The sequence below is a fragment of the Prosopis cineraria genome, unplaced genomic scaffold, assembly GCF_029017545.1.
Source record: "Prosopis cineraria cultivar Desert tree isolate PC_DT_omini unplaced genomic scaffold, ASM2901754v1 PC9, whole genome shotgun sequence".
Classification (NCBI taxonomy): Eukaryota; Viridiplantae; Streptophyta; class Magnoliopsida; order Fabales; family Fabaceae; genus Prosopis; species Prosopis cineraria.
Genome location: NW_026555340.1, coordinates 30454533 through 30568556, shown reverse-complemented (window position 1 = coordinate 30568556; position 114024 = coordinate 30454533). Strand labels below are relative to the sequence as shown.

Sequence of the window (114024 nt, the reverse complement as noted above, 5' to 3'; positions counted from 1 at the left end):
TGATAATAAAATGTTTATTATAATAGAAAGAAGACAAATTATTATTTTAAACCCCATCATGATAGAAAATAGTTTATCGTAGTAATTAAGAATTAAAAAAACTTCATAAGGATTTACCATAGTAGAAAATAATTTTTCATACATAAAAAATAATTTAAAAGTTAACAACTATGATAAAAAAGGAAATACTATAGCATAAAAAAGTCAACATGTTGAAATAGAATTACCATGATAATTAGAAATTTGCTATATGAAGAAAGATGCACCCAGTGAAATCCTATTTAAAATAAGAATTTTAAATCTAAAAAATTAAAAAAACTAAAATGATGTTGAAATATTGTTTGGGGTTATTCTATCCACACACACAGTCTATTAAAGATAAAAGGGTTAATTTCAAAGGCTAAGAATTTAATGAGGATAATTTTAAAAATTTGTGTCATGTGCCTCACTACACACACGTTGTGTGGCACGACACATGACCCAAAGAGAAAGTCCATTTTTTAAGGTTTAGAATAAATAAATTTTTATTTGAAGTTATTAGAAGTTAATCACATATTTAAGCATTTAAATGTAAATTAAATTTAGGCTCAAATTCATATAAAAATTTTTATTAACTTAAATTATAATATAATTAAAATATAAATACACGCGCATATATATTAAAAAGAGAAAAAAGTTAAAACCACCAAGAAGTGGTTAGGATTTTTACTCCCCTAACTTAAAAAAATATATATTAATAATAAATAATAAATAGTTGCAGACTCATATCCTATTATAAATGCCTTTATCTTTTTCTCATTTTTGCATCCTCGACCTTCTTTTTCTTCCTTCTCCTCTTTTTCTTTGTTTTCCATTTGTGTGGCTGATTTTCAGGAAAGGTTTTAGTTTTTCATATAATTTACGTATTTGTAATAACTCCTCTTCTTCAAAATTTCTTCATGAATTTTTCTACTCATTTAGAAATATCTAATAGTAGTATTGTTTTGATGTATAGAGAAAATTTTTTTATTAAAATTTTTTTATAAGATAGTTTCTATGAGGTTTAATGATTTAAAAATAAACGTTGGTGTTACTAGAAGTATAATAAATACTATATAATATTTTTTTGAGGTTGAAACTTAGATTTGAGAACTTTTGAGTTAAAATTCAAACCCATAAAGCTGAGTTGATATTAGTTATGAGATGTTATGATAGATTTCTAATCATTAGATATTCATTTAAGTATGAATAAAGGTCTTTTAAGGCTATGATGTAACACTTGCCTTGAGTGTTATCCAAAAATCACATAATTCAAACAAACTAAGTGTGGTTAAGGAGTTGATCCTCTAACCAACTTAAGAAATAAATCATTTAAAACCTTAAAAATAATTATAGGTTCTACCTATAGCGCACGGAAGCAAGTTAGACGAAAATGGAATAAAAGATGCTGTCATGACAGTAATTTATTGCTGTCATGACAGCCCTCCTGGGCCAACTTCCAGGAGGCGGTGTTCCGTCATTCGACCTCCGATTGAAGTGATTTTAAAGCTCACACGTCACATTCAAAGGATACTATAAGTGTACCAAATTTCAAAAAGATCCAACGGTCGGATTAAAAATTAGACATGTTAAAAGATTGACTATTTTTGCTGTCATGACAGCTAAAAGCTGTCATGACAGCACTTTCGGACCAACTTTCGGAGTGCACCATTTCATCATCTGACCTCCGATCGGAGTGATTCCAAAGCCCACATGTCACTTTTACAGAATACTATTAGCATACTAAATTTTGAAAAGATCCAACGGACGGATTGAATTTTGTGCAGGTTACAAAATCAACACTGTAGCTGTCATGACAGCAATTTAATGCTGTCATGACAGCACCTCCAGACCAAATTCCGGAGTGCGTCGTTTCTCTGTCCGATATCCGATCGACGTGATTCCAAAGCCCACACGAAGCTTATAAAAGGTTTTACTTGTGACCCAAATTTTAGAGAAATCCAACGGTCGGATTAAGATTTGGACACCCGGATGCAAAAGTGCAGCTTTTTGGTAAAAACCATTTTCAAAATTGTCCAAATCCCATCCTAATGGTCACAAACCTGTGAAAACACTTTGGACACGTCAAATAAGATTAAAAACACTTGATAGAACATTCAAATGATGGAAAACCCCCATACATCAAAATTTGACCACCCGGGTGCCATTTCCTAAAATGGACCCTAAACCCCCAAAATGCACAAATCATACAAGAGTGGTCACAAATCAATCCAAATACCATGTATTTATATAAATACATATGCTAAACATTTTCACTTGGCTCAGAGCTCCTTGTGGGGCCCACGCACCCACTCTCTCTATCCAAGCTGTATGTTTTCCCATAGCACACCATTTGCAATGCAACCACTTTGCATTTGCTTATAAAATCACATATATATCAAAATAAAGATCTGCTTGTAATAGAAACTTGGTCTACTAAGTAAATCCATCAAAACCACACACCATAACCAAGTTTCCTAGCCACAAGTCTGCAAACAGACAAAAATTCATACACAAGCACACAATCCACACATATTCACACACACACACATAATCATATCCTACTGGCACCCTAATCTTAAATACATTACAATATATTTGCTCAAAAGAAAGGGGTTGCAGTTCTTTACAAATCACAAGCAAACCCCTAGCTTTGCTCTTTTCCCCGTCCACCACTAGATCCTTCGCCTGGACCTAGAATATTGAAAAGAAAAGGGTGAGACAACCACAGTCTCAGTAACAGTGAAATCTATATTGATTATTACAAAGTAAGCCATAATCAAATAAATGAATAATAAATTCAACATAGTATATAATTTAGCCATTTAAAATGCATGAATGCATGACCTAGGCCGGTATGGCCTTTCATGACCAACAGAATGCCCCCTGGCACTCTTTAACTCGCAGGTAAACCTTATACCTACTTGTACCTCCACAGGCACAAAACATAATCTAAGGCATGATCTAATCCACCGAACCTCCTATGCCCCTTCGACGTGAATCCTAAGCAGTTGAAGCTAACTCCCTCCCAGAGCCAGCCCAACTTACTTTCCATGTGAGGGCTACCTTGGCCTAGGCACTCAACCTCACACTTCATATGTTGGATTCCCTCCCCCACTGAGAGGTGTCGAACACTCAATACACTAACCACTTTAGTGCACTGAGCCCACAATACGTAAGACAACACTGAGTACTGACAGTGTGCCATAGAATATCAAAAATCCACACTTCTCATTGGTGAACTCCCACCGAGATCATGCCTTTTGTAACATCCCAATTTAAATTTTAATAGTTAATTTGGGTTAATAAAAATTTTGAAAAGTATTATTAAATATTATTATAAAAAAAAAAGGTATAAAAAAAAATAAAAATAATAATAATAATAAAATAAAAAAAAAATAATAATAATAAATAAAAAATAAAATATTATTAAATTATTATATTATAATAATAAAAAGAAAGAAAGGAAAAGAAAGGAAGAAGAAGAAGAAAGCAAATTCGTTTCGTCCGCCGCCTCAACAGTAACAATAATAAAATAATAATAAAAAAAAAGAAGAAGAAGAGAGAGAAAAATAATTTTAAAAAAAAATGTGGGACCCACTGAATTTTTATAAAAACTCACCTTCCTTCATTTCCTCATTCATTCCTGCGCGCGAGCTGAGGCGGAGAGAAGCGAGTTGCCGGTGCGAAATATCTAAATTTTTAAGGTAAGAGTTTTTAATAGGATATTTAGGGTGTGATTTTAAGCTTTTCAAGACTAAGTAAGTGTTCTAAAAATTTTTCTTAGTCATCCTTCTTCTTTAGTTTCTGAGTTTGTAGTGGTAGAAAATTTAAGATCTGGAAGAGGGATGAATTTATGTTGAATAAATATGATTTTTGAGGTTGTCAGTAGTATAATAAATGTTTTAGAGTATAAATTTATTGATGATCTTTGAATCTGTGGCTTATGGATCAAATTCTAAACTAGATCTGAAAATATATGTTGATTTATTGAGGTTTAGATGATTATTTGGGATGAGAAATGAATTATTATGGTTATAGGATTATGATTCTAAGCTAGAGACTTAATTTTTAATTTTTGAGTATTTTAGGTACGAATTTATGAAATAAAAAGAAAATTTTGATAATAGAAATTAGTTTAGAAGTTGATTTTTAGATTATTAATGTTTATTGATAATTAAAAGAGGAGTTAAAAATTATACTTAATAGTATTAACTATAGATTTGTATTAAGATTGAGATTAGGAATTATGTTATATTTTTAATTCTATTATTAGAATTATTTTATTAGTTTCAAAAATTGAAACTAATATTTATAAATAATATGTTATTTGTAGATTGTATTACTGGTGAAGATTGTGGTGAGAGAGAAATTTTAAGGAATAATTTATTGAAAAAGCCACAAGGTAACCATGCTTTTAATTTATGATTAGTGTTACTTCATGTTAATTGGGTGATTATTGAGAAAATTATGAATTTTGTAATATTGTATAATTGTGCAATATTATTATGAATTTGTTTATTATTGTGGGAGGTGTTGGGAGACTTGCTATTATTGTTGTATTTATGTGCCACGTGGTACGCCCCTATTGGAGCTCAATAGGTGGTTTGTAAGGGCTCGGGCTAATCTACCTTTGGCCGGGTAATTTAGCACCGAGTGAGGGCTACGGCTCGAGGTTAATGGAGGGATATAAGGATGGTTGTTTGTGTTTATTATAATATTTCTTATATTTGTTGGAATTATATTATTTTTAATTCTCACTTAGTAAGCACACACTTAACTGTTTGTATACACTATCATAAATTGGCTTTGGTTACTGGGACTTTTGAGTCTCATTATGTGGTTAACAATTTTCAGGAGAAGAGCCACGAGTGACACGTGGAGGAGTCCCAGAGGCTTAGTGGTATAGATCCACTGTCTCTTTTGGGTATTTAATTTATGATTTATAATGTGTTATATTGCCAATATTAGGACTTTTTTGTTTATTGTCAATTATATGAATATATAAATGTAATCATGCCTTTCAAACTATTTCTATTTTTGGTACAATTTGGATGACTGTAATTTTAATATTTGGTTTACTTTGGATTGGTTAAAATGGCATGATTATAAGGCCAAATAACTGGCTTGTGTTGAAAATTGATTAAATTGCTTATTTTACTTGTTGGGAGTATAAGGATGGACAAATGTGATTTAGTTTACTTGTTGGGAGTATAAGGATGGACAAATGTGATTTAGCCTAATGGCATGTGGGAGGTAAAAATTTATCTGAAATGTTATAGTGTGTGAGTTGAAGCCAATTATAAAATATTTTATATCAAAATTATTGATATAAAAATGTGTTGGGTGGCTGTAACCCAACTATGGTTGAGTTAAATTATTTAAAAAAAAAAAAATTTGGTGTGTTACAAATTTTGGTATCAGAGCTACATGTTCCAATTCTTATAAATTATGAAATTGTTATACATTAACCTAGTTTATTGGCAATATACATTATTAAATCATAATGCTTCTCCATTATTTTTCTTGTCTTGAGATTAGTGTTAACTTAATTATGTGACTTCCATCCTTTAGGAGGGGAGAGATGGTGTCTAAAACTAGGAGAGGTGGCGAAATTGTCGGTGATTCTATAGAGCCAATAGGAAATGACATACCTTCACTGCCACAACCGGAGCCCACACAGCAACAAATTGGGCAGGGCGAGCCCATACAGTCACAACTAAGGCAGGATGAGCCAACCATGAGGCAAATGATGGATCTACTATATAATCTTAGTGACCGCATGAAGAGACAAGAAGAAGAGTTGGCCGCTTTAAGACAATATAAGGAGAATGACAACCGAGAGGGAAATGGCCAACAAGAAGGAAGCCATACCAAGGTATTCAATGCGAGCCAATCTGCTGATGAAGGCTTACCTCCCTATTCTCACCATGAGACTAGTCCGAAGAATGTGAGTCTCCACTCTGAGCAACAGACATCCACGATCACAAAGATCTGGAGTACTTTTCGTAAGTTTAATCCTCCTACTTTCGATGGAAATCTTAAGCCGGCGGTGGTTGAAGAATGGATAGATCAATTGGAGAGTATTTTTCGTATGGTTGTGTGCACTTCTAATCAAAAGGTGCAGCTGGCAATATTCCTACTACAGAAGAGTGCTAAGAAATGGTGGGAAACATCAGGACCGAAGGATGATTCCTCTCTTACTTGGGAAGATTTTAAAGCCATATTGTTCGAGAATTATTTTCCTACTGCACTGAGAGCAGAAAAGGAGGCTGAGTTTCATGCATTCCGCAGGGTGATTTAGATGAGGATGAATTTATTGAACAATTCTCAGAATTATCTAAATACTCTACTTACCTCCAGAAACATGAAGACACGGAGTGGATGGCTGAACGATTACTAGAGAAGGCGAGGCCTGATCTAAGGGAACAGTTAGCCCCTTTTGAGATCAAGACATTCAGTGAGATGTGCAATAAGCTTCGAATAGTTTCTCGGAGGAAGAGAGAGGCTAGATTAGAAGCTGATAGAGAGAGGAGGAAAGAACCTCATGGGAAGCCCCCTATCCACACCAGACCCATTGGTGGAGTAGAGAAGAGGAGCAGTCAAATCTTTGGAGGCTTTAGAAATCAGAAGAAGAAGGGCTACTATCATAAGGGCCAGAGCTACAGAGGGAATCAGAGTGGAAGTCAAGGGTCCTATAGGAGCCCAGCTACCTTTAATCCTACTCCTAGTGCTGCTAGTAATCAAGCATGCAGTAAGTGTGGGAAGTTTCATTCTGGTGATTGTTGGGTTTGTTACATCTGTCAGAAGCCTGGTCATATTGCTCGATTCTGCTATCAAAACCAAAATAGGGGTAATGATCAGAGACCTACAGTACCAGCACGAGTGTATGCCCTCTCTGGGCCAGAGGCTGCTAACAACCCTAATGCTATCCGAGGTATAATCCGAATCCTTGATAATGATGTTTGTGCTTTGTTTGATTCGGGTGCTACACACTCTTTTGTGTCTGATGAATGTATGAAAAGATGTAAATTGCCTGTGTGTACCTTACCTTTTGATGTGAAGATTTCTACTCCTGCTGGTTTGACTGTAAGGACTGCTAAGGCATGTCTAAATGTAGAGGTTGAGTATGAGGGTCGAAAGACCACCATAGACCTCATTTGTTTGTCTTTGTCTGGGATTGATGTTATTGTGGGGATGGATTGGTTGTCTGCAAATGGAGCTGTACTTAATTGTCAGAAAAAGAGTGTGTCACTCTCAGCTCTTACTGTAACCCCTGTAGAGTCCCAAAGTCCTATGTTGTTGTCTGCAGCTCAAGTAGAACAGTGTATAAGAAAGGGCTGTCAAGCTTTTATGATTTTCTTCTCAATCAAGGCAGAGATTGAAGAAGGTGTAGATCAGATTCCAGTAGTGAGAGAATTCCCTGACGTCTTTCCTACTGAAGTGATCGGTTTGCCTCCAGAACGAGAGGTTGAGTTCTCGATTGAACTCGTACCTGGTACGGGGCCTATTTCTAAGGCACCCTATAGGATGTCTCCATCGGAGTTAGCTGAGTTGAAGAGACAAATTGAAGAGTTGTTAGAGAAGGGGTTTATCAGACCGAGTGTATCACCATGGGGGTCACCGGTACTGTTTGTGAAAAAGAAAGATGGAAGCCTTAGATTGTGTATTGATTATAGACAATTGAATAAGGTAACCATCAAGAACAAGTACCCCTTACCTCGAATTGATGATTTGTTAGACCAATTAGTCAATTCAGCGGTGTTTTCTAAGATTGATCTAAGATCAGGGTATCATCAATTGAGGGTTAGAGCAGAGGATATCCCTAAAACTGCTTTTAGACTAGATATGGGCACTATGAGTTCCTAGTGATGCCGTTTGGGTTAACAAATGCCCCAGCTGTCTTCATGGATTATATGAATCGAATCTTCAGGCCTTATCTCGATGAATTTGTTGTAGTCTTTATTGATGACATACTTATTTATTCTCGAGATGAGGTGGACCATGCTAGACATCTTAAAATTGTTTTGGAGATATTAAGAGAGCACAAGCTCTATGCCAAGTTGAGCAAATGTGATTTTTGGCTTAAAGAAGTTAAATTCTTAGGCCATGTTGTTTCAGAAGAAGGGGTAGCAGTGGACCCTAGTAAGATAGATGCAGTGATGAAATGGGAGCAACCTCGAAGTGTGACAGAGATTAGGAGTTTCTTGGGTCTTGCAGGCTACTATCGTCGTTTCATTAAGGGTTTTTCACAAATTGCAATGCCCTTGACTAAGTTGACCAGGAAAGATGCTCCATTTATTTGGACGAACGAGTGTGAAATTGCATTCCAGGAGCTGAAAAAGAGGTTGACCACCACACCGGTGCTCACCTTACCTGTTCCAACTGCTCCTTATACCTTGTATACTGATGCTTCTAAGAAAGGTTTAGGTTGTGTATTGATGCAGGAGGATCGAGTAGTGGCTTATGCCTCTCGACAGTTGAGACCTCATGAGGAAAATTACCCTACTCATGACTTGGAGCTTGCTGCTGTGGTATTTGCCTTGAAGATTTGGAGGCACTATCTTTATGGTTCTTCTTTTGAAGTCTTCAGTGATCATAAAAGTTTAAAATATTTGTTTGATCAAAAGGAGCTCAACATGAGACAGCGCAGATGGATTGAGTTTTTGAAGGATTATGACTTTGAGTTGAAGTATCATCCAGGAAAGCTAACGTAGTCGCCGACGCTCTGAGCAGGAAGCTTGTACATACTGCTCACATGATGGTCAGAGAACATGAATTATGGAGTAGTTTTCATGCAGTAAATGTAGAAGTAGTCGAAAATCGTTTGGCTGCTCTACATATTACTGAATTTGAGAATAATTTTTGGAAGAAATCAGAATTTCGCAGCAGAAGGACGATTATTTGAATAAGATTAGGGTAGAGATTGGGGCTGGAAAGGCTGAACATTTTGATGTGACCGATGATGATGTCGTAAGATATAAAGGTAGAGTGTGTGTGCCTAATGATACTCGATTGAAAAATATCTTACTTGAGGAGGCTCATCAGAGTAAATATACCATTCACCCAGGAGCAACTAAGATGTATCATGACTTAAGACGTGGTTGGTGGTGGCCAAGGATGAAGAGAGATGTAACTGAACATGTAACTCGTTGTTTGACTTGTCAGAAAGTCAAAATTGAGCATCAGAAACCAGCCGGGATGCTACAGTCTCTTGATATTCCAGAGTGGAAATGGGACAGCATTTCTATGGACTTCATTACAGGATTGCCTAGAACATCTTCTGGTCATGACACTATATGGGTAATCGTAGATCGACTCACCAAATCAGCTCATTTTCTTGCTACTAATATCAAGTATTCTCTCGAAAAATTAACTGAAATCTACATAAGAGAAGTGGTGAGATTGCATGGAGTGCCGACAAATATTGTATCTGATCGTGATCCGAGATTCACATCAAACTTTTGGAAGTCATTACAGGAAGCCATGGGTACTCGTCTGAGTTTTAGCACCGCTTACCACCCCCAGACCGATGGGCAAACGGAACGAACCATACAAACTCTTGAAGACATGTTAAGAGCGTGTGCCATTGAGCTTAGAGGTAATTGGGATAGTCACTTACCATTAGCTGAATTTGCCTACAATAATAGTTTTCATTCTAGCATTCAGATGGCACCTTATGAGGCATTGTATGGAAGAAAATGTAGATCGCCACTGTGTTGGACAGAATTAAGTGAGAGAACTGTTTTGGGGCCAGACATTGTTGATGAGACTACCCAAAAGATTGCTTTAATCAAGCAAAAATTACTCACAGCTCAAAGTAGACAAAAGAGTTATGCGGATAAGAGGAGAAGACCGCTTGAGTTTGAAGTAGGTGACCATGTATTTTTGAAAATCTCTCCAGTAACTGGTGTTGGAAGAGCTATTAAGGCTAAGAAGTTGACACCAAGGTTTATGGGGCCTTTTGAGATCTTAAAACGAGTTGGACCAGTAGCGTACCAAGTAGCATTACCACCCCAAATTGCTGGAATACACAACGTATTCCATGTGTCACAACTGAAAAAGTATCAACCAGATCCTTCCCATATAATTGAACCCGAGGAAATTGAACTCAGGGAGAATTTACATTCAAAGCTGAACCAGAAAGGATTGTGGATTATAAGGACAAGCAATTAAGAAACAAGACCATTAGATTGGTTAAAGTAATCTGGAAGAGCACAACTCCAGGTGATGCTACGTGGGAGACCGAGGACAGTATGCGACGTGATTATCCTCGTCTTTTTGATTAAGTGAGTAGTTAATAGTTATTAATTTTAAATTTTGAGGACAAAATTTCTAAAAGGAGGGGAGAATTGTAACATCCCAATTTAAATTTTAATAGTTAATTTGGGTTAATAAAAATTTTGAAAAGTATTATTAAATTATTATTATAAAAAAAAAAGGTATAAAAAAAAAATAAAAATAAAATAAAATAATAAAAATAAAAAAAATAATAATAAATAAAAAATAAATATTATTAAATTATTATTATTATAATAATAAAAGAAAGAAAGGAAAAGAAAGGAAGAAGAAGAAGAAAGCAAATTGTTTCGTCCGCCGCCTCAACAGTAACAATAATAAAATAATAATAAAAAGAAAAGAAGAAGAAGAGAGAGAAAATAATTAAAAAAAAATGTGGGACCCACTGAATTTTTATAAAAACTCACCTTCCTTCATTTCCTCATTCATTCCTGCGCGCGAGCTGAGGCGGAGAGAAGCGAGTTGCCGGTGCGAAATATCTAAATTTTTAAGGTAAGAGTTTTTAATAGGATATTTAGGGTGTGATTTTAAGCTTTTCAAGACTAAGTAAGTGTTCTAAAAATTTTTCTTAGTCATCCTTCTTCTTTAGTTTCTGAGTTTGTAGTGGTAGAAAATTTAAGATCTGGAAGAGGGATGAATTTATGTTGAATAAATATGATTTTTGAGGTTGTCAGTAGTATAATAAATGTTTAGAGTATAAATTTATTGATGATCTTTGAATCTGTGGCTTATGGATCAAATTCTAAACTAGATCTGAAAATATATGTTGATTTATTGAGGTTTAGATGATTATTTGGGATGAGAAATGAATTATTATGGTTATAGGATTATGATTCTAAGCTAGAGACTTAATTTTTAATTTTTGAGTATTTTAGGTACGAATTTATGAAATAAAAAGAAAATTTTGATAATAGAAATTAGTTTAGAAGTTGATTTTTAGATTATTAATGTTTATTGATAATTAAAAGAGGAGTTAAAAATTATACTTAATAGTATTAACTATAGATTTGTATTAAGATTGAGATTAGGAATTATGTTATATTTTTAATTCTATTATTAGAATTATTTTATTAGTTTCAAAAATTGAAACTAATATTTATAAATAATATGTTATTTGTAGATTGTATTACTGGTGAAGATTGTGGTGAGAGAGAAATTTTAAGGAATAATTTATTGAAAAAGCCACAAGGTAACCATGCTTTTAATTTGTGATTAGTGTTACTTCATGTTAATTGGGTGATTATTGAGAAAATTATGAATTTTGTAATATTGTATAATTGTGCAATATTATTATGAATTTGTTTATTATTGTGGGAGGTGTTGGGAGACTTGCTATTATTGTTGTATTTATGTGCCACGTGGTACGCCCCTATTGGAGCTCAATAGGTGGTTTGTAAGGGCTCGGGCTAATCTACCTTTGGCCGGGTAATTTAGTACCGAGTGAGGGCTACGGCTCGAGGTTAATGGAGGGATATAAGGATGGTTGTTTGTGTTTATTATAATATTTCTTATATTTGTTGGAATTATATTATTTTTAATTCTCACTTAGTAAGCACACACTTAACTGTTTGTATACACTATCATAAATTGGCTTTGGTTACTGGGACTTTTGAGTCTCATTATGTGGTTAACAATTTTCAGGAGAAGAGCCACGAGTGACACGTGGAGGAGTCCCAGAGGCTTAGTGGTATAGATCCACTGTCTCTTTTGGGTATTTAATTTATGATTTATAATGTGTTATATTGCCAATATTAGGACTTTTTTGTTTATTGTCAATTATATGAATATATAAATGTAATCATGCCTTTCAAACTATTTCTATTTTTGGTACAATTTGGATGACTGTAATTTTAATATTTGGTTTACTTTGGATTGGTTAAAATGGCATGATTATAAGGTCAAATAACTGGCTTGTGTTGAAAATTGATTAAATTGCTTATTTTACTTGTTGGGAGTATAAGGATGGACAAATGTGATTTAGTTTACTTGTTGGGAGTATAAGGATGGACAAATGTGATTTAGCCTAATGGCATGTGGGAGGTAAAAATTTATCTGAAATGTTATAGTGTGTGAGTTGAAGCCAATTATAAAATATTTTATATCAAATTATTGATATAAAAATGTGTTGGGTGGCTGTAACCCAACTATGGTTGAGTTAAATTATTTAAAAAAAAAAAATTTGGTGTGTTACACCTTTTACTCTTGTCTACCTTTCGTGAGTATTGACCATTCAACACTCTAAAGTAGTATAATATTTATAAATCTCATTTCCATAAAAACATTGTTATTAAACAATTAGAAAACATATTTGCACTATAATCAAAGTAGTACCCCATAACCCCTTATAAAGCACATTTAATCTTTTAAAACATGTAATGCATGATAACTAGTAATATTTATTCAAAAATAGCTAAAACAAAGTAATAAGAAATATAAATTCCCCTGTTACCTCAACCCTTTGGTACTAAAAGAGTTCCCCTTGTACAAAAGGGCTCGGCTTGTTCCTTACTTCTCAATAAGTTCCACCAACAATTTTCTACAACATATAAGTGATCCACATCACTTATCATGACAAATAGTATTAATGAAGACTATAACTTATACCACACAACTTAGGTCAATGAGTCATAATCCACCCTAATGGTCCATATATTAAACCAACCATTCACATAGTATCACTTAACCACCAAAACCATTTATTAGCCATCACTAGGCTAATTTTCAATTTATATAATTTTTTTTAATCAATTAAAAACCTTTACTTAGTGCCACCAACTTTCACCATTAGCCCTTATAATGAAAACCAAATCTTAATTTAAATCTTATTGGGCTCAAATAGCAAAATTATAACTAAATCAATAGGCTTAAACCATTGAGGAGCAAAAACCCAATTTCTCAAGGTTTATTTTGTGCCCAAAACACCTCTTTTCATCCAATTATTCACTCAAAACATTAGATCACTATATAGAAACTCAAAACATGCTCCCTAGAATCTAAAGAAACAAAAGCTTACAAGAATAAAGCCTTTGGGATCAAAATCTAAAAATTTTCTCTTCCAAAAATTGAAGAAAATCAAGAGAAAGAGAAGAGGATTGAAGTAGGGAGTTTACCTATCGTGTAGCCGAGCTCGCAACGGTCGCAAAGACTCCTAGATCCAAGCCTAACTCCCTCCCTTTCTCTTCTCTTCTTCCTCTCTCTCTCTCTCCCGTTTGTGCGTTTGCTTCCTTTCTCATTTTCTTTGCGTTTCTGCATCAGTTTGCTCCTTAAAATGCTGGTCAAAAACTTTGGGAAAAATTACAAGAAAGGGCCCAATATTTTTTATTATTGCACAAAAGCCCGGGTCAACTTTGGTAATTTTTCCCATAGTTAAAAATCAAATAAAACCAAACTTTTGCTTAGTAAAATTCGAACTCTGGGCCTCTATTAAATTATTCTAAATTTTAATTTAATTATAGATATTTTATTTTATTTTTGTTTATTTTTTTTAAATAAATTTGAGTCTTAAAATTTTTAGGATGTTACATATGAAATGGTGATTTTAGCCTTGATAATAATTTTTAAATTTTTAAATTATTTTTGGATGAATTCTTAGAAAATAAATTGATGAAATTTTTGATATTATGATTGATTTAAAACTTAGGTATAGTTTATTGATGTATGAGAATTTTAAAAAAAATTAAAAAATTAAATGAGGAACTAACTTGGAATTAGTGTTAATATAAAAATTAAGCCTAAACTTTCTAATTCTTTAAATTAAAATTATTTATTAATTTAATATAAAATTAATGTTTAGTATTATGTAATTATTATCATACATATATTATTAAATGACTATGTAAATTGTGTTGTCTAAGAAAGTGGTGAAAGAGGTGTTGTATAAGAGAACATGTTATTCAAGGTACGAAGTAACCATGATTAATGTATAGTAATATGTGTGTGTGTGTGATTATTGTGTGTGTGTTTTGTTATTTGAAATAATATATGTGTATATTTTTGTTCGAAATAATTGTCAAGGGGGTTAAATTTATATTTATGAATATTTTGTGAATATTGACACTACTAAAAATGTGAGATAAATTATCTAGTTGATTGTTATAAATGCGTGACTGGTTGAAATATATTAAAAATTGTTCAATAGGGATTTTTGTTTGATCGAGTTACCACGCGATAAACCTTTATTGAAACTATCGCTTGTAGCTTAGTCCAACTCACCTTTAATCAAGTGACTTGGTGTTTGAGTATGGAATATAGAGGGATATAAAGTATAGTCACGCTAATTGAATAATTGTTCATATTGTTGATTAATTGTTTTATTTGTCTACTTAACAATCGCACAGTCAACTACCTTATGTGCATTATTGCGTATTAATATTTGGTTATTAAGACTGTTAAGTCTCATTCTCTATGGTTATTAATTTTTTTAGAAGTGAGTTTGGCCAAATAAGTACCTGAGGCATAATTTGATACATGAGACACCATTTTCTAATTCAACCTCTTTATTTTTATTAGATGTATATTATGCCAATTTAGGGCGTATATGTATATATTGAACATGTAAACTTTATTTATGAATTATTGTATTTTATATGCTGAGAAAATTTTGTCTATCCCTCATAGTCCTGGATATCTGTGAAGTAGAATTTCAACCAGGTATGCCCATATGTGGTAGTTTGGTTTGGTCGTAGTCAATAGGAAAATGTATAATTGGGCTCAAGTTGTGTATTTATAGCAAAGACATGGTTTGTGAAGTGTTGCTTATGTGACCATGATTTTGAATTTGTAACAGGGGTATACATTTAAAATATTTAACGACTGTTTTCTTAATTATCATGGTAAAGTAAATTCATTATATTTAAATATTTATGTTATAATAAACCCTTTTTTTTATCATGGTATGCCATTTGTGAAAGGTTTTTATAGCTCTTTTTTCTATAATGGTAAGAGTTCAAAATTATTAAAATAGTTTATCAAACTATTAATTTACAAAAAAAAATGTAAAAATTGAAAGCATTACACAAAATGTGTGGTGTCGTATAAACAAATAACAACATAAATAGTAAATGCAAACTTTAAAATGTCATAATTTTATGTACACATATTTAAATTGAGTCATTCAAATGTCTATATAGAGCTTATAATATAATCTAGCAATTAGTTATAAGAATGCACTTCCCAAACAATTTACTTCGCCAAACCAAAACCAAAGCCAACATTAACGCTCAAACCACTTGACCAAATCATAAATGCATAAAATGACCTAAGTAGGTTATTGTAACGATCATATGCACTTAATTTTATCAATTGAGTTATAGCCACCCAATACAATTAAAATTAAAACTCAATATAAATTTTCATAATATAATGCAATGCTCCAAGCATAATATTCATATCAAAATAAGACCACAAATATCAAAAATATGTCTCGTGACTACTGCATACAAGTTTAATCTAAAAATACTGAGTCACATGTTCAATCCATAAAAGTATACTTTGAGGTTGACAAAATATACATAGCTAAACAAAAATGAGGCCTAACACTACTAGTTGGTGTCCACACACCAACACTATGCCTTTAGTACTTCTTTCACTAAAGTTTTCCCTAAAAAATGTTAACAGCAAGGAATGAGATGTAAAAATCTCAATAATAAAAAATGCCATAATACATGTAATACAGCTAATTATACAATTGCTAATTGGGCAAATAAAGCATGTTTTCAAATAAATTATAGACAAGCAAATCAAACAGTGAAATGCATATCTACACCTTATCTCCGCCTTACTTTGTACTTGGAATCTAACTAATTTTGCTAAAGGTATGCTAGTCCAAGCTGCGAGCCATTTATTGGGTCTAATAAGAACATATCATGTAATATAATTACCATTCATGCAAGAAATTTCTATCACCGTTTCAAACCCAATAAGTCATATCGATAATATATCCAAGCAAGAAAGACACACCAAACAAATTTACACATATCCAAACATAATATCGAAATCATGTACAATTTCATCTCACTTGCCAATAAAATTTCCAAACAAATAATATAGACTTCCAAATATAATATTTTCCAAATGATACTTATTTTTAATTTTTAACTAAACACTAACGCAAATAATTACAAAGCAAACACCATAATAAATTAATAAAGGTTACTTTTACCCTTAGCAAGCAAATTTCCTTGGATAAGCCACTAATCACCACCAACAGTATTAAAACTACAATCTACATAATATACAAGGCTGATTATTGTTAATACATGTATTCAAACACTAATCACGTGCTAATTATAGGATTAGATTAATTGATCTCATAACCCTAATGCACTCCCATATACTTTAATAACCAAATTTAATCATTCTCATCCTTATTTCATCTCTTAAGCATAAATTTAATGTTTAATCACTCATTATCATCCTATAAATTTAGGGTTTCAAATTTAATCACCCTATACGGTAATTTCCACCATCAAAACGATTTGAACAATATCCATCTAACCTCAAACATGCCTCATGGCCTAGATCCACAACTAAGGCAACCTTTAGATGAAAGGCCTAACATAAATGCCAACAAATTTTGCTTGGAAAATGGAGACAAGAGGATAGGAGAATGATAGATGAGCTTACCTTAAATGGTTGAAGCCTCAAAATCAAGCTTGTATGGTGGAAGATGTGAAACCTTGGCAAAGTTACTTAATTTCACCTCCCATTATTTTGTTTATCTCCCTCTCTTTTTGATTTTGCAAATTAAATATCAATGTTTAAAATGTATTGTATGCCGCGGCACATAATATAGTGCTAAAAAATCACACCTAAACCCGATAATGTAGGCCTAGTATTTTTTTTTGGATTCCAAATAACTCTTATACATAATTCTATTTCCAATTTCAACTAATAATTAATCGCTTAAATAATGAATCAATCTCAATAAACCTCAATCAAACATAATTTTACAATTACCCCACAATACTCATAATTCCTCAAATGCACAAGTTTTTCTCAATTAATTTACAGCTTAAAATCAGAATATTATGATTGGAGTTATTAGGCTTAATATTTGTCAACATGAAAGATGAATATTTGTGTTTTTTTGTTAAAATTTAAAAAATAATTTACAAAATGTATCACAACAAATTTGCAAAATTAAAAATTAAATTTGTAAATATCTAAAATTGTTAAACTTATTATCATCAAGGATCAATAAACTTTGTTAACGCTTTGAAATTAATTAAAACTTGATTTGAATTAATTGATTTTCTTATGACTTAACTGTAATTTTTCCTTAAATATTCAGATAAAATTATAAAACGCATACGAAGACGAAGACCGAAGGGAAGTGAGATGGTCAGCGAAGAAATTTGAATGCGACCAATTCCGTGTCGCCGGTCAAAGGCGGTAGTCTTGTCTGTCTGTGATATCTCGCGAGGGAAGAGCCATGGGCGGCTTCTTCAGCTACCCTTAACTGCTTAACCTACCCCCCCCCCCCCCTCCCATTACTCTGATGCTCTTTCCTTCTCTTCTTTTTTTGGGCCTGAACTTCCCTTCTCTTCAAACCATATGATTTTCCTCTATCCTCATTATTAATCATAGGAAAGTTTTTCACTTTACGCATATCTATCATTCAATTAACTCACAGTCACACCCAAACAATACTAGTTTGACAAGTTCAAATTTAACTTTTTACCAAGTAGATGTTTGTAGGACTCTAGCGAAAGGGAATTGCGATTCTCATTGTTATTATATTATTATTGTAACTGTAATGTTATAATTACCTTCTTGGCGCTCAAAGAGAGGTTGAGTGTGGACTTCAACTTCCTCAATATTCAAGCTTTTGCCCCATCCCAATCCCATAAGCCTCCCCAAAACTAAAACCCTTCTCTTTTGGAATCTGGAATTTTTCCTTTCCCTAGTGTCTTTCACTTCAGAGTTCCGATATTCGTTTCTCCGTGTTTGTTTCCAATTGTTCTACACATGCCTCCATAACATTGACTGCAAACTGGAGAGAAAAATAACGGGTCTTCTCTGTTAATTCGAGACATGGAGGTGTTACCGGAGCTGAGCCTTTGAGTACATGTCAGGGGGTACAGCGGTTGAGTTTTTGTTTGGTTATCTGAAACTATGGGGGGAATTTGTTCGAGGTCCGCCAACGAGGACAAGGTGTTTGCCAAGACCGATGAAAATTTTGTGAATCATAAATCTGGTAAGAATGGCCAGTCTAGCGTGCCGAGTGATTTCACTACTGCACCTCAGATACGTGAGAAAATGGAGAAGGATTTGCAAGAACCTAGTGAAATTCGAGGCTTAGATGCAGGGACTAGTCCAAATGATTTCTATGATGGAATCCCACGCTTTTCTGATTCTTTTCCACACAAATCTAGATCAGTTAAATCAAGGCAGGCTGCTGTGGCAAAGGTTGGTTCATTATGGTTCGCTTCAAATGCTCAACCCTTTGACTAATTCTTTACTATTATTTATGCGCCCGAGCTGGGCTACTCAGTGATGGATCTATTTATAGATCGCAGGGGTTTATGTTGAGAGTCCGGATTAATTTGTCCTAACTATGCGCATTTTTAGAATTTTTTTTTTTTTTTACCCTCGCCTGTCAATGGCATGGCAATGAAAATCTGGTTAGTTTCCGAGAATTAAATCAGAAAGCAGGATCATTATTTTAAAATAGGAAAGTCCTAAGCAATTGTTTTTAATGAGCAGGATCGCTAGTTTATTCTGGCAAGGGAAGCTCGTTAATGGTAACACCTCCTAACTAGCCATAAGTTGACTGGTAAAAAAGGCCTTTTGTTGGTGGGAACTCAAAACAAGGCCAGCAGCGCATGTACATTTACCCCGATTTTTAGAGGGAATGCTTATTGAATAGTTGCAGATATTTTAGAAAAAGCTAGCAACAATATAGAAAAGGAGAACACAACGAAAGCCCTAATGATATGAATCTTGAACTGAGAATGAGTCCATTGGATTGGTTGAAGAATCTGTTGACCACTTAATAGCAGAGTAGGTTATAAAAATTTCAACCGTGTCTTTCCTGTGAACTTCTTGTTGTCTAGAAAATTTTGGCATGCTTCCAAGCCTAATGATCTGTACTAACCAACACCCATCCACATTCATGAGAATCAGTGCATAGGATTTTATTATACTGGCTGAACTTCACGGTCTTCATCCTCTTCATTGCAATGGTTACAATTTGAATTAGCTATTTTATTTGTTGTTTTACCCCACATATATACTTACTACTTTCAAATTTAGTTTACTGTTTTGTTATGTCTTTAAGTTAAGTAAGCAGGTTTGTTGAAACGAAAGGAGAATAAAACGACCAAGGTTGGAAAATTTTGATGGTACCTACAAAGATATTTTCTGTTTCAGGTTTCAGAGGTGAGTTCACGTCTAGGAAGAGCTGGTACCATTGGAATTGGGAAGGCAGTGGATGTCTTGGACACTCTTGGGAGCAGCATGACAAATTTAAATGCTGGAAGTGGGTTTATTTCTGGAACTGCAACAAAAGGAAATGAAATTGCTATCTTAGCATTTGAGGTTGCAAACACTATCGTCAAGGGCTCTAGTCTCATTCAATCTCTGTCGAACCGAAGTATTTGGCATTTAAAAGAAGAGGTGCTTCCTTCAAAGGGTGTGCAAGATTTAGTATCTAAGGATACGGATGAACTTCTAAGGATTGTTGCTGCAGATAAGAGGTAAGTATAGGGTTAAGTTAGATGAGTTAAGTGAATTCAGTTCCTAAATAAGCTAAATTATTCATTTGATTTTATTATGATTATGAAATGGCAACTGCAAGTAATCATTTGGTTTTGCCTTCAGGGAGGAGTTGAAAGTTTTTGCTGATGAGGTAATCCGTTTCGGAAATCGCTCCAAGGATCCTCAATGGCACAACTTGGACCGTTACTTTGAGAAGTAATATAAATTGTACTCTCTTAATTCATGAGAATTTTAGCTTTTCATATGTTCCCCTCTCTTGTACTGACTCTTTTACAAGACATCTATTTATTCTATATTACAGAATCAACAGAGAACAGAATGCCCAGAGACTGTCAACAGATGAGGTTGAATCAATGATGCAGCAATTGATGACTTGGGTCCAGCTCACAGCTGTGAGTATTATCCTCATCTAATTTGAGATCAAATATTAAGTCCAGAACTGATATCTACTTTGTTGAATTGATTGAAAGCTTTTTAACTGCTTTTCTTGTACACATATAACATATCAGTTGCAAAGAGTGTTTGCCCTCTTCTCTCTTCCACTTCCACTATAGTCTACATGATGTCTTCAAATGCATCATGATCTATGTGCAAAGGTGAAGGGGGATTGATGTATACAACTACTTTTATTTTTTATTTTTGTGTGATAGTATACAACTATTTTTACCTATGTATAATCTGTCAACGCAAATAACTTGATATTGAGTTGTGTTCCACATTGATGTGACATCTTGTACTGAAGTAAAACTGACATGGAATATGTCCTAGACGATTACCTTAATTTCATTATGATACAAATGTTTCTGAAATGAGGTGAATTTTATGATGGTTGGATCTTGTATGTACTCTTTTCTTAATTGGTTTAATCATTTATGTACAGCTTGCTTCCTATTATGGGGATGAACTGACTGATATTTCTTGAGTTATTTTAAATGTAGTACACACTCAGTCATTATAATTTCCATTTGGTAGTCTGATTAAATAAGATGAGGAAGTACATACTATATTTTTTGTGCCTTGCGTGGCATTTCCTAGTCTGTTCATGCTCATATATGCATAATCTAGAATCACTCAACATTATACAATTTTATAAAATTTATATTCAAGGTTTTCGATTATCTTCCCCTGGTAGAAACAAGGGGATTTATCTATCCCCTGACAAAGATTTTATTGTCCCATGCATTTGCTTTTTATTCTAGTTAGCCTTTTATTTATGTTTTTCTTAGGCCTTACTAATGCATGGCATAATTCTGAATAAGATTTTTATATAATTTTTTATTGCTTCAGGAGTTATACCATGAATTACATGCTCTGGATAGATTTCAGCAAGACTATCTCAGTAAGCGCCAAGAGGATGATAGTTCTGGTGCAGCTCATAAAGGTGATCGTATATCCTACTTGTGACACGATTTGCAACTCTTGTTTGTGATAAGCAATCTTTTATTGAAAATACAAAGCTTTCTAAAGAACATAAAGTCAAAAGAGAAGATTAATTGGGGCTTTTTGATAGAATGAACATTTGGAAGGTGGAGAATATGTCTTAAACTTGGACAAGACTGCCATAGTGTAATTGGTTAGACAGATATTTGCTTTCGTTGTTTACTGTTTCACTGTCTATACATCAGTAGTATCTGACCAATGTAGAATAACTGGTTATGCTATATCATGTCTCGTTTGTTTAATTATTTAGACTGCTAGTGAAAATGGTCTGCCATTTTAGTTTTGAACATCTACTAGAATGTTCCTTCTAATGGTATGCCACGCTGATTTATGGATTCCTTTGCACTCCTTTTGGAAATTATGACTGCTATGAAAAGTAAAGATGACATTTAAGTTAAAGAATTGATTCACCGAGGCTGTGAAATAAATGTAAACTTGCTGTTGTCTACTTGAGCCCTATTCTCATTATGCCAAGTCTTATAGCTTGTCATCCCTATGCGAGAATAATTGACAGTCAAAGAGATCACTGCTGCTACTTGCTAATGCATCTACTTTTGGTTCTGTACTAGAGTAGTAGAGTCATAGATTGTAATGTCTAGAATAGTATCGCATGCAATGGCCAGTATGCTGAGGAATTTGTTTGAATTTTTGAAATCAGAATTGCATAGGAGTATGATAAAGATATTCACTCTGATTGACATGTTTGACTTTACCATATATGAGCAATATTTTAGGAAAATCTTTTATATGTAACTTTTGACCTGAATGTCTCTCTACATATAGATGATAGCCTCCCAATCTTGAGGGCGGAACTTAAAACTCAAAAGAAGCAAGTTAAACAGTTGAAGAAAAAGTCACTCTGGTCCAGAAGTTTGGAGGAGGTAGCTTAGAGTTTAGATTGTTACTTTAGATGGATTTGTTTCTCTTGTCTCTTGATCAGTGTGATTCATATTCTTATGGATTACAGATTATGGAGATGCTTGTAGACGTTGTCCAATTTTTGCATTTGGAGATGGACAATATCTTTGGCAGTGAAGGTATAATATCCGTTACTTTCAGCATCTTGTTCTCGTTTCATATGATTCAGTTAATGTTACTTATTTATAACTATTGTGCATGTCTCAATCATATTGAGCTAAACGTATTGTTCTCGGAACATTTATAAGTTGAAATGGGAGAAAATGAATGGGAGAAGGGGCGGAGATGTAAAGATACTGGAAGGGTAGCGGGGAGAGTTATCTGGTTTTAATTTTTTCTCTCATCACTCACTCTCGAAAACAGCATGTATTGAAATCTGTATTTTGCTTCTTACTTGTAATGATTTTTATCCATGAACTACTGCAGATCGTCAGAAGCCTGTAATTGGATGCAGCAGCAGTCGTCAAAGATTGGGTCCTGCAGGCCTTGCTTTGCACTATGCAAATATAGTACTCCAAATCGATACTCTTGTAAGTTTATCTTCTATGATGCCTTTTTTCATTAAAAGTCTCTAATCTAAAATGTGCCTTTTCCAGGTGATAGTTTTATTTTATTAATCAAGTATCAAGAGAGTCTTATCTTATTATTGCCTTTAAATATTGGATTTCTTCATCAGTTTCTCGTAATAAACACTTCCCCAGCATAACATGATAGCACAATTATCTTGATCCAAAATTATATGAACCTAAATTTCTATTTGCTACTTTTGTTGACGCAAAAATATGTGCATGTGAACAATTAACAACCTGATGCATTGATGCTTAAACTTGTTTCATTCACCTAGGAAGATGGTCCTATATTAAAAAAAATATTGAGTATTTGATAATGCTCAATTTGTATGCATTGCCCATATCGTCAAAGGATTGGACTGCACTTGGCAGCCCAAAATTCCTTTTTAATGTCTTTTAACTAACAGTACAACTAAAACATTAGGGGGAAAGGCCACTATTTGCGTTAATTGTTAAGAGTCCTGACATTTGATAGTCGGGCTATGATTTGATCACAAGATAAATCCCAGGGAAGCTTTCTGATTTTAGTGTAGTGAGCCATGCTGCTTTAGTTTCTAAGAAAAATTTGTTTAGCTGCAATGAATAGACCTGTGCTGAGTTGGGTTGATGTTGGCAGGTTGCACGATCCAGTTCTATGCCTGCAAATACAAGGGATTCATTATATCAGAGCTTGCCTCCTAATGTAAAATTGGCTTTGCGTTCCAAATTACCGTCTGTTCACGTTGCAAACCAGGTTTGTTTATATGTTGCAACTTTCTTATGCCACCACAGCTTACATCCTTGTATTGTTAAAAACCAACGGGAAATACTCAACCCATTCTGAAATCAATTTCTTATGTTCTTTGTTGTTCACTTCTTCTTAAGTAAAGGCATCTCCTCAAACCTCAAGTCCTCAACTAATTATTTGTCCTTTGTTCTCTAAAGATGACCGTAACAGAGATCAAAGATGAGATGGAGAAGACATTGCACTGGCTGGTTCCAGTTGCCACCAACACAGCCAAGTATGGTGTTTTGTTTTTCTTCAAATAAATCATTTTATTTAATACATGTATAATCTGTTGTAACTTTTTGGCATTTCATTGCTGTAAAATTGACTCAGGGCACATCATGGTTTTGGTTGGGTTGGGGAGTGGGCGAACACTGGGTGAGTAACTAGTCAGTTCTTTTACAACATCTAAACTTGTTTGTTTGTTTTCCCATTTTTAAAGTGATCGTTTGGTTCTTGCAGCTCTGAGGTAAATAGGAAGAACACGCAGACTGACGTGATGCGAATTGAGACATTTCACCATGCAGACAAGGACAAAGTTGAAAGTTACATTCTTGAACTTCTTTTATGGCTTCATCGCCTGGCCATCAAAAGTAAGGCTAACAGTGATTTTGGTGAAGCAAAGTCTACGCTCAAGCCAGCTGCCGGCACTGCTTTGCAAAAGACAGATGAGCAACCTAAGAATGCTGAGCATCCGTTACTAACAATTGATGAACAAAACCTGCTGCAAGATGTAATTAAGAAAACACGGATCCGAGGAATCAGCAAGAGCTTGGACTTCGACAGCATGAATACTACAAGGGAGAAGAGCAGCAGGCTGACAAGGAGTTGCAGCCATTCATCAACAACTAGAAGCAAGGAATCAACATTTAATAGGATTTCGTCTAAGCTTCCTCTGATTGATTTTGGCATTGACAAAGAGAGAGCATTGGATGTGATTGACAGAGTGGACATGGTCAGATAGTTTGTACATACAACGTATTCATGCTGCACTGCTGCAACCGTTGATTGCCAATTCATGGCTGCACTTGTGGTATCTTTGGCTTCATTAAATTGTTTTGGTGAAGTGCTATTGTACAAAACACTCATGGCACAAAGGTAGAATGAAGGGAAAACAGGCTTTTCTAGTCTCCAAAAAGATGATTGCATTGCCCGCTTGGGGCTGAGGCAGAGTGGATTGCGTTTTCATCGTGCATAGACAATAGGAGGACGGGTGCCTGCCTAGTTTTGGATTGCTGCACTGGTTACTTTTGGCTTTGGTGTATCCTTGAACGCTGCCAAAAGTGGAACCTATTTTTTATTTTTTAATAGAAATGTAGATCCAGCTTTTATAGATTGTACATCATCTGAATAAAAGTAGAATCATTGAATATGTATGTACAAGAGCTTGATGTTTTGAGAGTTTGTCTTTATTGTTTGGTACATGAGCGGAGCAGATTTAGAGTAGTTGATTCACCTTGAATTAGCGTATCTCACAGTTTCAATTAACATGTTATTTCACTCTAATATTGCTAGTTTCTTTCCTCGACCTGCCTAGCTCTTGGAGAGTTTGCTGTAACACTACTGTGAATGTAGCTTGTGGATTCTTCCAAGTCTGGGCAAAACGTGTAGCAAGATATTCTATTTGCTTTTGAGCAAGGGAAGGGGTTAAAAAGAGAGTTTTTTTTTTTTTTTGGGGGGGGGGGTGGGCGGGGATGGGGCATGATTCATGTTTGTGTTTTATTCTCAGTTTGGGTTTTTTTTTTAATCTTCTTTATCTTGACCCAGAAAAAAGGGTAGAATCCTCCCCAAAAGCCCGAATTATATGACTTGGCATGTGAATAATTAAGTAATTTGAATTAATTGAAATTATATATAAATTGGATAGGAAAATTGTCAATTGATTCCGTAACTGCTTTATTGTATTGTAGTTTTTTTATATAGTAGTGTATCATGAATTATACGAATTCACATTTCTTGTCACAGTTATATTTTGTTTCCTTCTTAGTTATTACAATACATAAAGTATAATAAAGCTGGGGGGGGGGGGGAAGCCGGTCTTGGATTTTCAGCTTTCTACATGGATCTTTTCCCAAACTCATTTAGAAATTAGAAATATTTTCTAGACTTTCATTTGGTTTTAAAACACTTCTGATATAAATTGTATTTAAACATTGTTTTTTTTGGGGGGGGGATTTTATCCCTATTGTAACTATTTTAACAGGATTTTTCTTTATTATTGTTCTTAAAAAATATTACTTCCTGAAATCAACTATTTTAACAGGATTTTTCTTTATTATTGTTCTTAAAAAAAAATTACTTCCTGAAATTCTCAAAATTGAACTGGCAACGTTCAACTCAGAAGTGATCCACATTCTAATCACCCAGCTTGAGCTTTTCAGCCGGGTAAACCCCTTCTGTTCTACTCCTCCTCTTTGCCTTCTGTGATGGATATTTCGTAGCTTTGTCTTTCACAGAATCACCAGATGATGTCTTAATTGATGCTGGATCTTTTTCTCTGCCGCTCCTCCTGCAATACAACATGTTCCGAAAGTATAGCTCAAATCAAAGGCGTTCAAGAATCAGAACATCCTTAAAACCACAATAAGCATTCGATACAAACCTGAAGTGCAAGAACATGACCAACATGCCAACCGCAGCAGTGCCACCCAGGACTGATTTTAACATTAGCATATTTTGAGGTTTCCCTCTTGGTCTTTCTACACTTGCCTCTTCTTTTTCAACCAATTTATCAGCTGATGGAAAAATCTTCTCATCTTCCGGTGTTATTTCTTCCTACGTCACAACAAAATCGACAGAAAGTTTCAATTTTGATATAACCTACTGGTTAACAGAAACATGCTTGAGATGGGATCAATTCTTACTGGAAGATGCGTCTCGCTAGTACATTCTGAATGGCTTGCAGGATCAATGTCGTATGTATGTGCTTGATCACCATCTTTGCATTCAAGATTTGTTAAGCAGGATCGTGTCTGAGATACAGCCTCATCGGTTACCACATGCAGTACTCTTTCACCTTCGTAACCTTTGTCATGATCATTAGCATCTTCCTCGCTAGAGGGACAATTTTCATGGTAATCCATGCCTACAACATTGGATAAAACAGCCTGAGAATCCTTGTTTGGCTGTTTGCCATCAATGTTAAATTTCATCGTTGCCTCCTCTTCATTTGATTCAGAGGATATGACTTCAAAAGCTTCATGTTTTATACAAGGAGTATTTTCCTCATAGGATCCCACCTTTAAAAACGATGGGGGAAAACTTCTACGATCGTTAGGTGATATCAAAGCACATTTTCCTTTCTGATCCCATTTACAAAAATCAGACGATAAGTAGGACTGAAATGACAGCAAATCCTCAGACTCGTGAAAACTAGCATTAGAAGATAAAGAATTCTTATTGTCCTCAAATTTCTCAACAGAGTGGCTAGAAGGGACCTCATATGCCCTTTTCCTATATTCCATACCGTCCTGAGATTTATACCCTTCGATTATTTGGTTCCACCAATCCATCTTTTCATTGTGAATTTCAAAAGACTCGAGGGTCTCAACATTGTCCTGCGCATCATATCTATTACTCAAGTTGACTGGTTTCATTGGCCAATTTCTCAGAACTTCCATATTGTCACAGATCTCAAAATATCCCGTGTCATATTCAATACTCCCGGGAGTTGAGTTTGAACCATGAGAACTGGCACTGTGATGTAAATTTGATGTGCTATTTCTTCAAGAGTTGGGGTTGCCACTTGCTCCAAAGCATCTCTTCTTATAAACAAGTTTTGCTCAGAATAATCAAAGCCCAAAATGCCATTTTCTTGAGTATGTTTGACTCTAGTATCTAAATGTGAACTGTCGCAGGAAGGAGATGATGACCAAGCGAAGGTACAATCATGTTCTATGTTCCCTGAGCAAGGATGCAACGATTTCTCTGAACTTAAAAATTCAAACTCAGCCTCAGAATTTTCAATTCTCTGTTGACTTTGAATATCCAGTTGATCTACATCTTTAGACATAAAAGGACTCTGGATCGATGGAGGAACTCGTGTATCTTCCACACTGGAGCTTATCTCCGATGTGCTATCATACAAGAAATCGGTATACAGTCCATCAGATTGAAGTTCAGCATGATTTATTTCGGTGGCGTCAGACTCTTCCAAATATGTCTCATGGAAATTGGAGGAGGCTGTAACAGAGTAACCCTACAAAAGTACCATGCTAAAGAATTAATAGTAGCTAAGCATGATAAATGCAGACGTCTATTCATTGGAAATTAAATACTTGTCTTTTTTAAGGTTCCTAGCTAACAAGTAAAAGCAAGGACACACCTGCCTGTGTTTTGCTTCTACATGCCTCCGCAAGTAATAAGTAGGAGAATCTGCGAAGCTACTTTGAGACAGCTCTAAGTTTCTACGAATGCATCCAACCATATCCTTGGGCATAGTTATTGTGCAAGAAACAACATCAAAATCTGGAACCTGTCACCACTCGTTTTTGAGTTTAGCAGGAACGGAACTATTGAAATAGTAAGATATAAGAGCAAATGGTTTTATGGACAGGCGTGGACATTGTCTTACATTTATATGCTTGGACCTTGCCTTTTTGGAGAATGAGCGTATACACATACTAACTTTTCGAGTATTTCTTTTCTCCACAACATCCGATGGAGAGAAGAGGTCTATGCCAGTCAATCCCAAGATTTTGCAGATCTACGTATCAAAAAATGTCACAACTCAGAATCTATTTGCACCAACAATAAAGAGATTAAAAAACAAATAAGCAGAATACTTTGGACCTTGTCTACCCATATGATCACGTCAAAAGATGCTTAAAAATGCAGATGAGCCCCCCAGGCCACAGGATTCAAATCAGAAGTGCCAGCAGCCCAGCACCACTCTCCATACAATTACGCTTCACTAGACTCAAGAAATAACAAGAAAAATTGCCAATTTGGGAATCATAATAATGCGCTGTTCTTTACATTTATGTTGACTTCCTTTATTATCAACTACATAAATGTTGTTTTGATCATTACTATTGGCAGTCTAGCAGGTTTTTTGGTGTAAGGTGTTGCTGAATTCTAGGTAATTCTCTGTACTCCAACACTATATTCTGTTACAAGTAAGAAAAATATATCGCAAAAGGGAACTCACTTTCAGAAAAGAATCAACGTTAGAATATGGCCTATATCTGCCACTGTTCTCCTTGGAAGCAAGAGGCTGACGATGGTACGCTATTACGCGCCTTAACTCCAAATGCTTAGCCAACATCAATCTCCACACCACTTTTGAAACTTGAAACCTACAAACCAGTGAAGCTAGTTAAATTCAGAAAGAACATCAAATGCCAAACTGACAGTTTGCTGCTCAAACTCCTCTGGGTTTTAATTCCCACAATCACAAGACAATAGTTATCAGTTCCATCCCTTGATTATGATAAGACTAGTATTAGTCGGTACGTACAGCAATTCTCCGTCAGCAAGCACCTCAGATATAACGAGATTCTCATCTAAACTTATTTGCAGGACTTCTCCGAGCCAAATTCTCGTTTGAGTCTGCAAAAGAATTGGAAAGTGAGACAGTAGTGATCAGATATCGGTCTTAGCTGAGGAAAAATAAATGGAAGCTCAGAGGAGACATTGATAAACCTGGAGGAAGGCATCCTCAAGTTCCCGGAAGCTGGATTCCGATGATGGTGAGGAAGGTTGGAGGAGGTGGGGGGATTGAGATCTGTGACGGGAATCATCATCGCAACCCATTACGGCGGAGCTTCTCAGAAGAAGAGATAGCGCCGATGCGAATGGATTGGATGAAGAGAATGGAGAGAGTAAATAAGACAAACTGAAAAGGAATGTAGAGAGAGAAGAGGGACAGGCTAGTGTGAGATATAGTATATTTGTTGTTATTCTCCGGTTTGGATGCTCAGAGTGATTGAGAAGTTAAAAGGTGAAGCTTACAAAAGACATTGCCATGATTCTGAGCCTTTTTTTGTTGCCTGTTTTTCTTTATCGTTCAAAGGCACTACCACCCCATTTCCCTGTTCCATTCCGCGGATGGGTCAACTGTACACTAAATCTTAAATAATTCTCACAGCCAGTCTCATAAGAGGAGAAGCGCCTCATGTTTCCTCTTGGAACCAATAAAAAAAAGTCACGTTCCTTCTCCTTCCTTTTGTGTAATTACACGTGTCTAGTCTTTTATCAACATTCATTATTAACGTTGCTCATTCTTAAATTTTCCAATATTGAATCAAAAGATCGACGACTTTGTTTAATCAAATACTGCCGCTTTCTTTGACTTTTTTATTACAATGTAGCCCCAGCTCAATAGCCCATCGTTAATTTTAAAGTTCATTACTTAAGTAAAAAATGCAAGATGACCCCGCACCTGAATATATTGAAAATGAGCTCTAAGAAATTCGAACAAAATGAATTTTGTTAATAGAAGACCCACCCCGATGAGTAGCCTAAAGAGGGGCCAAGCCAATCAAAGTCATATCTGTTCCGTCATTCCGTGGCTGTTTGTTTTCTATTATTGTGTGTCTTTTTCCTCTGAGAGCGGGGTAAAAAAGCAGTCGTTGTCGTTATAAACAAGTGTCTTTGATTTCACTTCAAAATTGATTAGGTCTCGTGAAGTGTACCATGATGTTAGGTTTATAAAACAACGGCCACGCCAGGACTTTGAGTGCCACTTACTAATAGCTGACTGGCGGTTGTGAAATTTGAAGATGTTTACGTCTGAGAAGTTTGAGGAAGAGTGGGATAGAAAAGCGAGGAGGAAAAAAAAAAAAACAAAGAGGGATCAGAGGGACAATATGATTCACCAAAATGGGACCCTTGTTAATGGTAACCATACTAACAACGTGGAAACCAGGCATGTTCACATACCTCAGCTTCCCAACACCGCACAACCTTCACCAATAGGATTCCGTGATGTGTCCTTCTCAGATTACTCCTCCTATAAACAAAAGCTTCTTTTTGTTTCTATGACAAGGCATCGCTGATCATCTAATCGAAATAAAAAAAAAAACTATGTGATTAAATTATTAACTTTATTTAAAAATAAATAAATTTTTTATTTTACTTGTATTTAAATAAAAAATTTTAAATTTTCATTACAATATCTCTCATGGTTAATAACTTTAATTATAGATAATATTAAAAAACTTTATTAATAGTCATCAAGTAACTTATAATAAGGATCATCCATCTTCTCTAATTGTAAGTTCAAAAACTTAAATTTATTGAATTTCGTTTATACATTTTAATATTAATATAAAATCCTTGCTCCTTAAAAAAAAAAATTAAAAGTCTTGTTTGGTACATTGAAAATAAGAGTATGAAAATAAATTGAAGATGGAAATTAAATTTTAGGTTGTTGATACGCCATATCTTATTTCCATGTTGAATTCAATTCAATTAAAAATGACAGAAATAAATTCCATCTGCTAACCCATGGAATTGTGTAAAATTCTATGGAAGCCAAATTTTTATCATTTTTGCCCTTCTTATTTTTGGACTCCTTGTCTCCCTTGGTCATCGAACTGACAAAACAGCACTTCCTCCTCGTCTCTCATCATCATTGGACACTGAATCAAAGAATAGGGAAGATGGCAGCAATGATTATCTGTTGTACGTCTACTATGCGTGGCAAAGATGGTGGTAGCAGACTCTTTGTCATCATCACCGGACTCTTCCTCTTCGCTTCATTTTTCTTCGTCTTTGACTTCAACTCCGTCTAGATCTCTATTAACAATGGCGACCAAATCTCATCTCTTCAATTCATTCTTCATCATCTTCAACTTCTCCCTCTCTTGTTTGCTTCATCCTCACACTTCTTCGTCTTTGACTTTGTCTAGATTTATAGTCTCGACTCTCATCCAAATCTTCAACAGCAACAGCAACCAAATCTCCAACTACATTTTTGATTCATCATCTATGTTGTTGATGGATGGTGGTGCTGCTGGGATTGAGTGTCTCTGATGGTAGACTATTGGTTTTGTTAATCTAGGGTTTTTTTTTTTTACTTGAGCAAGGATATTTTGTCTTCAAATATTATGCAAATATATTTTTAATTAAAAATATATCAGGAGATCAACATACCAAGCATATTTTTAAACCTCAAATCTATTTTCACTTTCATATTCATATTTTTTAATCAAAATCATTTTCATCATTACTAAATAAGACGTAAGGTGAATTCTGCTGTGTTTTATTTTGGTAAAAGGAGAGGATTGTCTTAATAATAAGTGCGCGAGGACCGCCATTTTTAAGCCTGACATCGCTCAACTGGACTTGAGCTTCGACCCAGCGACTTTCAACTGATATCCGAGAGCTTTTCCTCACATATTGAAATTAAATAAATAAAATTAAAAAATTAAGTGGAAATAAATCAAGATCAAGAATCAGTCAATATTTTGGGTGGAGCCCCTTCAAATTTAAATTCAGCATGGAATGTGAAAATGCGGACAGCTAAATAGTCCAGTAATAAATTTACAGTGCTACAGTAATGACGTTCTAGAAGTTTAAAAAAAAAAAAAGTATTGAAAAATTATAGTATTTATTTCTTGCTGGAGGGAGTGACCAAATACACGACCAGACCAACGAGACCGACCCAATGGGGCTAGAAGCTGACAAATCGCAAAATGTCGATGGCATGAAAGGATGACACTGAAATCAAGTTGCTACTTCACGAGACGTTCAGAATGGATATGAACATTCTTAACAGAATACAAATATTAAATGAATCTTTAGAAATATAACAATGAAACAAGGAGGGGAAAAAGAAACAAAACAAAACAAAACTAGCCTGTGCAATATCATCTGAACTGTCCAACTGTAGACGGAGCTATGAACTGCCAGAAAATTTGGGACTTGTGAGAAGATGCTTTATCCAAAATTGTTCTCTGTAACATACAGAGGAAAGAGCTGAGGAATTAGGAAGGTGAGGTTGGATCAGGATCAGTTTCATTTGGGATTTGGCAAAATATGTCAGGGCATGAGTCCCAGATCCCCTTCTCCCTGGCCTCCCAGTACCCGCCAGCGTAACGGTAACCGTTTCCCTCTTTGTCCTTCACAAACCACCTTGGCTTCCAACCCTTCTCTTGCATCCTCCTTGCCTGTTAATTATACTCACTCTTTTATTACCACTACATAAAAGCACCGCATTAGAAGTTAAAGTTCATGTGCACGCGTTATACCTGTCGCTGTCTCTGTTCCAGCCGCAACTTCTCAGTATTGGCCATTTCGTACTCTCCATTCTCCAAAAATCTCTGATCAGGTCTCAACCTCGAATCTGTGGGTGGCAACTTCTCCTGTTTGGAAACTTTAATGTCACAAACTCAGACATAGCCTCAGAGGATTTTGTGAAGCAGAAAGCATTCGAGAAAAAGCACTTGCCCTCAATCCAGGTGTGATTTCGTTCAGAGCAACAGCGAATTCGGTAAAATTATATCTTGTCAAGTGGACGGGTGGCTCGTTCCGCTTCCACAGCAGACACGGTTTTGACGACCCGCTGGATTTTTTCCTTTTAGAATTGTCATTAATTATACAGTGCAAACTCTCGTCCCATTTCCCACAGATCGTTGCTACTGTTTTCGCATTCTTATCTTCCACCACGCCTTGCACCTGCGCCACGACTTATATTACCCAGCATGATCGAAGTGCTCAGCAGATCAGTTATTTTTTGCCAAGGAACGTCCAAAGGCAACAATCTCTTCCATCAAACTTATAGGATTTATTCGAGTCAATAACCAGAAGAAAAGAAAGAGCAGTCAAAGCTACTACAAAGTACAAAGCGGTTGAGGAAGTGTGAAATAGAACTAGCATATGAAGCTTTTGCAACTTAAATGCAATTAAAGTGCAAGAGGCCCCAATTAACACACCTCTAAGACAATCTAACGATTTAAATTTTCTTGATTCCCCGCATCCAAAAGCAAGAAATGATAAATAATAGGATTTATCTAGAAAGGGCACCTGGTGAGGGTTTCGATCCATTATTGACTGCTCCTTAAATTTAAGCTTACATGAATACTCGCAGTTCCCTTCTATGCGCATTGTCCCATAATGGTCGCAGTACAGTTTTCCTAAAATTAGATTGTAAATGGATGTCGTTACCTGATGATAGAATATTAGACAATCAGTAGCCAGGCATCTTAAAAGATATAGACAATTTACACAACTACTGTTAGGCAATTCTTTAAATTGTACCAAAGATAGGTTAAAGCAGTCAGTAGGTGTAAATTTGCTTTTTCCCAAAGGGAAAAAAAAAAAAAAGTGTCAGTAGGTGCAAAAAAAGACGTATAAGTAAATCCTATAATGACAATACCTTACTCCACCGAACGACCTCCCCGTCATCAAACTCGACGGTCAGTAAACCAACAGGATCAAGCTGAATGGAACGACCCCGGAATTTACTTTTTAAATTGCCGTCGCCCCAAAATTTCCAGCCACCGCCCTCACAATGGCATGCAACAACCATGGGATGATGACTGACCTATCTCAATGGAATGATATTCAAACAAAAAAAATTGTTCAATCTTTTTCATTTTCGTTTATATATGTTTTTCTTTTTGAGGAGTAAATGCTAACTTTCTGCAGTACACAAAATACCTTCTCAGAGATAAAGCGAAAGCCTTTATCTGGGAAATCTGCCTCGTATGTCTCACCCAATAGTGGATTAAATGGTTTGCAACTCCTCCCAAGAGTGCTAGAATACCCTGAAACTGCAAATGCAGCCACCTCTAGCACCCTCATAAGACTGTTACCCTGTGTACAAACCTTGGGTTGTAGCAATTGCCTTGGTGAATAACCAGCTCTTGTTCGAGAAAGCAAACTAACCTTTTGACCCCATTCAAATGCTCGGTCTAGAAGGTAAGAATACTCGAGGTCTTCACAACATTTCTGCAATGAGGAAAGAGGCTCATTGAAGTAAACTGGGAGGCAAACGCTTGTGAGATCCTTCCCAATATTATCTTTAATTATTGACCATAGACTGGCGGCCTTCTCTTTCTCAACAGGATCGGGCAATTTCTTTCGTCTCGTCACTAGAGGATAATTGGATCTCGCAGTAAGCGAATTTACGTCATGTGTTTCGGTAGAGGTCTCCTCACAATCAGAATCAGATTCATTTTCTCTACAAGAACTTAACGAAAGAATATCACTTGTATCAAAGAATGCATCATTGTCATCGTCAGACTGATCATGCCTGTATTGATCGTCAGAAGAATCACTTGGACTTCCATCTGCGTATAATATCACAATAGTGAAATGACTAGAGGGATGGGTAAAAATGAATTTATCAATCATATAATATTCTCCTTCTCCTACTTTTCCTCTCCTCAGTCTGTTTATTCTGGCGCAAGGGTGGTCTATTTGCGAAAATAATTCTGAAAATAATGTGGTTATAGCTGAAATCTGCTACAAGTCACCTTTAATAATGTCACAATTAATTTCATAATAGTAGGCAACAAAGCATATAATTAATATCTCCTTTTTTTAATTAAGATAAAGGTGAAATTGTCTAATTATACTTAAAAATGTTACATTCTTTATATTTAGATACAAATAAACTTTAAAAAAAATACCCAATATATGCAATATTTGTCTGCTTACAAAGGGATCTAGGTGAAATTATTTTTAAGCTTATCCACAGGATCATAAAATGGCATTGGGCCACTTATTTCTTGAAAGCCTTTCGGGATCAGCCCAGCCAAAGGACTTGTAAACTAAATCCAAACTAGGAGTAACCCAATCTTCGCAAATGGGAGGCAGGGGTAGTACTAATTAATTCAAGCAGGTGGTGACGGTGCCACCCGAGAGAAACACGTGTAGAGTGAGTCTGCCGCAATACAATACCATAAGTGAAGTAATATTATTAGTTAGTTAGGAAGAGCAAAACGTACCGCTAAACTTTCCATGCTTTGATGTAAGGGAACCTCCAACACCGACCTTTGACTGCCTTTGGGTTTCATTGACAAGTGTGTTTTCCAAGTCAACTTTTTCTGTCTAAAAAATGCAGTCCGCTCACCAGTCATAATAAGAATTATCAAGCTATTAAATTACCTCGAAAGCGTTTTGTTATGGAGTATCACAAATTCCATTTTTGTCAAGGGTTCAGTTTTGTTTGTGAGCGATTTGGATTAGTGAATCTAAATTAGAAGACTTGCCTCTAAATGGCGCAATGAGTCCAACAGGAGCTTCTGCTTCTGCTTGAGGGCCATGATATGTTTATGCATCTGCACGAGCTCGCTTCTCATAATATTTTCACTCTCCTGTATGGCAATCTCACTGACACCCTCCTCCAAGAGGCGTTGCCTTAACTTCTGGGTGGACATTAGCATCGTCTCGTGCGGAGCCATTATCTCTGCATTCTTCGGCGAGCGTGGATACAAACCCTTCACGGCCTTCAATGCCTCCACCCACGCGTCCCTGTCCTCCCTGCTCTCCGCCCTCAAATGTAGCCTCTTCTTCGTCCCCGTTTTCATAGAAAACCTCCTCTCATCGGACTTGCTCTCTCGTATTGAACACACCTACATCAATTTATATATGCTTAACTTTCAGAATATTACACGTTCCAGATCGGGTCCAACTGTTGGAAAAGAACAATCGTATGAATAATTGGGCAAAATTGAATCGAGAAAGACCATGAGATGGATTTCGCAGACGGGTTTGCGTTGGCGAGAGGGGTTATTGCGGTGACTGGCAATTCGACGGAGGGACTCTTCCCCGATGACCATAGACCCCCTTTCGACTTCTCTATTGAGCACGAGCTTATTGGGGCCGTGGATTTTGAAATAAGAAAGAACGCCGTCCTGGAGAACGAACCACCGCGCGCGCCACCCGCGACCGTAATTGACCCACTTGTACAAGATGCCAGAGATTCCATTTCCGACAATGCCATTGATCATGACCCCTCGATGGTTGTGTTGGCGAGAGGTTATCGCAGACACGGACCGTTGGACCACAGAGGCGGGGTTGCGTTGAGTGGAGCCGTGAGAATGACCAATGGTCGAGTGTGATCGGAAGGACGACATTGCCGGGGCCGAACCGCTTTGGTATGCCTCCGGTAAGAGTGAAGCGGAGCAAGCGCCAGTTGGACCGGTTTCGTTACGGTCCTCAGAGACATGGCGAAACGGACTCATGAGTAACACCAATTGCAAAAGTGGAAGACGATCATTGAATCGTCATATAGTCGAGCAGAAGAAGAAAGCCTCGGGGTAGCGTCGTCAACGCGAAACCCAACAGTGTTGGCTCGCCGCGAAAATCGCCCTCCGTTTCTAAGTTTTTGTTTTATTCCAGAAATGGAAAGAGAAGTAAAAGTACAAAAATTATACTCGCTTAGTTTCGTTGATGTTGGTCAAGAAATAATTTTTCGTTGACAAAATGCGATCAACGGGCACGGATGTGCATCAGAAGTCTAGAAGCCATGCCCAGCAGAGGATTCTCTGGTCCTTTCCAATTTCTCGATTTCCATTTTTCTCCTCTCTTCTTTTATCATTATTCTTTTTTGGTTTTGAACAGATTCTGTTATCAAAAGTCATTTGAACATGGATCAAATTTAATACTGTATAAATCTTTTGTTAAAATATTAGGTGTCAAAAATTAATAAACGAAGATAATTTATAAAATTTAATTAGTAATCCGAGGTAACGGGGAGCTATTATTAAAATATTTAATAAATGATTTTTTTTTTTCCTTTTCCCACTGCGGTCATGAATTATCCGAAATAAACTTTAATAGATTAAATTATATTTCTGTATTTTAATTGATAATTTATAGTATATGTTAATCCATAATCCACAACAATAGCATATTGAAAATTGTTGGGCAGTTGGCAGGTGCGGATGGGCAATTAAGAGCCGAGGGCTAGCATAATGTATTTTTTATTGCAATTAAAATGACGAGGAGGAAGTTAGACACTAAGAAGTAATCATGCGTGAAACAGTCAGTGCCGGAAAATCAGGATCGGTGTCAACATGGAAAGCCGAAGTTTAGATTTGTTTGTTTATTGTAGCTTGGATTTCATACATGGTTGACAGTGGACAAACAGAGAGAAGTGGATAAAACAAGAGAGGAATCACAGTTGAGATTCAAAAAAGGAAAGAAGCGGGAAAGGGGAATGGGCAAAGGAATGAAGAGGAAACAAAGAAGAAAAGAAGGTCTAATCGTGGAGGGGAAGCTTGTTGAGTTTAGAGAAGCGATAGTCACTGAAGGAGCGAGGCTCGTAGTTGGGAGGGTTATCCTGAGACAGGAGCTGAGGAAGAGGTCCTACCAGGAAGTCGCCAGGAGGCTCCAAGAACACCGGCCACGACATCCTGCTTCTGTCCCTGTCCACCTTGGTTCTGTGCAGCACGCTCTTGTACTTGCCGTTGCTCGCTATCTGTTCCTCCATCACATCATTCCACTTTTATTATCATTGTATATTTATATTTATAACTTTATTTTCACATATAAATAAAATTATAAATTTTAAGAAATATTTATCATTCACTTTTTTAAACTATCTCTCATAAAATTAATGTTTCTTTTATTTTAGTTAAACAAATTTATTTTATTAATTACAGAATAATTTAACTTAATTTTTTAAATTTTAAATATAATTATTATTTTTAGTTAATGTTTTTGTATGCATTGATTATTTTTAATATTTAGAAGGGAGGAGCTTACATTTACAACCTCAACCTATATATCAACGTCCAATGGCCTCCTGTCTATCATTTAATGTTTCACTTTCAAATTTCACGCGTCCTTTTCATGAGGTCATACGTTCATGCTCATGTCTCCGCCGATTAGCTTCGGTATGAGACAAAAGGGCGTGAAATCATGGGGAGATGATCGGGAGATAAGTCTCTCCATTTCTTTCATCTCTTTTTTTTTTTCACTTTCCAGTCGTGATTATTAATATCATTATATTAAATAAATTTATTTCATTATAAATTTGATGAATGATTATGATTGATAAATAAAGAATAGAAATTTTATCAAAAAAAAAAACAGAGAATAAAAAAAATGGATAGAGCCCTCTTTCATATTAATGTGCTATAAATTACCTTTTCGGTTTTCCTGTCTGTATCAAGTCAACAAAGTAGAGTGTTATCTCCACCTCATTTGATATGTACTCATTTTTTTTTATTTTCTTGATCGTTATAATTAGGATTTGGATTATTTATGTGTAAAACTTTTCAAACCAAAATAGCGAGAGTAAAATCAAGATTTTATTCATGTCTAATTAAATTATTCACGTTTCACTCCGTCCAGCCGAAAGAATGAAAAAAACTTTCTTGTGTATATAACACATGTTTACTTATACTCTCCATTCAACGCTTACATGCACAGTTTGTTATTGTTCGTTTATACTTAAATTAAAAGGTAGGGTCTCCACCTTTTGAAAATTATCAAGTCAATATTTTGAAATCAATGTGTCCTGACAAATTAGAATCTATAATTACTAAAATCTTGCTCTACAGGCGGCTACATGTCCATTTTTTAAAATTATAGCTTTCGTGCAAATTTTAAAAAATTAATTTATCACAAAACTACCTGCATTTATTCTCCTTGCCATATCTTTTTTGATTCATTTAAAAATTATCAAAATCATTTCAAAATTTAAAAGGTTATAAAAAAAATAAAGCAATGTTTATACCATTATATTATTCCACATCTAATTTACTGATTGTTAAAAAAACAATTTCATGAATTCATAATATCTCACCATCTGGAAGGTTGCAGATCTTCTAGATTCTCATCAAAATTAAATCATCAAATGTAAAACAAGATGTTAACTCCATAACGTTATAGTTAGATTAGATTCTCTTCGTCCAAAAAAAAAAAAACATCAGATTTTCGGGTGCGTGTCTTCAAGTGAACAGCGACAAATACATAAAGTTTATGGATCCCGCTACATTAGTAAATGCGGGACTCGCAAGCTTGTGTGCATCTATCGTTTTCTGCGCGCCTGTGTGTGTAGAGAGAGAGTAACACGTACGTCTCTCTGTTTGGGTGACACATGGCGACATTAAATGAGTGTTCATATAATTTTAGTTATTCGATTGACACTATGTTGGCTGTCAGCATTTAATAAAATAGTCATTGGATTTAACTATATATACTGCTATAATTAATCATGGTGCAAGGGTTAATAAAAGTACAACATGTTAACCAGAAAAGATAAGCAAAAATATATGTATATATATATTTTTCTTTAATTGTTCTATTTATAAGTCTCCCTTATTATGTTTTATCATAATTTAAAAAATTAAATTATATTAACAATATTTTAAAATTTAATAAGTTTTCATTGATAAAAAATCAAAAAAATATTTTTTAACATTTTCTCCCACCATTTAAAGATGACAAAAATATAAAAAATAATGAAATGGTCAATAAATAGGATAAGGATTAATCACCTCTCTCAGTCATAAAAATAAGATCACAGGAGTATATGGTTAAGATCTCATATAAGTTATATAAACACACACAACTCCATTTCAAATTATAGCACATTTTTAATTTTATTTTGCATGTCAATAAAAAGAGTTTATTTTCATACTTTAATGAAAAATGACGCCCATTTACTATGAAAAATTAAAATGATTGTTTCGTCGAATTATATTTATCATATATACTCACATATTACTCAATAGAATGATAATTTTTTAAAAAAAAAAATATTTTTAAAAGTACACAGTGTCCAGCATTCTAGACCAAGTTTAGTCCGAAAAAAATGTTTTATCATTTGAAGCGGAGGGAGTATTTTGTTTGCCGTGGCACGCATATGCTGGAAAAAATGAGGTGGTCAAGGAAAGGGAGGAAAACTAAACCTGAATCTGATCGCCGATGTGAACGATCAAAGCATTGGGGATATACTTGGCGTCGATCCAACGTTCATCGTGGAGAACTTGAAGGCCCGGAACTTCGTTCGGGACGAGAATGGTGAGAGTGGAACAGTCGGTGTGAGGAGAGACTCCCAGGGCCAGATCAGGGCGAGGACACGGTGGATAATAGTTTATCTTCAACATGTACTGTAGCTCCTCTCCTCCCACCGCCTCTTTCATCGCATTCTCCTCCAGCCCTAACCCTAATGACAGGCACCTGAACACCTTATCTCCCACCTCCCTCACATACTTTGCATACTCTTCGTTCACATCCCTGCAGGTACATACAATATTGTCATATCACTCAGAAATCAAAATACATAACATACAAGAACATGTCTATGTATATATGTACCTGTAAGACGGAGGATTCTCTGGCCAAAACTGGTAGTTGATTTTGGAGGGAGGCCATATGAGGTGAAAAAGATGGTCGTTCCAGCATTTCTTGCCGTAGAGATCCTTCTGAAGCATGGTTCCGTAGCCTTCGAAGCCTTGAGGTGGCTTGGCGTACTTCTCCTTCTCCTCCTGGGGGAGTTCAAAGAAGTGTTTCCCAACACTGCGCAGCTTTTGTAGCAGGTCACAGGGTATTCCATGGTTCACGAGCTGGAACAAACCCCACTCCTGGCTGGCCTTAGAGATCATCTCCACCAGACGGTCCTGGTCGGGATGGCTGAGATCAATGGTGGGTATGTCAGGCACGGGACCGCGAAATGTGGTCATGGCCGGCTGCTCTTTCTCCGGCCGTATGAACTCTGCCGGAATGGAGCCGGCGTTCAAGGACAAGGTAGCGATAGCTTGCACCCTCTCTACCTCCATGAAGTTTCCTGCGTGACTGTGTAGGGATATACGTGCAACTTCTTGCTTATCAAGGAGCGATGACGATATAGGTACATTTATAGAAGATGCATGTGAGTGTATCGGTAGACGGGTGGGATTTGTGAGAAGGACATCAATGAGGATTCAGAGGACTGGTAATGGGTGCTGGAGATGAGTCAATGAGGATGACTCTGAGGGTACAAAACCATTAATGAAGCCAGCCCCACTACCTCTGCAATCGAGGAATTGTCGTGGAGGTATTGTGTTCACCCTTTAGACTCAACTACCATTCCCCATACGTTGCCCTTTCTCAGCCGCTAAGTAGCTACTTTTTCATGCGATTATTCAAATGCGCGTGCTTTCCTTTCATTTCTCCTCCTCCCTCCGTCACCGACTCATTGTGGCAATTAAAAAAAAAATTATTTTGATCTTATTTATACAGATCTCACGTTATGCCCTTTAATAAAATTTTTTTTACAAATTTTAATAAAATATTTATGACCGTTTTCCTTATTTTACTCTGAGCTCAGATAATGATTCTTTTTTAAATTTGATTTAGGGTTTTAATTATAAGATCATGATTTTTTTATATTTAATTCATTTTAACTAATTTTTAAAATTTATGTAAAGTGGTTAACGTGAGAGGGGCTGAGGGAGCACGAAAAGCGAGGAGTTCAGCATTCGCTTGTGTGGCTGACATGCATACATATTTATTTTTCTCAAATGACAATGGTATAAAATAATGATTGAGTGTTGTAAATTACAATGATCTATGTATATATACAAACTAGTATAATAAAAGTTATAGCAAATGCCCTCGTCACTTAATATTTTCAGTATTTCGTGTAATACAGAAATCGTGTCTAATTTACAGAATACAATTCTTGAGAGATTTAAAGACAAAATGACATTACTGCATAAAAAATTACACACCATACTCTAATTCAATATATATAATGAGCAGCGCGAGGTGCGATGGGGAATATTATTAGGCACTGCCTGATATTTTTGGGCCAGAGTGGGGGCCCTTGACCAATACGGCAGAGTTACCTAGGCAATATCAATTTCAATTAGCACATATATCAAAATAAACTACTCAACGGAGTTGGGTCTATAAAAAAAAATTATTCCTGAATTAACATTTAAATTTTTATTAAAAAATATGCATATATTTAGTATTCAATTTTATCTCTAACAAAATTATTTTAGTAAGAAAAAAAAAACATGCCTGAACTAGGAACAAATAATTAACGCAGTGCACATATATAATTATATCTCTCTACCCCTTCTCACTCTCTTTCATCTCCCCCACAAATAACCTGAGAAATAAATAAATACTTGATTTTTATGCATGAAACTTTATGTGAAGTGAATTATAGGACTTATCAAGAGTCTAGCATGCCTCTTAACTCAAAGACTGCCCATAAAAGTATTTATAAATCATCTATCAACAAGATTTTTATATTAACAATAAAATTTGATCCTATTATTATTTTGTGAGTTATGAATTAAATTCTTACTAATTGAATCAACATTTTATGAATAAATAAATACTTTAATCAAGACATGAAATATCCTTTTCTTTTGAAGATGATTTTTTTCATTGGCCTTAAATTAAAATCGATCTCGTGCGTGTATGAGGGGTTTAACAAAGAACACGTGTAACTTATTTCACGGAACGAAGAAAAGGGATCGGAGAAAGGTACATTCAAGAAGGCAATAATTGTGATTCTTATGGGTGAAAAATTTATTCATGGATCATAATTGATGGCTCCCGGTGCCTCCCGCTTACTCACCTCTGAAATCAACTCACTTAAGCGCCCCAAAAACATCCTCATCCAACGAGTTAGTTAGCAGAGAATTGAGAACACGTCACTTGTTAGTTTTTTTTATTTCTTCTTTGTTTTGCCCAATTTATCACAAACTCCTTTTATTGGGAAAACAAAAATTAAGGGCTGGAAAAAAAGTTGTTGTGTTCGTGTTGATATTATTGAGATATTAAGTGTGAGTTGACTTATTTCAAAAAAAAGTCTACATAGAGTTGGGTGTCACCGTGATATAAACTTTCTTTAAAAAAGTGTGTTTATTTTTAACACATGTGAAAATTATTTTTGACCCCCCAACTTTGTAATATTTCAGTTTTTGCCTCCATGTATCAAGATTTAGATCCGTTACTAGAAGAGGTATTTAAATGAAAAAGATTCACAAACTCAATGTCTCAATATTTTGTATTAAGAAATGGCGGGCAACCTAGTCATGTTCTCCTCTTCCGAAATGTTCCCCAACACATTTCTTTTCCAGCCTCGGGTTTTATTAATTATTGTTATCTTATTATTTGGATGATCCATTATAAAGCAAATTAAATTAGTAAATGATGTTTTACTGCATTATATGATTCGATGTAAGTCTTAATGACGTGACCCACGGGCATTACGGTGTTTGATTCCTTCATGTATTAAAAAAGTAACCGGTCAGAAGGAGAAATTAATTTGCTCACCAGTGTTGTTGTAATTACATTGATTATTGCAAGATAACAATTCTGGTGGTATCAAAGTTTGTGTGAGACGTTAATTGAATATGAAATGCCGCGGACACTTCTCATCACGAAAATTATTAAACTTAAATTAAAACATAAAAATGATGAAAATGTTGTTAGATCTGTTTATCTCAATTCATATGTATAATAAAATATGATAGAATAAAGTAATTCATGCGTACCTGAAGAATCCATGAGTGCTAGAGAAATCTCGATTACCTCGAGTGTAGGTAGGTACACAACCCTCTAGTCCCCAGAGCCTTCAGAGAGTTCAGTGATAATGGAAGTAGAAGAAATGAGTCGTGTGTTTTCGGTTACCGACTAATCGTCTTATATAGATCAGATCGGTAAGTGCCTTATTAAATAATTAAATAATTATATTATCTATTATCTTGACTCAGTCAGTTAAGAGATAAGAAATAACTGACGGCTACTGGTTTGTGGGTTGGGCCTCTATCCATTGGGCTCACTTGTGTGGTCCACCTATCACGGTTCACACAAGATCACAAGGACCAATTTATTAAGCTTATCAATTAATGTTAATTCATAAATAATATTTCAACAAATGGTTGATGAAGCAATGAACACGTGTGGGGGTTGATCTTACATGGAGTAGGGGGCGTGTCATTTGCCGCCGCCGTCCAACTTGCGGCCTTTTAAAAAAAAAAATGAAAAGCATAAATACTCTCTCATCGTGTTTTTGAAAAGGGAAAAAAAAATCATAATGAAAGAAAGAAGGAAATAGGACCCTCGAGGGAGAGAAACAGCCCTTGTGCGTGCGTAACTAACTACGTACACATTCACGCCAGTAGCGGCAGTAGCATTAAATATTTGCCTTTTAAAATTAAAAAAAAAGGGAAAAACAAGTAATGAATTTAGAGATGGACCACAATTACAGATAGTGACCCGAAAAAATTTATTAGAGGAGGAAAATTTTAAATTAAATATAAATATTAATATTTTTGAAGAAAATACAATTTTAAATATTAATAAAAATAGTATATAAATAAAATATTTGATAATTTAAAAATATATATTAATTTTATTTGAATCATAAATTTTTTTATAAAAAATATAAGAGTAATTAAACAATGTTTTTAAATATTTATGCTTGATAATTTTAAAGAGAGAGTGGGGCAATTAATTTTTTATGGGGACAATTATAATTTTAAAAGCGGGCAAATGTAGTTTTAATTAAAGCTTGGGTAGAATTTTTATTTTTTTAGTGGTAGCAATTGCGCCCTCCATGCTTAATGTTGATATGTCCCTGCTCTCATTATTTCTTGTCAAGTTGTAATTATTGCGGGCGCGAGCGAAGGTACATTCACGTCAGTTGGCATAGCATGAACTCGTGCATTCTTGAAAAAGCATTTTAAATAAGGGTGTTCAGTCTGAACTCGTTCGATTGATTTAATATTATTTTAATCATATCAGGACGAGTCTTGTCCCGATCCGAAAATAATCGGGACGAGACTTTACGGGACAGGACAGGAAAAGAGTTCGAGATGAGACACGGGATTACCATCGGGACGTCCCGTCCCGTCCCGAATATTATATATATTATTTTTTATTTTAAATATATGAATTATATTAATATAATTTATACTTATATTAATTATATCAATTATAATTTTAATACTTGCAATTCTTATTTAAAACTAAAGTTTTTTTATATTGATAATTTTAATGGCATGGAGTAAACATGACGATATCTTTCTTTATAATATATTAATTATATTAATATAATTTATTCTTATATCCATCTATTTAATAACTTTTATTTATAACATATTTCTTGCTTATTTTTAGAAGAGTAATTAGCTTATTATATCTTCATTAAAGTAGAAGAACAATGATTTGATATTGTGTTTGACTTGCCTGTTGTTACTAATCTTATAACATAAAGATCACTTATATTTGTTATTATAATATGTAGTTGTGATTAATATAATTCAATAACTAATTTTAAATTATTGTTATTTATGTGCTTGTGTTGTTTTAATTTTAAACTTAACAAATTATATGATTTAAAATTTTAATGAATGTTATTGCCCAAATCTTTTTTTGATATTATTCCATTTATCGGGACGTCCCGATCTTGTCCCGGTCCCGTCCCGACTCTTAACGAGACGGGACGACTTTCGGGACGGGACGGGACACAGGATCAAAATTCAGTCCATTTTTTTTTCGGAACGAGACACGGGATGGGGGTGTCCCAGTCTCATCTCATCCCGTCCCGTAAACACCCCTAATTTTAAAGATAACGCCACAGTGTCATGAAAGTGGAGAGTTGACTCGGCTTCACTAGATGGGCACATCCTCTTATTCCCATTAGGTAGGTTTCCAGGGGGAAGAAGAATAGTCTTGCAAAGAAGTATGGCCATTCAAGTAACTCGGAGCTATTATTATGCACATATCTACAGTATACTAGCTAATTTCTCTCTCTCTCTATATTTATGATCACTACCTCTATTATATTCTACATTATCATATTGTTGTTTAAAATTATATCTATGTACATTAATCAAGAAATATAAAATAAAATTCACAGAAATTGAATATGCTTAGCGAGTATCCTCCTTGTTTGGAATCTCTGTCCGATGCAACATTGAAAAATAAATAAACAAAAACCACGTCGCATGTTGGGTCATCAGAGTTCGCAGAAGGCTGCTCAATGCATGACCACTCACGTGACGTGATGTTGGATTGTTGGTGTGGTACATGCCCTTTCTCTTTCACATTCCCCACTTTCAGCCTATGTTTGCTTATACTTTCACTTTTCTTTTTATTTATTGCTGCACTAACACTTTTAATATCTAATCCTAGTTTATTACAGACATTAAGTGTTTCTATCATGTGGATCGTCGGAAAAATATCAACAGTTTAAATAAATTCATTCACTTATTAGTTTTAAATGAAATATTAATTTAAAATTATTAAATTAAATTTTAACGGTTTAAATAATATGAACATTCAATATCTATACTAAGTACGATTATCAAATCCAACTCCTCGTCTTGCATATAAAATCATGATTGATGATTGCTATACTCTCTGAACAATGAGGTCGACAGATCAGAAGAGAGGAACCCGTCAATAGTTTTTTGGTTTTCATAATTCAATTGTTTTGTAAAACATTTTTTTCAATGTCTATCTCTTGTTCCCCATTCTGTTTAAAAAATTACACCATTGTTGACTGTGACTCTGAGACACCTAAAAATATATATTATATTTTTATAATATCATATTAACATTTTTTATTTCTATAGTTTACAAATTAACTTTAGTTTTTGATGGACAATAAGTTCAAAAATAAAATAATAAGGTATTTATATTTTTAATAAGCACCTAAGTGACGAATGGTCAAGAATAACACTTTGCTATTACTTACTAGAAAAACTAATAGGCCCTGCATTTTTATTGCAAATCGATCCACATTAAGCCATGATCTTTCCTTTTTATTTTCAATTTTTCGCTAACGAACCCCATATTTTTTCCTTGAACACTTTTTTTTCTTCTTCTCTCACCTTTTTGTCAACGGGCCTCTCACCAAAGTACTTTTTGTTAATGGGCCACATGATTAGGTGTCAAGAAAGGCCCATGCTCTACACTCTTATTCCAATTCTAGAAGGACCCTGCGTGTTAATGAGCCAATTAATTAACTCAAACCCTTAAAATTTAAGTTTGCGATTTCTTTCACTTTATTCAATATAAAATTTTCTACATCAATTCAATTGTCTTAACAATATATATATATATATATATAACTAAAGAAATTTACTAAAGAAAAAACTGAACAATTGTAACGCGTTACCAACTCTGCTTGCACTTACGATCTATTTTAATGTATACATATTGAATGCAATGTGAGAACCATATTGAATTAGGCGAGAAGTTTTCATAAAGTTACACATCCACATAACGTCTAATAAGAGATCTGAAAACAATTTTCTAGTTATTAATATTTACGGTAAGAGAAAAAGCTAATATTTCTCCACTCGTGATTTATAAAGCAAAAGTAATCTCTTGGAATTATAAGGACGTAGAAGAGGAGAGGAATACTGAGGTGACTATCATCGTCCCTGTCGGTAACTTTTTTTTTTGGGTGAGATTTCCAGCACACTCCTGCTTCTTCTGAGTTCATAACCGTGGTCACCCCTATTTTCTGAGCTGTCTGTGACGAAGATAGAATTTTCATGAGGTTAAGATATTCTAGAAGTTTCTGAAACGATCCAGGACAATCAAGAACACCCCGGAGTCTTCTGGAATACGCCGGTATGTCCTCGAAAGACCTAGATATCTCTAGAGTAGTGTAGAAAACACTTGAAGCATCCAGACCATTCTAGAGATATCTTGCTCTTGTACATTCTAGTAGTCTCCTTGTAATTATCAAGATATTTCTTGTAGATATTTCTATAGAATTATCTGGAGATAGAATGTACACCGTTAGATCGAATCAATCCCAACCGTCCATTAAGGAGGTGGGAATTTTCTAGAGAAAGGGGGAGGCCTATAAATACCCCCTCATCCCTCATTTGTAACTCACTCAAGCTTAGTGTAAAAGCTCTTAAAGTTCATTCACTTAAGCTCTCTACTCTCTACTTGTGCATCTAGCTCTCTTAGCCTCTTTGCCTACTTGTGGAATTCGGCTGACTTAGCAAGGATCAAGAGAGGGATCAAGCTAAGGCCGGCACGGTTTAAGGGAAGGGAGTTCCAAGGCCGTGACAACGTGGTATCAGAGCCAGGTTCGAGGGAGCCATGGTTTCGATAGTGCTACTGGTAGGCAAGAATGTCTGGTGTGACTGAGGAGACTCTTGCTCACGACGAGGAGAGGGGAAGGGAATCCCAACCTCCACACCAAGGTGGCAAAAGGACACGAGGCTCTAGTAAGGTACGTTCAGAAGACCTTACTATACTCTCTATAAAAATTGATGCTCTAGATAAAGCAATGGAGGAAATGGTGGGTAGAGTAGCGAAAGTTGAGGATGATATACGTACGTTGGAAAACCACACTCTCAAAGAACTTGATGAGGTAAAGAGTAGTGTGGATACCTTGCAAAACTCTGATGATCAACGGGAGGATACAGTGAAGACCTTAGAAACAAAGGTGATGGATGCCATCACCATGATGCAACAACAGCTCGACACTCTCAAGACTTCCTTAGAAGAAAGAGGAAGAAGCCCACTATTGGATGGAAATAGTAGAGTAAGGGAAGTCAAGTTGGATCTTCCCAAACCCAAGGAATTCAAGGGGGTACGAGATGCCAAGGAAGTTGAGAACTTCTTATGGTAAATGGAACGTTATGCTGACACCTTAGGGATGATTGATGATCAAACCAAGGTACGTACCGCAGCCTATTTCCTTACAGACAATGCCATGCTATGGTGGCGAAGGAAACATGCAGACATGGACAAAGGGCTTTGCACAATCAATACTTGGGAGGACTTTAAGAAAGAGCTGAAGAGGCAATTCTATCCAGAGAATGTGGTCTACGAGGCACGGAAGAAATTGAGGGATCTCAAACATAAGACCACTATCTCTGACTACGTACGAGACTTCACTTCTTTAACACTTCAGATTCCTAATTTGAGTAGTGAAGAAGCTCTCTTCTATTTCATCGATGGTCTCCAGAACTGGGCCAAGCACGAGCTACAGAGGCGTGACGTGAAGACCGTTGATGAGGCAATTACAGTAGCCGAAAGTCTCACAGAGTACCATAAGGAAAAAGGTGAACCCTCTAAACCCAAGTCTTCCAAACCTAATTTTGGAAAAGGTGGGGGAGACAAGGGTAGGGGGATATCCAAAGGGGGTGATAGCAGGTTCCTACAGAAGAAACAACCTGAAGGACAGAAGAAGACCTTCAAGGAACAGACGGGATGCTTTGTGTGCAAAGGCCCTCATCGAATGAGAGAATGTCCGAAGCTAGGTACGTTGGCAGCCATAATGGAGAAGGCTGAAGAAGAAGAGCCTGAAGCGGAGATGGGATCTCTACGACTCCTCAATGCTTTAAAGGTCAAACCCTTGCCAAAGAATCCTAAAGGTGAGGGCTTGATGTACATAGACGAGAAGTTGAATGGATCACCTGTCACCATAATGTGTGACACTGGAGCTACCCATAATTTTATCACTCCAGAAGAGGCCAAGAGAATAGGCCTCAAGGTAGTGCAGGAGGGAGGAAGTTTGAAGGCAGTTAACTCACCTCCTAAGCAACTATGTGGCATAGCACAAGGAGTTGAACTATGTTTGGGGAGCTGGAGTGGTAAGATAGACTTCTCCGTAGCTCCTATGGATGACTTCAAGGTCGTGCTGGGACTTAAGTTCTTCAGACAGGTAAATGCTTACCCCATGCCCTATTATAATTTACTTTGTATACTCGAGAAGGAAAACCCTTGCTTTGTGACTGCAAGAAGGGTGAGCGGCGGACACCAACTCTCAGCCTTGCAAGTCAAAAAGGGAATAAAGAAGGGAGAGGCTACGTACTTGGCAACACTGAAGGAGATTGACCCTGGGGACAAGGTCAAGGAAGAAGTCCCTCCCATAATTGCCCGTGTTCTGGTAGAGAACCAAGACATTATGCCTGTTGAGTTGCCCAAGAAGCTTCCACCACGTAGAGAAGTGGATCATGAGATCGAGTTGGAACCAGGAACTCGACCACCAGCCATGGCGCCATATCGTATGGCACCACCTGAGTTGGAGGAATTGAGGAAGCAACTAAAGGAGTTGATCAACGCAGGTTTCATCCGACCATCAAAAGCACCTTTTGGGGCACCAGTCTTATTCCAAAAGAAGCAGGATGGGTCCTTGCGCCTATGCATCGACTACCGGGCTCTCAATAAGGTAACTATCAAAAACAAATATCCTATTCCTTTGATAGCTGACTTGTTTGATCGCCTGGGAAAGGCAAAGTACTTCTCCAAATTGGATCTAAGGTCTGGGTATCATCAAGTTCGAATTGCCGAAGGAGATGAACCCAAGACTACCTGTGTGACACGATATGGGTCCTTCGAGTGGTTAGTTATGCCTTTTGGACTAACCAATGTACCGGCCACATTTTGCACTTTGATGAATAAGATCTTTCATCCTTATCTCGATCGGTTCGTGGTGGTGTACTTAGATGACATTGTTGTCTATAGCAACACACTGGAGGAACATGCCGAACACCTCCAGATTGTGTTCAAGACCCTTCGTGAAAATGAGCTTTATGTGAAGAAGGAAAAATGCTCTTTTGCTATGGAGGAAGTCTCTTTCTTGGGACATGTCATCTCACATGGCTGCCTTAAGATGGATGAGAAAAAGGTACAAGCTATAAAGGAATGGGAGCCTCCAACATGTGTGGCTGAGCTACGGTCCTTCCTGGGATTAGTAAACTATTATCGACGATTCATCAAAGGCTACTCGGCAAGAGCCGCCCCTCTCACAGAGTTGTTGAAGAAGAACAAATGTTGGACTTGGACGGAGGAGTGCCAACGAGCCTTTGAGGACTTGAAGGCGGCAGTCATGGAAGAACGGTGTTGACACTTCCTGACTTCTCCAAAACCTTTGAGGTACATACTGATGCCTCTAACTTTGCTATAGGAGGTGTCCTAATGCAAGAGAGGCATCCTATTGCCTTTGAAAGTCGCAAGCTAAATGATACCGAGAAGCGATACACGGTCCAAGAAAAGGAGATGACGGCCATAATTCATTGCTTGCGTACTTAGAGGCATTATTTGCTAGGGGCAAAGTTTATCATCAAGACGGACAATGTGGCTAATAGTTACTTCCAGACTCAGAAGAAGTTGACGCCAAAGCAAGCAAGATGACAAGACTTCTTGGCTGAGTTTGACTATGTGTTAGAGTATAAGCCAGGAGCAGCTAATGTTGTTGCTGATGCTCTAAGTAGAAAAGCAGAACTGGCAACCTTAACCCAAGTCAGTGGGGACTTGGTCGAAAAGGTTAAGGAAGGAATGGCCCAGGATCCTATAGCCCACAGCTAATGGAACTAGCAAAAGAGGGAAAGACTAAGAGATTCTGGGTGGACGATGACATCCTTTACACTCTGGGAAGGCGCATGTATGTCCCTAAATGGGCAAACCTAAGGAAGGAGCTATCAAAGAGTGTCACGACTCTAAATGGGCAGGTCACCCCGGTCAGAGGCGAACTTTAGCTTTGTTAGAAGCAGCCTATTATTGGCCTCACATGAGGGAGGATGTGGAACATTATATGAAGACTTGTCTTGTATGCCAACAAGACAAGTTAGACAACCAATTGCCTGGAGGACTACTCGAACCCTTACCTACACCGAGCCAACCATAGGAAAGTGTTTCCTTAGACTTCATCTCAGCATTACCTAAGTCAGAAGGATTTGGATCCATCATGGTGGTAGTAGATCGATTCTCCAAATATGCAACTTTCATAGCTACCCCGACAGACTGCACGGCTGAGGAAGCGGCTCGGATGTTTTTCAAAAATGTGGTAAAGTATTGGGGCCTTCCTAGAACTATTGTTAGTGACAGAGATCCAAGGTTCACAGGAAAGCTGTGGACAGAACTATTCAAATTATTGGGGACAGAGCTACACTTCTCAACTAGCTTTCATCCTCAAACAGATGGGCAAACTGAGAGGGTGAATGCTTTGCTTGAGTGCTATTTGCGGCACTTTGTTAGCGCCAATCAAAAGGACTGGGCTAAGTTGCTTGATGTGGCTCAGTTCTCTTACAACTTACAAAGAAGCGAGGCGACAGGGAAGAGTCCATTTGAGATTGTGATGGGACAACAACCGATCACCCCACATGCCCTAGCAATCTCCTATAAAGGTAAGAGCCCTGGAGCTTTTAACATGGCTAAGTCTTGGCAGGAACGGGCAGATGAAACAAGATCATTCCTCGAGAAGGCTGCCAAGAAGATGAAGAAATTTGCAGACAAACGGAGGCGTGCAATAGAATTCCAAGTGGGAGACATGGTAATGGTGAAACTTCTCCCACAACAATTCAAAGCCTTCAGATCAGTACACAAGGGCCTCATTCGCAAATATGAAGGTCCTTATAAGGTAATCAAGAAGGTAGGGAAAGTCTCATATAAATTGGATCTCCCTACTAATTTAAAGATTCATCCTGTCTTTCATGTTAGCATGTTGAAACCCTATCATGAAGATCAGGACGACCCGACGCGAGGAACATCATCACGTGCCCCACCGACCATCACTGAAGCATATGATCGAGGACTTGAAGAAATACTTAACCACCGAGTTGTGCGGAAAAGAGGTGTGCCACCAGACACACAATACTTGATCAAGTGGAAGGGATTGCCAGAGAGTGAAGCAACATGGGAATCTCAAAGAGATCTTTTGCAATTTGAAGAACTACTTCGATCTTATAGAGATGATGCCGTGACGAGGACGTCACTCGAATAGGTGGGGGAGAATGTGACGAAGATAGAATTTTCATGAGGTTAAGATATTCTAGAAGTTTTCGAAACGATCCAGGACAATCAAGAACACCCCGGAGTCTTCTGGAATACGCCGGTATGTCCTCGAAAGACCTAGATATCTCTAGAGTAGTGTAGAAAACACTTGAAGCATCCAGACCATTCTAGAGATATCTTGCTCTTGTACATTCTAGTAGTCTCCTTGTAATTATCAAGATATTTCTTGTAGATATTTCTATAGAATTATCTGGAGATAGAATGTACACCGTTAGATCGAATCAATCCCAACCGTCCATTAAGGAGGTGGGAATTTTCTAGAGAAAGGGGGAGGCCTATAAATACCCCCTCATCCCTCATTTGTAACTCACTCAAGCTTAGTGTAAAAGCTCTTAAAGTTCATTCACTTAAGCTCTTACTCTCTACTTGTGCATCTAGCTCTTAGCCTCTTTGCCTACTTGTGGAATTCGGCTGACTTAGCAAGGATCAAGAGAGGGATCAAGCTAAGGCCGGCACGGTTTAAGGGAAGGGAGTTCCAAGGCCGTGACATGTCGCCCTCAAAGATTCAAAGCGCTTTCTTTTATTTATTTTACGGTGGTTTCATTTAAGCCCAATCCAAGTTCGGCCTAGAACTCCACGCTGACCCAACCCTTCAGTGCTCTCCCACATTGGATGCTAAGGCAATCAATGTGTGTGTGTGTGTGTTTTTTTTTTTCCCTTTTTTTTTTTCCTTCGTGGGTAAGTTTTCGGTTTGCCCTTTTTAAGAGTATGGGAGTCATGGCTTCAAATCTTTAAAGTTGGGATTGATGAATTTTTGTGCAGCTTTTCTTTTTGAAAAAGAGAGATAAAATTTTATATTTTATAAAAAAAATAATAAAATGAAGAAAAATACTTTAAAAATAAAACTTCACTTAAATTCACCAATCCCAATTGCAGGAGATTTAAATCCGGGAATCATGTGTTTTCAATCAAAATTTATATGAATCTTAACTTTGTCTCTGAATTTTATTATTTGCATACTATTAATTATTAATATTAATGGCGCTGCCCTTTTTTGCCCTCTAGATTTTGCATACTAAACTAACAAACGTACTTTTTCATTTTTGAATATAAGATAAACTATCATGCATTTCTTTTTTTATACAATTACTCATTAATTATGGACGAAGTTAGGTAAGGTTACATTAGCAATAAAAGCTCTTTCAATAAGTACTTAATATAGCTGCATTTCTCTGTTTATAAGAAAAATTACAATTTTAAAAAATATTCATCATGTTTTTTAAATTATTCCTTCTAAAGTCAATGCTTATTTTTACTAAACAAGTTTTGTTCTATTAATTACAGGAGTAATTTTATTTAATTTCGGACACAATCATTATACTTAATCAATTTTTTAAAATGTATTAATTAATTATTTTTCTATGTTTAAAAATAGATGGAATATCTGCTTTATGATAGATTGAGTGAGTGGAAATGACTGGGCATCACGGCTTGCTTGGCCACGATTTCATCAGCCTCGATCCTAAATTCCTAATTGATCTGACACGAGTTTGAGGTACCAAATTATATCTTTAAAGAAATTCTTCATTTAGATTCGATTGCTATTGTGATTCTGGCAAGTCAATTAATTTTCCCGTATGATTGTTATTTTTCTTCATAATATGCTTAAGCAGTTTTACTGCACCGAGCGGAGCATAACATGAAGAGAATTTTTTTTTTAAAAAAAAAACTCAGCCTCACAAGAATAGTGAAACGGTAAAGAATATGATTTAAGTTATATTGGTTCATTGATCAATCTGCTTTCTCAAATCCAGAGAAAATAAAAAAAAAAACTGAATTCCCAGACAAATACATCGAAACTGAGGACATTTTTATGTTGTAAGAAGAAAAGGCATGACCAAATAAATGAAAAATAGTGCTAAGTTTATAACATATGTTGCGGGGGCATAGCATAGCTCTTCTTGTCTCTCTGTAAGCCATGACACGTGTTTACAATAATTTAATAAAAGAATTAATTATTTAATATTTATAATTTTAATTTAATTATAACTTATTCTCTAAATTTTAACTCGTTATAATTTAATCTCTAAAATTTAACTTAATTATAAATTAATTTTTAAATTTTTTCTTGTTATTTAATCTCTGAAATTTTAATCAACCTCTTAAATATTAGTTTTTATATTTTAAAAAATAAAATTATAAAAAATTAAAAATAGTTTAAAATTTTAAATATTTATAAAGATTAAAAAAGTTTAATAGTTTAAAATATTAGTAATAAATTTAAAAAATTAATCCTTTTAATTTTATTTTTTAAAAATATAAGAATAAATATTTAAGAGTTTAAAACTTCAGGAATTAAATTACAAGAAACAAAGTTCAGGAATTAATTTATAATCAAGTTAAAAATTTAAAGACTAAATTATAATGAGTTAAAGTTTAGAAACTGAATTACAACTAAATTAAAACTACAAGAGTTAAATGATTAATATTTTTTTAATAAAAATGCAATAGAAATATACTGCTAAATATTACTCCTCATACAACAATATATTATATCTCTTAAAATTTTTATTTAATTCAAAGTATAGAATATTAAATAATTTTTATAATTATTTTTTAATTATATTCCTATTTCATTTATTATTTCTTTTAAAAAAAATAATATAGTAAAATTTTAATTATTATTACTAAAATACTTATATAAAGTATTTAATGAGAGTATAAAGATATAAATTTTTTAAAAAAATTAAATTTTTAATTAAATATTTTTTAAAAATTATGAATTAATTTCTAATATCCTATATTTTAGTAGGAGGGTGTAATTGTTAACGGTATCCTCAGTTTATTAATGATTCTTTATTCCCGGACACCCAACAAAATACATTTTCACGGCAACGGGTTTCTCATTTCCAAACGCATAAAAAAAAAAAAAAATGCATGGCGAATTTTCTGGCCAGCTTGCACCTATATTCTCTGTTGGTCGTCATCACCGGCAGCTTGATTTCGATGTTCTTCTTCAGACAATATTAATAAAAATTCTTAATCAGTTTTATCCAACACCTTATACGCGAATTTCTAGCAGTAGTATACACTATACAGATTGTATTATCCTCTCCCTCCTGTATAATCATATAGTTATCTGCCTAAAATTTTGTTCCTACCTAGGATATAGTTTATTTTCTTGTCAGTTAAAAAAAGCACAGTTTTTTCTGCCTGAATATTCATCAAGAGAGAAGCATGGCTTTTCACTGTAATCTGTCTTCACCGGTTCACCTATTGTAATCCTCACAGCTAGTTGGCTTGAAAAGGAAAGCAATGAACAGTGGTGTGTGTGATGAGAACGAGGATGGCTCTACAATAAATATCAGATTTAGCTTAGAAAAGAAGCTTTAGTGAGTAGGACAGCACATCAACACCTCATCTTGAGTCACTCATGGCGGTGCCCCTTCTTCTGTTTGCTTGACAAGTAAACTGCAACACCCAACCTTAGTTAGATTCCTCTCCAACCAAGTTTTCAATTATATATTTCTGTATTATGTTTAATCAAAACTGTACAATCTCTCTGCAATCTGTATTCTTCTTTGTCTGGTGGAGTTCTCCAAGCTCACAATTTGTTTCTGACATCTAAAATACTTGGTTCCCCGATTAAGAAATCCATATTCGAAAAAGGTTAAAGTTCAGAAAAAGAAAAAGCACCCTGAAAGCAAGCCCCAAAAAGAGAAAAGAAAAGCAAGATATAGCAAGAGAATTCATTGCGGTTGGGCAGCATTTGATCATTTACTTGTCATTTCTCCGTTGATATGCTGAAGCTCTTTAGGGTTTATCAGTGCATCTCCGGCTTCTTTCTCGTGGTCTCTGTCGTTTTATCCGTCTTTGCAGGTACATCATCGTTTTCGCTTGTCTTCCGTTTTCTGTTTTTACAGTAAATTTCTCTCTATCAAATCTTCTGATACTTATTTGGCCATAAATCAAATCTCCCTGTAATGAACGGAACTTCTGGTTTCTGAGGAATTAAGCCTCCTGAACTCGTATATCTAATTGGAATCATGTCTCTTGTAGGATTGTTGATATGTCTTAATTTAGATCTGAGATCAATGTCTTTCTTCCCTCCCAGTTTAAAAGCTTTGTTTACATTACATTTTTTATTGGCTTGATAAGGATACCTAATTGTTTATCCTTGCTTACCAGGGAAGAAAGTACGAACACTGCAAAATAATCTTCATCTCAGAACATAGTGGACTATCTTTTGTCATATAAATTGAATTTGACTGACTTCTTCATCCCTGATTCTTATTTTTGTTTAATCTTCTTTTATGCCACATCCCTACGTTGACGTTTGAAATTTGGTGAAGTGCTTAATATCTAGCCTTGGAATTTTGGTAGTTGCAGGGTAGTTCGTGACTCAACCATATTTCATTCTTTGGTAGCTAATATTGCATGCTGGCATTCAATTTAGGACTGCCTGTGTGCCAAGAACTGTATGTCTCTTTTCTACCACAGTCAATTTACTTGTTGTATGATGCAGCGTGATTTTAGATATGACGAAGGATTTTGTGACAGCAACTTGGTGTATATGCAATGTACGGGAACGACTATCTTCAACTTAACGAGAGCAAAAAATATAATCGCTTATAGTCTAACGTGATATGACACCCCAATTTCACTGCTCACTTCACAATTAGATGAAATTTGAACTCAGATTATGTGGTATTGGTTCTCAACTGAACTGATAAGTAGTCTACAATGGTGTATTCTTAAGTAAAGGGGGGAAATATTTGTTCTGGGCGTGATCTTTGTTATGTATTGTTTGTTAATGAAGTAATAACTCTTTTTCAAAAACTCCTGCAAGTTGTGTTCACTTCCCTTTGACAGAAGCTCATAAACCACCCAAGTTTGCTTCTCGATGTGCAATACCCATCATCCATTTTGTTTCTTGCTGGTTTCCTCGTCTAAAATATTTCGTGACTTCTAACTTTTTTTATTAATCTTCAGATTATCTGGAGACAGATGGCTGCAGAGCTCGTCAATGTTGCAACAAGTGAGAAACTGGCTGAAATTGATTGGATAAAAAATATTGAAATCTGTGAATTAGTTGCCCAAGATCAAAGGTACATGCAATGTTTTCATCACTTTGCATCGTGTTGCTTCTTTCTGATTGATGAGTGTCTTAAAAATTACTAAGAGAAATGGATAGCTGGCATGTGTTTACGAAGCCATTGCCAATTGTATTACATCAAACTAAATGATACACGTTGTTCGTATTTTTATGATTGGTTTTGAGATTGTTCATTTTATCATTGAAAGATAATCCTTGCCATTGCAAATGATCATTATAGCATGTTATGCCAAAATGGTTGCTGAGTTCTTGGGCCCAAATATGTATTCCTCAAATTTGTTTGTTTCTCAGAACACATTCTTAAATTAGAAGCCTTTGGTTAAGATGGTAAACAACTGATATCTGGTGCCTAACTTAGTTTGTAATACTAACTATGATGAGCAACACTTTTGTTTACTACCTCAACTTGCCTGGTGCCTGGTCCTGGCTGGTGTTTAACTAGATTTTGAACATAGATAAGCTCTTTAATGTGTCAGAATAATCAAAGCAATACCACTTTATTAACTGCATAGTTGGTGAACATGAAGGCAAGCCAGAGATGTTGTTAAGGCTGTCAAAAAAAGACTGAGTAGCAAAAGCCCCAATGCTCAACTTTATGCAGTCATGGTAAGTATAATAACTTCCATATATTTGGTGCCTGTTTGAATTTCAGTTTACATTTGAAAAAAGTACATTTGGAAGGTTCAACTATTTATTAGATTTGGCAAAAGCACATCTCAGATGTGGTTTGGATGTACTTTTAAGGGTTACCAAAACAGGCCCTTGGTTGTCATATTTCTTGTGGATTTTCTAAGCAGTTTGCCTATACACTAACATTATGAAAAATCAGAGTTTACTGCTACATAGTTTGAGCCACAACTGAACCTGAGAAGCTTGGTTACATGACGATTCTCCAACTGAACGTTTATGCTTCATGCTTCCGTGCTCTATGATTTCTTACTAAGCCATTTCTTTGTTAATTTTCTAGCTGTTGGAAATGTTGATGAACAATATTGGAGATCATATTCATAAGCAAGTGATTGATATGGGAATTATTCCCATTCTCGTGAAAATTGTGAAGAAAAAGGTCAGAATTAATCAGTAACAGGCTATTTCCTTCAGTGATTTTAATATTTTTTAGAACCTTGCAATGATTTTGTCCTTTTTCTTTAATTGCAGTCAGATTTTCCAGTACGAGAGCGGATATTTCTCCTGCTAGATGCCACACAAACATCCCTTGGTGGTGCTTCTGGAAAGTTTCCCCAGTATTATCATGCATATTATGATTTGGTGGTAGGTGCAGATATGCAAAACAAATTTCTAGCATTCTTATCGGTTGATGTAGATTCTGGAATTTGACTATCAGATGGTAGCTAGGCTGCTGGTGGCATGGGAAGACATAAGTGAGGTTCTTCACAAATATGATACTGAGAATTAAAAAAAAAAAAAGTTGTATATAAACTTTTGCTTTCCTAGATGAAATCATAGGTAGATGTGTTTTTGGCCTCGAAATCATAGGTAGATGAAACTGATATAGTACACATTAATCAGTCCGAGTCAAAAATTGCATCTACTACATGATCTGCATTATGGTAATGGTGAGTCAAATGATATCAAAATGGTTACAGTTTTATTTATGATGTTTTATTGTTAGGATCTTGCTAGTTTTTGAAAATGAGGCAATACTGATGGCAACTGATAGTGGCTTATTTGTCCCATATCCGGCAGATGGTCTGCTAATATGCTAAACATGAGACTTTCAGGACCCTTTAGTCCACCAGCTCTCTCTCTCTCCTGCTAATAAAACTGTTCCAACAGATATCTTGTTACCCTTTAATGATCCAACTTTAGGGTGCAGGAATGTTTTATTTACTGACTTAAAAATAGTCTTCTTTTTCTTTGCACAGTTCTGGCCGTGGCCATGCAATTTTTTTTTTTTAAAATATCTTGTTACCCAGATTAAAGACAACCTTCACCTTCGGCAAAGTATTTAAATGGGAGCACTTTTTTTTTCCATTGTTGATATTATTTTCTTCTACATCCTTTAAATGCTAATGCTGAAGCTAAACACAATTACTACATTTGTCTATGTTTTACAGAGTGCTGGTGTGCAGTTCCCTCAAAGTGCTCATCTGGTCCAATCAAATCATGCCAGTTCTCAACCGAGCGTACTGAATGGGGAGCAGGACTCACCTAGAGTTGAAGGGATTGCTCAGCAGGCAGAGTCTCAGGATGTCCCTGAATCTAGGTGACTTTGCTTTTATTTATTTATTTATTATTATGTACTTTATGGTTTATGCTTATGTTGCCCTGGATCTTTAGGAGCCATATTGGATGTTGTTCTCATTATTTTTCCGCTATACACTCAAGACACATCTGGTTAAGAAACCGCTGAAATATCTAAACGAATATGTTATGATGTGAAGGTTTTTCTTTTTCAGGGGCAGTGTGGATAAATAATACGATATAGCCAAACGTACTGTTTTAGGTTAAGTAAAATGACTCAAAAAGAGATAAAGGTCAAATCCAATTATGATCCTTTTTCTGCTAATTGATAAATTGAAAACGGACATTGATTGATGTGGGTCTAGTGAACTGCCTAGAAAATGTATTCTTATCGTCTTATCTTTTTCTGGTAGAGGAAATATCTTAATTCTGCAGGTATTTTTTGCAGCATTATTCAAAAGGCTAGCAATGCATTTGAAGTTCTAAAAGAAGTCCTTGATGCTGTTGATACTCAGCATCCTGAGGTACGTTAAGAATCTACTTAGCTGGAACCAGAATTTGGCATTCCAACTTCCAAGAACATGATTCACATTTTTTTTTCTCGATTTAAAATAAATATAAGATTGCACTGACATGCGTCTATATACTTTTTTTGTGAAAAGGCTAAACTTCTTTTATCTGTTTTTTGGGTCCTTGGTATGGACAGTTTAGTTGTTTGGTAGCAATAATCTTATAATGAGCGATATTTTTGTCTCAAGTTATCAGCTTGTCTATAGGAATAAAGATAAAAGTGAAAAACTCACGAGTGTTTTCGGATAAGAAATTTCTGATGTGGAGCTTGACCTTCTGGTATCACTCATTGGTGAACATTCAAGATTTCAGCATAGTAAATCCTGGGCCAGATTGCCAGACCAAGAAAGAGAGTATTCTACACAAACACCTACATGCGTGATGTTCGTTAAAGTTGTAGTGAAAATATCCAGACACGTTTTCCTTAACGGCACCATTTTTGTAAAAATTCACGATAACGTCACGAAAGGTTTAGCAGTAGGCTTTTACATTTTAAAAAACAACACAAGGAGATATCTTCAAGATTGTAGACCATCTAAAAGTATTGAGACGTTGAGCTGCTGTAGGAAGGAATTTGTCAGCGGTGTATGATAATCTTTAAATGTTGCTTATGTAGTAGTATTTTCTTAAAATGTATTTTTCGATCCAGTGAATAAAGACACATCACCATGTGCTGATAATCTGAAAGTATGTTGTGTCGTTTTAGGGAGCAAGGGATGAGTTCACCCTTGACCTTGTGGAACAATGTTCATTTCAGAAGCAAAGGGTAATGCATCTTGTGATGAGTTCTCGGTGAGGCTGTCTTAAATTTCTCTTTTGTGCTTTAGGCCTTTATATTTCTTCTGTCCTCTCCTTTCTGGATTCAAAACGGTTCCAGGGATGGATTGTAATGCCCGTTTGCTTTAAATTTCTTTTGTAGTGATGAAAGAATAATTTCTCAAGCAATTGAATTAAACGAGCAGCTTCAGAAAGTTCTTTCTAGGCATGACGAACTTCTGTCAGGCAGAGCTATTACAACAACTGCTAATCGCCTTGAACATGAAGCAGTCGAAGAGGAAGAGGAGGCTGAACAGTTATTCCGAAGGTACATTACCTGCTCTTTTAAACCCGCTGTTATTATTGACTTTTAAACACTTGCTTTTGAAAATTTCATCTCTCTGATAATTCCTTGAAGATTACGCAAAGGAAAGGCTTGTGCAAGGCCTGAAAATGAACAGACTGCATCCGAGTTACCTCCTTTGAGCGTGCTTGAGGAAAGATTGAATCGTCCACTTATAAGACCACTCTCTTTGGAGCCATCTCGAGAGGCTGATATTCGTTCTTCACCTGCTGTAAATTCAGTTCCAAACGCAAATCATGCTCGTGTCGCAATTCCTCCCCCACCTGCAAAGCACATTGAGAGGGAGAGATTTTTCCAGAAGAACAAGATGGATGGTTCTGCTTTGGCTGCCCACATGGAGGGCCTCTCCCTGCACAGTCGTAATGGCAGCCACTCCCACAGCGGAAGCTTTGATTCCAGTGACTGATATGCGAACGAGAGGCCCTGCTCTGCTTCCGTTGACCTTTTTTATCTTTCGAAGTGGGTTTTGGAGTTTTAGTTACGAGGATTTTAAGATTTCTGTTTTAGGCTGCTTCTCCATGGTGGGTTCACAATGTGAAGTGGGAAAGGAAAAAACGAACAACAAAACTTCTTGAGCTCGTAAGCATTCCAGTCTGTGTGTCTTTCCTACGGTTTGTACTTCTCAGTTCTCGAGTGCAGGTTTGGTAATTTTGGTTGGATAAACTATTCCTTTTGATTGTTTTCTTCGTATTTTGTTATAAGTTCTTGCACTTTTTTCAATATTTTTATTCTTAAATAAACAAAATATAGAAATTTTAAATAAACGTAAAGTACTGAAAAATAAAAGTGTAAGAATTTAAAATATAAAAAAAAAGTGTAGGAGTTTATAATAAAATACAAACAAGGTGTAGGAATCAAAAATTTTTTTTTTTCTTTTACACTTTATAGGGTGCTAGTGCTGCATATTATCTCTTTACGTCCTTGACTGTATCTTCGTTTGTAATTATTTTTGTTTGTTACGTCTTTCGGCTCTGAAGTCACGTGCTTGTATCCTTTGTTTTGCGGGAACCAATTATATTATAAATAAAAAGTTCAAGAGTAAAATAATTTTTTTATAGACAGAATAATTATTTACAAAAAATAATTTGACTTAAATCCAAATATTGAATTTATGATACAAAAGAAGATGATCGTTAGTTTCTCTAAATAAAAAAAAGAAAGAAAAGAAAAAAGTTATATGTGCATTCATTTAGTCCTGTGCATTAATCACCTTTTAAAAACATAATTTGGTTTACTTTATAAGTTATTAGTTGATAGGATTATTTTATTTTAAATTAAAATTCTCAACCTATCTTAAAAAGTAAGAAAGAGAAAAATAAAAAATAATATTATATTATTTGTTTATTTTTTACTTTTTATTTGAGGTTATATTTAAAATTTCACTTACTTTTATTTATTGTATTTTTGTTATATTGACATTAATGAAATTAATAAAAATGATTTATAAATAGAATGGGAGAAAGTATTATTTAAATTATTCATTCTCATGAATGCTCCGGATAAAGAGGTCATTGTTGCCCAGGAGCACAGCAAGTTGAACATTAAAAAACAAGGCAGGTCAAAGCATGATCTCTTAAAGTTTTTTGCAACTATTTGCTGGACCCTATAAGAAGTCAGATGCAAGCGCTTATTTGAGGGAGTACAAGTTTCAGCAAACCATATTGTTCATACCAGTACTTTTCTTCTGACGGAGAATGCCAATATGGATGTATACAAACATGCAATCTTTCAGGGCACCACTACCAGGAACACAGGATGGATTAGACCACCCCCACGATGTGTTCGGATGGACGTTGATGCGTCAGTCACTTCCTCCAAAAATGCGGCTTGTGGTGGTGTAGCCAGAGGCCACAATGGGGATTGGATGCTGGGATTTCGGCGTAGGTTACACACTACCAGTTCATGCTGCTGAACTTCAAGCGATTAAAACTGTTCTGGAGATTTGTAAGAATCGAGGCTTTAACACAATTCAGTTATGTTCTGATTCATTAGAAGCTCTTAATTTAGTGTTCAGATATAGTGGCCAAGATCATCGGTTTAGAGAGATCATCAATCCGACCAGGGATCTTATCTACGATTATTGGGATTTAGAGTTGCATTTCAGTTGCAGAGAAAGCATCCACTGTGCGGACATTTTGACGAAGGCTGGACATAGATCTAGTAATAACACAACTATTTTCCTTAATATTCCTCCAGGCTCTGTTCAAGCTGTGCTGGAGGATAAGGCAATTAGTGCCTGAATTGCTGTAATTTTATTGCTGTTTGCTTTTTTCAACCGTTAGCTTCTTTTGTAAAATATGAGAGAGAGAGAGAGAGAGAGAGAGAGAGAGCAGCTAGTTCGAAATCTCAGATCTACCTGCCAAGACGAGGACTATGTTCCCAATTCCCAAAGGACCAATCTACACAAATGCCAAAGCTTTTACTAGGTGCATGCATTCTTTTTCACAGTTCACTGTCAATATCTACATGTATTGTTCTGTTGTTTTAAATCTTACAGCAACCAAGTCAGCAGAAACGCAGAATACGAAAGAACATTTGGCCATCTGCTACAGAAATAGGAGTAAACGTTGACCGTAACAGGACAAGACAGCTCAAGCATGGAATCGATGGCCGAAGCAAGTAGACAGTACATGAACATAGCCATTAAGTTAGCCTATTTCACGTTTATATTATTAGACTTTATGAAATTATGATACATCTAAATAGGTACTTAACTGGCATGCAATTTTAATGCTTTCAACTAGTGCATAAGAATTGTGTGGCTCAACTGACTTGAAATTCTCCGCTTGCGTGAACCTCCTTCACCCTCTTGTCGTACTCATCTTCTTCATCCTCTTCTTCCTCCACATCATCTTCCGCTCCTTCTTCTTCACCTTCCCAACCAAAACCTTTGATGGGCCTGGATACTGGAGGTGGGCTTCTTGCTTCCCCAACAATTCTCATTATTTCCTCCACACTCTGAGCATAAAAGCTTGGATTGTCTCTCTGGTAATAGACTGCCTGCGCTGATTCAGTTAGTTCCCTCGGAAGGTTCTTTAGAAACCATGGGTGGATCTTAATTTCCTTGATAGTTATTCTCTGAAACCGACAATGAGAGTGGCCTGTCAGTTAAGCTCCATATGAACTCCTAAATCGCTTATTTCAAAAATGCAAATAATTTTATGTTGCAAAGTATCTTGCTTGGTGGAAACCGCAAGCTCATCATTGACCCGATACTCATTAGTTTTTTCTCCATGCCCTGAAGCTTCTAGATAATCCTCCGCAAGGGAAGATGAAGGGCAGTGGAAGGTGATACAGAAGACCAAAATCATTCTTCCAAAGACAGGATATGGATCCATTGTCTCGCTATTTAGAAAATAAATGTATTACACGCATTTTGATAAAATAAAGAAGGGATAAAATGAGAGTAAATTATATACCCACTTCCATAATTCTGTCACTCTCTTATATTGAGATTATCTGCAATATTTTAGTCACTAGGCATATCATAAAATTTTGTAACATACCCTCAACGGATTAGCCACGAATATGCGAGAGAGGAGGTGCCTGCAATCTTGAGATATGTGAACATAATCTGGGATTTTGTATTGAACAGCCATTATTCGCTGAAGAAAAGAACAAGAGGAAAGAGAGATATACAATTGGCGTGAGAAAAAATCTCAGGAACAAAAAAAAAACCCGGAAGCGACATTGAAAAAGATAAATAAACACCTGGATTGTTTTCCGGAAATTCCTAGGGTCATCCTGGTCCTCAAAGGGATATGCTCCAACAAGCATGACATAAAGAGTCACCCCACATGACCACACATCAGCCAACTGAGTCAAGATAAGAAGCGAAACATCATTATAAAATTTTAAAAAAGTTCGCTAATTATTAATATATACCTTGGAACACCTAAAAGCTACCGATAATATTCAGCAGGCAGGACAGGTGTAGTTAAATGCAATATATATGAAGCAGAACCAAGGAAATCTGAAAGTTATATTACCTTGCCATCATATTCGCGCCTAGAAAGAACTTCGGGTGCTATATAAGCTGGAGTTCCAACGGTAGACTTGGGTCTTGAATGCAGCAAAGATGACTAAACCACATACAATATAGCACTCAACTAACTATAAATTTGTCACCAAAGTGGACAGAGTCATAACCTTCGAATTTGAAGATATTGATATTCCCAATACCTTGGAATAACCAAAATCGCAAATTTTCAAGCGAGGAGCAGGACTTCCATCCAAGAGGGTATTTTCAAGCTTTAAATCTCTGTGGCATATTTGCTGCAGAACAAGAGTGGAAACACAAGTTCTCATTTTGAGCGTTTCTGAAAACTTTGAGAAGAGGCCATATTTTTTTGGTAAACTTGGGAAGTGAAGATAAGTATATACCATGGCGTGACAGAAATTGACACCAGATATCAGCTGCTGAAAGAAATATCTAGCCTGAAAAGTCAAAGAAACAAAATGAGAGATAACAAAAACAATAGTAATAACACTAAAAGCAAGAGATTCTCAGAGTATGTCAACTTATTAACCTCGTCTTCACTGAATCTTCCAGCATTGCAAATCCTCTCAAATAGTTCTCCTCCAGCCGCATACTCCATTACTATTGCCAGATGTGTGGGGGTCAAAATGACCTGAAAAATATGAATCCGATTGAAATAAGTATATTAAAAGGCAGCATTACACCGCAAGTGAAAATTGATTCAGCAGGTCAATATTAATAACTAAAGTACTTGCCTCCTTGAATCGAATTATGTTGGGGTGTCGAAGGGACCTGTGGTTCATAATCTCTCTGGCCACGTTCTCATCAATCTGGGATTGAAAATAGAAACTATTTAGAATCACATGTCTCGAGAAAGGGACTTCTCATTCGTCAAGTCCCAACATTGAATTATGATCATGAACACCTGTACTGCTTGATCGCTAAGACTAGCGAAATTTGTTAATTTTTCTTCATGAAACAAGACCCTGTCAAATTGATACAAAACCAGAACTCCCACATCAGGGGATCCTAAGCTAATCGTCAGAATGCATAAAGTCCTTCGTCATTCCGAACCTCCAAATGCAACATAACCGCGATAAATCTGACACTTAAAGGATTCGTTAAAACTATTATTTTCTGGCAAGTAGTCAAACACAGTGATGATGATGATGATAACATCAACAAACCTTGTGGCCACGCTCGATATATTTCATGGCGACTAGCTCCTTGGTCTCCTTGTTTCTCATAAGCCTTGCCACCCCAAAATTGCCGGCTCCCAAATCCTTCACCTCCTCGTACTTATCCATACCGTCCAATCTCCGGCGGTATTTCGTCAAGCGGAGCAATCGCACCAATTAGGGAGGATTCGTCTGAATAGGCGATCAAGCCCGTTCCGAAATCAGGACGTTGGCGGGGCTACAGAGAAGGAAGGGGAATGGGGAATTTATGGGACTCGGAGTGAGGGGAGCGGGGGAGGAGAGTGAGCACGTGGAAGCGAGGTGAGAGAAAGGATTAGAAAATTGTGGAAAAAGAAAAATCAGAATGTAGGAGGAGCCCGGACCTGGTTGAATCCAGCGAGTTCCTTCCTGGGTTGCTCGGGGAATGGAATTTTGGTTTTGGTTTGGAGTCGACTCAGCCGAGTCTCAGCATTGAGATGGAATGCCATTGGATCTCTAAAAACGCCGTAGTGATAGGGGGACTCGAGGTCTGCCTCTGACTTCGTGATTGGCCTTTTGACAAGGTATATCCTGCCCTTTTGACTTCCTGCTTTTTTTTTTTTTTTTTCATTCCCTGTCCTGTCAAAGGCTTCGACCCACCCCATATGGAAATTGCAGGCGGTGAGAACCAAGTCGAGAAGTAAAAAAGAATAGAGAATATAAAATTTTCTTGAATTATCAATTCAGTCATTAAAATTTATTGATTCGAACCAATAGAACGCAAGAACTAAATTATAATAAATTGAAAATTGAAAAGTTATATTATTTTAAAGAAGGAAGAAGAATGAAAATATGAATACGGAGAAGAAGCAGCAGAGCTTGACTTGATTTGGTGAAGTGGCATGGCGGGAGTGGGTGGTGACCTGGCAGTGAGGGAGAGGCCTCCAATAATTGAAATCAAAAGTTGGAATGCTCTTCCTCTGTCAAACCCTGTCGGCTGATCCCACTCATCTGCCTCCTGTCCATACTTCCTGTCCTTTTAATCCCACTCCACTGCCACTTCCCTCCTTCCCTTCTTATTTACATTTCACACTTGTTCCTTTTCAAACCCTTCATCTTCATTAACGTCTTCACAAATAGAGAAAGAGACGAGATAGACTTAAAAAAAAAAAAAAAACACCCGACAGTGCCACGCTACGTGCTTCCTCATCACCACGTTTTGCCCCCAAACCCGCCCCTTTGAAGGGGACCTCACGCCCCATGTCTGCCCTTATCCACAATCTTTCAATTGGGCCCTATCCAAAATTACACAGCCCTAGTCCGATAGGATTTGGGCCTGACTACGTGAAGCCCACATGCAAAATGAGAGCCCAACAATGCCGGGGGCCCATGGATGACTCGGTCAGTGCCACCGGTGGGCCTGGGGGGAAACTGTTTTAACGGTCTAAAATGTCAGGCACAGCTAGGCGGTCTCAGTCACGAGGAAAAAGACAACTAATTTGTCACGCATCCTAGGTGACTGTCCCAACAATTAAAAGCCTCAACGTTCTTCCCTGCGGAACTGTAAACGGCCAAACCCACTCCTCTTTTCTCTTTCTTTCTTTCTTTCTTTTTTTTTTTTGGGTTTAAAAATTGGTTTATGGGGCGTTCCCGTTGGGAACTCCATTCCCCCCCCCCCCCGGCGAGGTCGAAAAAAGGGCCGTTCCTGATTTTTTTTAAAAATGAAAAAGGAGAGAGGAAGGGACCCGGCGAAGGTGAGGTGGGGGAATGCCAAGTTGACAGTGCTAATGCGAGTGTTGGTGTTAGAGGAGGAATGATGAGGCCGGCAAAAGCGCCGATAATTAGTGCAAATAACGGCGTCACCCAATGCCACCTTTCTATGATGTGTAATGCTGGGCTTGAAATGGGGGGTCCCACGTAACTCCTCGTTTCTTATAATTCCACTGGCCCCTTCCCGTTATGGTCCTGCACTCATCCCTTCTCTCTCTTTCTCTCTGTCTCATTGCTCATTCCCCGTCACCCACACCGGCACAACACCCCCCCCAGCATCTCCTTATATAACTCCCCCATTTGTTTCCCAAATCATCTTCTCCTGCTTCCTCTCTTCCTTCCGCATTTTCATCCCTTCCCTTCCCCTCCCCAGAGCCCTTCCTAGTTTTCCTTGGTTGTTGTTATACGCCGTCATCCACCATGGCCGACGATGCTGCCAACCCTGCTACCCAGGAGGCATCTGTGCAGGTCCAGGAAGTGGTGCTCAAGGATGTTCCTCAGCCCGAGAAGACCGTCGACAAGGATCCCCAGTCTGTGCTCGACGCTGCGCCCTTGAAGCCGGTCGAGGAGACCGCCGAAACTGAGGTGTCGAAGCCCGGAAGTGAGGGTGACGACAAAATGCCTGAATCTGGTTCCTTTAAGGAAGAGAGTACTAGAGTTGCTGACCTTTCTGATCACGAGAAAAAGGCTCTCCAAGAGCTCAAGCAGCTCGTCCAACATGCCCTTAACAAGCACGACTTCTCTGCCCCTCCCAACCCGCTTGAGCCTCCTAAAGACGATAAGCCTGAGCCTGCGCCCGCTGCTCCTTTCAACGACGATGACAGCAAGACGCAAGAGCCCATTCAGGAAAAGCCTGCGGAAACTGCGGACCCCACCAAAACAGAGGATCGACAAGAAGACAAGAAGGAGACCGCATCGCAGGAGGTCGTGGATTCCACCGCGGTTGATGACAAAACGGTCTCTCCTGCTGTTGATGACGACGGAGCGAAAACCGTGGAAGCCATTGAAGAGAGCGTGGTGGCGGTTTCTTCTGCTGTTCCTGCGGAGGAGCCGCTGGCGGCCAAGGAGTCAGAGGGCGCAGCCATTCCTCCGCTAGCGGAGCCAGAGACCAAGGAGACCAAAGACGAAACTCCGCTACCACCTCCGCCGCAAGAAGTGTCCGTTTGGGGGATACCGCTGCTTGCTGACGAGAGGAGCGATGTTATTCTCTTGAAATTTCTGCGTGCAAGAGATTTCAAAGTGAAAGATGCGTTCACTATGATCAAGAACACAATTCTCTGGAGAAAAGAGTTCGGAATCGACAAATTGATGGAAGAAAACTTGAGCGACGATTTGGAGAAGGCGGTATTCATGCATGGGTTAGATAAGGAAGGCCACCCCGTGTGTTACAACATCTATGGCGAATTCCAGAACAAGGAGCTTTACAAGAAGGCGTTTTCCGATGAGGAAAGGAGGCTCAATTTCCTGAGATGGAGAATTCAGTTTCTGGAAAGGAGTATTCGCAAGTTGGATTTCACTCCCGGTAGCGTGTCCACCATTGTGCAGATTAATGATCTGAAGAATTCTCCTGGACCTGGTAAATGGGAACTAAGACAAGCCACCAAACAGGCCCTTCATTTGCTCCAGGACAACTATCCTGAATTCGTGGCCAAACAGGTACTACTTTTGAATTTCTCCTGCATTGATCAGTTCAGTGAATGGATAACGAGTGTGTAACTTAATCTCAAAATCTATCACGCGGCAGATTTTCGTCAATGTGCCATGGTGGTACCTGGCAGTGAACAGGATGATAAGCCCTTTTCTCACTCAGAGAACCAAGAGCAAGTTTGTATTTGCGGGGCCTTCCAAATCTGCAGAGACCCTCTTGAGGTAATATTTCAAAGACTTAAAATTTGTTTGTTTCTTGAATTACATTAGTTAGAGATTTCAACTAAATTTGCTCCCCGGACTTGCGCAGATACATAGCCCCGGAGCAACTTCCGGTGAAGTATGGAGGACTAAGCAAAGATGGGGAGTTCGGCAATACTGATGCTGTCACTGAAGTTACCGTTAAGCCAGCAGGAAAGCATACTATAGAATTTCCGGTCAATGAGGTGCGTTTCGTTTTCATCGCCACTGTTTGATTTTTTGAGAATCCAATGAACGACGGACGCATCGGAATGGTATCTTTCTTAGGATTCCTCTGTCCACGAGAGACAAATTGTGTAATTCACCCTTCGTTTATTTCACATGCTCGAACCAACATGCTGAGCAAAACTATGCTCTGAGAAGAAATAACTTATTCCTATAATCTAACTGGAATATAATTAAATAAATAAACATATAAACTCGAAAGCCGCAGCTTCCTTTTGTCGTTTCTGCGGCCATATATGTCCGGCACTGCCGGATTTATTTCATCTAGTTCTTAATAGCTAAGAGCCAAAGCAGTCCCGGCTTTCTGATAAACTGATTAGCTCGGTTGATATAAACAAAGTGAGTTGAATGTAAACTTTGTCAAATATCTTAGTTTAATGCCAAAAAGAAGTTTTTGATGTTGATTTAACCTGTTGTTATTGTTATTATTATTATTATTATTTGGTTGTCGTTATCATTAATGGAATTTGTTGTTTTTGGGAGAGCTTGCAGAAATGCCTTCTGTCTTGGGAGCTGAGAGTGATAGGGTGGGATGTAAGCTACGGAGCAGAGTTCGTGCCAAGTGCTGAAGGAAGCTACACAGTGATTATTCAGAAGGCTAGAAAAGTGGCTTCATCGGAAGAGCCAGTGGTTTGTAATAGTTTTGAGATTGGTGAGCCTGGGAAAGTGGTTCTCACCATTGACAATCCAAGCTCCAAGAAGAAGAAGCTCTTGTATCGCTTGAAAACCAAGTCTTCTGCTTAAACATGAATTTTGACAACTAGGAATGCCTTTTTCTTATGAAATTGTTATGGGGTATTATATGGGATCAAAATCATATATATTATGTATGTATACTCTGTGTTTTTTTAAATTATTATTTATTATTATTGTTTTTGTTATTGTCAAATATCAAAGTTCATTTTCATATTGGAGGTGAAGGAGGAGGGGGTATCTTTTGAGATGTGAATTGTTTTTGATGATGTATAAATTGAAAGAAATTTGTGGTGGGTCTTTTTCTACATCTCTATTTCTATTTGTCGCATTCTTTGCACTTAGGCATAATGTGCCTAACATGTCATCATGGTTGTGTTTTTTTCAAGATAAAAACGAGGCAAATATCCATGATTGACAGGGATATATAGATGCACTATAGATTCTTTAGTAGCATCAAAATATGCGTTTTAATAACATAATATATTCAGCTGCGTAATTTTCCTTTTGAATAAGAATTTTGAAGTGGGAAATTAGATTCAATCTATATTCAGCTGCGTATTTATTTCAGATCGGCTGGCTGTGTTTACCATGACTTCTGTTGTCTTGTTGTTTATCTAGTTTTACTACGTTAGAAATCATCAACGTACGCTCTTTAGCAAACAAAAATAACATTTTTTCCCCATGAAATCTATCAAGGGAAATGAATGCAAATTATAATAAAGACCAAATGCTTAATGAAGAGTGAAGGATTCGCATTTGACTGAGACATGTAGCAGAAGATAGCCCATGTGGAAGGGTAAGACAAGGATGGACCCACGACATATTGAAAGGGTTGCTTTTGGCACCGAATATCATCATCAATAAAGCCCTCAGACAGGCGATTAGTGTCTGTGTCTGCGGGCTTAAAAATTGCTTTTATGAATAGAGTATTTAGTTTTTCAAACGGACTTTTGCGACTTTTAAGGCATCAAAGTCCCACCTTCATCATTTACACCAGCGAGCTGTTCCTTGTTGCATTATTGAGTTAGGTAAAGGCGTCCACCATTTGGTATCACTTCCATTCATAGCACAAGCACGCATGCAGCTCCTAAAGAACACATTACAGTTCTGTTCTTGCATCAAAACCAACCCAAAAAATTAAAAATAAAGAACACAAGTGGGAGGTGTAAGAAATGCACACATGGGGGGAAGCTAATGATTATTTTATAAAGAATTCTAGTTCATTCTGAGTTGAGTATCATTTCATGATGAGGAATGGTAGCTAATAATCTGGCAAAGCTGTGTAAAGGGAGACCTTAGCTGTTCCCAGATACGTAAAGCAACCCAGCTGTGTATAGTGAGGTGTCTTCTTTCTTCAACATTTCCAGACTTTTGCTGCCAATTTGACATTACTTTACTGCCGTTGGCTCACCCGCTTTCTTTCTTTTCAGTGACTCACTTCCTTGATCATCATCCCTACAATGCCCCATATCCTATATCTAAAAGGTGATCCTCACAATCACAAAAACATAAAACAAGTATTTTTGCTCGTTCAAGGAGTTCTCAATGTCGAGTGTTGCATCTAACACCAAAAACTCCAATCAATAACAATCATTTGGAACAGAAAGGACAGCGCAAACTAAGGAGGGCGTGGGGCACTCAGTCCTTTTAATCAATTCCCTTGCAATCATACTCTCACGGATTTGACACAGAAACCGCATCCTTTTACAAATTGCAATCTTACTCTCCAGACTCTGTAGGTTACACCTGTTCAAAATGCAAGTGGCACATTGGTGTTTCCTCTCATCTCTGCACAGCTACACTCAATTTTGAAATTAGTCGTCACTTTATTTTCTCAAACTCATCCTTATATTTTCCAAGATGATTTGACTGCTGGTCCCAATGATTTTCAAATGTTAAAATGTTAGTCGTCGTCATGTCCGCAAGGCATAACTTTATGATGAGGTGTCAAACTGCAAGCTGATGTGGCTGACATGCAATCCGATGTCAGTCTCTTTTTTCATTTCTCATTCCTCCTTCTCCTTCCCTGTCGTCTTGACAAGAGATGAGAGAGAGAATGATGAGCAATGAGAAGCAATCTTGTTATTTCCTTGTTCTTACGAGAAAGAGAGAGAGCCAAGAAACTAGCGAGACCAGTTGGTGGAAGAATCATGATATCATGTGAAGTTTTGTTCAATTTAATGGCAAGATTTCGGAGAGCTCATTATTCACATAGAACACCTTTAGAGCTTCACACGTGTTTCAAAAATGAAGAGCCACTGTTCTATGTTAACATACACCCCCCCTTTCCTCCGAAATAGTCCTGTAACGTAACCTAGTGGGTGGTGTATCTAAAGTCTAAACACTAGACAGTATTTCGAGTTGTGGCTAAATATTGCAAGCCAACGAGTGCATTTTGTTGGTGCTGCAGCTATTTCGTCCCCGTCTCTTGTCCTCATCTCATTGGTCCTGATGATTCATTTTTGATGAGATGTCGCGTTCGGAGTCCCTCTTCAAAGATTGACACATGGCTTTAACACTACTGTGGCTAAAAATGAACATGTATTCTAGTTGGACCATTCATGCTTGTACAGTGCCGACAGCTGAGTCACGTCAATATATGCTTTTCATGAACTCCTTTAATTTCGCCGCAGCACTAAAACAAGAAAAAGACTACCAAACCGAGCCCGTAAATGGCTTCCATTTGCCATGTCAGCACAAAATTGACATCACAGGGACTACAATTTTAACTTTTCTGAAGTGTGAGGACTAACTCTGAAATGGAGGGGAAACTAGCTAGCTATGTGTATGCATGGGGCTGGGAATCATTTTGAGCAAAATTTAAACTATGATGACTGACTTAAAAATTGATTTCCCTTCTCTTTTTACAAGCATACAGAAATATGATAGAAAAAGTTTATACAAAAAAATAAAAGAAAGAAATGATAGAAAAACCAAGTGTGAAGTCGAAGAGATCAATAAGATCAGAAGAAACAAACTGGAAAGCTAGCATATATAATGGCAACAAATACCTAGTGTTATTGGGAATTACCTCTCACCATTACATAGCACAAATAACAATACATTACAGCTTACAGAGACCTGTCCTGTGTGAACGGAGAGAGGGCAGCTGCAGGCTTGCATGTGACCTCTGAATCGCTGTCAACAAAGGTCTGGAAAATTGGATTCCTTTACATCTTCCGTGTCACTGAAGATCGATCAAATGCATGCAGGGAGAGCTCAGGCTCAACATTGGTGTACTCTTATAAAAACAAAAAATAATAAGTTTTTCATAAATTTGAGCACCGTCATCCAACCTTTCATACCTCGAAATAATCAAACCACGTGAAACTCGAAGTTGGATCCTTACCCAAATCCCATCTGCTCCAGAAAACCCCAAAACCTCAGATTGCTTCATCTGAAAACATACATATGTGGTCACGGGCCTCGCTGCACCTGTCGCGTTTTCACGTGACCAGATGCCTTCTTTACTATCTGCTTCAAACTCGCAATATATATATATATATATATATCAGAGCATCACACATTTCCATCTTACACAGTTCAGCTCATAACTCATAAGTAAAATTCTGTTTCTCTAAAATATTACTCATCAATTTTTAGCTAACTGCAAAAGATGAAGAGGAAATCATTTGGGCTCTTGCTCCTGCTCTTCATAGTCCTAGCTTCTGGTAAGATTCTATATATTTGTATGTATGTATGTATGTATGTGTGGTGCTCGTTGTTTTTGGTCATTATATGTAAGTGATGAATGATAATATATGCGCATATATTTTGGTTGAGAGCAGAAATGGCGGTGCAGACAGCAGAGGGGAGGATGTGCGAGTCGCAGAGCCACGGGTTCAAAGGAACATGCATGCGTAGCCACAACTGTGCGTTGGTGTGCAGGAACGAGGGATTCTCCGGCGGGCGGTGCCGAGGGTTCCATCGCCGCTGTTTCTGCACTAAGCTTTGTTGAATCTAAACTACCCCCAATACCAAATAAAGATATGATCGTGCTGATGTTTGTTATCGTTTTCATAAGGGATCCACGTTAGCTACCGTAAGAAAGTGATAATGACAAGTTGTACGTGTTGGTGTTGAGAGCGGAATGTATATTCAGAAGCATCATCATGTGGTCATAACGTCTTAAGTACTTTCTTATTGTACTTCATTCTCTCCTCATGGATTTGCGACAACGTCTGCGTGCTACCTGTCTTACGCCCTCCTGTTGGGTTTTTAATTTTAATTTTTTAACATTTAGCTTTAAGGATATAGTAACTGCAAACACTCCCTGGTCGAGTACCATAAAAGAGTCAAGCTCTGGTGAAACAAGATTCGTTCAAACAGGATTTACAATTTCCAGCAAAACAAAAATTTTCTTCAGGGAATATGGGTTGATAGCACAATATAATATGCTGCCACCAACACGACTTAAATGCGCTTTTTTGGTTCCTCTAGTTTTACCCCTTTTTTTAATTTGGTCTCATAAATTGAAAACGCTCATTAAAAACGAAAAAAAAAAAACGGAATGAGCTTTTTGGAGAAAACAAAGTCAAGTAATTTTTAAATTTAATATTAAATTTTAAACGCATCATGATAGAAGATGACAAAAAAGAATGAGATACAGGAATAAAATTACATGGTATTTTTTATTTTTAAATTAGCAGGATAACTTAATTTCCCCCCTAAAATTAGGGAGTATATGTGCTTCCAAGTTAAAAAGTTACAATAAAATAATATCATTGTGTGGCTACATTTTTTTAATTTGAAAGGGGGAGCGTGTTTACGTTTACAATTGCTCAAAGACAAAGGAAAAATGACTACTCTTTATGATATAATAATAATAATGTATTTGATTGATGAAAATGTATCTAAAGCTTCTTTTTTCCTGAAAGGCAATATTCCAGTTCAATAAACAAAATGTCCGATTAAGCGTGTACCACGAGGGAGGACTCCGGCCAGCCACAAGTCTTGATTCTCGAAAAGGGGAGGAGCTTGATTTTAATTAACAAAAATCACAAGGGCCAATGTAATTTTAGTATTTTAATGTGCCTGTATGGCGATTCTTCCCCGTAGAGTTTGAGCCCAACAGAATCAAACCGGATATAAACAAGGAAACAGCTATCCAGCAAGCACGTCCAGCCCACGTGAATGCCATACCAAGCTATGGTTTGAGTCACTCTATCTTCTTGTTTGATTTTGCATCACTCCGTATCTCAGATTTTACTCATCTAATTTGTTGATCTTTGTACTTTATGATTCGTCATGGGACTGATTTATTTTAAATTATTACAACTTGAAGGATTGAATAGTAACCAAAATAAAACTAGAGGGAATAAATTATTAATGGTTCATTTAATTATAATTTATAAAATACTCTCCCATTTAAAAAATACATTTTTTGAAAGGTTAGAAGTTAAAAAATATAAGATATTTTTTAAAACTATCCCTGATAAACAAATTACTTCATGTTTATTTTAAAATAAAATGATTTATTAAATAAAAATAAATAAAAAAAGATTGTGTTACTTTAAAAACATATAATTATTTTATTAGGGGATGAGATTAGGTTAAAAATACTTTATATTTTTTAACTGAAGGAGTATTTCATAAAAGCAACCTGATTTTTCAATTCAAACTTAGCTTTTTAAAAACGTAAGTATGCTGTTACTTATATTAATTAGTATTATAAATGCAATCTATCTCATTTTTGTAAACTTGATTGTTTTAATTATATAAATCAAAAACAGATATGTGACGGTATATATGATGGTGAAAATTAATATAATTACTAGTTTTTTTTTACCAAAATATAATTACTAGTTATTTGATTTTTTTTTTCCGAGAGAAGAAGCGGAATGATGCATTTATTAATATCTGAGAGACAAAAGAGGAGCAACGTATACAGAGCATTTGTCAGAAGTTATTAATTTAGCAAGCCAGAGATTTGCAGTCACTTGTGCCGTTAACTAATCTAAATGGAAATTAAATGCTGGCTAAAGTTTTTAAAAAATCACTGCAGTGCAACGTAGGATTCTTCAAAAGACAAGGATTATTTGGGGTCCCAGGAACAAGAATGCAGGGCCAGGCCTACCAAATCTCAAGTGTGAAGCCACGTCCCTCCCCTTGGGCCATGTAAAACAAGTAAATAACTGGGGTAATCAAATTTCGAGACAGCCTCATCACCGTCCCAAACTCTCCTCACACTTTCCCATTCTAGTGCTCTGATAACCTTATAATAAAACACTATTCCTGTTATAATCCTTTCCTTCTTTAACTTCATCACTCGTAAACTAAGCTCTGTGTCTGTCCGTTAGCTCTGGAACCAGCATCTACGTGCTCTTCCCTATGGATAATTGAAAACATATTCGGTTGGTGAGTTCACCATTTATACCAGGTGTCGCGCTTGCATGTGAACACACATTCATTTTGTCTCACCGACCTTGCTGCAAATTCCAATGTTCTTCATAACTTGAAAGCTCTCGATTGTATATGGTTCCATTATATAATATCTATCTCGTTCATCCTCTTTTGGGCTATAAATACTGGATGATAACCCACTCACCGACACACACACAGATCCAGTACACCTCCCATAAATCTCAGTGTTCGCTGGTGATGACGGACAAGGGACGATTCGCGGGGCTTTTCTTCTTGCTGCTTATTCTCCTTGCTTCTCGTAAGCCTCTCTGGAGTTCCATATATTATGACTGTGAACGTATATAGATTTTGATCGAAATGTGGGGTTTAATAATATAATTAATATGTACTTATTCTGCTGTAAACTGAATGAATGCATGCAGAGGGGACGGTGGAGGCGAGGCACTGCGAGTCAAAGAGCCATCGGTTCAAAGGAATGTGTGTTAGAGACCATAACTGTGCATCGGTGTGCCTCGTCGAGGGCTTCACCGGTGGCAAGTGCCGCGGTTTACGTCACCGTTGCTTTTGCACCAAAGCTTGTTGATATATGCTTGCACTTGGTGTACTTTCAGCAGGTTGGCGTTGTCGTCGTGCCTTTTAGTTTCATGAAATAAAGTCTTCTCCTTCTTTCTGTAATAGCTGCTTGACGCTTTCTGGAATTTCATCCCCGTGCTCTCCCAGTTGTGGGATTGTGTTTTGCCCACCCTGCCGCTTCTGCATTTGTCTGCCTTCAATGTCAGACGAAGCTGCCGCTTATCTTTTTACCGATACTGATTCTGTTGTCTTAAAGAAGGATCCATATCCTCTCCATACATTCTCTCCATACCTCTCTCCCTACGTGATCGCTGCCGTCCATATATGAGTACCTTGATCCAAAGGTTCTCACTTTGCCGAGGCAAATATTTAATTCGCACGTTCGACTCGCTTCTGCGATGAAGAGAAGATGCGGTTCCCAACAGTTCCAAGACCACGGCACCTATCATCTTCTAACTTCTTCAATAGAAGCACAGCATCCATCTCTTAGATACTCCCTTCGTTTTCTTGTATTGAAAAAAAAATATTATATAATTTAAAAAAATAATTAACCATAATAATTATGTTTAAAAATAAAAAAAATAAATTGAAATGTACTATGTGTATAACATAAGCATACATTAATTATTTCTATTTCTCGTTAATATAAATTATGAGGGGTGATTTAAAAAATATATAATAAATATTTATTAAAATATATAATTTTACTTATAAAAAAATAAGTATAAAATAATAATATTTTTATAAATAAAAATATATTAATATTAAATATTGTGATATTGAATATACTCTGCTGACAATCCTTTCCCTGTACGCACTGTTTTTCACTTCTTCTTGAATGGTTCTCCTTTTGCGTAGTTTGATGATGCCAGCACAAAATTAAAAGACATTATAAATGTACAGATTACAATTGAAATTAGTGATAAATTAAAGTCAATTTCTGAATAAATTAATTAAAATGATAGTTAAGCATTAAACTTTTAAATTTGTTAACGTTAAACTAATAAAATAAGAGATTAATTTTAGAATGATTAAAATAAAAATATTAAAAGTAATCAATTAAAATAACTTTCAATTCACAAACAATTAAAGTCAACTAAAAAAGAGTGTTTTAGAGTCTTAAATCCTAATCTCTTAATTGCTTCCTAACCCTCTTACTACCATATTAATTGTATTAAAATTTAGTTTTAATAATCTGATAATCTAAATTAATCAAAAGTATCTTCTAATTACTAATAATTCTAATTAATTTAATTAAAGCAAATTATTACTTTAATTAATTGATTGCATTGGAAATTCTAACCTATGAGGATTACTTAGGTCCATTAGATACATTCTTATTCTAATGACAAATTAGCTAAACTAATCAAAGACTACTAGTTCTCAAGGTTAAATTTGAATCTCCTCTTTCAATATTCAATCAAAGTGCCCAAATCTCATCTAATGGTGGCTAATCACTAAACAAGAACAATATAGCTCGAGAACAAGTAATCAAAACTTCATTTCTCAACAACTAAATGATATATCCAAGGTTATTTACACAAATAAGTACCTAGTCCTTTAGAACAAGAAAATTTAGCTATACATAACTTAAAGGAAAAGAAGGAGAGAAAATGAGTTAGAATGAAGATTTGCTCTACTTCTTCTTGACCCAAAGCTTCAAGGCTTCTCCTCAAATTGCAACAGCTGAAAGGTGCCTCCTTTGGTTCAAAAAAATAAGTTATGTAAGTTAATTTCGCACATAAAATGAACCTATGCGTTTTTGCATTTTCGTTTGGTGCTATAGTACTCCTTTAGTGGTGCCATGACACCCGTGAGCGATTCTAAAAATTTCAACAATGTCCAGGAACTTTTTCTTTTGTATTTTGAATTGAAAAGCACATTTTTCTTATCTCTTTTCTCTTTCTTGCTTTGATGTGTCATACCCCACCTGTTTATAATTAATAAATATGAATAAAATGTTTACTTATTTTAATTTTTATCATTTCAAAATTTTTTTTAAAATATTATAATAAATTCATACGAGACACTTAGTTAATTTTTCTTTATAAAAATAAAAAAATATTTTTTTAATTGATGACTCTCAAAATATAATAAAAAATATATTAATAGTAATATAAGATAGAGAGTCATCATTTAAAAGGTTGCTACGCAGATTTAGAAGGGAAGAAATAAGTATTTTCGTAGTCTAATAATGGAGTTTTGGTAAGATCTGAGTGAAATTCCTCCTCCGCGTGAATTTTTTTTCCTTTTGGCCAGTACTTGGAGCAAATTAGGGAAATGCAACACGCGGATTAAATATTTGACTTAGCAAAGCGGAACCGTTGGCTCAAGGTAATAGTGGATGGACGACGGAGATCACATAGGGAGAGAGGTACGGAGAGAATATATGGAGAGGATCTTGATCCGTCTTAAGAAAGCTCTTTTGGCTAAATTAAATTATGCAAAAATTCTCTTGATATATTTCTATACAACTCACTCCATTTTTAAAACTTAACAAACGACCCTTGAAGTTTTAAATTTTTGCAAAATAAGTCAATTATCTTATTATTTAACTAACCATGTATAATATGTTATTGATTAACTGCTCCTTTGTTAAGCTTCACTTGTTTATTTATTGAACTATGTCACATATAAATGAATTCCATATCACACCATATTATTTTACTAAAATAATGGACTAATTAACAGCAACAGATTTATCTGCATAAATGTAAAAACTTAAAATATTTTATAATAAAACTCTAAAGGTAAGTTTGAAAGTATATAATGAAACCAAAAAGAATAATCATTAATAAAATAAAATGTGGTGAAATGGAAAGGAGTGAAAAAGAACAAAAACATTCCATTGTTTGAGAGTTTCATCAAGAAAATAAATAATTTTATTTAACTATCATTTAAGAATAATTATAAAATTAATAAATTTGAGTTAGATATAATTATATTTTTTAGTTTTGAGAAAGGGGGAGTGAAAGAGTGGGAGGGGGTGAGAGGGATAAATGTAATTTTGTAAAAATATTACTCGTATCATAAAAAAAAAAAATTTAGGGTGGTCAAGAATGGTTTGAAAAGCTACCAAAGCCTTTCTATTCTTTTTTAAAAATGTTTCTCAAACCTGTAAGGCTTTTCAGCCATCTCATCTCATCCCATGCCATTCCATCTTAAAAAAAAAAAAACAAATCCCAAACATTACATACGAGGGTTATCCTCGTGGCAGCATACAACTCAAACTTCATGGAGGTTATATAGTGTCTAGTGATTTTTTGTATTTTGTCAAAACATGTAGTCTAATCATAGTTATGTAAACAGTAATAGATATACAGATTTGAACACCAATGGATCAATATCGGGCCTTCGCATCCCCGCGAAACGCAAAGGTGGCCTGGTCTATAGGCAAGGCTTTTTCCATCTACCCGTAATGGCCTAAATACAAAGTAATGCTTTGGCATTGGTTAGTGTATTTAATACTGATTTGAAGCATATGCGAAATCGAAGAAGACGGGGACGTCTTAAAAGGAGCCGTCCTCTGGTTTATAAAATTCAATCCAACTTTATTAGGTACGAGTAAGTTGGTCGACACACAGAAAGTCCCCTGCTTCTAGGGTGACCCCGGTCTACAGGGACATGGACTTGCTGTAAAAGCTATATCAAGCCTCCAGGACGAGACAAAATTCAACATATCATACATGATTTTATAACTATCATCATCTACCTGCCCGAGTTTAAGCTAAACTGTCTCTGTCCAGATATAATTTAAATATCATTATCCAGGCCCACCATGCATGCATCCCTGTCCATCTTTTTGGGGGGTGAGTGTATGCCCCTGCATTTTATCGGTTCAGGTCGGATCTGATTCGGCACGTCTCGTCCCGACCTTTCGTTCACTGATCAAGGAATTATTATTAATTAAAAAGTAATAATGCCTGGATTGTTCGTCAAACGAGGATTAACATTTGTCTACACAGAAATAATGTGCGGGTTTGTAATTAATAGAAATATAAATCGGGAATATATGCCCACATGACTATGAACAGTTACGGGTGGATTGGTTGGTTCACTTTTTTGGGTGTTCCCAGATATCATCTAATCTTCAAGTGGGAGCCATATATAAGTAGGATAAATAACGAGGGTCCTCATATGGTCACAGTCAAAAATGCTCCAAGATAAGATATGCCAACTATAAGATTAAAACAATGAAAAAGCAAAGAGAGTGAGTGAGTGAGGGAGTGAGTGGGCATGAGAAGAAGAACCCACTCAATTTCAATAGATGAGGTATCCACACAAGGAGGTGGGTCACCAACCTCACAGATTCTTCAATTTAAATCTGTTCCTCTTCCTCTGCTTCTAGAAGCCCAAATAAAAAACCAAGGTAGGAGGGTGAGGCGTACCAACCATGTTCATTCCAAATAAAATATTTCACATGGCCAGCAGGCTCATTCTCTCTCTCTTTCTCCTGTTGCTCAGCAGTGTTGGATGCAACAGGAGGTTGGTTGAACTCTGAAAGTGACCAATAAAAGTAGCGAACATCGCACGCGCCGCGCACTCACACATATCATTGAGATTTTGATAGCGAGCTCACACTATCAGGGCCATATCTGGAAAACGTTATTAACTGACACTAACCCTAGAACTCATGCGATGCATGAATCATGATGGCAATGGGCCACCTAAAAAGTTGCATCTAAATAGCCTTTTTGTTTGGAGGCAGAGACAGAGAGAGCACAGGACAGAACACGTCCCGGCTTGAAAGTCGAGGCCACAAGATTCTGTTTTTATACATTACTGGAATGCACATACGTGAGAATGAAAAGGGGGCCGGTCTTGGGGAGCTGTAGATGGTTTAGAGAGTGAATTTATGAGATTGACATGAAGGAGAAGATGTGGATGTGAATATTATATTGGAGTGAGTGGAGAGAGTATTTTGGGACGGTGGGTGTGAAATGGGGTGAAAAGAGGCATTAAATCTGAATAATGGAGGGTAGGGGAAGTTAGTTACTGATATGGATCCTGAATTGACAAGAGTGAGTGGAGTGAGTTGGGGGCACTGCTTCTAGAAACGCTTTTCTTTGTTGAGCATACAGACACAGCAAATCAAATGCTTACTACTGCACTAGTTATAACGCTTTGAAAAAGGGGAAGAGAGTAATGAGTTTTTGGGAGTGTGCCCAACAAAAATGTTTGGTGGTGGAGACTGGGCATGTAATACTAATTACAAAAGCTTTTATTTGCGCTTCTGGTGGGGTCTTCAATCATACCCTCTATTTCGTCACTCTCCTAACTTCATCTCAGCACCTTGCTCTTTCCCTCTTTTTACCCACTTCCTCCTTCCACTGTCCATAATTTCTTGCCAAAATCACACACGCCCACCCCCCTCTAGTTGCAACTTTTCGTAAACCACCCTGACGTGTCCCAGCTCAAATACACTCCACACATTGGAGATACTACAGCTAATCTGACCATCCGATTTGATTTGACAATTTATATTTAATAGTTTCCAGTGATGTAGATTGATTTTTACCATTAAAATTTGATCGTAGACAGTATCATAGAGAGGAAACCGCGGTGAGGTTAGGCTAGATCTTCATTTCTATTCTCTTCCTCTCATTTTCGTCTCCGCGGAATAAATTCTGAGACAATAACCTTGTAACTTGCTGGTAAACGTGAGGACAAAATCCTTCGATCTGCTTCTATGCTGGCTTCGGAAGGCATCGAAAAACTTGCCATTGGTGCTTCTGAATTTTCGACGTCTGGTCAAAATGTAAGGTCTGGAAGGATTTCAATGGTATAAGAAAAAGGGACGTAATAATTAGTATTTCTGAAAGTCTAACCACTCTTTAATAATTGAAACTGTTTCGAGATTAAAAGTTTCCGAAATTCAGCCTTGTAAAATAGTGACTTATTATTATTACTAATTTATTAGTCATGAAATGTATGGCTCACCGCTCACGCATGTGCTGATGCGAACCTATAAATCTTAAAAAAAAAAAAACTGAAATAAATGACAAATGCATTTTTCTGTAATTTTTTGTCACTTATTATGATAACCGAGTCCAGCCCGTGGTAAATTGTAAATAAATAAATTACTTTTCTCTCTCACTGACAATATAAGATATCTTCTATTGGTTATTACCAGTCCATGACATGAAACATGTTTTATAGTTCTTGAAAATATCTTTCCACTTCTATTCTTGTACTAGTTAACGTGAGCTGACACATGTCAAATTGTTAGTATTAGTTGTGGACAAGGAAATTTTTCTTTGAGAAAAGGTCAATTTTTCGTGGTTTTTTTTTTAATATGCATGATACATATTAAAAGCGTCCCCGATTGCAGAGATGATTGAGAGGCGTAGTATTTTTGGCTGTCAGCATTTAAAAAAAAAAACAAAGGGGATTAATAAATTCTTGTAGTTTTAAAACAGGATTCGAATTTCCCCATGTCTTGCAATTTCCGGGCTGTTTATCGTTGTGAGGTCACGCTCAACGAATCCCCGGGTGATGATTCATTGTCTTAACGAAACAAGAGTCAAACTCCGCCAATGGCAATGCAATTTGGCCCAAATGTAAATGGTCTATGGTCCACATAAATATAGGATAACAGTGAGTATCACACCCCATAAATATTTTGCAGGAAGCTCAATTAATACCAATATTTCATTCATTTCTATTGCAAGGTATACCATGGGGACCCGCCCCGGAGGGGTGGGGGGATAAATGAAGGGGGCAAGAGTTGTGAAAAGAGGAAGAAAAGCAGGGGGAGCAAGGGCTACCTACCAAATCCAGCACTAACCACAAAGTTAACAGGAACCACTCATAATTCTCACCAACTCGGTCAAACACTCTCTCTCTTGTACAGAAAAAGCAGGACCCCCCGAGTCAATTGCATTTTGCTCCTCTTCCTCCTCTCTACCTCCCTTTTATATTCCTCCTCCTTCCCTCCCTCCTCTCCTATCCCACCTTCCTCACCTCACTCATCTCCCTCTCCCCTCCCCACCTCCATCCATGGGCAGATCTCCTTGCTGCGAGAAAGAGCACACCAACAAGGGAGCCTGGACCAAGGAGGAAGACCAGCGTCTCATCAACTACATCAAGCTCCATGGTGAGGGCTGCTGGAGATCTCTCCCCAAAGCTGCTGGTACCTCTCTCTCTCCCCTCTGCCTCCTTAATCTCTATATCAAATGCGCCTCCCCATCTCCTTCGTGGGTTTTCACGCTCTCTCTCTCTCTCTCTATGTGTGCGTGCGTGCGTGTGCGCCCAGGTTTGCTTCGATGTGGCAAGAGTTGCAGGCTCAGGTGGATTAACTATCTCAGGCCTGATCTCAAGAGAGGCAATTTCACTGAAGAAGAAGACGAGCTCATCATTAACCTCCACAGCCTCCTCGGCAACAAGTCTGCCTCTAACTTCATCCAATCATCCTTCCTTTTATCTCCCTTTCATTATTTCTCCCCCTTCCAATCTCTCCCCTTTCTGCGATTCCCTTCCTCTCGTTTTCTAAACTATGATTCTCGTCGTGATTCCTCAGATGGTCTCTGATCGCCGCCAGGTTACCGGGGAGAACCGACAATGAGATCAAGAACTACTGGAACACACATATCAAGCGGAAACTTTATAGCCGCGGAATCGACCCTCAAACGCATCGGCCGCTCAACGCCGCTGTCAACCCCACCGCCACCCCCGCGGCAGATACTGTCGCGGTCATCAGAAGCAACAGTGATGGCAGTGATGACAATAACAGCAAATTTCAGTTAGCGACGACCGAGCTGGGCAGCGCCAACAACAACAATAATGCTACGAAGATCGTAAAAACTGAATCGGCCTGCGAAGACTCGAACAGCAGCAGTGGGCTCACCACAGAAGAAGCCGCCTGTGCGCGTGCGCAGCTCAACTTGGAGCTCACCATAGGCCTTCCCTCTGATCAGCCTTCTCCTGGGAACCGGGACAAGTTTAAACGACAAGCACGAGACCAGCCTCGGCCAGACCAACAAGTCTTGTACCACTGGTATGGCAACTTCAGTAGTTCTAGTCAAGGCGTGTGTTTGTGTTATGGACTAGGGTTTCAAACTAAGGATCAAGCATGTAGCTGCAAATTAGCCATGGGTGCATCTGCTGTTACTACTACTGCTAACCCTCCTGCCGTTACAGAAAACGCGACCGATATGTATAGATTTTACACACCCATGAATATTTAGAAAAGCTTTAATTAATTAGGAATCATTCGGTACTAATCTCAACGCTTACTTTGTAATGTTGCGGTTATTACTTGTTAGCATCAAGGAATTAAAATAGATGCTGCAGGATTCCTACATTCGCAAGGTTAGGAATTCTCAGATAATTTTGGTTTCATACATTTGATATATTCTTTCTCACTCAACTTTTGCCGCTTGTTTCTGCGTTCAAGTTGAACAATTAGTTCCTTTCCATCAAACCAAAACTCTCCGCGACTAGCATTGACGACATTCGGAATATGAACACCTGCATTCTTTCTCATCTTAAACTAAATCCCATCTAATCTACTCTCCATCTTGTGAAGTTAAAAATAAGCAATCTCGAAGGACGAAATTTGAAAATGGGGCATTGTACGTGATGGTATGTTGATGGGAGGGGCCGTACTGGTTGTTGGATACATTTAAAAGTATTTGGTGAAATTACAATGGTTGGATAGTTGCTCGGCGAACAATATAGGCAGTGGCGTTGCGAAAATAAATTGAAGCCCTAAATCCCCGAGAGACGGAATTCTAGTGCATAGTGCAGAGCTGCCATTTACCGGTGTCACCGCAACAAAACGAGTAAAGTAGAAATTGGTGAACAGGTTTATTGTTTATATATTCTACTCTGGCGCTCGCTCCGGCCTTTCTTGATGCACGTTAATTTATTACGATAAATATTTGTGGTTCTGTTCTCTACCTACCACTAGAGACCGGACACTTTTTGGTTTAACTCTGCCCAGTCACGTTAAAATAATAAAAAAGAGGTATCGGTTCCTGAGAACTAGTTTCACCTTCACAGAAAAAGTGGATGGATTACCGTCAGATCACACCTTTTATTTATCATCATCTCAGAAATTAACGCTAGTGAATCATACGCCTTTCAATGACAGGAGACGCGAATAAATTGAAGTACACGTGTTTGAGAGAATATAATTATCTGGATGATGTTGTTATTTTCTTGTGGGCGCAGGAATTCACTGTGGGGGGAAAGAGTGGGAATCGTGAATTAGCGATGGATCCATAAAACTTATCCTAAAAATGGAAATGGAATTACATGGTAAGACACGGGCGACTACTGGACAATAACGGAATACATAGATGTGGCCCACGTCGTGTGGTGGAGCAGAATGTTAGCAACCACGCCCTATCTTTTTTCTAACTCACAAGAAAACAAAATAAACATCTTCGCCAGGATGATTATTTTTGTATGGTATAAAGTATAAACAAATGAAGTATGGGCTAAGACAAAGGGCGGAGAATTTAAGATAAAAGAATAGCTGGATACGTTTAACTTGAAAATTAGGACGACTTTAAATTTGGGATATCTATATATTTAAATTAGCAACGTAGGGATTGGGTGGAAGGGGCAAGAGCAACATGAACAGAGCATAAAAGGGGGATTAGGTAGGTAGAGAGGAGATGCGGGGTGACGTCAGATGGGACACCTACTGGCCCCGTCTTTTCTCATAAATTCCCTCTTCTCTGCTGCCTGTCCCCTTTTTTTTAATATATTGTTAAAAAATATAAAATATTTTTTAAAAAATTAGAAGTTAAAAAAATGTATAATTTTTTAAAATATGATTATTGTTTGCTTTTTTAAAATATTATATACTATTTAATAGAGATAAATATAAAAAATTATTTATTTAAAAGTAAGTAATTATTTTATTAAAAATTAAAATTTGATTAAAAATATTTTATGTTTTTTTAACAGAGATTAAAAATTTAATCAAATATTAGGAAATACGAGCTTATCTTCACCTTTCCAGCTTAATATGATTGTTGATTTGTAAAAATGGTGCCACGTCACATTCACGCGTTATCCCTGGGATGGTGTTCTAGAAGGTCCAGAACTTGCAAAACGTGGCACGTTACTCCCACCTAATTCCCTCACTCTCCTCCCCCCATGTGACACCTCCACTCTCTCTCTCTAATTATTCTTCTTCCTACCCTGCTTTCGCTGCCATGCTATTTCTACCCCACGCTTCCTTCTTCTTTTTTTTCTTCCTAATATTTTAACATCTCCAGTTACTTACCCTCGTATAATTTACTTCTTTTATAATCAATATCCTACTTTCTTTTTTTCCGTTTCTAAAAATAACTAATCTGGCGTCAATTCCTTCATGGATGTCATCGTCTGCATCCGCTGACAGCACCAACTTCCACACGTTTTCGTAAATGACTTGCGCTTAGTAGTTTCTAAACCCAAGCCTTCATTAGTCTATTCATTGTTTTTGTTTACAGCCGTTGTTAATCCAGCGACCCCACGGACAAATTCAAAATTTTAATGGATGCCCCATGAATCGGGGCTGTATCAAGATCAGCGAGAGAACATCATGTTTTGTCGTTTCTGTGAGCTGGGATGGCCATCCAGCCTCCACGTCTACGAATGGCTCCGATTCAAATTTTTATTACTTAGATAGACCTTCGTAAATGTGCTCCGGGCAGAAAAACTAGACTTTTTTTTTTTAAAAAAAAATGAATTGTGAGGAATTTGCTAGTTGCAATTAATAGGACTATACAAAAATCCTCTAATTTAATTCAAAATAGTTCAATTATGTCCGGTCTAATATAAACACTAACCCTTTAAGATTGAAAAGATTAAACTATTTTTTTAATTTGAACTAGACAGAAGATTAGACATTTTGATTACTTACTCTAGTCCGATTCTATTAATTTATTTAATATAATTATATTTAATTTATTTTTGATAAATGATTCAACTATAATTGATGCTAAGAAGATTTTTGCATGAGCATTTATTGAGTTTGTTTTTAAATTATTATTGCAATGTAGTGTTATTGAAGTTTGTTGAGTGTTATTTTTATTAAAATTATAAATTCAAATCACTTGCTCTGTAACTGAAATATTTTTTTTTATGTTAAAAATTATTATGAATTTATTATAATTATAATTATTTTTATTATTTTAATTAAATTAATTATATTAAAATGAATTATTATCTCTTATAGAAAAAAAATTAAGTGAGTACTGGATTAATAAAATCAGTCTCTTAATTCTATAAGTAAAATTTAATTTTATTAATTTTTAAGTTATTATTAAACAAAGTCAGATTATGAATTATCTAAATCAATTTTTGTTATAGAAAGGATCAAATTTTAAGTTAAATTTGAAGTCCAATGTAATTCAGTTTTTTATGCAACCCTGTGCGAGTACTACGTAGTGCGTTGCTGGAGAAATGCGAGAAAAAATAATTGTATTAAAAATCATGCCAGTAAAATTGTGTGTGGTACGTGGCGATGCGTTATTGAGGTGCGGGTCCCGGGAGCATTGAAGGATCTGCCCAATGGTTGGGTCGGATGACCTGGCGAACCGCCCATCATTTCAGCATTATTAACCTGCTTCCTTCTTTATTTGTTGCGTCTACCTAATCCAAATCCATCGCTTTTTTAATTTCTTTCATGGTATGACTATTTCTTTTCATTTTTTCGCTTTTCCACCACTGTCACTTTATAATTTCAGTTCCACTGTTTACTCAAAATTTCCTTCATGCGCTATTGATTTCTTTTACAACAATGCCTCCCCCTTGCTCGCAAATTAATCAAAACTCTTCCTGGTCTGCTGGCTGACTTGCGCCACCAAAAGTGAGACGAGTAAATAATTAAATATTTAATGTTCACAGATGAATACTCATGTATGGGACAGAGAGGAGACAAGACTCAAAAGCACAATAGCGTTGCAATTTGTTCAGCTATTTATTACTAGTTTTGGAGCAGAGATTGAATTGAATAGTCGGACGCAATACTTGGGTCAGACCATTGACCCGTGATGCCTCATGACCTGGTCACTTGGACAGTTGGACGCATGGTATGGGATTTCAAAACCGTTGACCTGTGCATCACTTGGCCGCACGAATAATTAAAAAAATGGGCGTTTTGACCACGTGACATGACATCTAATGAACAGAGGAAGGGAAAGCATGAAGTCCACGCTTCAAGTAAACTGGGAGATGAATCCACCGGATAAGCACCCACGGTAATTTGGCCAGTAGTCAGTTATTCAGGAGGCTGTAAAAAATATTAAAATTGGCTTTTATCTAAGACCTCAAGGCAGTCCTGCCAGAAATACCTTTCGAGGAAGATTCGACAGTCATGTCCAATGTAACGTCGCATGTTTTGAATATTACTATTGTTATACTGGTTTATGCGTTTTATTCCTTCCATCTTCCTTTTCTCATAAAGCACGTGCACGAAATTTTCTTCTGCTGCCTCAAGCGGCATGCGCAGAGATGACAATACAAAAATCCGAACTTGTATGCTCCCACCTTCTCGGCAGTGGTGTGAGAAATAGATGTCACTTTTGTTACCCGAAAATACAAAATGCCGCTTTAACCAGATTTCTCGACCACTCACTTTCCTTATAGCTGGAAATAAATAGGCCCGTGATTTTAAAAAGTCCGGGGCGCACTGCGAGCCATCTGATCCTCCCAATTCATCTAACACTCAAGAAAGCGACGCGTGGAAGGTAAGTCAGATGGTGCTGATCTGAGCCAGTCGATCAATAAAATATGGGGAAAAAGCTGAAGTTACCAGACATCATTCAATCATCCACCCATATATTAGTCCACCGTGTCTGCATGCTTGAACTTTTAAATAATTTGTTTTCTCGTGTAACATTTGGAATACATTAAAGCATCACGCCATAATCGCGAACCTCTGAATATTAGCCGCAATTTTAAGTTTTTACTTTGACGATGCTGTTGGTTGTGGATTCGTCTATCTTTCTAGTAGACGCCTCACTCAATTCAAGTGTTGCCAGGTATTTGTGTTTGTGTTTTGGAATTACTTTGGTCTGGTTTGCTTGCCTAATTAATCCACACGTGATTGCAATATTTGTTGTATTACATTCCCTTCAATACTTTTTACAAGGAACGACTGCTTCTGGAAGATTAATGAAGTTAACCAAAAAGACTTGAGTGTTAACATGTCTTGCAACTTTTCACAATCACCCTTTGATTAATGTAGGTCGATGGGAAGAGAATGGAGGAAGCCATCATGAAGAGATAAGGGATGTTTTAAAAAATAATTATAAATATCTCATAAATTTTTGTAAAAAATACTGCATTAAAGACAAGTGAATATAATATTGCAAATAGGATAAGAGGGAGCTTCAGTAGAGTAGGGGTTGGTATGCGTACCTATCCAATAACGGACCATGTTTGGAGACATGTATGGTCAGGTATTAGGACTGTGGATTTAGGCCAGCTGATGATTTGGGCTTTTCCTCACGTTTATAGGGCGGCAATTTATATCAAGGTGGGCTTTCCCATCGCGTTTGTTTGCATCCAATTCGCCAAACAAGCAGGTCGAGCCACATCAACGGGACAGAATGTCTCATCATTTTGCACACCAAGGTGTTCAGGTTCAAGTCGCCATGCATGAGAAATTATTGCGAATTTGCGATAGACCAAGTTTATCATTAAAAATAATAACACAAAATTTTATTGCATTGAATTGGTGCAACTTTATTTGACAAAATATGGATGAGTTGATATATGAGGCCCATGCAAAAATTTCTCTATCGAATATGATCATAACTTGTAATGTTGGCAGGCGGGGAAAATGTTTTCTTTTCGTCCCCCACCAACCCCGCCCCCCCAAAAAATTCTACTCAATTTTTCACTCTATTATCTGAAAAGATCCGATACCTACAAGTTGGCTACAAACCAATGATTACGACGAGGCAATTAAATGATTGTGCCGATTAAATAATCAATCAAATGGAGATAAATTTGAGGGTTTTGACTTGCAGTAACAAGCAGAGTGGTTCTTACTAATTTAACGGAATGATTGCGGGAAAAAAAGAAATTTGACGGAACGACAATGAGTAGCATTTAATAGCCAATACAGGCTTGACTTCGGGGATGGACGAAACATCGAAGCGGAAGGGAAGGACGAGCTCTGGAGGAATTATTGTGCGCGTGCGAAATTGAGGTTAGAAAAGAATGTGTGGGCCCGAATTAAAATCACAACATCTTATTTGACAATAATTATTTACAATTTTGGAGGGTTTTGAGGTGGGGTTTTGGCGGTTAGGGTTTTGTTTTGTGTTGGCCTGTGTTTTCCTTTAACGTTATTCGGTCCTCCTCCAGAATTCGGGTCTTACTGTTTTCCACTCTCGCTAGCCCACTCCTCTTTCTGCTCTATCTCGCGGCGCGTTGTTTTACTGAAGCATCGAATGGTATGGCGACCCTTTTTCTTTTGCTCTGCTGCCCTTGAATTCCTTCTCTTTTATCTCTTCACTGCCACAATTCCCTTGTATAACTTTCCTTTTGTTTCAAGTTGCGGCATTGCTTGATTGCTGCCTAAATGCAGCACAGGGGATGTTTTGGTGACGGTAAATTTATCACATTGTCTATGTGCTGACTATATAAATATTATTTTTTTCGTTGGGGTTTGTTCTATTTTATGTGCATTTTACATCTTATGCCAATCTGCCATGGCTCAACTAAACTCTCCTTTTCTTATTGTTTGGGTTGTCTTTGACTGATCGCTTGGCGCCTTGGCCGTCCTTGCTCCCTTCCACCGCTTGATTGTGGAGAAGGGTATTGCAACTAGTAATACATGTTGCCTTTTGTTTTCATAATAGAATAGCTAAAACATGCCGCTTTGGCACTTTTTTGTTTAAAAAAAAAAAATTCATGTGGTTGCTTCATGATGCTTTGTTTGAGGGAGTTCTGTTTCAAATACTTTTTTCCCTCGTCGTAATCCATGACATATGTATTACTGGGCCATCATATTTGTTAATTCTTATGGATGAAGTTTTGATAACTTAACATTTTGACTTTTGATTATTACCCTTTCTGTTAGTTCCTCTTCTTATGCTCAGGGATCTCGAGAACTGAAAGCATACACTTCTTATTTTAGCCATCTTTTTTGTTGTTCTGTCACCTAATGTCAAAGCCATTCTCGTGAGAAAGTACACGATTCTCTTACCATCTGTGGTAGATATTTTTAATTTTTCTTCTGGGTATTAATAATGCAGGGTGAAAAGAAAAAGGAAGCCAGCTACATTATTTTCTTTTGGGTATTAATAATGTAGGGTGAAAGGTGAAAGGAAGGCAGCTGCATTACTGTTTTTACTGGTGATTGAATTATCTGTTTGGTTTCCCTTTCGGCCTCCCATCATGTCTCGAGGAGCTCTGATCACCCGAGTTATAATAATAGCGTGGCATATCCAAAAAGGATAAAAAGCATATATATAGCATGTTGAAAGTTGACGATAGAGGCTTTTTGAACTAAACTCCTTATATAATTAAAAAAAAACTATATTCCTATCTCCGACCTTTTCTTTTGAATAGTTTTCCAAATTATTTCAGAATTGAAATTTACGATATTTCCATGCTGCTGAATATGGAATTCATACGATTAGGAGTGCATATAGATTGTCACTCAATGAAACCTTGTGACCGGTATATTAAACATCCCATCAACTCCCTCAGCTATTCCCCATCTCTACCATCAGCCTGGAAGCCACTTTTTTTTTTAGGATATATTAGCATTGCGAAACTACATTCATTACTATATAGAGTCTATTTTTCAACCCGTCAAGCTTATAGTTGACTGTTAATCCTTTTTTCTTTTGCAGCTTACTGCTCTCAAGATTTGTGTGCTTGAGGACTGCGCAATAGTGAGGAACTAAACGAGAACCTGGATTGCGTGTTGTTTATGAAAGAGCTGCAGGGATGGATGGTTGTTGTCATCGAGCTATGTTCATTGGCCAGCATGAGGATAATGGAAGTCTACTTTCATCAGACATTCCAAAAGACTTGAAAGATGTTGATGAAGAAACTATTAAGACTGAAACTTTATTTATACCAGTTTTTAAGAAAAGAAAGCGACTCAGCCTTAGTCAGCTTAGAGAGATAAAAGCAGGGTTAGGTGGGAATCAGACACAAACCAGTAGCAAGCTTAAGATGAAGAAGCATGAGAGTAGAGACAGATGGTCATCTGAGAGGTAAAGAATATATGTTAGGTTTTTTCTATCTTTGCTTTCTCTTCAATAATACAATATGGTAAACTTAGGTCGCCATCTACTGTAGGTATAAGCTTGCTGAGCAAAGCATGTGGGAGGTCTTGAAGGCTAAAGGAGCAACATTTGCAAACCCAATCTCCCGACCTGCACTACGGATGGCTGCCCGTAAACACATTGGTGATACTGGACTATTGGATCACTTACTGAAGCACATTGATGGTAAAGTGGCACCTGATGGGACAGAGCGTTTTAGGCGGTGGTTTAACACCAAAGGAATCATGGAATATTGGTTGGAGAGTGCTAACCTGGATAAGGTCCGCCAGGATGCTGGGGTGCAGGACCCATACTGGATTCCACCATCTACATTTAAAGCAGGAAGTCCCCCTCCTCAGATTTCTGATTCTTCTGGTGAACTGAAACTGCTTCAAACGGAAATGGCCAAAATGAAGAAGTAGTGAAGTTTGAAACTTGTGTTTCAAGATATTCTTGTATGCTTATTATTATATACGCATCTTAAATGCTGTTGTGTTGGCAGAGATATGCAGGAGCTCGTAATCAAGAATCAAGAGAAAAATGAAATTAATATGATGGAGGTGAATGTTATATGATTAAGTGAATGTTTATCCGCTTTATTGATTTAATTGTTGAACTGTCTAGTGTTTCTAATGTCATATGATGATAGCTCATGTCAAGTCATTACTGGCAGGAGACACACAAGGAATTAGTGAAGTGGAAAGCTATGACTGAGCAGCGCCTAACTGGGATTTTCACTTCTTTGAAGGGTGTACAGGTACCTAAACATAGCATTCTTTTTCACCCTCAGAGAATTTTATGTGACAGTTGCTATGATAAATATATTTTCAGTTCGTTATTTTTTTCTTGTATGTGATCATAGTTTAATGAAGTTTTACATATTGATAGGGCATGTATGGTGATTTGGTAACTTGGAAAAGTAAAGTTGAGCAACAGCTTGTGGAAATAACAAATAAATTGAGTGATCTGAAAGCATCAAGGGAAGGCACGACCAATCCTCCTTTGGAAAGATGGGAGGATTGGCTTGAAAGTACCAATCTAGAGAATATTCAAGGAGACGATGAGCTTATACCATGGTTTGGGAGTACAGAGCTGGTTAATCTTGAGCAAGAAGCTGCCCTCCAAGATCCTAAGTCAGCCATACCTAGTCAGCTGCTCAATGACAATGTAACTAACATGAAGAGGTAATGCATGCAAAGTCAAATTCTCTCCCACCCTCTCCTCTGCTTCCTTCTGAGAGACCAAAAAATAAACTATGGTGGGGGGAATGGCCTACTTTCATCCTAATATTCCTTATTTTTTGCCTGTGATAATAATAGTGATTTGCTGGGAATGTTGTCCAATAAACAAGAGGAAGATCAACCTAATGTGACTCCGGATTCTTCTATGACTGTAAATTCAAAGTCAGACCTCGACAACTCAGTGGTGTTGTTTCAGGTGATGTTTGTGTGTGCATGTCATGTACCAGGCACTACTCTTTTTTCTAGTTCAATGTTGATTTATTGTATTCTTTCCTCACAGGAGATGCTTACGGACTTGTTTAAATGGAAAGACAAGATGGAGCAGCAGATGGCTGAGCTATCAAACTATGTATATGGAATGCTGGCGACCAAGTAGCTCCACTTTGGAGAATCTAGTTTAGGATATAGGATTTTAACCACTATCCATATATTTTCTTTCCTACTCTTTAGATTGGTAGGGTGAGATATTGTACAGTGTTGACTATCTGATCTTGAAAGACCTTTTTCAACCACCAGGTTCATTAAAGCTTCATCTGACATGCACTGTGCTGCAAATTGTTAATATGTTGGACTGGCCTTACAGTGAAGTTGGTTATGCATTAGGGTAGATCCTTAGGACCGCTATGTTAATTGCTTTTGACCTGCTTAGGTGATTTAAGTTCCTCTAAATATAGGTCTTTAGGGTAGGCTATATCCGAAGTTTTTTACCTAGTAGCCGGAGTGATCCTTTAAAAGTAGGCTGTAGTCCTATTTATGGGACAAGTTGACATATTTATATATAGAATTTTTACCGGATAATTTATCAGATCTTGGGGGCTTATTATGCTGAATTACACGTGACTTGATCAGTATCATAAGCCTGTCTCTCTTTTCTTTTTCTTTCATTCTTTCTTTCTTTTTGCATTTTTTCCTCATTCTATTTGCCGTGTTCAGTCCTCATGTTTTGAAAAGTTAATGTGGTGTTTTTCAAAATATTTAGAACGGTACTTTTGTTAGAGGTAAGAGCTAGAAAAGGAAGGCAATAATGTTAGCATGTTGAGCAACAAATTTCTTTTTGCTTGATTTACTAGAAGTTTCAAACTTTTTCAGAATGATTTACCTCACTTTACTCAGAATTAGAGAAATTTAATTTTCACTTTAATATTTATATGTTTTAAAACTTATCTTTAAAAGTTGTAAAATAAAATTCAATTAAAAAGACGCTTTGATCTTTAATATATGAACATTAAATTTATTTTAAAAATAACTAGACTTCGCATTTTTTTTTAAAAAAATCAAATATGAAACTTGGGAGGAATTAACTACTCAAAATATACTTATCAGAAAATTTCTTTCTGCAAAGCCTGGGTAAATTGAATCAAACGATCCATTAAATAATACAGTTTTCCTAGTATATATTTTAGAAGTCGATAATCTTCATTCAAATGGGGGAAGCAAAAGTCCACCTTCTCAACAGGCCTTTCCAAAGTTCTGCACACATGAAATATAGCCTTTTTCTTTTTTGCATGTGTGCACATCCGTGATTCACACACCGTCGAACGAATAAAATTTTAATTAAACTTCATTTGAAGTAAAACAAAGTATTCTATATTGTCATGAATTTTGACTCGTGCAAATGCTTGTATTTCTTTGCCAACAACAAAACTAAGGAGATGGGCTTCTTGACGTTTCATTAGGATGAGTCGTTAGATTCTGGGTTGTTATTTAATGATCCATCAAATTTGATTGTTTCCTTTGCTATCAGCTGTAGTATTTTCCCTGTAATTTAAAGAAACCATATATTACACGGCGATCCATACAAAGTGCAGGTTCACATCATTTCAATCATATCTTATCCCTGCCATCTTTTCCATCTGAAACCAAGCCTTTGACCTCTGTTGACGGACCCTTGTGCACATCCGTTTTCAATATACGCTTGCCGATTCAGTGGAACGAACGTCAGCGTCAACAGAAACTTTGACATTAGAACTTGGATAACAGACTGAAGAATGCCTTCTCTGATTAGATTTTAGTTGGGCATTGAATGGTTAAATCTTGGTTTTCACTTCATGGCAAACCTTAATACCCCTGCAACTCCGTATCAGATAAGCTTTGCATCGGAGAGATTGCAACTGATAATTAGGCATTGAATGATTGGAGTTTGGTTTTCACTTCATCATGGCAAGCCTGGAGATCTCTGAACTCTTCTGTATCAGAGAAGATCTGTGCCTGGGATCACGAGTGATAAATCAGAAAATCTTCTGTATCAGAGGGATGAATTTGGCCAACAAAAGCATTAAACCAGAACATGAAAGAATGAAAATAAAACATAAGCTCATTGTTTCAAGATTTTCGCAGCTCAAACTTGATGGTCGACAAGTTTCTTACCTGTTTAATGGTGTTCTTTAGGTGCATCTCAGCCGTAAACAATTCTTTGCAGCTGTTTGAAGATGACGAAATTTCCATGTATAACTTGCAAAGTTCCAAAGATGCATTAGCGAACTTCTTAAAACGATTTCTATCTTTCCATGTCTCAGATCCCTGATACAATATACAACCGTATGACAGTAGAATTATAATCATTGGGATAAATAAGCTTACGGCTTACCATTTATGAAAAACTCTCATTATGAAGAACCTCCAGATAAAAAAAATTCAGCGTTAATAATGTGCAAAAAAATAGGAGACAATGGTTACTCTACACTGAACATGAAAAAGGTAGGGCTCACACTGCTTAGGATGCAAAATAGTGGGGCATTACTGTTCCTTGATGCCCGTGAGTAAACCTTGTCTTAAGAAAACAGCTCATGATTGGATAAAAATCTTATTGAACACTTATTTCTTCCATCTATATTAGCCAGATAACTGCATGGATTATCACTCATGGCACATAGGTGTACGACTCTCTTTCCATGTTATGCATCAACTTAAATTCCTGACTTCCATTGCTCTAAGTTTCTTCCCTACAGGAAATATTGAGTTTGAACATTATGAGAGATACCTGAAGTGACCTGACTTGCCTTAAGAGTGCTTCAGAACACATTAAAAGATCTCCTTTAATTCTGTGCCAACGAGCATACAAGCCCCAGATATCAGCTGTTGATCCATTCCCACTTTTAACTATCTACATCAAAATAAGAAATATTAAAATATGAGCTGCATATCTTCACTTTTTTTGGCATAACTTTATAGAGCATGCAGTCTCATCATTATCTTCCACAACAACAACAAGAAGCTTTATTCCACTAGATAAAGTTAGTTACATAAATTGTACGATACCATTATACTCTATCATTAACCAAGCTTTTAAGAAATCAGAAGAAGACAAGAACATCCAGCTTGCTAACTATAATTAATCACAGAAGCAACTAGAAATGCATGCCACTATTTTGCCAGTGAAGGGAGGATGCTGGAAAGAACTGTGCTTCTCTTCAACAATGAGAAGAAACACCAAAATGATGACAATGACAACAACAGTCTGATGATTATGGAATTCCGTACCCGCTGTAAAACTTTTCCAAGTAATAACACTAATTGCTCAGTTTCACATGATCTTCCTTCAGTAGATATATCAGATCCTTGCTCAAGAATCTCTGATTCAGAATCATCTTGATGTCCATTATGGGGATTATAAGTTGCCACAGGAGACACCGAATGACTTGTTGAAACCCTTCTTTCCACCTCTCTCATAATTCTCTCCAATAATTCTGTATCCACTCTTTTGTTGTTGCTAATGTCCAAAACCATTTGTGCACCTTCCAAAGCCTAAAAAATAACAAACTTGATGAGTGATAAACAATCAATGAAAACAATGCTTCTGGTTGACGAAGTAAATGGTATGTGTTTACATGACCTTTACATTCGCATCTTTAGTCACATAGCAGACTCATAAGTATCCAGTGAGACTTGCGTTGATAAACAAAAATGAGAAGGAAAGTAATAATTGGATACCTGACTGATATTACCAACATCAACAGCTACACGACTGTAGTTCTCCCAGAGTTGCCAGCTATTTCGTCTGTCACCAAGGGTCAAAAAACATTATTTCAATATATACCTCTAATTTGCAAAGAGCTGATGACAATAATGTATACAAATTTTAGATGCCCTCATGCATGTATATGCAAGAATAAGCCAGCACTTATGAGACAGAAAGTCCAATTAAAGGGAAAGACGAACTTGAACTTGAGGGCTTCTTTAAAGGCAATGAAAGATTCTTTACTTCTTTTGTTGATCATATGCCTGCATGGTAGGTAAAATGCATATATTATGTCAAAGCTAGAAGAAAAAAAATACTAACTGATGATGAATGAATACAATGAGTGAAACATCAAATACAATCAAAAACTGCGATGCCCAGGTACAAGGAGGACCAGGAAAGCGAATAATTAGAATTTCAAACAGATGGAGACCTAAGCAAGCATGCGGAACCCCAACCTTAATTGGCATGTAAGGGAGAAGAACAATGTCACTTAAAAGTACCAAAAAAAAAAAAATTACATATGGCATCCAATGTGGGACTCAATCACAAACTCTTAGCCATTTTAAGCAAATTAGATACTTTCTTTGCGTGGTAAAAAAGATGCTTTTGCAGTCCCAAAGGGTTTTGCCAATGTTTAAACACTGAAGACTACAGCTTGGCAATCTCACTTTCAAATATCATTGGAAACAAGTCAGGCAGAATTTATGGGAAGAAGGGGCTACCTTATCAAGCGGCACCCCTCATTATGCAGCAAGAATTTATATAGATTACAAAAGGAAAATGACAGAGAAGTTACTATCTCATGTTCATAGATTGGTGTGCATTTGCAGGTATATTAGTTGAAACCGTGAAACAAGCTAATGCTTTTTTCCCCTTTCAATAAGAGACACAAGCCAGAAATACATACAAGCAAGCAATGTTATTCCAAGCTTCCCCATTTTCAGGATCAAGTTGAACTGCACGAGTAAAACCATCCAGAGCCTTTTCAATATCCCTAGCCTGTATAACTTTCATGGTTAGAACATACTTTAGAAATCAGAAATTAAGAGCACAATACAATGTTGGCATACTACAAAAACCATGGTCAAATATGAGCATCGGTGCCAATTCTGATTCCAAACAAACCAATGAACTGATGCCATATATTTCATACACAACTATCCACAATTACATAAATGATACCAAAAAAAAAAAAAAGATGTAAACAAAGCAGAAGCGGCTTCATTTAAATTCAACAGGCCTCACTTAAATTCTTCCCATTAAACACATTTAGTGATGAGTATCGTAAACCCATCCTACATTGTCTACTAGCTTTCAAATCCAGCTACAAAAGTAAATCAATAATAGGTATAGCAGAAATCATGGTTTACCTTTAGCGCAGCAGCCCCAAGTGCAAACCAACCATCAGGATACATAGAGTTCATAGACATTGCAGACTCCCTTTAACACGTCAAACCAAACAAAGATATTATGACAACTGCAGAAAGAATAAGTGTTATACGTTTAAAATACAGCATGTACCACAAAATCTTGGATGCTTCATATTCTCCTCTATTGTACGCACTACGAGCCAGAGAGCGCTGTCAATTAGAAAGAGTTTTCTTTCAGAACAATAACCAATCTTGACAACTCCTTAATATGAAATTAACAGATAGGATGCTACTATAAATAAATACACGTGTACCTTAGCTCTAGTAGACCTGTTGTTTGAAACTTCAAGAGCTTTTTCATAGAACGCATCATTATCAGTAGCATCACCCAAGGAACACCTAGCAAGTTATTAGCATGAGTGGCTATATTTGGCAAATTATGTATTTTATTAGTTTGCTCTTCGATTTCTCATGTAGGATAGACAGTAACCTAGAACATCATTGGTCAGCAGTCAGCACTGGTTCATGAATGAAATTTAAATTAGGGAAAAAATAAAATGAGAGGTGAATAGAAATGTCCACAGTGAAATTTCTCCATACTGGCAAAAAATTCCAACTAACAACTACTGCCAAACCACAAGATACATAGTTTACATAGATCTGCTCTAAGACATTTGATTAGATGATGTCAAAAACAAGCATGCCAAGAATGGAGGATACAATCTAAACCATTGACCGAAGGAAATCATCTGATTTTTTCTGCCATACGGTTGTTGATATTCAAAACTGAAAGGCTAGTTCTCAGTTATTAATGCAAAAGTTTCTAGACTTTGGGCACTTCCAGAAACTTGTATAGGGTGTGACCACAAGTTTTTTTTACTGGGAAAATGATTTTATTCCGCATCGCATCAATAGATACTGCATCTCTCACTATTCTGTTTTAGCAGATAAAAAGTCATAGAGCTGCATAAAATTTATCCCAGATTTTACCTTAAATGTAACTTCAGAGAAACTGATAAAGCTGGTGATTCCCAAAAGATATTCCTGTCATTTCCTAAGGCTTACAGTAGACAATCTAGGCAGGGAGGTGATTTAAAGAAGACTAAGACCAGTGGTCAAGAGGTTTATTTGAAGGTTTATAACTGTAAGATTCAAATAATAAAAGAAAAGTCAGGTTAGGTGTAGCCTAGGGTATGGGTAGTGTCGGCAGGGGTAATGACTACTTTTTGACTCTTTAAATATGTACTTCCATGATGAGGGATGAGGAGGGACTATTGGAGAATTGTGGTCAAGTGAGGAGAGTTCTGGCCTCTCGAATGCCAGATTAAGGGTGGAGAAGATTATCTTTTCTTCATCATTTTATCTTTTACTTCAGTTTGTATTTGTGAGAGACCAGTGTTTGTGTTGCTGCTCAGAGGGTATAGTTTATGTTGTTTCATGCTCTGTAATTGCCATTTCAGTGTAATTTCAGTCTTTATTTTGATTGCAATCCCACTCTATTGTTCAGCAATAGTAATTGTTAGTTACATTTACAGTGTATTTTCTGGTTTTGCTTATTTTTAAGCTTAATAGAGTAGAGGGTTCCATCAGAAACCTAATCTGATCAATGTATCAACCTTATATGGCACTTCTGGATCCTACATCTCATACAAATGTTCAATTTTGATTGTCTTGATTGGTAATAAATATTATCCCAGCATATTAAGTAAACTTGTAAGAAGAATCTCTAAGCAAAATTCATCTATAAGAAGTTATTGACTACGTCACATAGATATGGGTATGAGTATCGGATATAAAACAGCATGATACGGCGATATAGCAAATTTTAAAAATTTTAAGATATGGGTACGGGGGTATATAAAATTTTTTATACAAACGTAAGTAACAATTCAACTAATAAAAATGCATAGCAATTCAATAAAACACAAAGTGACTAAAGTGACATAGCACCATAGGGGAGTTCCATCTTTTTGTAGCTCATTTATAGAAGAATAATGAGCTGCTGAATTAATACTTCCCCCAGAACTACTAGTTGCAGCCATATCTAATTAAAAAAAAAAGAAAAAAACAAATTGAAATAAACTAAAATAAAACAGGACCAGAACCATTGAGAATCATAGTCAAACTAAGTCTAAAATAAACAAAGTGAGCAACAGGTTCTGTGCATATGGAGAGTAAGATATTAAATTAATAATAAAAATAATAGTCAAACTTTCAAAAGAGTGTCAACATAATAAAATAATAATATGCTTCAGTTTCAGGCTATCACAGTAGCCAAAGAAGACGAGTGAGATATTCTAACAAGAACTCAAGAAGGCAGAGAAGAGAGAAGACGAGACGAGTGAAGGACGAGAACCTGGACTGGACCAATGAGCTGAGCAACCACAGAAGACAGAACGAGACACGACTTGCGAGTTGAGAATGGATGGGTTCACAACGGCGCAAACAAGGCAGCACAGACAGGGAAGAGAGCGACGAACGAGACTAGGGAGAGAATGGAGGATCCGAAACATTCAAATGGCTGAATGGTTTGCAAATTAGGGATTTAGTCAATTTTTTTATGCAAAATGTAGAGTCCCGCATAGAAGCCGTGTCCGCCATGTCACCCAAAAAAAAGTGTCAGACACATGTACTCGCATAGAGCAAGCATCCGCGTCTAATAGTATCAAACACAGATATGCCACCAAAATCGGTGTATCCATGCTTCCTCGGTTATAGAAGTAATTTCATGGCTTCAAATTTTCACTCCAAAGAGACTACTACCATGCTAGGCACAATGTCAATCTAGTCAAGCCTAGTATGCAAAAATGGAGCTCTTCAAAATGAAAGCTGTATACCACCTTAATCTAGTGAAGGGGGTGTATGATGATTGATTTTGACTCTCTTGTAGTCTGTTGTTAACTTCCAGTTTGCTCTGTTTATGAATGTTATTCAGTTTTTATTCAAAAAGAAAAAAGAAAGCTGTATGAAACTAGGAATGTAGCCAACTAGGAGTATCAAATAAAGAAATAAAATAACAACTGACACGAAATAAAGCCTTTCTCCCATGATCACTAGTCAAAAACGCCTATCAAACCCACAAGAAATCATTCACAAGTTTATCAATAAAGAATCATACATACCATAACCTAGGGTCATTGGGTCTTTCTGAAAGACATTTTTTGATAAGTTCAACAGCAGTTGCTTTCTTCTCCAACAGGCTGTTAACCAAATCAAACATGGCATGAGACCTCACTGCCCGTGAAAGATGCATGATGAGTATAAAGATATACTGTAGAAAATAAATTCTTATTCCTCCTAGGCTTCAACATACCGATAACAGAATATAAGATTGTCCCATAATTCTAAATCTTCAAAAACTTTCACTGCCTCCCCTATCAACCCACAGCGTACCAAAAGCTCACCATACTCCCTGAAATTAGGATGAAAAATATTAACAGAAAAGGATCTGAATAAGCTAAAAATCGCCACACAGGTTAAAAGAGTAAAGAATCATATAACCAGTGGCCTGACAAAGAAGTAAGAACTATGGACACCTCTTTTTTATGTTTTTTTTATTTGGGGAGGAGGTTTGCTTAATTATTATCAATATGCTGTTCATTATGTGACGAGCAAAAGGTCATACTTCCTTAAGGCAGGGATACAGGGCATATAAACACCATAGCAAAAAGGAATTCTTTCTGTTATTGTTGGAGAAGCTTCATAAAGACTCTGGACCTGAAATGTAGTACATTGTTAACGAGTGTGAAAGGAAAAATAATTCATGCACAGAAATTAGGACAACTCAAATGCCACAACCGCATGAAAGAATTTAAGTTGACCACACATGTAAGGCGATGCAGTGATGATCACATTAAATATAAAAATGAAAGCTCTGAGGTGGCTTATGGAAGAGGATACAGAGTTATAAGAGTTACAACACTTAGTTCCTCTAATCAAATCTATCCACTCATAAAAATGGGCCAAATGGTGGGATATATGCTGGAGGGAAAAAGGAGTTCCACTAATAGCCTTAGGAAGAAATTGTCCTGTCCTGAGTATTTCCTATTCAGTCCAACGCATTTCTGCTTATGATAACTTTTGGTCCACATAAACCATAATATGCACAATAAAAAAAAAAAATAAGTAACTCTGCATCAATAATTAATTTGCAAAAAACTATAATAACCTCGGAATTACAACAACAAAAAGGAAAATGAACCGTAAAAAAAGATTGATCAGTATAGGCTAATGAAATTTCAATATTTAGCGAGAATCCACTAATTCTTGGAGATTACAGCTCATACCAATTTATCCATCATCAGTAAAGCACGCTCCTTTGTTCGACTACGTGATGATTCCCATCGTATCCGCAAGAGGTCACAGAAACATTGTATCTAAAGAAAGAATGGGGAAATTTATCAAATACAGATAGTGGTTATGACTATTTAGAAGTGACAGGATAAAAACATCATAAGCATACATTTTCCTTGATTATGTACAAAAAAAGGCTTCAGTTATTTATTAATTCAAGACTGAACACCAGACAGGTGTCATCAACGACAGCACAGAAAATGTGCCGACATCAGAAACCACCATCCCATTAAAAGAAAAAAGGTGCAAGCAAGAAGTAATTATCCTGTGTAGATTTTGTCTACGTACAGTGAAAGGTGACAAACGCTGGGAATCGATTGCCTCAATGTAAGGAGCCATATCCCATCCTGAAATACAAGCCAGTGATTACATAATCAACTTAGATGGTTCATAACCTTCTTTCTTTTCCCTCTTTCTAAGAAGCCTATACGTTAGAATGCAAAAACAAGGTATGTTATGATTCATGCATGAACAAATTAATGCTATTTACTCTGCATCTCATCATGTCGAGAGCTCTTCTCAAGTAAAAGGCAGTATGCCAGAACTACTGCCTGTTGAATTGCTGTCAAATGGACAGTCCCATTAGCACCGATTTCCATTCTTTCTGACCTACTCCCAGATTTATCAGTTGTCAACAGCTTAGGAACAACAAGGACATCAGATACTTCACGGGTGTCATTCTGCTGCAAAGTCAGGTTAGCTTCACCAGGACTGGAATCATATGTCTGGACGCCAGTGTTCATCAAGGAGCAGTTATCAAAATTGTTGGATTGACTTGAGTTTGTAACAAGGACCATTTGCGCTTTTGGCTCAGCCTATGTCGAAAGATGAAATGTTAACAAGAAAGTTCATTGAAGCACAATGATCAAACAGTTTATCAAGGCTACCTGATGTAAAGTACGGAAACCAAGAACCCCAGTAACTGAAAGCTGAAGCCCAGCTGCCATCTGAGAAGACTCAAAATGTTGCCTGACACCATAAAGTACTATAGTTTAACAGGGAAATACAACAGAATCAATGGCAGTTATTCCAGTTTCAATATTGAAAACTTCTCTAGGGGCACACTTCACAACAACTATGGAAGAAAATAAATCTTTTTCCACCAATATGTGATGACTAAGGCATGCTTATTGTGAAGTTCTGCAACCATCACAACATGTAATAGGACATAAGGTAAGCCTGATAAGTAACTTGCAAAAAAGTAGACCTTCTACTTTCGCAGTAAACAAAATACTAACATGAAAATTCACAACGTATGTATACTAAAGAAAGAGTGAATATATATTCAATAGATGCCAAATGAAAATAATGAAAATCATAATGTAATTCACCTGCAAGAATCAGTCCGTCCATATACATATTCCAGAATTCCAGCCTCCAAATGAATCATGGAGACAACTGCAGAGCTCTCACCAACACGTAAATTAGCATCCCAATAACTAGTAACAGCTTCTGAATCGCCAAATTGTTGTAAAGCTTCACTCATATGGACTTGCAAAAGATCAAACAAAGAAGAAGATCGCTCATCCAAAATTCTCTGTTGAAGAAGTAAAACCCTTGCAAGCCACCAAGAAAGGCTTCTAAACCCAATCTTGGGAGAGAGAATTCCTCCAGATAGTAAATCTTTCATCCCCATAAGCAACATTTTAGCAAAAACTATATACTGCAAAACAACAGACAGATACCACCAAATTAAAATTCGAAGACCGAGAATAGAATTACAATTTCTGTCCACCTCTGCATGCAACATTTGACTTGGGCAGTGCTGTTTTTTTTTTTTTTTTTTTGGGGTTGTGTTTGACAGTTTGGGCAGTTACTTGGTAACACGAGGAATAATAATTGCGGCTAAGGTTAGGCATTAAATGCATCAAAACCTGAATATTAGAGAACTTCCCGAGCAAATCAGACCCAGCAGACATAAGTTGATTGCGTGCCCAACTGTCCCACTCTCGATATTCATCGCCTTTCCCCGTTTCCAGCGACAGGGGACATCGTGGTAGCCCATTCAACGGCCTACAACAGTTCAAATTCAAGTTGATCAAAAACAGAGTGCAGAGTTTCATGATTCTAAGTATAAAAGCGATGGCTTGCAGAATTTGAAGGGAAAAAACTTGCACTTCAATCTAACCCGGTAATGCTACATTGTGAGAACCCAAGAAACGCAGCCACCGCGATGCACATCACAAGCATTATCCTAGAAGCCTTTGCCGCATCGTTTGCCGAGTTAACTTCGATAAACGACACGGCGCGCTTCAGCAACTCAGAGTAAAGGCGGTCGGCGCAATCGATCGTGTCGTCAAAGAAGAAAGGCGATTCATCACCAAGTTGGAAGACAAGCCTAGAAGCTTGGGAGTTGAAGACTTGAAAATAGTTGCCGCTCTCGATCAAAGCGAGTAGATGGTTGATGAGAGCGTCGAGATTGGGAGCTTTCTCGGACGGTGAAGACTGAGGGGGAAACATGGAGGGTAAAGGAGAGAGGGTACAGCGAATGAGACGGAGCTCATGTTCACGGTTAAGAAGTGCCTCTTCTTCTGGTTCAGGGGTGCCCATGCCGTCCTCTCTTCCAAACTCGGAAAGGTTTGAGCTTCGAAGCAGTGGAGCGAGCACAACTCAGTTTCCGCAGGGTTTAGGATTTTATAGCACCTTCTTTTTTCGACCAGTGGGGTGCCAACCAACGGAGACCGAACCAAAAAAAACCCATAACAACGAGTTGCCATATTTTTATTATTTGAAATTCTTAATAAAAAAATATTTCCATCCATTACAACATCTGTGATCACCAAAATTTTATTCTTTAAACAAAACTAGGACACCGAGCTAACGTTAAAGTAAGTGGGGAACATGCATCCATAAAAATCACAAGAAATTGAATTGATTGTAACTCAAGGCACCTTAATTTTTTCAGAGTTTGTTTAAATTTTAGTGGGGTATAACTGATTATAAAAAAATTAACTAATATAATTAATTTTGATTATAATTGATCATGTTATAATGTAATTTGCTTGGATATTATTTATCTAAAATTAATTTTAATAAAATTAAATATGTTTGAATATTTTAGTCAAAATCAATTTAATTATACAAATTACCATTAAGGACATTACTTTTTAAAATTAAATTATTAATAAATTGTATATGATATTATTAAATATGTTAAATTTTATTTAAGAAGTAAAATATATTATTTTAATGATATATCTGATTAATTATAAAAATTTAAATTATATTAATATTAATAATTTAATTTATGTAAATAAATAACTCAATATATCTTAATTCAAATAAACTTGATAAAAGAAAAAGATTTAATTTTTAAATACAAATATTAATTTTACAATAACTAATGAAGATAATAACATACAAGTTAATCTCTAATAAAATCACAAATATGAGCCATATCTAGCAAAGATGTTAAGCACTGCATTGAAATTTTGACAACATAAAAAATATAGCAATATAACACATGATACAAAATCTCTCTCTCTCTCTCTTTGAATATTTGCAACAATCTTTATAATTACCCTAAATTTAAATTAAATTGAATTAATTTTTCCTTATTAATTAATGTCTTATTTAAATTATTTTTATAGTAAATGCTAAATAAAATGTGGTGGTGGTTTGCTAGTAATTTTTTAAAAAATTCAAAATTTAAATTTTATTAAGAAAAAAAAGAGAAGAGAAAAGAAAAGAAAAGAGTTTGATTTTATTTTTATTAAATTTTGTAACTTTTTTATAATTTTTTTAACTTTTCTTGTATTTTTTCTGTGCTTTTTGATCAGATGTTTCTTTTCTTTTCTTTTTTAAATTCTCTTCCCTTCTCATTTGACTGCCAGAAGCTCACAAAAGCAGCTTTAGAAAAAAATCAATTTTTCTCTCAATAATCGATTACCTACTTAAACTAGTGTTTGGATAATTTTTTGAAAAATTGATTTTTAAACTCAAAAAATTGATTATTTAGTTAATTCGAACACTCAGTTTTTTCCCTCCTCCTCTGCCTGAGCTTTCCCTCTCATCAACCTCGACAAGCCACACGCATGCAAATAACAAGGGAGAGAAGGAAGCAACTTTACATACACTTGCGACATTGGTTCTCTCTCCATTATTCCTTTCAGAATCATCCTCTTTCTTCCCTCTTCTCTCTCCCAACCTTGCACAGTGCACACCATTAACGTTACTTCAGCATCGCCACATTTCTCCACTCGTCTTTTAACTTACCTAGCTACCAATGATACTTCCAATGACGAAGTCAATATCATGTTTCCTTAAAAAAAAGAAAATAAAGACTATTAACCTGAATATTTCATGGTTAAAAGCATTTCTTGAGAATAAGCTGATAGTTTTTCTTTATTGAAGATGACTATAATTTTCTTGTGGCCATCACAAGGGTTATGTTGTAACAAATCCTCTCATTCCCTCATTTTCCAACCACAAAGTACATGAAAGAGAATGTATACATATTACAACACTCATTATGCAATATGATAAGATGATTACTTACAAGCACATGTAAAGAGATAGATGAGTATGCTACTATCTTGCATATCATGCCTCTAAGATAAATATAAAAAAGAAGATCATGTTAGAAGTCAGAACAGCCGATGAAATATAGAGATATGATGAGGCGTGGTTAACTATATAATATCATGTCGAAAAAATGTAAATAATACACAATAATAGTATATTTACCCTATCAAACTAAAAACAAAAAAAAAAGATACATTTACTCCCAATTCCTTTTATCTTCCCCCTATATATATATATATATATATTGGCATATGTGGATTCTACTTTGTGTCTTTTGAGTTGGTCCATTCATTTTTTTATATCTATCATCATTGCTCATAGATAAACGTTGGGGTTGGAGAAGGTCTCTGTTTACATTCCAGATGACCCCACTATTTCTTTCTAACTCAGCATATCAGCATCAATGGCAAAAAAGTTAAAGCACATTGAATGATCCATTTTTCAAAACATACATACTTCATCGTCTCAATTTCTTTATTTTATTTTGGGGACATTGTATGTATATAGTAGTACACCATGTTCTTTTCCACAAAAATATTTACGCACAATCGCTCCCTTCCTATTTATGAAATTTTTACATATCAATTAAATTTATTTAACTAATTTATGTTTGAAAGCTAGCTAAGGGTATTCAAATGGAGAAACTGGCTAACCTACAGGTTTGAACATGCTGGATGCCTAGCTCGACGAACATCCAGGCCGAGTTTTGACTTTGACTCAACTAACTTTCTTCATAAAAAAAATAATTGGAAAAAGAAAATAAAAAACAATTCAAGGGAGCCTGTGCACTCTTTTTCAACCCTTATATATATACACATATGCACATACACACATACACGCACATACACGTAGTGTGTGTGTTAAATATTTAAAGGTATAATAAAATAAATTTAATGTTAAAAATAAGTAAATAAATTTTTTTAATAAAAACTATGGAAAATTGGTAAAAATAACCTATTAGAAAGGAAATTGTGCCCAAAGGCTAAAGGAAAATTAAGGACCAAATTCATTATAATATTCAAAAAAAGATGGGATGAATGGACCTAAACACCCCTCACTCATTCAACATTATTCTTTGTCTGTGTTTCTGAGCTCCCACCTTCGTCTACCATCATCCCTTGTCGCTCACTTCATTGTCTCCATCATCAGCCTACCATCTTTCACCTTCATGGCTTGTGTTCTCTTCGTTTTTGCTAAGCTTGCCGCTGTTCATTCTTAGTAAGTCTTCCCCATCTCATTTCATTCCATTCTCCCTTCAGCTATCATTGATCATATTTCTCTGCCAATTCAACATCTCTTCCTCATCACTAACCTCCATTCGTCGTTAAACTTCTATAGGATGGGTTCTTTTTAGAGTTGGAAGCCTTGCCTCAGGTCACCAAGTTTAACTAGAATGTAGAAGTGAATATTCTAGGTCATTTTCCTAAGAAGCAAAGCATAAAAATCATTGTTCAAGTGCCATAAGTTAAGCTAGATTTTTAAGTAACCACACTAAGCCTACAATGCAACAATAAGCCCAAGTCAGATTTACTAACATTAATCATTGATTTTTAAAATTATATTAACACAAACTCTCTTGATTAACCTAAAATGAGACACTTAGAAGCCTTTAAGTGCAGTGTACAATTAAACTCAATGGACACTAATAAATCTAGGTTAAGTGAATTTAAAATTAATAGTATGCCCAGCCTTATTCTACACAAGTTTCAGACCAAAACTAGTGGAAAAAAAATACCTTAAGCCAAATTCATAAAATTAATATAGATCTAACTCAAGTCAACACTTGAACTTGAACAAGAATCGGCAAGAATTTATGAAATAACCTTAGAACATCAAGTTAAATCATAAATTTCAGATTTGAACATAGCATAAAAATCTAAATTCAACACTCAAATTCTCATCAAATCTGAATTAGAATTACAAATGCCTTAACCAAACATAGGTGTAGAATCGAAATCCAAAATGAATCAAAAAAGAACATGAAATCAAGAAAGTGAATGAAAATTACAGATTTGAAAATCTCATAATGTCAAATCCTCCTTCTTAGAGCTTTAGGTGATTAGCCTCTCATGTTCTTCTTTTTCAATTGAATTAGACCTTGAAGTTGAGAGAATCTCATGAATCTAGAATTTTATGCTTGCCAAACGTGAATCAAAGTTGAATGGAAGACAAAATTCTAGCTGGAGATAGAAGCGAAGATAAATGTAATTGGATTGGAGAAGATAAGAGATATGGATGTGTATGGGCTAGATTGATGAAGGACCAGATCTGGATTGAAGGAATGATGAAGAGGACATGAGGAATGGAGCTTGAATGATGAATAACAAATCTAGACTTAAAGAATAATGATGAAATGGCGTGAAGAATTAGCTGGAAGATGAGAGAAAAATTGAGAGGAATCAGATGGTGAGAGAAAAAAAGGAGAGTAAAGAATGAGGCTTGAATCTAAAATCTAAGCTTATGTATGTGTGAATAATGTGAATCAAGATAATAATTCTAAAGTTGGATGTTGATATTTCCAAAGTCTAAATCTAAAGATGAATTCCAGCTGGAGAAAATAAATTAAAATTGAAGAAATTAATTTTGGAAATTCAAAGGAAGTGGCACCAAAAATGTGCTAGTCAAAGAGCATGGAAAATGTGAACAAGGCAAGGCCAATTTGACTCCTTTCAACAGTTGATCAGATGCCACGTATTCAGCCCCTCAAATTTAAATGAATTCACGCAATAAATGCTTCCCTTAAGCCTCATAATGATGTCATTCTAAGCCCTCTTTAAATTAGATTTGAATCACACATATAATGCTCCCCTTTGCCTTAAGATGATGTCATCCAATACATCCAATTGAATCAGACTTCATTCACACACCAAATGCACTCCTTTAAGCCTTATGATGATGTCATTCTAATGCATTCCATTCTCTTTGGTTTGTATTTAATCAATTCTCCACTTAATTTCTGAAATTAACAAACCAACTTAGAATTATCAAATCTAAAAATGACACCATTCAACCCTTTTATATGCTCTTGACTTCTTTCAAGAATATTAACTTAGTCTTGCTTATTGATCGAAGTTTGCTTCCTCAAAAATCTAAAAACTAAGATACAAAAAAACTAAATAAATTCTCAAAAGACAACTAAAAAGGAAGGAACAAGAGAATTTAAGCCCAAAAATTTCAATTAGCATTTGCAAGTGTTAAAGTAACTATCAAATAGTATTATTAGGGTCTATGAAGTCAATATGTAAAAGATAATTAAAAAAATTAGGAAATAAACTCTAATATGTATGATTTGATACTAAAAATCAAGTG

At 36.4% G+C, this 114024-nt stretch overlaps 11 protein-coding genes and 1 long non-coding RNA gene across 24 annotated transcripts; 7 read left to right on the top strand and 5 right to left on the bottom strand.

Moving 5' to 3' along the window:
- The first annotated feature begins 10768 nt into the window (after positions 1-10768).
- On the top strand, positions 10769-11999 carry LOC129319832 (uncharacterized). Its single transcript, XR_008595527.1, has 3 exons — positions 10769-10809; positions 11438-11506; positions 11959-11999. It is a non-coding gene; the product is annotated as an uncharacterized LOC129319832 (long non-coding RNA).
- Positions 12000-17848: 5849 nt separating this feature from the next.
- LOC129320055 (protein PSK SIMULATOR 1-like) lies at positions 17849-25236 on the top strand. The gene is made up of 12 exons (XM_054965204.1): positions 17849-18726; positions 19690-20015; positions 20140-20232; positions 20339-20429; positions 21325-21418; positions 22261-22358; positions 22445-22514; positions 22822-22925; positions 23581-23697; positions 23889-23965; positions 24064-24108; positions 24193-25236. The coding sequence occupies exons 1-12, from the start codon at positions 18433-18435 to the stop codon at positions 24692-24694; spliced, it is 1911 nt and encodes a 636-aa protein (XP_054821179.1). The 5' UTR covers positions 17849-18432; the 3' UTR covers positions 24695-25236.
- A 1965-nt stretch (positions 25237-27201) lies between these two features.
- On the bottom strand, positions 27202-29773 carry LOC129320056 (uncharacterized). Its single transcript, XM_054965205.1, has 6 exons — positions 29374-29773; positions 29189-29280; positions 28880-29027; positions 28304-28435; positions 28055-28204; positions 27202-27928 (listed from the first exon to the last, which is right to left on the bottom strand). Exons 1-6 carry the CDS (start codon positions 29482-29484, stop codon positions 27338-27340), a joined length of 1224 nt encoding a protein of 407 aa, XP_054821180.1. The 5' UTR covers positions 29485-29773; the 3' UTR covers positions 27202-27337.
- Positions 29774-32129: 2356 nt separating this feature from the next.
- LOC129319484 (oxysterol-binding protein-related protein 1B-like) lies at positions 32130-37144 on the bottom strand. 3 transcript variants are annotated; one of them, XM_054964570.1, is made up of 10 exons: positions 36369-37140; positions 35888-36254; positions 35628-35726; positions 34564-34967; positions 34336-34491; positions 34052-34219; positions 33700-33840; positions 33124-33351; positions 32925-33038; positions 32130-32843 (listed from the first exon to the last, which is right to left on the bottom strand). In XM_054964570.1, the coding sequence occupies exons 1-10, from the start codon at positions 36864-36866 to the stop codon at positions 32661-32663; spliced, it is 2358 nt and encodes a 785-aa protein (XP_054820545.1). In that variant the 5' UTR covers positions 36867-37140; the 3' UTR covers positions 32130-32660. The 3 variants fall into 3 exon arrangements, with proteins under 3 accessions (XP_054820545.1, XP_054820544.1, XP_054820546.1); XM_054964569.1 differs by having other exon boundaries at positions 34336-34967; positions 36369-37141; XM_054964571.1 differs by lacking the exons at positions 32130-32843; positions 32925-33038 and having other exon boundaries at positions 33210-33450; positions 34336-34967; positions 36369-37144.
- Positions 37145-37697: 553 nt separating this feature from the next.
- LOC129319819 (flavonol synthase/flavanone 3-hydroxylase-like) lies at positions 37698-41582 on the bottom strand. Its single transcript, XM_054964898.1, has 3 exons — positions 40954-41582; positions 40545-40872; positions 37698-38104 (listed from the first exon to the last, which is right to left on the bottom strand). The coding sequence occupies exons 1-3, from the start codon at positions 41412-41414 to the stop codon at positions 37886-37888; spliced, it is 1008 nt and encodes a 335-aa protein (XP_054820873.1). The 5' UTR covers positions 41415-41582; the 3' UTR covers positions 37698-37885.
- A 14946-nt stretch (positions 41583-56528) lies between these two features.
- Positions 56529-63085, top strand: LOC129320193 (TOM1-like protein 5). 3 transcript variants are annotated; one of them, XM_054965467.1, is made up of 11 exons: positions 56530-57231; positions 57742-57830; positions 58345-58460; positions 58996-59074; positions 59436-59534; positions 59627-59740; positions 60547-60695; positions 61122-61197; positions 61950-62035; positions 62163-62327; positions 62418-63085. In XM_054965467.1, exons 3-11 carry the CDS (start codon positions 58360-58362, stop codon positions 62767-62769), a joined length of 1221 nt encoding a protein of 406 aa, XP_054821442.1. In that variant the 5' UTR covers positions 56530-57231; positions 57742-57830; positions 58345-58359; the 3' UTR covers positions 62770-63085. The 3 variants fall into 3 exon arrangements, with proteins under 3 accessions (XP_054821443.1, XP_054821442.1, XP_054821441.1); XM_054965466.1 differs by having other exon boundaries at positions 57736-57830; XM_054965468.1 differs by lacking the exon at positions 57742-57830 and having other exon boundaries at positions 56529-57231.
- A 1678-nt stretch (positions 63086-64763) lies between these two features.
- Positions 64764-68172, bottom strand: LOC129320194 (serine/threonine-protein kinase SRK2A-like). 3 transcript variants are annotated; one of them, XM_054965469.1, is made up of 9 exons: positions 67530-68172; positions 67098-67172; positions 66893-66994; positions 66747-66800; positions 66546-66638; positions 66353-66445; positions 66075-66179; positions 65870-65968; positions 64764-65441 (listed from the first exon to the last, which is right to left on the bottom strand). In XM_054965469.1, exons 1-9 carry the CDS (start codon positions 67647-67649, stop codon positions 65127-65129), a joined length of 1056 nt encoding a protein of 351 aa, XP_054821444.1. In that variant the 5' UTR covers positions 67650-68172; the 3' UTR covers positions 64764-65126. The 3 variants fall into 3 exon arrangements, with proteins under 3 accessions (XP_054821444.1, XP_054821446.1, XP_054821445.1); XM_054965471.1 differs by having other exon boundaries at positions 67268-68166; XM_054965470.1 differs by having other exon boundaries at positions 67098-67444; positions 67530-67547.
- Positions 68173-69484: 1312 nt separating this feature from the next.
- Positions 69485-72405, top strand: LOC129320192 (patellin-3-like). Its single transcript, XM_054965465.1, has 4 exons — positions 69485-70925; positions 71014-71138; positions 71227-71362; positions 71895-72405. Exons 1-4 carry the CDS (start codon positions 69690-69692, stop codon positions 72144-72146), a joined length of 1749 nt encoding a protein of 582 aa, XP_054821440.1. The 5' UTR covers positions 69485-69689; the 3' UTR covers positions 72147-72405.
- Positions 72406-75612: 3207 nt separating this feature from the next.
- On the top strand, positions 75613-76274 carry LOC129321090 (defensin-like protein 1). Its single transcript, XM_054966825.1, has 2 exons — positions 75613-75769; positions 75887-76274. The coding sequence occupies exons 1-2, from the start codon at positions 75715-75717 to the stop codon at positions 76054-76056; spliced, it is 225 nt and encodes a 74-aa protein (XP_054822800.1). The 5' UTR covers positions 75613-75714; the 3' UTR covers positions 76057-76274.
- A 9599-nt stretch (positions 76275-85873) lies between these two features.
- On the top strand, positions 85874-87397 carry LOC129320458 (transcription factor MYB8-like). Its single transcript, XM_054965923.1, has 3 exons — positions 85874-86166; positions 86290-86419; positions 86554-87397. The coding sequence occupies exons 1-3, from the start codon at positions 86034-86036 to the stop codon at positions 87218-87220; spliced, it is 930 nt and encodes a 309-aa protein (XP_054821898.1). The 5' UTR covers positions 85874-86033; the 3' UTR covers positions 87221-87397.
- Positions 87398-93039: 5642 nt separating this feature from the next.
- On the top strand, positions 93040-97305 carry LOC129319497 (protein DYAD-like). 4 transcript variants are annotated; one of them, XM_054964593.1, is made up of 10 exons: positions 93040-93192; positions 93351-93439; positions 94244-94343; positions 94847-95215; positions 95301-95684; positions 95769-95826; positions 95940-96023; positions 96155-96450; positions 96586-96703; positions 96788-97305. In XM_054964593.1, exons 4-10 carry the CDS (start codon positions 94944-94946, stop codon positions 96881-96883), a joined length of 1308 nt encoding a protein of 435 aa, XP_054820568.1. In that variant the 5' UTR covers positions 93040-93192; positions 93351-93439; positions 94244-94343; positions 94847-94943; the 3' UTR covers positions 96884-97305. The 4 variants fall into 4 exon arrangements, with proteins under 4 accessions (XP_054820568.1, XP_054820567.1, XP_054820569.1 ...); XM_054964592.1 differs by lacking the exon at positions 94244-94343; XM_054964594.1 differs by lacking the exons at positions 93351-93439; positions 94244-94343 and having other exon boundaries at positions 93069-93192.
- An 887-nt stretch (positions 97306-98192) lies between these two features.
- On the bottom strand, positions 98193-108807 carry LOC129320112 (uncharacterized). 4 transcript variants are annotated; one of them, XM_054965308.1, is made up of 20 exons: positions 108320-108805; positions 108066-108204; positions 107523-107854; positions 107079-107160; positions 106682-107006; positions 106480-106538; positions 106125-106214; positions 105464-105555; positions 105152-105250; positions 104961-105038; positions 102153-102237; positions 101990-102048; positions 101839-101908; positions 101376-101467; positions 100666-100728; positions 100438-100504; positions 99988-100251; positions 99488-99610; positions 98875-99027; positions 98193-98715 (listed from the first exon to the last, which is right to left on the bottom strand). In XM_054965308.1, the coding sequence occupies exons 1-20, from the start codon at positions 108739-108741 to the stop codon at positions 98626-98628; spliced, it is 2784 nt and encodes a 927-aa protein (XP_054821283.1). In that variant the 5' UTR covers positions 108742-108805; the 3' UTR covers positions 98193-98625. The 4 variants fall into 4 exon arrangements, with proteins under 4 accessions (XP_054821283.1, XP_054821284.1, XP_054821286.1 ...); XM_054965309.1 differs by having other exon boundaries at positions 99507-99610; XM_054965311.1 differs by lacking the exon at positions 98193-98715 and having other exon boundaries at positions 98889-99027; positions 99507-99606; positions 108320-108807.
- Positions 108808-114024: the final 5217 nt, after the last annotated feature.

Bases quoted from the DNA above. Each gene is read 5' to 3' on its own strand.
- LOC129320458 (XM_054965923.1), top strand. From the start codon at position 86,034: ATGGGCAGATCTCCTTGCTGCGAGAAAGAGCACACCAACAAGGGAGCC. The intron at 86,167-86,289 runs GTACCTCTCTCT...GTGTGCGCCCAG, and splicing joins ATCTCTCCCCAAAGCTGCTG to GTTTGCTTCGATGTGGCAAG. The intron at 86,420-86,553 runs GTCTGCCTCTAA...GTGATTCCTCAG, and splicing joins CACAGCCTCCTCGGCAACAA to ATGGTCTCTGATCGCCGCCA.
- LOC129320194 (XM_054965469.1), bottom strand. From the start codon at position 67,649: ATGGATAAGTACGAGGAGGTGAAGGATTTGGGAGCCGGCAATTTTGGG. The intron at 67,173-67,529 runs GTTTGTTGATGT...TTTCAATCCCAG, and splicing joins ATATCGAGCGTGGCCACAAG to ATTGATGAGAACGTGGCCAG. The intron at 66,180-66,352 runs GTAATATAACTT...ATCTTGACTCAG, and splicing joins GGCGCGAATATGATGGCAAG to TTGGCTGATGTGTGGTCATG.
- LOC129320055 (XM_054965204.1), top strand. From the start codon at position 18,433: ATGGGGGGAATTTGTTCGAGGTCCGCCAACGAGGACAAGGTGTTTGCC. The intron at 18,727-19,689 runs GTTGGTTCATTA...TTTCTGTTTCAG, and splicing joins GGCAGGCTGCTGTGGCAAAG to GTTTCAGAGGTGAGTTCACG. The intron at 23,698-23,888 runs GTTTGTTTATAT...TGTTCTCTAAAG, and splicing joins CTGTTCACGTTGCAAACCAG to ATGACCGTAACAGAGATCAA.
- LOC129319819 (XM_054964898.1), bottom strand. From the start codon at position 41,414: ATGGAGGTAGAGAGGGTGCAAGCTATCGCTACCTTGTCCTTGAACGCC. The intron at 40,873-40,953 runs GTACATATATAC...ATGTACCTGCAG, and splicing joins GAGAATCCTCCGTCTTACAG to GGATGTGAACGAAGAGTATG. The intron at 38,105-40,544 runs GTTTAGTTTTCC...ATGGAGGAACAG, and splicing joins ACATCGGCGATCAGATTCAG to ATAGCGAGCAACGGCAAGTA.
- LOC129320193 (XM_054965468.1), top strand. From the start codon at position 58,360: ATGGCTGCAGAGCTCGTCAATGTTGCAACAAGTGAGAAACTGGCTGAA. The intron at 60,696-61,121 runs GTGACTTTGCTT...TATTTTTTGCAG, and splicing joins CAGGATGTCCCTGAATCTAG to CATTATTCAAAAGGCTAGCA. The intron at 61,198-61,949 runs GTACGTTAAGAA...GTGTCGTTTTAG, and splicing joins TTGATACTCAGCATCCTGAG to GGAGCAAGGGATGAGTTCAC.
- LOC129320056 (XM_054965205.1), bottom strand. From the start codon at position 29,484: ATGGGTTGCGATGATGATTCCCGTCACAGATCTCAATCCCCCCACCTC. The intron at 28,436-28,879 runs GTGAGTTCCCTT...TTTGATACGTAG, and splicing joins ACGTTGATTCTTTTCTGAAA to ATCTGCAAAATCTTGGGATT. The intron at 27,929-28,054 runs GTGTGTCCTTGC...GTACTTTTGTAG, and splicing joins TAGAAGCAAAACACAGGCAG to GGTTACTCTGTTACAGCCTC.
- LOC129319497 (XM_054964592.1), top strand. From the start codon at position 94,944: ATGGATGGTTGTTGTCATCGAGCTATGTTCATTGGCCAGCATGAGGAT. The intron at 95,827-95,939 runs GTGAATGTTATA...CATTACTGGCAG, and splicing joins ATGAAATTAATATGATGGAG to GAGACACACAAGGAATTAGT. The intron at 96,024-96,154 runs GTACCTAAACAT...ACATATTGATAG, and splicing joins CTTCTTTGAAGGGTGTACAG to GGCATGTATGGTGATTTGGT.
- LOC129321090 (XM_054966825.1), top strand. From the start codon at position 75,715: ATGAAGAGGAAATCATTTGGGCTCTTGCTCCTGCTCTTCATAGTCCTA. The intron at 75,770-75,886 runs GTAAGATTCTAT...GGTTGAGAGCAG, and splicing joins CTTCATAGTCCTAGCTTCTG to AAATGGCGGTGCAGACAGCA.
- LOC129319484 (XM_054964569.1), bottom strand. From the start codon at position 36,866: ATGAGTCCGTTTCGCCATGTCTCTGAGGACCGTAACGAAACCGGTCCA. The intron at 33,841-34,051 runs GTATTGTCATTA...TTCTATCATCAG, and splicing joins AGGTCGTTCGGTGGAGTAAG to GTAACGACATCCATTTACAA. The intron at 32,844-32,924 runs GTATAACGCGTG...TATAATTAACAG, and splicing joins TGGAACAGAGACAGCGACAG to GCAAGGAGGATGCAAGAGAA.
- LOC129320192 (XM_054965465.1), top strand. From the start codon at position 69,690: ATGGCCGACGATGCTGCCAACCCTGCTACCCAGGAGGCATCTGTGCAG. The intron at 70,926-71,013 runs GTACTACTTTTG...ATCACGCGGCAG, and splicing joins CTGAATTCGTGGCCAAACAG to ATTTTCGTCAATGTGCCATG. The intron at 71,363-71,894 runs GTGCGTTTCGTT...GAGAGCTTGCAG, and splicing joins TAGAATTTCCGGTCAATGAG to AAATGCCTTCTGTCTTGGGA.
- LOC129320112 (XM_054965308.1), bottom strand. From the start codon at position 108,741: ATGGGCACCCCTGAACCAGAAGAAGAGGCACTTCTTAACCGTGAACAT. The intron at 106,539-106,681 runs GTAAATAGCATT...CTTGTATTTCAG, and splicing joins TCGACATGATGAGATGCAGA to GATGGGATATGGCTCCTTAC. The intron at 106,215-106,479 runs GTACGTAGACAA...TTCTTTCTTTAG, and splicing joins AGCGTTTGTCACCTTTCACT to ATACAATGTTTCTGTGACCT.